General features: G+C 36.3%; 4 protein-coding genes across 11 annotated transcripts in view; 3 read left to right on the top strand and 1 right to left on the bottom strand.

Annotated features, from left to right (window-relative positions):
- Nucleotides 1–6145: 6145 nt before the first annotated feature.
- Nucleotides 6146–9483, bottom strand: LOC306873656 (2-oxoglutarate receptor 1-like). Its single transcript, XM_079423100.1, has 2 exons — nucleotides 9302–9483; nucleotides 6146–8257 (listed from the first exon to the last, which is right to left on the bottom strand). Exon 2 carries the CDS (start codon nucleotides 8247–8249, stop codon nucleotides 7212–7214), a length of 1038 nt encoding a protein of 345 aa, XP_079279226.1. The 5' UTR covers nucleotides 8250–8257; nucleotides 9302–9483; the 3' UTR covers nucleotides 6146–7211.
- A 16814-nt stretch (nucleotides 9484–26297) lies between these two features.
- LOC306874109 (muscleblind-like protein 2a) lies at nucleotides 26298–96089 on the top strand. 8 transcript variants are annotated; one of them, XM_079423885.1, is made up of 9 exons: nucleotides 31988–32081; nucleotides 39857–40540; nucleotides 75641–75805; nucleotides 76636–76836; nucleotides 77552–77806; nucleotides 82838–82891; nucleotides 83217–83373; nucleotides 85971–86023; nucleotides 91745–91858. In XM_079423885.1, exons 2-9 carry the CDS (start codon nucleotides 40367–40369, stop codon nucleotides 91757–91759), a joined length of 1074 nt encoding a protein of 357 aa, XP_079280011.1. In that variant the 5' UTR covers nucleotides 31988–32081; nucleotides 39857–40366; the 3' UTR covers nucleotides 91760–91858. The 8 variants fall into 8 exon arrangements, with proteins under 8 accessions (XP_079280012.1, XP_079280008.1, XP_079280007.1 ...); XM_079423883.1 differs by having other exon boundaries at nucleotides 85929–86023; XM_079423886.1 differs by lacking the exons at nucleotides 31988–32081; nucleotides 82838–82891 and adding an exon at nucleotides 26298–26540 and having other exon boundaries at nucleotides 85929–86023; nucleotides 91745–91868.
- A 2314-nt stretch (nucleotides 96090–98403) lies between these two features.
- Nucleotides 98404–113851, top strand: LOC306874425 (ras-related protein Rap-2a-like; the record flags this gene model as incomplete). Its single annotated transcript, XM_079424463.1, has 2 exons — nucleotides 98404–98717; nucleotides 113614–113851. 2 exons carry the CDS (start codon nucleotides 98404–98406, stop codon nucleotides 113849–113851), a joined length of 552 nt encoding a protein of 183 aa, XP_079280589.1.
- Nucleotides 113852–127294: 13443 nt separating this feature from the next.
- Nucleotides 127295–144179, top strand: part of LOC306873373 (importin-5) — a 24643-nt gene continuing 7758 nt past the window's right edge. The window contains exons 1-18 of the mRNA XM_079422624.1: nucleotides 127295–127399; nucleotides 130214–130294; nucleotides 131606–131798; nucleotides 131877–131979; nucleotides 132065–132161; nucleotides 133574–133678; nucleotides 134525–134647; nucleotides 135792–135912; nucleotides 136204–136291; nucleotides 137275–137381; nucleotides 137458–137582; nucleotides 137664–137753; nucleotides 139409–139582; nucleotides 139948–140166; nucleotides 141704–141787; nucleotides 141878–142010; nucleotides 143570–143691; nucleotides 144066–144162. Of these exons, the coding sequence (XP_079278750.1) occupies nucleotides 127322–127399; nucleotides 130214–130294; nucleotides 131606–131798; nucleotides 131877–131979; nucleotides 132065–132161; nucleotides 133574–133678; nucleotides 134525–134647; nucleotides 135792–135912; nucleotides 136204–136291; nucleotides 137275–137381; nucleotides 137458–137582; nucleotides 137664–137753; nucleotides 139409–139582; nucleotides 139948–140166; nucleotides 141704–141787; nucleotides 141878–142010; nucleotides 143570–143691; nucleotides 144066–144162 (2140 nt within the window). The 5' untranslated portion in view covers nucleotides 127295–127321. The remainder of the gene's footprint in view (nucleotides 127400–130213; nucleotides 130295–131605; nucleotides 131799–131876; nucleotides 131980–132064; nucleotides 132162–133573; nucleotides 133679–134524; nucleotides 134648–135791; nucleotides 135913–136203; nucleotides 136292–137274; nucleotides 137382–137457; nucleotides 137583–137663; nucleotides 137754–139408; nucleotides 139583–139947; nucleotides 140167–141703; nucleotides 141788–141877; nucleotides 142011–143569; nucleotides 143692–144065; nucleotides 144163–144179) is intronic.

The following is a 144179-nucleotide window of genomic DNA, read 5'->3' as shown; positions in this document are numbered from 1 at the left end:
TAGTTTTAAGCAGTTAGAGTGTGTGTGTGTGTGTGTACTTGTTATAATCCGAGCGTGTACGTGTATAATCATCATGAGGCTCTAAAAGAATTCAAGAGATATACATTGTTAGCTGACATTAAGACCATTTTACTTTTGTTTGTTTTTTAGTATATAATTATTCCTGTTTTGTTGAGCTCATGTTGACACATTGAGCGAGGGATATTCGTACTTTTACTTTTTTGTACAATATTTTACATTAAAATGTGGTCACACCAAACAACCTTTTGAAATTAACTAGTGAACAACACTAAATGTACAGCAGCTATACACATTTAAACACATTCAAACATATAGGGTTGGTAAGTTCTTTTTTTAAAGGTTTTTTAAGGAAGGTTCTTCTGCTCACCAAGACTGCATTTATGTGATCAAAAATACAGTAAAATATTAAGACAATAACTGATTTTATGTGAATATATTTTAAAATGTAATTTATTTCTGTGATCAAAGCTGAATTTTCAGCATCATTACTCCAGTCTTCAGTGTCACATGATCCTTCAGAAATCATTCTAATATACTGATTTCCTGCTCAAGAAACATTTCTGATTATTATCAATGTTGAAAACAGTTGTGCTGCTTCATATTTTTGTGGAAACTGTAAAACATTTTATTTTTATTAGGATCCACAGATGAATGGAAAGTTCAAAAAACAGCATTTGAAGTAAATATTTTGTAACAATGCAAAAGTTTTTTACTGTCACTTTTGATCAGATTAATGTGTCATTGCCAAATCTGACTGATTCCAAACTTTTAATATGATCGTTTTGATGCAATTATCTCTCCATGCTGGATTAAAAAAATAAAAAAAGAACCTGTCAGGGATCTGCAAGAAATGGGGCCCGGATGCAAATGAGCGGACAATGGTAGTTTGACAAGACGTTGACTAGAAACAGCAGGGAGAGTGAGAAGTGAATCAGTCCAAACAGAGGGGCAGGGCAGACAACACAATACAGGCAGGAGGGATGACCACTGAGCCCGTCCAAGGTGGCAGAGGACTCAAGCACGGAGGCAGCAGCTCCAGAGGAAGGCAGGAAGACGGGGACCCCGTAGCTTGAAGTGAATCTCAGAAGTCACACTAGACTAGCCGCCAGGTAGTGACTCACAGAACCAAAGACCTGCCTCGTGAGAGTGAAGAGCTGCTTCCAGGTGGTAGGGGTCAGAGGCCAGGGAATCTGGGTAAAGGGCAGGACAGGGCAAAACACGATAACAAACAAGACAAGACACAAGACAGACAAATGAAAATCTAAATCAAAAGAGAAAACTAGATAAGAATACACAATCAAAAAAACAAGAACTAGAGAAAACAAAAAGGAACCGAGGATATAAAATAACAAGATAAGAGATCAAAAAAATCACTTGAGCAAGATCAAAGGATAACTTTAGGACCAAGAAACAGGTAAACACCAAAACGAACCAGCCAAGACACAAGGGAAAGGAACACAATATAAAGCAGCAGAGCACAAGAGGATCAGGTGAACACAATCAAGCAAACGAGGCCTAGACAAGGACTAAACAAGGGGACATGACCATGGGAAACAGGGAGGCTGGACAAGAGGAGCACGTGGCAAACACAAACAGAGACAGAGCCATGTGCTCAGACACAAAACAATCAAAGAGACATTGAACAGGGACAAGACAGACAAGACTGTCAGGGTATAGGAGCCTGAGAGAACCCATATAGCTTTGATGTCAATTATCATTCCTTACATCTGAATAGATGCTTTTATAATAGGCTACCCATTGTTTTATGAACAACCTTTCTAGAAGTATGAACTGGTTTCAGTCCATCGCGTGTCACCTGAGAACATCCTTATACTTTACCGGTGACATAACATGCACATGTGAAAGCAGGAAATAAAACAGTAAATGCCAGGGAAATGCAAAAATGAAAACCACTGTATTGTGTGATGTTATGAAACACCTTTTGCGATCTTGTTTCCATAGCAGTAAATATACAGTGGATTTTTTTAACTTGCAGTACAGTTTGGGGTACCAAAACCTTCGGTGTTGATAAAAGACAGTTAATAATAATTATCAGTCCATTATATATCCTAATGATTCTGATTGTTCATTTGCAGCAAATAAGATCTCTTTAATATTTCAGTTGTTTCTCCTATAATGACATTGATTGGAAAGCAAATGGAGTCTTCTTGATAAAAAGATCTCAATAATCTTACTTGTGACTCCTCTTGAGTTTCAGGTCTTAAAAAGTGTCTCCTTTTTTTTATTTTTCTCTCTCTTAAATACATACCAAATTTTTTTTTTTTTGTTCTTACCTGTCAAATGTTAACATATTTGTCATTTTTATTTTATTTAGTAGAAACATCTGAAATCAAGTTGATGTTTAAATGAACCTTAATCTCAGAACTGCATATGTCTTCTGAGTTATGAAAGAAACTCTTTCTGAGCATTGAAATTGTTCCATAGGATTGTTCTAAGTTCTTTGAAGATAAGAGACGTTTCTATTCTTACCTTATTGAAAGGTAGATTGAGAAACAGTTGTTTTTGTTGCATTGAGTCACACTGTGACTCATTAAGCGTCAGTGATAGCGTGAGAAGTCAGCGGTTTGTGAACTTTTTTGATGTTGCATAATTAGATTTAATTGCATATTAAAATAGAATGTATTGAGCCACTTTAAACTGATTTATTACGATTAATGAGGCTTAATTACGATTAACACTCTTTAATCATGGTAAAATCACTTGTGTTTCACAATGTCTTACTGCTTTTATAAAATGCAGAGTGATATGATATATTATATAAAAAGTTATATACAAGAAGTTAAATTGATTAATAACACAAAAGAGGATATTTTGAAAAATCGATAGTGTTTATAATTTATGTAGTATGTATTATTTAAAGTTATTTTCATTTGAATTATAATTTTGGAGTTTAGTAATTTTGTTACATGGAAATATACATATACCAACAGGTGTACCTAATAAAGTGGCCGGTAAGTGTATGTTTATTATTAGTGAATCCATCGTCAACATAGAGCGTGAAGAGTAGATATTTCAAAGGTCATTGAACTATTAGACACATGAAAAAAAGAACATAGAAATAGCAGGTTCCCATTACTTCTCTTTCTTTGCACTGAGCAATTGAACAAACCTGTTTCACATGACAGGGCAGCTCACTTCTTCTGAACATGCAAAATGTACATTTATTATTTATTATTAGATTTGTTTGCCTCTCTGTTCACCCACATACTGTATTTTGATGCATCTAAATTCTCAATAAAACTGTTTTCATTGATATATTTTACTGCTTTGCTTTTATTTCAGTTTTAGCTTTATTAATGTTTAATTAATTTTACGTGTTATTTCAGTTTAGAGTTATCTAATTTCTAATAATCTAGTTTTTCATCTAATATTTATATTTTATTCTATTTCAGCTTTAGTTTTGGTTGACATAGGGTCCAGTGTTGCTTTGGACCCCAATGTTTTTCAAAATATGGTATAACTGTGCGTGCCTAGAATCATAATAGACTTTTATTGAAGCACACGGCTTATGTAGCTAAAGCGGAAACTTGGGAAATCCTGTTCCTACTGTCCTTTATTCACAAATTTTTTCTAGCGATTTAATCACCTTGGAGACTGAACTAGTATTGATTTACAATAAATATGCAGAAGTTGATTCTTCCTTTTGTCCAGGTTTGACGGTTAGTGTAGGTGTTTCCTCATTGTGTGAACCACAGATTAAATCTGAGCTGATCGACCTGAGATATTTAATACAAGGTCAAGTCGTTGAGGAACTAATTAGATTTCATTACAGAAAAAGTTAATCGCTTCCGCTAAAGTGATGACTTGCATTAGTTCACCCAAAAATTTAAATTAGCACATGATTTATTCATCCTCAAGGCATCCTACTGTATGACTTTCTTCTTTCAAACGAATCTAATCAGAGTTATATAAAAAAATGTCCTGGCTCTTCCAAGCTTTATATTTTTTCAACAGTCCAAAAGAGTCCAATAAAGCGCATACATCCATAATAAAACATGCCTCATACAAAAACACAGCGATTCAATATAGGAGTCCTTTATTCACCCCCCGGAGCCATGTGAGCACACGTTATTATGTCATTTGAGCCTTTTGTGCAGAATACGGTTAAGACATCCTTTTTTCACCTCAGAAATATAGCATGCATTTTTGCATTTAACAGACTTACAATAGAGGAACATAAGCAATTTGTCCTATCACTATGTGCATAGTATAATGCCAGGTGAACTCTTTTGTCTTTTCACGTGTTGATTATTGTAATGGTCTTCTTGCTGGAGTATCTAAATCCTCCATTAACAAATTTCAATAGTTACTAAATTAGGCTGCTAGAATTCTGTCTGGGATCAGGCCTGGTGATCATATTACCCCTGTTTTGGAGTCTTTGCACTGGCTCCATCAGGTACCAAATTGATTTTAAAATCCTTAAGTTAATGTATAAGTATTTGCATGATCTGGCTCCTCAGTACTTGACTGAACTTTAGATGCCTTACACACCATGTCGTAATCTGCGTTGCTCTCAGAGTGGTTGCTTAGTTGTTCCAAAGACACAGCTTCGTTCTAGGGGTGATCTAGGAATTTTTCTCTAGATCTAGTAAAAACTCAAGGTTGACCCAAAGTGCTGTACAAAGAGCTATAGTCAAAAATACACAACACAACGTTACACCCTTACATCAAAACAGGAACTATGCCTCATTAAAGGCTACAGAAAAAAGGTATTCTGTAAGTAAATGCTTAAAATATGACAAGAAAGATACAGTTCTGATAGAAGCAGGCAAATTGTTCCAAAGATTGGGGTCTGCAACGGCGAAGGCTGGATCACCTCTAGCCTTGTTCTTGGAACAATAAGGAGGCCAGAACTTTAAACAGGCTTCTGTAAGATAGGATGGGGCCAGATTGTGTAATGATTTAAAAACAAAAGTTAGAACTTTAAAAATGATTCTACACTTGACTGGTAGCCAATTTAAAAAAGATTAAAATGGGCGTGGCATGATCGATCCTTCGCCTGCCGGTCGGCAGCCTAGCGGCAGCATTTTGGGCCACCTGTAAACGCTTCAGACAAGACTGGCTAATACCTTAATATAAGGCGTTACAGTAATCAAGACGAGAAAGAATAAATATATGGATAATCTGTTCAAAGTGTTTTGTTGAAAAAAGAGATTTCAATGTTGCAACACGTCGCAAATGAAAAAAGCTTGATTTAACCACAGCATTAACTTGCTTCTCGAACGTCAGGCCTGAATCAAATATAACACCAAGATTCTTTGCAAACGAAGTAATATACTTGGAACAATGGCCAAGGTCAAAAGCATGATCATCATGAGGTTTTAAACCAAACATAATAATTTCTGTTTTGTTATAATTTAACACCAAAAAATATTGATTAAGCCAATTTTGTAATTCAATTTTCTTCTTATGCTCCTAAGTTTTGGATTTCTCTCCTGGCAGACATCAGGGAAGCAAATTCACAAGGGACTTTTAAATCTCTTCTTAAAACACTCTATTTTAAGATTGCTTTTACTTTTTGTTGTATATTTATTGTATTTAAAATGTGCTGTTTTCTCTGTTGTTATGTTTGCTTGTAAAGCGCTTTGAGAAAGCAACTTTTAAAGGCACTATATAAAATAAATGTATTATTATTATTATACACCTAGGATGCCTTGTGCGTAATCATGGGCTAATTTTCATTTTTGGCTGAACAAACCCTTTCAGTGTTCATTACAAACCAAAACACCAGTCTGAAACCTGCCATATAAGGCGTGAATGCGATAAAAACCTCTTACGATAATCAACACACCCTTATTTGTGTCTCAATAGGTTTTGACGGGGATTTACATATTTCCTCTTCCTTGAAACAATACATCTAAACAATTAATAAGCAAGAAGCTGGTGCTGTTTTTCCAGACCTGGCTTTTTCGGACGAATCTGATAAACCAGTTACTATATTCAGACCTACACACAAGCATGTTTCTGAAAGACTATCAATTGAGCAACTAAAGGCAATGACGTTCGGACTAAAATAGCACTCGCTTTAGTCAGTTGTGCAAGATATTATTCAAACTAGCTTCAATGTTTTATCTGTTTATCTGTCAAAAGTAAATGCAAATATAGTTGTAGTCACTTTTATTACAGTTAATCTTGTATGACAAAGGAATTACACAACACCATCATCCAGTCAATTCTGGCACAAACACAGAGAATATTAATTTACAACAGCAATGCAATAACATCATTACATGGAACATGTCTTTGCATATTTTGTTTTGTTTACCTCATCAGGGCCATTTTTGACTATAGTGGCGCCCTAGGCTGTTTTATCTCTAGAGCCAAAGAGGGTTGTTTGTTCTGAAATGGCACATGTGTGTCCCTGGAGCACAAAAGCAGTCATCAGTAACACAGGTATATTTGTAGCAATAACCAACAATACATTGTATGGGTAAAAATTATCCATTTTACTTTTATGCCAAAAATCATTAGGATATTAAACAAAGATCATGTTCCATGAAGATATTTTGTTAATTTCCTACCGTAAATATATTAAAACGTAATTTTTGATTAGTAATATGCATTGCTAAGGACTTCAATTGGGCATTTTTTGCACCTTCAGATTCTAGATTTTCAAATAGTTGTATCTCAGCCAAATATTGTCCTATATCCTAACAAACCATACATCAATGGAACGCTTATTTATTCAGCTTGCAGTTAAGGTTTGTGCTCCAGGGTCACATTTAGGTTTATTCATTTGGCAGACACTTTTATTCCAAGCAACTCACATTGCATTCAATATGTACATTTAATTCATGCATTCTTAAGAATCAAACCCATGACGTCAGCACAACAATATGAACCATTTTCAATATTATACCGTGTATAAAGACACTTGAGGCTGTGCACATTGAGGTTTCATTATATAATTTAAGATATTTATAAAAATATCTATTTCAGTTTTAGTCATTTTAATATTAGTTAACAATAACAATAGGGTCCAATGTTGCTTCTTCACAATATCTTCTCAACAAGTCATACAGGTCTGGAACAACTTGAGTAAATGATGACAGAGAGTCATTTTATGATGGAGTATCCCTTCATATGTCGGCTGTTTCACAGTAGCTTTGACTTTGGCTCATCGTTTACTGTGCATTTCTTTTTTAGTTTTTTTTAATGCAAGTTTTCAGTCAGCAGCGTGAGCCACAGCTGCTTTTATCATGCGTGATGTTGGTCACAGGTTTGTTGATCACAGCCACTTTAACGATCCCTTTCATTTTAGACATGAGCCAATCACATTTGAACATTTCCACGAAGGCCTGCTTAAAACAATCCCCTGATAACGTATAGAGCGGCAGGTTAAGAATGATGTTGAGTACAGCGATCGGCCTGGAGATGATATATGCGGCATGAGCCCAGCGGTCCTGCATGCAGTCGGTTTCCGGAGTGAGTTTCGTGTAGATCCTCCAAGCCCGTAGCACATGAAAAGGGAAAAAGCACACAATGAAACACGTCAGAATCAACACGATGAGCCGCCTCGCTCGAACCCGTTTGCTGCTTTCCTTATGAGGACCCTTCTTTAGCTCTTTTATGATGCGCCAATAGCAAAGACAGACCACGACTAGAGGAACCAGATATCCAAGCACGGTCAACACCCAACTATACGGCCACATGAATTCTGGTTTGTTGCTCGCAAGATCCAAGCAGTAGGTTTTGTTGTCGTGCAGCTTCACTTCAATTTGGTTAAAAATTGGACTTATTTCTGCAACCGCCACAGCCCAACACAGGACGCACGCCAGCGTTCCCCAGCGCTTCGGCTTGATGCTGTGTGCATGCGTCGGATGCACGACCGCCACGTAGCGGAAGATAGCCAGACAGGTGAGGAAGAGGATGCTGCCGTAGAGGTTGAAGTGGAAGATGAAGCGTGTGAAGCGACACATGGTGACGCCCAGCATCCACGAGTCATTGAGGCTGTAGTAGTAGGTCAGGAAGGGCAAGCAGATCATGAAGAGGAGGTCGGTGATGACGAGGTTCACCATGATGATGGTGCTGCTCTTCCAGGGACGAACTTTGACCACATAGACCAGCAGAGCAATGATGTTGCCCACCACACCTACAGTGAAGATCGCACCGTACATGACAGGCAGATAGTAGCGCTTCACCTGATCGTCCACGTCGGTGCAGTTATCATTCGAGCTGTTACTCCAGCCGTAGTAAAGGTTGCTCATGGTTGTTCCTGCAGCAGGAACAAAGAAACAATTGTTAGAAAGCTCATATGTTTGTCTAACTGATTGCTTCAGTCTCTGATATGAATTCCTGGGATTTCAGGCACAATCAATTTGTTATACCTGATTTCATACAATAACCTGATAAAGGTTATTCAAACACTGCAGTCTGCAAGCCATCTCTGTTTAAACAGTCAGTTTCAACACTTGTGAAATGCCAAGATGGATCTGTTGCAGTTTCAGTGTGAAACTGATTTGCAGTAATAGTTAATATTTTATATGTGAAATATGCATTATATTTCAATAATAATAGTAGTAGTATACATTACATTTAATTACAATTAAAATAATATAATTAAAAATATATTATTATTAATAAAAAATATATACAGTATATATTATATAATCTTTAACTTTTAGCTCCACCAGGTTAAAAAAAAAATCTGCAGATTACATTGCAATAATAATAATAATCTTAAACAGTTTTTTTTATATACAGAGCAAATGAATTTCAAATCTTGTGTTTTTTACATTATTTGGAATCATTTACTTATGATTTATATCTTGTTACATTTGGATTGAAAAGAGGACAGGATCCTTTTTTTCAACAGCATTTTTGTCATATTTCCTGTAAAAATATCTAAAGCACATGTTCAGTTAAGAAACAAAAAATATTATCAGTATTATATTTATATTATTGGTCAACATATTACTTAAACACAAAATCATGACACATTTTTAAAAAAATTAAAAATATATGCTGTATATATAATGTTGTTTCAACATAAAGTGTTTGTGCTGCCTTGAAATATTATGTTTACCTAAATTAAAATGTGAAGTTGTATTATAACACTACATTTAGCAAATTGCATCATCCATTTTTTACATTAATAATTCAAAATATATTCTCTGAAAATATCCTAACATCCTATGCAGTTTTTCTTTGAAGTAAATGTATAGTTTAAAGGGTGTTTAGATACGACAAGGACAGAAAAACTGAGATCTAAAAACACAGTTCAACAGTTTGTTTTAGAAGTAAATGAATGAATACTTACAATAGGTGCTGGTGCTTCAGATTCAACCGCTGGTTCCTCAGTCAAACAGACTGCGGTGATCTCGTGAACAGTTTAAAACCCCAGAGCTGATCCTCCCTCTTCTACGGAAGAGTTCCTGGTAAAGCTCTATCGTAGATCTTTTTCATTTGCATTCCTGTATGTCACATCCGAATACCATCAGTGAACCATCTGCCGACTGACAGGCCTACAATCCGTGAACACATGGGAAAATGGGCGGGATTTACAGGTGCAGCCTGACAGGTGTGATCTCATTCTTATGATACTTGACTAAAAGTGGAAAGTGTGCCATTGACAAGCCCTGGTGAATTCCTTTGCTGTCAATGCTATATTAACATGATGACCTGTCTGAAGATGTTTTATCACTCATCCAAGACGGCAGCAATTCTTGTGTCATGTGTCATCTGGGTTTGCATGCCAGCTTTGATAAACTGACCATGTGCAGGAGGCAGCGGTGCAATTATCAGCTTTACAAACACTGTGCCAAGAGAAATAAACAATGCTTAGTCTTTACTGGCATTGTGAAATCTTATTGCACAACACCAGTGAAGTTGCAACTCTCACTGGCCAGTGCCAGCCAAGATGGCAAATAGGGGTGGGGCTCCCGCCGCTATATAATGCGCTGTTTTGGTGGCATAAACTCAGAATCTTCCGACTGAACCAACAGCACAGTAGACCTGAGCAGCAAACACGGTGGCCTATGCCATGTCTCGTTCCCGTCTCTCAGGGAACCGAGGTTACGATAGTATAAAGTCCCTGTAAACGCCTTGGGGACTGTATAGAACAACGCCGTGGAAGCAGCGAAGTAAAAAGGCTCAGCCTCAGCGGAGCTCACATGAACAGTTCTTTGCAAAACACTTAAAACAATCCCCAACCAATCATATACAACCCTGCGACATGCATGTCTTGAGAGGACTGGATGTAGGCTCCCACTTAGGGATCCAATCAGGTTACTCAGAATCCATGTCCGATGGCAAGCCTCTTAATGAGAGAGCGATGTAGCGCCGTCGCCTTACAAAGGCTAAAGTAGTATAGTCAAAACAAAAGCATACATACAAGTATGTAATGTAACAGTGTAACCAACATTTGAACGGCAAGGCCGGGCACAATACTCATAACAATATACACACTTAGAGAACGGCCGCATCCGGGGCATAATACGACGATGGCCCCGCCCCTGATCCCTCTATATGACCTAGTCAAAACCACCATCACAGTCAAACGGTTAGTGGTTGCAGGTAGAACCATGGGTCGTACTCACCGACAGGACCTGTGAGGCTAATGACCACACGTCCAAATTTTTAAATCTGGCGAAGGTCCATCCAGCCGCCATACAATCCTAACAAGCCTTGGTGAGAATCCTAATGAGCTCATCCTGGAACGCGGCGTGTCCTTCCACTTCAGAGCACTCCTCTGGAGTGTGGGCCCAGTCCTTCTCGGACGCCATTAGGGACAATGCCTCGTCAAGATCATCGTCGTCCCCCTCCGCACCGAACAAGTTAATCTCCGAAGCACCAGGGGTGGGCCGAAGACTCTCTTCCGCAAAGCACACCGGAGAGCACGGGGGTGACCTTTCTGCACAGTTGCCCACGTGAGGCTGTTGTCCCACCAGCGGCTTATTGGCGGCGTTGGGACGTTGCCGAGGGAAATCACAGAGGGCGACGCTTCTCCGGGCCCTAAGCACCCGCACTGAGAACTCCTCGCAGTACGGGCAGCTCGACCCGTTGAGTGCTGCCTCCGCATGGGTGAGACCCAGGAACAGGATACAGAACTCGTGAGTGTCCGGGGCCTCGATGGGTCCCAAACACAGCATGCAAACGTTGGACATGCTGGAACGCTGAGAGGGAAATCCGTCTTCTTGCGTCGTCAGTTGGATGTGTGAAAGAAGAAGATTCAGAGTTTATGCCGCCAAAACAGTTGCAACTTCACTGGTGTTGTGCAATAAGATTTCAGGTAGGTTAGGAAGGAAGGGAGTCCCAAGGCATTTACGCCATGTCGAGAGACCGTTCTCGAGAGGGAACCTGAAATTTTTGACATTGTGGGAACCGGCCTATATAGAAGTCTATGGAAAGTCCCCACAATTAACAGAAACAAATGTGTGCGCGCGCGCGCGCGTGTGTGTGTGTGTGTGTGTGTGTGTGTGTGTGTGTGTACCTGGTATTTATCACGTTATGGGGGGCCAAATATTTTAGGTCCCAATGAGGAAACAAGTTTATAAATCATACAGAATGGAGTGTATTGAAAATCTGAAATAGCAGAACGTTTCCTGTGAGGGGTAGGTTTAGGTGTAGGGTTGGTGTAGGGCGATAGAAAATACAGTTTGTACAGTATAAAAACCATTATGCCTGGATAGTCCTCACAAAAAATGGAAACCAGTGTGTGTGTGTTTCAAACTAAACCACCTTCTTTTTTTACACTTGCTTTTTAATAATTGAATGCAGTGCCATTTAGGCTTTTTTTTTCTTGATTTAGGTGTCCAAATACATTTTAATACAACTCTGTATAATCCGTTCTTAAATTCAAAAATTGTCATTAAAAATCATTATTACTCTTCATTTACTGAAATGTTAGAACATGACTTGAAATTTCAGAGGTCCGTTAGTAAATAATTTATATCACAGAGGATCGGCTGAGAGAAAAGAGTAGGAACCCCTGCGGTTAAGAAATCATTAAAGAGTTTAAAAGAGACTCTGTTTAGTGTTTAATATCTCAGACCCTAGAGCTAAGTGCTCTAGTTTAACCACTAGAGGGAGTAATACTCACACTTAATTATTAAGAACTTAAAGATGATTAGATAGATAGATAGATAGATAGATAGATAGATAGATAGATAGATTATAAACAAGACCTAATTTTTATAATATATTTTAATATTTAATTTTAATTTTAGTTTTAATGCATGGTTAACTGAAAATAAACCTAAATGTATTTTATTTTTTATTTTATTTTACTTATTTTAAATTTCTTATTTCTTATTTTAATTTAGTCTAACTTGATGTACTGAAGTAAATAAAAATAAAATAAAAACAATAACTAAAATAAAAATGAAAAACAGCTATAAAGATACAGATATAAATATAATTTAAAAAACTGATTCAAAATATTTACAAAATCTTAATGCTGCTGCAATAACACTGTTTTGATCTGATTCATTGTTTCCCCTTTACCACAACACTGGAGATCTAACATGTAAAATTTAACTTATTATGCAACTTAAAACAAACAAAACAATTGACAGAAAGAAAACTGGCACGTCACATTAAAACTTAAAGGGAATTGTTTAAAAATTCAAGCCTTGCGTTAAATAATTTAAATCTGCCAGTTTATTTTATTGCAATAATGGGTGCATAAAAACCCAGCATAAACCTGTTCTGTGTCACACTAAAAAAATCAAGCAATCACTGTGGTGATTTGGCCAAGTGAAATCCTCCAAGCACGATAGACTGTGGTTTGACTAAAATAGGATCCGATGGCCTATTTTAGGTGACTAGAAAATGAGAGCACATTGAAAAGCAGGCCAGACTGAAGGGCAGGCCGGGTTTCTGCATCAGAAGACGCTGGATCTATATGCGGATCCAGCCTCTGATTGGCGTGATCTCAGATCAGAATCAGCTCTCAGATGGGCTCAGGAGGGACCCGTCAGAGTGCCGTGGGCCGCCTGCTTTGATTTTTAGATGTTCACACTTAGACAGAAGGTGGGGACACCATAAGTGACGAAGCTTGCAGTAAACAGCACTTATCTTGGCACGGCAGCGTATCTTCGTTTGCTGTGCCATTACGCCCACAAATAGTGTGTGGCTACCTGCTGTCGAACTGGCCTTTTAGTGCCCTGCATTGCACAAACAAGCACAAAACCATCAACTGCATTGGGGGCTGTGGCCTTGTTATGCATTTAGAGGCTTAGTAGCATCGTCAAAGAATATGTTTGTTACAGGCCGGACGTATAAATCAGCTGGTGTTTATCAGGCCTGAAACATCATCTATGCAAGTATGCGAGTGCTAATGCTATAAGAGAGCTTTCACACTCAAATGTGTCAGAATGCAATGCAAACGTGTGATTTGTTGCTAAAGTGGGCATAAATTGTAGGTCTGCATGTTTGTATCTAAATACCTGAATGATAAAACATGGGTTTTAATGAAAGTCATTACTCTGTGCTAATGCAAATATTTGCACCATTTCCCTTGTTGTTTAGCTTCATAATGTTACTAGAGTCAGTTTTCTGTTAGTTTGACTATATGGCGGAGCAACAACCTGAAGAAAATCTTACTGATAAAGATGATTCTAAAATGAGCAAGTGAGAAAAAAATGTAAAAAATGGTCATGTTAAATAAATAAAGGAATAGGTCACCCAAAATGCAAATTTGCTGAAAATGTGCTCACCCTCAGGCCATCCAAGATGTAGATGAGTTTGTTTCTTCATCAGGTTTGGAGAAAAGCAGCATTGTATCACTTGCTCACCAATGGATCCCCTGCAGTGAATGGGTGCCGTCAGAATGAGAGTCCAAACAGCTGATAAAAACATCACAATAATCCACACCACTCCAGTCCATCAGTTAGTTAACATCTTGAGAAGACAAAATCTGAAACAAATCCATCATTAAGACGTTTTTAACTAAAATACGAGTCCATAATCCATAATAATGCTTCCTCCAGTGAAAAAGTGATCTGGTCTGAATCAGGAGAGAAATCTGTACAGATCAAACACTGGCGAGCAATGCTATATTTCTCCAAATCTCACAAAGAAACAAACTCATCTATATCTTGGATGGCCTGAGGATGAGCACATTTTTATTTTGGGGTGACCTATTAAATTGCAATTATGAATTAAATATTTATTACTTTCGAATGGACAGAAATTGTGACAAATGCACCTGGTTTATTAGCACAGACTCTGGAACCCTATCGCCCTCTCGAGTTGAGGTTTGTTTATCCACGGTAACATAAAGTGCACTTGTTATCTGTATACAATGGGACAAATGCGGGGGCCAAACGTTCACGTTTATGTACTTGCATGTGCTGTATGTAGGAGAATGTAAGTGCACACTCTCTGGATATCTGTCAGTATTCATGCTGTATGTATGTGCGTGTGCCTGATGGGGTATGTAGGTGTTGCGTGGGTTGGCTTGCCATTGGCTTTCCTCCCCATTTCAGTAAGTCTCCTCTCTCTTTTTTCATTCTCACGCCCTCGCTGTTGCCAACCACAGAAAAATCTCTTCTGCTGTTGTTCGAACCATCTCTACCCACCTAGAGCTGAGTATTCTGCGTCTTCTTGTCTTCACGTCTATATTTTACTCTCACCGTGTCTCATACAGCATGCATTTTGCACAAGACAGTTATACATTCGATGCAAGGTCTCTCTCTCTCTCTCTCTCTCTCTCTCGCACACACACACACACACACACACACACACGTTTGCTGTGGGATAGTCATGTCATCATATGAATGTTTTCTGTCTGGCTCTGGGGCTAAACACGAGTAAATATCCCGTACACATACTTCACTCTGTTTGTGTGTGCATGTGTTTGTGTAGACAGAAATTTCAAATAATTAATCTAAATATTAATGATATGAAACAATTACCATAGCAACAGAACTGAACTAATCAGAACAGACAGTCAATGATGGTTTAACAAGTTTACAAATTATGTTTTCTATTATTTATATTTCAGTGTTGTGTGCACATGTATATTTAATGGAGCGTGTGATCTATCTATCTATCTATCTATCTATCTATCCATCTATCCATCTATCCATCTATCCATCTATCCATCTATCTATCTATCTATCTATCTATCTATCTATCTATCTATCTATCTATCTATCTATCTATCGTCCTGTCGTTCTATCTATCGTTCTATCAGTCTGTCTGACTGCCTATATTTATAAGCTACCAATGTTTAAAACTAATACAAAACATCAGGTTTCTTATTAAATTAAGCTTTCTTTTAAAATGACAAGGAATTATAATTTGCTGTCATGCATGTGTGAGTTGTAGTATATGCAGACGTGATTCTCTCCTGCAGTGGTCGGTTCCTCTCATCTGATGGTGATCATTGGGTCTGCAGTAGCTGCATTAATATTTCACACCGAAGGAGTCAAAGGAGTCTTAACACACTGTAGGGAGCAGCAATAGCCAGACATTAAACAGGCACACTTTCTCATCTCAGGAATAACACTTCATCTAGTACGTGTATGCATGCACAGTCAAACACACATACACATAAGTTCAAGAATGAAACCATTTTTACACTGATTCATGTCTACAGCTAATGAATTTTGCAGTGTTTTGGAATGACCTCTGAACTAACAGGAATGTACTGATTACCTCTTAACCAGTGGGTTGTTTTCACAACTCAATTGCATAAGTGTGTCAAGGGTGGTGTGTGTTTTTGGATGCAGTTCTGTGTAAAATGTGATTTGTTTTAAGGATTCTTGGAATATTTAAATAAGAATCCCTTGCATCAGAATGGGGAAGAAAGGGGATTTAAGTGACTTTGAACGTGGAATGGTTGTTGGTGCCAGACGGGCTGCTCTGAGTATTTCAAAAACTGCTGATTTACTGGGATTTTCACACACAACCATCTCTAGAGTTTACAGAGAAGGGTTTGAAAAAGAGAAAATATCCAGTGAGTGGCAGTTGTGTGGACGAAAACGCCTTGTTGATGTCAGAGGTCAGAGGAGAATGGGCAGACTGGTTAGAGATGATAGAAAGGCAACAGTAACTCAAATAACCACTCGTTACAACCAAGGTATACAGAATACCATCTCTGAACGCACAACACATCAAACCCTGAAGCAGATGGGCTACAGCAGCAGAAGACCACACCGGGTGCCGCTCCTGTCAGCTAAGAACAGGAAACGGAGGCTACAATTCACACAGGCTCACCAAAATTGGACAATAGAAGATTGGAAAAACGCTGCCTGGTCTGAGTCTCGATTTCTGCTACAACATTCAGATGGTAGAGTCAGAATTTGGCGTAAAGAAATCAAGAATCGTTTAAACGCCACAGTCTACCTGAGTATTGTTGCTGACCATGTCCATCCCTTTATGACTACAGTGTACCCATCTTCTGATGAATACTTCCAGCAGGATAATGCACCATGTCACAAAGCTCAAATCATCTCAGACTGGTTTCTTGAACATGACAATGAGTTCACTTTACTCAAATGGCCTCCACAGTCACCAGATCTCAATCCAATAGAGCACCTTTGGGATGTGGTGGAACGGGAGATTCGCATCATGGATGTGCAGCGGACAAATCTGCAGCAACTGCGTGATGCTATCATGTCAATATGGACCAAAATCTCTGAGGAATGTGTCCAACACCTTGTTGAATCTATGCCACGAAGAATTAAGGCAGTTCTGAAGGCAAAAGGGGGTCCAACCCGGTACTAGCAAGGTGTACCTAATAAAGTGGCCAGTGAGTATATACTATATATATATATATATTGTTTATGTTTCATAATAAAGCTTCATAGTAAATTAACATTCATACATTTAAACATACATAATTTATATTTTTATGAAAGATAAAATGCATTGCTATGCTTATCATATCCATTCCTGGATCGTGACCCGCCGGCTGAGAAGCACTGGTGTTAAAGTGTTACCCAAGCTCCTCTGGGTCTAATGATTCCCACCTGTGATGCTCAACAATTCTGTAATATTGCATCGTCTGTTAAGTCTTAATCCAGGTCAGACGGGTCATCGACGGTGACGGGAAATCCTTCCATCCATCAGCAAATGGATGTGTGTAATTCTCCAGGGAGGAGACGCAGAGGGGTTAAACGCACAGGTGGAGCATCTCAATCAATGTAATCGACTGATCTAACTGACAGTGCAGAGAATGATAGCACACTACCTGCCCTGCTGTTTGCTTCTCTTCTTCCTTTACTCCAGCTTTACTAGTTGCATTGCTTTTTCCATTCTCTGTTTAACCTTCTCTTTCTGAACATCATCACAGGCCTCAAAAATCAGCAGCTTAGATAAACTCCCTTAATAAACTGCTTTATGGTTTTGCAATGAAATGCTTTTATTCTTATGTATTATTGCCCAGTTTCGACTTTTATTAAGGAACTGACAATGATGGTGATCAGGAAATGGCTTTCAAATCACATAAAAATCTTTTCAAAGTCAGGAATTACAATTGTTATTGCTCATGAGTAGAAACAGACTAACAGTTGGTCTATACTTTCATGCGCGCTTGCATTGATCTAGCAGGAAAAAAAAAAAAAATCATACTAAAGGGGGCAATAGAGTTAGGCCTATATCTGACATTAAATTGGATGAAAGACCATAAAAGAAGATATTCATGCATAATTCCCATTATCAGAACATTCTGGCAAGGTTCTCTCAAAGTTATGAGCAACCATTCGTCCATTGTTTTTCGAAACAGTTGTAACATTATCTAAACTGTAAGGGCAATTGTCACAACTGTTTGCTGGAACATCAGAAATGTATTGCATATCTGCAAACGGACCCAAAACATTTCATTCATGCTCCAAAGCCTAGTTATTGTGTCAGTGAATTGGCCAATGCCACCAAAGTGTTTTTGTCTTCATGTGAGCCACACTGATCAATTTTTTTTTTTTTATATATATATATAAATATTTGTTGTTCATTTCATTTCATGTTATATAAAAAATTTTTGACTGACTGCTTTCTCTAGTATACAAGAATGTCAGTTTAGGGTTGTGTCGTTCCTCCTTGTTCAAAAATGGTATAGATTGTGCTGGGCAAAACCCAGATATATGATTTCAAATGTGGATGATTGATGGCAAGATTGTGATTCATGTTTCATTACAATGGCAAGTAGGGTTGTAAAAGGTGGAAATGTTCTGGTACAAAAAATCATGGAAAGTTTCCATACATTTTCCACCACTTTGCAACCCTAATGTCAAGCCATTTGCCAGCTTAGACATTACAACCATTCCATATCAGATATTTTTGGAATAAACATGCATGTTTGACAGATTTTGATAACTGAAAAGATCATTTTGTATGTGATCACTCACACAATGTTTATAAGTTGTGAAGAGATTGACAATTTCACTGAGAATCAACTAAATTTGGTTATAATTATCCTCGACAAGATATAATGCATTGCATTATGATAATTATAATGCATTTTACCCTTTCATAAACCTTTATAATGCATTATACATAAAGGCTTTAAGTATAGTGTTACCTAATTTTTTAATTGTCTATTTTTATTTTTTACTTCTGTCTTTGACCGACCGATAAATATTCCTGGTTGTAAATATAGAGGTCTATTCTCAGTAACTCTATTCCTGCATCAATACATCTGAATCACATGACCCTGTATGGTATTATGTTACATATAATTACTGTATGTCTCCATCTATGCAAGGACAGAAGCAACCAATTACTGCCGAAATTCAGATTCATTCACTTGTCAGAGTATGAATTGTAATACTGTAGATTGAGAAAAAGCAGAAAGCACAGAAAACCAGCTATAAAGACGTCAATCTCACGTCACGCCATCCCTAAAAAATAAAAATTATTCAGATGAACGGAAACATCTTTACCCGAGCGACCTGGTCCACAACCAAGAGGATGAGAGTTAGAGGCAAGACGTGTTCATTCGCAAATGATGCAAATCATTAAAAGTAGACTTTCTTTGGATAAAACGAATAAGATGACCCTAAGGATGCATATTTGCTGTCAATGTGGGTGGGTTAGCTTGAGCGTTCAGTTTAGGAGTGTAGAAGCAGTTTTGTCTCAAATGCTGCCAGCTAGATCACAAAGGTCAAGCTGTTTTCCCAAGTAGATGTAAAAAACTATATAAAAGATTCACATGCAGCCACCATTAACATGGCTACAAACCCCAATCAACATATTACCGCCGGGTTCTAGGTGGTGAAATAATACACTGGAGAACAATTGTCTTCATAACACACTAGGTTGCACGGAAATAGATAGCGAGATGTTTAAAGGAAAAAATCTTTCCAAAATGGAAATTCTGTGATTTATTTGTTCACTCGTATTTGTGAAAACTTAGATTAGGATAATGCTTTTTGTCCCTTTTGAACCTTGCCAGATGTGGTTACCATTGACTGTCATTGTTGGAAAAATAACTGCATGAAAATTCCTTGATTTCGCCAGTAAATGGGTTTGAAATGACACACGGGTGAGTAAATGATGACGAGGTGAACTATCCCTTTAATGTTCTCCTGGAGTCTCCATTCTTCTCCTCTGCAACTCAATCGACCCGTTCGTCTCTTGAGAATCGCCCTGTATATGATGGCCATTAAACCTTTACTGATAAGTGCACTTCATATGCAGGAGAATTTCTGTGTCTACTGCTAACATTGCACAGAAACAAGCACAAGCATATTGGCATATAGTTTTGTTTTTCATGAATACCATTGGAATTATAATTTTAATGAATACCATTCGGCGTCTTGAAACCTCTCAGCTGTCTGTCACGCTTTCTGCATCAGCTCCTTGGAAAGGGTAATGTCGACATTGAGGTTCAAGTGAAGCGGCGCCATTTTTCTCCTGGAGACGCTCAGGGTTTCGTTTTTTGCCATGAGAGGTTATGGAGGGCAGGTTGCATGCTGCCTCTTTCCTGGTCTTCCGTATTATTTATACAATTCAGATGAAAATATTTGGATGCAAATTTACAGAATATTACTCCATTATTTATAGTTATGAGTGTGAGAGGCCAAAAACATTGAGAATTAATTGAGATCAAATAATAAATACAGTTACGCAAGACTGTGACATCAAAATTTTTGCCAAACTCCAAAAATGTACCTGTACTTATATTTTACTGCAGTTTCCAGCTGAAATGAAGACTAGAGGCAGTAAAACATCTACACGTTTTATTCCTTTTCACGCCAATTGTGATAACTAGGTAGATTAATGGTTAATAAAGACTTATTTTTCCATGCTTCCTTGCACGATACTATGTTTTCACTTCAAAAAGCTTTCACCATAGTGCACTAATTTGTCATTTTGATATTTGAATCACTTAATCAACTCCATATGTATGGCTTTTCCAACAAAGTAAACTTGCTCGGTAGCGCACCCGGTGCAGTTTGCTTTTGTGATGCAGAGCGCTCGGGTAACACAAGTAGACATAAAAGAGCTTAAAGACTTGTATAATGCTTTATAATGTGTTTTTATCATATTTGCTTTTGTTAAACTAACAATTAGGTTTAAGGTTGGGATTAGTGTAGCTTGTGTGTTATTTTTAAATGCGCATTAACCTTTTAGCACCCCTCACCGGATATTTAATTCAACTACTGCAATACATACAACAGCCAACATAAAATGTTGCAAGATTCATGTTCATCTGTTTTGGGCTTTTGGCACCACTCATTGAACGTGTCATGAAATGTGCAAGGAATTTTTGCAGAAATTTCACCAGAGGCACATTTTTCCTATGAGCTTGAGTTGAATAAGCTTTAAATTAAAATCTAATATATCATAATGCATTGTTATTCCGTAAAAGCGGCTTTGGGAGTATGTGCGTTGTGAGATTTAAATAAAATTTACTTGTGCAATGTATTTGGCATGAAACAAAGGACAGCAGAACTATGATTTTAAACATAGATTTAACAACTGTGCCCCGCTTCTTAAAAGCCAGAAACATTCTTTACACACGTATGCATGAATGTTTGGTTGATAAAGCAGCCCCACCTATTCTAGCAATGCTGACAATGCAATGTGTTGCCTTATTTACATTTCAAAACATAACAATGCACAAAATTGAGCTGGAGTATAAGGCACAGTCTAAAAATATTTGTGGAGAAGATGTTTTCGAGGGGTGAGAACCAGAAAGGACATTTTTGGTGAAATGGATATATATATATCAAATGAAAGCTCTTAATGAGCTCTTTCTACTGTCATCCATGAGTGTACAAATTTTTATTAGAAACAATTGAAATCAGTACACAAAGTCAGATCAAACTATGGTAAAATTCTTGTTTTGACTCTCCTGTAAAGTTGGTGAAATGTCACTTACGCCTTTCTACGCCTTTAAAAACACTTCTTACCTTTATTTACTATTGGATTGGTATAAAAAGCTCAGACTGTGACTGTCACTTAAAATGACAACCATGGGGAGAGTAATAAAAGGTCACTATGTTTGAAATGAAATTCACAGAGTGTAATGTAGTAGGATTTGTATGAATCGATGTGGTGGGGTTTAGTGACCGTTTAAAGCTCAAAGCCATGGACGGGTGACCTTTCAACAGAGAAGCTTCACCAGTGAACCTTCTTTACATCTCACCGCCAGCGAAGCTTTGACTCACATCAAAACAACTCCCGAAATGGACATTTGAATCGCATTCTGAGTCACTTACTAATGGCTATTTATTTTCAGATGACTGTTTTTGGCGTTCGATGTGCTGTGTTGAAATTTAATGGACCTTAAATTTAGCAACACAATGTTATTCCAGGTCCTGTTGATCATTCAAGGTGGCGTGTCTGATGCACTTTGCCAAAATGAAGATGATGCACAAGTCTGGAAATAGCACTCATCTCTAGAGGTCTATTTAGACTCTTACTCAACATAATAAGCCGCAGTTTGTCTCTCCGCACCTCCTTGAATAATGCCATTTCACATGACGGTGAGAGACCACACTTAGGACATTATGACCGCATTCAACAGCTCCCTACCAATGCTGGGCCGAACGGAAGGAATGTTTCGCCAAGAATTGTTTTCAACTATTGGTGATTTGCAAACTGTATGCTTGTGTAACTTGGCTAATCCCGGAGGAGATTGCGGTGATTATGTTTATGTTTGCGGATGTCTGGCGAACGCTGGGAAGGGTTTGGGAGGAAGTCGCGCTCAGCAGTTATGGGTTTGAGGAATGCTGATTGAGATCTTTTGCACAATCGCAATGCTGTTGTTGCTTCAGTTTAAAATAAGCATGACATATTTAATGCCAAACACAGTGACACAAGGTGCTAATTGGACGGATGTGAAATATTGGAAGCATGAAAACTGAAATGAATTGAAGATCCTCCCATAGTGTTCGTTACTTCCCAAACTATATAATAATGAAGTGTTGAATTTCTGGATTACACTCTTAAAGTTCCAAAAAGGTTTTTTTTATTTTTTTCGCAGTGGTATTATGGAAGAGCCATTTCTGGTTACCCAAAGAATCTTTCAGTAGTCAGTGAACCATTTTCTTTTCTTAGTGTGAAGAACATTTTATGAGCTAAAGAACCTCTTTCCAGTGTAAAGAACCTTTTGTGCATTAAAAATGTTCCAGGAGTGTTAAATGTTCTTCATGGAACCATAGATGCCAATAAATGTTTATTTTTAAAAGTGTTAAGTAAACAAATATTTTCATAGCCAATTGAAAAAAAAATAATTTACCAAATTTGACTTGAGTAAAATTGGTTTATCTAAATGTTACCACAGTGAACATTCACTCTTACAGGCCATTCACATACAACATGTTTTTCCATTCCAATGCGCTACTTTTCCATTGTTTTTCTATGTAAACACACTAGACGGGCGTCTATGACCGTTGCTCGCGTTGCTTTGCATCATCTTGCACATAAGCGCTGCGTTTTTAAGACATCATGTCAAGTTAAAAAAAAATTATCTTTTACATGCAACACCGCTCATCATTGTCAGTTCCAAACCAGTTGTGAACTTTAGTTTAAAGGGGTCATATGACGTTGCTAAAAAGAACATTATTTTGTGTATTTGGTGTAATGCAATGTGTTTATGCGGTTTAAGGTAAAAAACACATTATTTTCCACATACTGTACATTATTGTTGCTCTTCTATGAATGAATGAATGATGCATTTATATAGCGCTTTATTGTGTATTGCTGTACACCCTTTACAATCATGTGGGGGGTCTCTCCTCAACCACCACCAGTGTGCAGTATCCACTTGGATGATGCGATGGCAGCCACACTACAACGGCGCCAATGCGCTCACCACACACCAGCTACAGGTGGAGAGGAGAGAGAGCCATTGAGCCAATCAAGTGTATGGGGATTATTAGGAGGCCATGATAGACAAGGGCCAGCAGAGGGAATTTGGCCAGGACACCGGGGTTACACCCCTACTCTTTTCGAGAAGTGCCATGGGATTAATTAATAATTAATGACCACAGAGAGTCAGGACCTCGGTTTAATGTCTCATCCGAAAGACGGTGCTTTTTGACAGTATAGTGTCCCCGTCACTATACTGGGGCGTTAGCACCCACACAGACCACAGGGTGAGCACCCCCTGCTGGCCTCACTAACACCTCTTCCAACAGCAACCTAGTTTTCACCGTAGGTCTCCCATCCAGGTACTGACCAGGCTCAACCCTGCTTAGCTTCAGTGGGCAACCAGTCTTGGGCTGCAGGGTGATATGGCTGGGCCCCGCCTTTCTGAAACGCGTCGATTTTTACAAAGCTCATCGTTCTGAGAAGCGAGGTGTGCTCTGATTGGCCAGCTATCCAGTGCTTTGTGATTGGCCGAATACCTCAAGCGTGAGACAGAAATGTTATGCCCCTCACCGTATTGTGTTGCCGTGTCCCGGCGCGATGACACAAAAACAATAAAACCCATTATAAACGAGGCATTTGTTGCATCTTGTGGGGACATAATTACTGATTATAATGACTTATACTGTCTTTTTAATACTTGTCGCATCGCGCCGCGTAAACATTACCGTGTCTGCATTTGTGATCGGAGAAACGACAAACAACAAGCACTACTCTACACTGCTCAAAACTCGGGTTTGAATCGTCAGTAACAGAAACGTACTTACAGGCCGTGAGTCAGAAGCGTCAGACTGTCCTTGCAAAGTTGGAATTGCCCCACTTTATAGAAACAGCCTTTGTGCAAGCCAGTATTGTAGACTACTCTTCCAGGTTCAGGAAATAGTCCTCCGTAAATTGCGCTGCACACACTTTAATATTTGGGTTGAACTCTTCTGGAACAGTGTTGTAATTACAACTTAACCACTGATTTCTAGGCAGCAACAATAGCCTACTACAGCAAGAATAATAGTTCTTTCTTCTTTGATTGCGTATGCATTTGGGTGGTGTTATGCAAATCTTCCCACAGCGTGACGTAGACGAGCTGTTTTAGGGGGGCGTGGCAGAGTCTTCAGGGATCTTTTCTATGCACAAACAGCCTGTAACACTCTAAAGAGAAACAGTAGCCCCTCACTGCAGAACAAAGATCCAGGGGGCGGGGTTGGAGCCACCTCTAGGGGGTGGAGATGGTAGGTTTAGGGGTGGAGATGGGTAGGTTTAGGTATCTGTAAGTAGGGAGGAGTTGGATCTGGATCCAACCTCGCCCCCTGGATCTTGTGTTCTGCAGTGAGGACCATCTCAAGAGAAAGGAAAACTTGAAATCGCATCATATGATCCCTTTAAGATAGGAAGTTGGCATGCTACTGCCAACTTGCAACAGTAAACAAAAGCTTGCAACGCTTGCCCCACTTCCGGGGTCTTCTGATTGGTCTACTGGTTTGTGACTGACATTGATGCTGCAGTTAAAAGTTGAAATTCTTTTAACTTGACACGGCTTAAAAACTCATGTGCAAGATGCTGCAAAAGATGCAAGACGCGAGCACAACGGCCATAGACATCCGTCAAGCATGTTTACATAGAAAAACAATGGAAAAGTAGCACATTGGAATGGAAAAATTTGTTCTGTGTGAACAGCCCCTGAGAGTGAATGTTCATTGTGGTAAAATTTAGATAAACCAATTTTATTCAAGTAATTTTTACTCAACTGTTTTACTTTACAACAACATGGAGGAGGAGGCATTCTGCGCTTTAAAAACTTCTCTTCTCGCTCTTTTACGAACTTCTGACAAAGATTGTTTGGGGAACCCAAAATTGTTCTTCTATAGCATTGCTGCAAAAAAATGACATTTTTTAGAAGTTTTATTTATTTGAATGGCAAACAAAACACAATGCAGTCACCATGTTCAATTTAAAGTTATTAGTTTTGTTTATAATGCTCATAAGAGATTACCTTTTATTACTTTATGCGGTTCTTGTTTGACTACGCTATCAAAATGTTTTCCAGTTGCGCTAAAGTGATAACATGTAAACTAACCGATTCTACTCGAATAATAGAAATAATTTGACATTTTATGACTAATAGATTTGCTCCATTTTCCATTACACATATGTATATCCACATTTAAACTTTTAGAAAAATATAGACGTTAATCTCAAAGTTAAGAGTTGAAACATCAGACTAGGAATGGTTAGTGACATTGAATCTTATTCCTAGTTTTGTTTGTGGCATTTAATAGCAAGTAAATGATATCCACAAGCAAATTTGTACTTTGTTTTCATAGTTTTGTTGAAATAGTCTGCATAATATTTTCTCTACACATTTTCCCTATTTTTTGTACTTCTGCACCATTTAATCGTTTTACATTGACTTTGTATAATATATCTCACACAAACCCAGCCCTAACGTGTATTATTTATCATTATGGATTGTTATCATTTCAATTATGCACTTCCGGTCTTCATCTTAAAAGTAATAACTTTCATGATATCATGACTCAGGGGCCTCTGGGCACACAGGGCTCTCTCTCGCTATCCTGACATGTAAACTGTTGTGGATTCAGCCATCTGAATGTAATCGTCACCATCTAAGATGAACAACAGGCCTTCAGCTTGTTGATTTAACAGCACTGTAGCCCACATCCATTGTACCCTCCGGAGATTCACTGTTGTTTCCACGGCAACAAGCAGACCCTTGCCCTTCCCAGGGCTCCTGACATTCATTTGGGTTAAACCACCTCAGACTGTAAATAGGGGGAAATTAACACAACCTCCATGACAAGTTTTCTGACTATATATCATAAACTACACTTAACAGCGGCTTTTTTAATTCCTTAAGACATATAAATGATAAAAGTAGTTATATGGAATACATTTATGGTTTAATTATTGTTTCAAAGTAGCAACCTCCCCCCTTTCCCAGTCACATGACCTGGTCCCTCCTCCCACGAGCTGTCAGAGCAGCTTGTTGCACGACCAGCTTTTAGGTAAACTAACTTGAGTTCGGCGTTAAAATCTAAACCAGCTGCCTGATAAATCCCGCTTCGCGTGGACGGACGAGCATGTTCGCCTCGGTTAGAAAACAAGCCTTAATTCCCTCGACTTAACGAGTCATTTGCCGCAGTTTCCATCGAGCTGTTTTGACGTCTGCGTGATTTGTGGTCAAGAAGCGCACAGCAGCGGCAGGTCATGGTCAGCAGGTAAGCGGCAGGTTCAATCCAAGCGTTTGAAGGTGGCGACAAAGTAGCGCGATCGGTTATTAGTAAAGCGCGGGCGGGTTATTGTCGATACATTGTGTCAAATGTCGCTACGATGTTTGTCTTTGCAGAGAGAGCGTGTTTAGCAAGCGTTGGGTTCGTCGCTCAGTGATGTCGACACGAGTTTAGTAAATGCGGTGCGTTTCCGAGCGAGAAATAACAATTAGTTCAGTAAAATATAAGCGCGAGAAGTTTGCGTGAAATGCCCACGAGCTACAGCTCGCGCACCGGGCCGTCGTAAAATCACCGTGACACTGAATTTATTAAAATCGATGAAAAGCACGCGTTGACCGCTCTTTCCTGAGGATTGTTTTAGTAGACAGCTGTTGTCTTTCTCCGCGTCACCGCCGCGTTTCTTCGTGATGGGAATTAATTCGTTTATAAATCCTTCTGACGCGAAAGAGTTTGTAAAACAGAATATAAATGATGATGGCTTTTAGCCGCTGCATTCCTTAGCATAGCTAAAAAAGAAAGAAAATCAGCGTTGATGCCTCATATTTCACACTTGTTATTGAAATTAATAGCGGTCGCGAGGATTATTTAGGCTATTTGATTTTTTCGCGTCGGGTTATAAATCGGCGGAGCTAAGAAATAATCGGTTGATATTTTATTTAAATTAATGACTTTAAGAACAGTTTTTTTTTCTTTAACGCATGAGCAGATTGACTGGAACAGATATGCACAGATTGACGTACGACTAGTCCCTTCGTGAAAGCGCTCCCAAATCCCGCGCCACACCCCGTGCGCGCGCCGAGCTCATCATAATCATCACGCAGCTACTAGAACGCTTTCATTATGAACGCATGCGTCGATGAGAAAAGTAGGCCTAGTTGTATATTGTATATGAATGCCATGGTAGTTTTTTCTGTTTTTTTTAAACACATACCATAGTACTTTGATCAACATAATGCAACATAGCGTCATGTCATCATTGTCATGGTACCTATCTGTTGAAATAACATGGTCTTGTCATGGTACAGTGTCCAAACAAGTATCATTAGTTAGCTGAGACATGCAGATGAAAGGTGAGTTACCTGAGAAAGTGCTGAGAGACATAGATATGGAAGAGGATATATGCTAAGATGCTTTACTAAATCTCAATAAGCATAATGCAAGTATGGCCCACATAGCAATCTAATTCCATGATCTCCTTTTTATTTGCCCTCGCAGCAGGCAACGCACCTTTCTCCTTGTTTTAGTAAATTAAGCCTCTGTCTGATAGTCTGCGCATCCTGGTTGTTCAACGCAGGATAATGGTTCGTGTTCAGTGAGGATGTCTAATGGGGGTAATTAGTTACCTTTGGGGTTTAGAAACCTGCGTTATTTAGTTTTGCATCGCAGTGTAATGAACTGTGAACATGTTTTAAAAACACAAAGAGCAGAGATCTTCAAGAAGCCGTGTAAAATATGAAAATGTTAATTATTGCATTTTAAGGAGCTTAAGTTATGCAAAATTATTCAATGTCTCTCTTGCATTAAAAAGTGTTAAGTATGATTCAAATGTAATGGTGTTTACATTGCAAAGCGAAGTATTGTGATGCAAACTACTGTATATACTGTAATTGCATAAATTTGGTGCAATATGTATGCTGTTGTAGGCCAGGTTTGCAATGCAACACTCAGAAGATCCCTGACCTACAATTTTGAATGCAAATGTAGTGGAGGTTAAGTGAAGATGCATTTGCATCAGGCTTGTCCCATGCGAAACCTTTAAATGAATGCTTACTGATGTGAATTGTCTTTTTGCATTTCCATTATTAATTTAGCAAATGCGTTTATCTGAATTTACCCAAAGCTGCTTGCAAAGAAAAAATGCAAGCAATTTATTGCAAGGACCTTTAAGGACAGTTATGTTACTATTAATACATCAGGCCTTCATTTGGTTCACCTCTCTAAAATCTGTCAAATAGCTTCATCGTGACAGATCGGCATGCTGCAGGGAATCGATTATAGTGTGGAACAGGAAGCTCAGAGGTGGTTTATATTTCTGTAGAACATTAACAATGTGACACATCTGATAAAGTAATCATTAAACAAACTTGAAATGGTGATATGTAATAAAATAGCTGTATTAGTCCAGAGCTGCTCAAATACATGAGGAAATCTAGAACTTGTAAATCAAATATTTAGGCTTAATGTCTCAATCTGTAAACAATTAGATAAGCTTAACGTCCTCTCCGAAGGGAATCCATGGGGTTTTGGCTTTATATCAGAAATGATGTCATGGGTTGAATTATTTACTAGTGACGGTAAACAATGCTGAACCTTAAATTGTAATTAATGTCAACATTGCACAATTTAATTTCCTCAAGTTTCCTGAAAGATGCATGCAATTGATTTTCTTCCATTAAATTCCAATCTTTGTTAAAATAGCATTGCCTAATTGTACTAGTGGGCCAATGCAAACAAATAAGCCTGAATAATTTCTTAGCCAAGTTAACTTCCTCAGCGCAGATGCAGATGCGTTAATTATTTGACCGAATCGTTCAGCCTTGAACCTACATGTCAAATGAGCAATTTGAGCAATAAACAGCAACCAGTTGGGTTATTTAGTGTAATCACATAGAGTTGACTGTCAGGGTTATCAGGGCTAGTTGGCAGCCACATTGAGTGCGAGCATGTGTCTCGCCTCATTGACGTTCAGGCAGTGCATTTTTAACATCATTTGTTGTTGCTTTTGTAAAAGCACTTTGGCTGTCACATAATTGCAGTGCGCTTGTGGGATCGTGAGCCCCTAAAAGCACGAGGCTACAGCTGTTCTATTGATTGGGATGGAAACATTGTGAAGCGGCATCTGACTCATCACTTCTACCCCACTGCATCATCCCTCACGTGACGCCGAGAGGCTTCCTGTCACGAAGGTAGGGAGGGGAGGACGTGTCCTCGTCGCCCTACGGTAACGATGCTCATTGTCATAGCGATGCGTTGCCAGGGGATGCAGAGACCTTGGAGGCAGGCAGAGCTGCTGCGTTTGACGGAGGTGTTAGACGTGCGAGAGAATTCAAAGTCTTTCTTTGTTGCGACAACATAAACACTTCCTTGAGGGCAGATGCGCTTTGAAACGGCCTAGAAGGAATAGTTCACTCATAAATGCAGATTTTGTCATCATTTACTTACCCCTGTAGCATTCCCAACTTGTGTTATTTGCTTTCTTTTGTGAAACACAAAAGAAGACAGTGGGAAGAAAGTTCACGCTGCTCTTTTCCATGCAATCAAAGTGCATGGTGTGATTGAACCTGTTAAGTTCAAAAGGACAATTATAAAATTTAAAGTCTTCTGAAATCTTATGATAGATTTGCATTAGGAAATGAGCAAAATTAATGCAGATGCTCAGTGATAATCTTCCTCTTCGCTGGAGCTCTTAAATCTTATTCTTGTGTTAAACTCAAAAATGCTTCTCTAAATGTCTCACTCAAGTTTTGAATGGGGACTGGAGATTTTTTTATTTATTGGTTTCTTTTTTAATTAGTTTTTATTAACTTTTATTTCTGTTTTAGTTATTTTAGTATATCAATTTAAAGCTAAAATAAAATGATAAATGTTGCTTTGGCAGCCGGCTGATTAATTTATTTTTATTTTTTTAGAAAATATGTAAAAATGACACCTAACCATTAATGAGCAGTTTTGCTACACTAGTATAGTTTTTATTTATTTTTATAAATTCCAGTTTTATTTTAGTTCATTTTTATTTTTTTACTGTCTATGTAGTTTTTATTCATTTTTATTTCTGTTTTAGATTTTAATTTTTTATTTAGCTATTTTTATTTTTATTGTTTTTTTTTATTTAATTTAATTTAACTTGAACTCAATTAAAATTAGAAATATTGCCTTGGCATCTAGCTGAAATATTTTATTTTTTTGTATAAAATATGTAAAATACATAATGTAATATAAATGTTTTATATTATATAAAATGTTTTTATATTTTATTTCAGTTAACATTTACATTGTTACAAAAAAATATAAATTTTTTTCTGTTTTTAGATTGTTTAACTAACAACCTTAGTGATATGTTAAGTCAAGTTTTCAGCCCTGCAAATGATGAAAAACCCAATTCTTTTGTCCACCAATTGGTTTTTATATTTCTCTGGCATCACATTGCATAGCCCGTCTACACCGAAAATTAATTGGACCAATAACCCACTTCTCATGTTTATTGAACATTTTAAAGTGCTAATGATTGAGTTTTTTTATTGTGTTTTTGTCCTTTTTGGAGCATATAGTATCCATTCAGATTTGTATTCCACTGAAGAAAGAAAACCAGGGTTGGAGCAAAAATTCCTTCAAAGTGCCAAATTTGTGCACATTGTTGTTTATAATACATTTCCAGTCATCTCCAGTGTTGAGTTTGGGAAAAGATATCAGTCCTCTGTTGCCAGGGCATAAAAATGGGGGAATACCTCTAAGTTCAGCATTCAGGAGCCTGTCATCTGAACCTCTGAGGTCAGCCTGCCAGTTCGGGGAAACTCAGCCAACAACAGAGCCTCAGAGAGGGAATGCGGGATGCTATTGGCTAGACTGCGGATGGGCGGCTTCTTGCCGGAGGCAGTCTGGCAGGAAAGGGTTGGTTGCAGGAGAGGAGGGGAGGGGTGTGGGAATGGCTGGAAATGTTTCAGCCAGATAGTTGAGCAGCGAGCAGATGTGCTGGTGCTTTCTGCGCTGTTGCTGAGAGAATATCCTTGTCTCGGCATGGGCCATTCACGCAGGGAATGACAACGGTTCACGTGGTCGTTATATATCGGGAGACCGTGAAGTGAAGCAGTCCGATCTCCACACCAGGTGAGCGGGAGAGTGAGAGAGAGAGAGTGGGACGTGGAGAAGAAGGAGGCTTTCTTATTCCAGCAAGGTGGGAGGAGTAGGGAACATTTTATCCTTTAAAGTTCCGTCTGTTTTTCCCAACATGAGGAATTTTGCTGCAATATGCTGCATGCGGGCAGGGGTGTGGAAAGAGAGGGAGGGAAATCTGAGAGGAGGTGTGGAGTTGTGTCAGTAAGTTACTCTGCCTTTAACCCTTGTGTATCCCAAATCCCAAGTCTTTCCGGTTTCTTTCCGTAGGAACATCTGTAAAGTAGTTTCAGTACAAGTCGGACTGATTTGTGTCTTAAACCGAAGGATATTTGTGCAGTTTAGAAATATTTTGTTTTTCTGCTATTCCAAGGAAATGATTAATGGTCCAGTCGGATGTATGCAAATTTAATGAACGCCAGAATCTTTCATGTTGGCCTGATCAGACATCCGGTTTTACTACAGTCCAGACTTTAAAAGAGCAGGACCTGCGCCGTGGCAGGAAAAGGCCGCGTTTGTGTAGAACATTTGGCAAACGTGTTGGGAGGAAGAGCGTGTTTTTTTAAAGAGAGAGACTGACTCTGCCCTTCCCGTTAAAAAAGCATGAAAACAGTCCACTGACTCTTTATTAGCCAAAGCTTTGAGAACAACAGCACCTTTCTGAATCGATCCGAAACACGTTTAGACAGACTCCGAAAGGTAATTAGCCAGCACCTTTTAAGGCTTTACAACTGCCAGGCGTGTTTCATGAACAAATTACCCTTTATTATGAGACTATTTTAGCGGGGGCGCCGTATTGCGCACTTGTAAAGAGAACCGAGACTTTGTGCCAACATTTTCACGTCAAGGCGAAAGTTTGTTGTAGAAGGGAGTGAGTATTTGAACTCAAACTCATGTTGTGTTTTCATTACTGGGACAAGATTTTATCCTCCTTCTCCAGCCTTTAAAGGTAAGTTAGTGTCATAATTAGCTGTTTACTTTGGTAAGTTGTGGGATATCTAGTCTTTGAAAACACAAGACAAATATCTGTCAGTCGCTAAGTAAATCAGATCTGAGTCTAAATGATCTTCTTAATTAAATTGCACATCAGCTTCACACAGCCCGAGGATATGAGCGCCGTACCAGCCTGGCATGGCTGCCGTCCACGACGCTATAAATATCTAGAGACGATGATCTGGGGGATAAAAGCAGCCTTGGTGTTATGAAGATAATAACTTGGGTCACCGAGATTCAGTTTTACATTAAGGCTATTATCATATGACACACCTGTTTTTGCTGAGCACATTGAATTGAGGATGCAGCCCTTTCCAAACTGCATGTGCAGCGATTAATGTCCCATATCAAGCCTTGAAGAGCTGTGGATTGTTTTAAATATGATCATTTGTTTTTAATTACATTATTGTGTGATTGTTTATCAGAAGACTTTTCCATGATCGGTTTATATTCATTTAGCTGAAAGGAATGATGGCAGTGCGTGATCTAATTACTGAAGCATATGACTTTAATGAATGCTTACAGTCGTTCAGCTCTTGACTATGAAGATATTAAGCTCTTTTAAGTTGCATGATTATAATGGTTGGTTGTGGTTATTTAAAGTAATTTGCAGGTCCAGCTGTAGAAAATGTGGCCTAGTTTTGTTCTTGTGATGAAGCCGCTACTTCCAAAACAACTATCGCCTTGACTTTGTCCTTGGCCTCTATGATATGATCATGGCATTGTACAAAATAATCAGCAATGAAAAGCATGTTTTTCCCAAAACAGTTCAGTATAAACCCCTGCAGCCAATATCACTGTCAAAAATATTCAGACTTCTTGGATTCAGTTCAAAGTTCAGAAAAATGGATGGATCCAATTGCTACAAACAGTATGTGCTACCAATGATATATTGAGGTTGGGGTTTGGTTAGGCTTTGCATTTAGTATTTGTTTGAGTGTTGGGGTCTGCACTTAACAGGTTTGGGATACCGAATCACGTCATTGAAAACCAGTAACTTTATGCATGACGTGGTGGTCAATAGGAGGCTAATTAGATTTGGTGAAGTCCAAAAATTATGAAAATGTCTAACAATTAAGCATCCACCTCCTGTGCAAATTAAGAGATGACCAGTATTATGTACTGCCAGCTGTCTTAAGCCAAATCCTGATCTGATGCCATGGAGGATTACCCGACATTCATCCTCTGGGTTTGGAACCGTTATTATTATAATAAAAGAGGCTGTTTGAATGGGCACAACCAGTTTGGAAAAGCCTGCTCTTGTGGCCCTAATGCAAGTTTGTTGGTTATACTGTAATTTTGAACTGCACAACTAAAGTTGTAAATGGGATTGTTCTTCTGTTTCATCATAGATGGGGAATTTGTATTGGTTTGCCTGCTTGTTAATTTGCAGATGCCTTTAATCAAAGGGTCATGTTTCTTTCTCAGGTGGTCTCAAACTCGTTCAATACACGCTAAATGGTTGGATTCAAGTGGCAGCCTTTGTATTACCAGTTTACCTAATTTATCACAAATTAATTAGTAACCTAGTTATGTACCACACAAGTATCCCAAAAGGTTACGTTGTTCACAATTCATTTTACTTTTGTGTTTCAAAGTGAAAAAATGGGACAGAAATTATTTTTTTCCCATCTGAAATTGATTAGATGGGGGAAATTGGACTCTGCATGGTGTTAGAGGGGGACGGCAGAATGAATAGTAAGAGGACTTGATGATGTCATCAGAAAAGGAAAGTTGTTTGCAACCTGTTTTACGTCTGTGTTTTCGAAGCAAAAATGGGGCAGAAATTGATTTTATCTATGTGAAATGGGTTGGATTGTGAAAGCGGGCTTTTTATGGTGGTCAGAGGGGGAGGGGCTAAATCCTAAAAGGACTTGATTTCATCTGAAAAAGAGTTGTTCACAAACCATTTTGCTGCTGTTTTTCAGAAAAAAATGGGACAGAAATTGATTTTATCTACCTGAAATGGACTGGATTGTGAAAAGTTGGCAAACATAATGTAATTAAAAATTGTATTTCCATCTCATGTCGCAACAGTTTTGAAGGTGTCTAAAATGACTGAACCCATATACAAGTCACTGGTGTTTGTGATGAGTTTTTGGGTCAAGGTCTGCATATAAAGTCACACCAGAGGAGTTCAGCTGGGATCAGGACTTGGCTTTCTGCAGACCAGTCAAGTTCTTCCACACTGACTCAATCAATCATGTCTTTCTGAACCGTGTCTTATACACAGAGACACTGTCATGTTAGAATAGAAAAGGTTCTGTCCAAACTGTTGCTATAAATTTAAAAATTCCCTAGAATATCATTATATGCTTCAACATTAAGATTTGTACTAAAGTAGTCAAACCTGTTCATTAAAGGGGGTGCCAATACATTTGGCAATATAGTGTATATTTTGGCCACAAAAACACATTTCTTGCCACATATAAATGATAAAAGTGATCAAATTGATGGTTTCATATAACAAAGTTTTTTTTAACTTTTAAAAGATGATGTTTTGAACATTTTGACTATTTAGAAATAAGAAAATAGAGGACATTCAGACATTCAGTTATGACTAGTGAGCCTGTATATGTTTCTGAAGGCACAGCTGCAGTTATGGACACCATAACTTACCATATTTGTTTAAAAGCGTAGGAAATACCGAGATATATACCGCAAATCAGCCAAAAAATACTGAGATATGAATTTTTGCTCATATCGCCCAACCCTAGCCTATATCATGTTTACAGGGGGAGGGGCTAAAAATAAGAGTGCTTGATGATGTCATCTGAAAATGAAAGTTGTTCACTACCCGTTTTACTTCTGTGTTTGAGATCAAAAAATGGGGCATAAATTAATTGTATCCATCTGAAATGGATTGGACTGTGAAAAGTGGGCTCTATATGGTGGTTAGAGGGGGAGGGGCTAAAAATAAGAGGGCTTGATGATATCATCTGAAAAGGAAAGTTGTTTCATTGGCAAACTTATGTGTACAGTTCGTAATGTTAACTCCCCGTTGACTTAGTTTGGGCAACTTTAATTGCTGAGATACTTTTCCCTATGAGGATGTAAGATCTGATAATTTTCTTTTTTTTTGTGATAATAGATAAATGCATCTGTGGAATGCCCGACTTTGCTGTTCAGCCAGGCGTTCTCCTCCGGAACCACTAATCATTGTGGAGAAGGGCGGGGGCGTACAGACAGCGCTAATCTCTGCAGGTCACAGCAAGGATAGCGCAGCCACCTTCCTACCTGCACACCATCTGTCCGCCCTCATCAGCCTCTGACTTGCAGCCGTTCCTACTCGGTTACAACTATCTGTCAAAGCGCTCGCTTCCATGAAGAGTAACTGCAGGGGATCTGGTGACTTGGCAGTATCTAGCAGTTTATTGGCCACTTTTCTTCAATTTGATATCTATTCTGTGCCATTTAGACATAAGTAACCTTTTTTACTCCAAGTTGACTTTGATAGTTTTGAACTATCAACTAAAGTTCTCGGTTTTCATAGAGTCAGAGTAACGTTTTAGGACTTGCCAATATCTTGTAATTTTTTTGTCTTTGCCTACTCTTTGATGAGCTTTTTTCCCTTTAATTTTTGCGCTACTAAATGTAATTAGTTGAGCGAGAGTGTTGTTGTGTCAGATGCTCAAGCACTGCAGAACTGCATTGTTTGCACTTTTCAGAGGCGTTAACCTACAAATAGTTGACTGCATATTAAACTAAGAGAAAGTAGAAGGTATTTTAACATGAAAAAAATTACACACTTGAACTTTAAAAGACTTCACTTATATTATCGTGTCATCTGGAGAAAACTACCCAGTGTTTTGTCCTCATTTGAGCAAACAGTTGACAGGGAGACATTAGCATTGATTTGACTGGAATCGCAGTTGCTTTAAGGGAGAAGCAAATTTTGGTTTACAACTTTGCTTTGATTGAGTTTTTACGTGATTTTTGTGTTTACACATGCGCTGTATGAATGTAACGATTTGCTCAATGCAATATTATTCACGATACTGGTTTCACAATATGATTTTCTCACTTTTTTAACTAAATGAGATTATAAAAGTGTATAGAAAATGTGTTATTACAAAATACTGCACATTTCTTTGTGAAATTGAAATATCTTTTATGTCAAATAACTCAAATAAGTTATAATTTTAAAACAAATACCTGATTAAATAAATGAATAATACATATAAAAGAAAATCTTTTCATATACAAAAATAAAAAATATTTGTTATATCATCAGCATTAAATGCACTTTGTACAGAAAATGCATTTGAAGCAAAAACAGATTTAGCTGTGAAATTATACAACATAAAATAACAAAAGCATACGTGCTGAATGAGAATGCACTCTCTGACAGTAGGTGGCGCTTATAAGTATTATTTTAATATGCACTATACAGAGGCCAGAAAAAAAAGCACTAATATAAAAGCCCACCCCAATTGTATTAACATCTTTTAACGTTTAACATCTCGACCAACTTGAATCGTCACATATTTTCATTGATTTTTATTTGGCTTGGGGTGCATCCTTAGTGCGCTCTTTTATAAACCCTGTGTTTGCTGCACTTCATGAATTGTGTGATTGCACCTCGAAAAGAGAACCGAACAGGCCTGCATATCCAAAGACTTTGGTGGCCCGTTATGTCGGTTTACAAGCTTTAAGCACTTCTACTAGCTGACAGATTGTATTACTGAAGCACCCTTTAACTGTCATTCACCTCATAAATTAGACCATCGGGTTTCTGAGCTCTAAAAATACAGGAGGATTAATTGCATGAGGTCACATCTGACATGGTTTCTATCCCATTTTTTTATGGTTTGACTCTCGGGGGTAAAGCTATGAAATTAAATTGTGCCGTAGAGACTACGTGTGCGACGAGTATGGCAGGCCATTTAATTTTATAATCGTAAAATGGAAAGGTGCAGCGGGCGCTGGGAGTGTACGACGGTGGAGCGTAGATTGAGAGGTCCAAATGACTCTGAATCAGCTTCTAACACCAGGGTTTTTGCCTTTCCAGGGCTGGAAATCAGCCTCTCTTAGGTCCCGTTCGAAGTGCTGCCAAAAAAGAAGCTTTGCTAATGTGTTTTTCAAGAGCTCAGACAGTGGCGCACACAAGAATCTCATATTACAGCAGAACCAGAAGGTTTTTTTTAAATGATGACTTGACAGTTTGGACCAGTTATTTGACTATGGTTTCTCGTCATCTTGGTTCATCATAAAGCCGTATGGTGCGTCAATGCTCTTGACTTAAGGCTTCGATGCATATTTCAACTAGGGATTGTGCAAAATGGAAAAAAAATCTTCAGGAAAAGAATTGCAGATAGTGTCGTGTGATTTTTATTATTATTATTATTTTTATTTTTATTAATTTTATTTTGGGTTCTTCCAGAAAAGCATTGCAGATAATGTCATGAAGGTTAGATTTGACTATTTATTTTATATTGTTATTTTATCAGTTACTTTAAAGCTCATATCAAATATAGGCAATGCTAGCTTAACTAATACAAGAAGAGAAGATATTATGTTTCCTAGTGGCTATTATCTTTTTCTATCTCACTTAAATTAAGTCCATGCTCTTTTTAAATACCCTGTTTGTTGTTTTGTTGTTGCCGTGTCATTATTTCATGATTGCACTGTCTGCATTATGCAGATTAGCATGTATTTCTGTTGCACTACACCTGTTGCATTCTTCTTAAAGGGTCGATTTCTCTCATTACGCCTCAATTACATTTTTCTTTTTTTTTGTAGATGCACTCTTGTGGTTGCTAGGCATTATGGGATATAGAAAGAAGAAACAGGCCCATAGCAACAAGAGTGGAAAATGAAAGAAACACTCGAGCTCATTAGATTACACTAATACTCGTTGTGTGTAATTGGTGAAAGACAAAAAGAAGGTCCAGATCACCACAAGTCTTAATAAAAAACTGAATCGATCAAGGTGGCAGCGGTCTGAATGGAATACTAATGGTTTGGAGTACTAATTCCATTCAGGACAAACCCAGGCTTCACGTTCCCTCTGTAACGCACCTCAGTACATGTTCAGACTTGTTTTATTTAATGCATGTGATCACCATAAAAAGGTTCAAAGCACTATAGTGTTGGGTTCCATACACACAGTAGTTATTGTTTGGCACTTGTCTGTTGGCTTTGCTCTAAGTGGGGGGGACGTGGCCGTCATTACACAGCAAAGAGAATCTTAAACGGCAGCTGCAGATTTTTACGGCCTTGTTTCGTCTGCTGCACCACCTCCACCCTTACCCACCCCTCCTCTCCTTCAGTTTGCACAAGAAAATATTTCCAGATGTTCCAAGAAAAGAGCTCTATTTCAGCGGTGAGGTCTGTGTGAGGTTCCCGAGTCCTGCCGGAGGCGGCGTATTATTGGACGATTGAGTCCTGCGGTGGTAGCTACGTTATAAGCTGCTGCAAATCCAACAGATGACTAGTTTTTCTGTCAGGGGTTAGTGATGAATTGATTACGGAATGATCTGCGCCTATCTGTCTGTCTTTATGAATTATTGTTCTGTGTATCTTTGTCTCGCTGTCTGTCTTTAATTTTATCTATCTATCGTTTTGTCTATTGTTCTTTCGCTCTCTATATCATTGTTGTTCATTCTATCGCTGTCTCTTATCTATCTATCTGTCTTTCTGTCTGTCGTTCTATCTGTCGTTCTATCCATCATCGTCCGTTCACTCTATCATTCTCTGTTTCTATCTATCTGTCTGTCTGTTTCTATTTGTCTCTCTCTATTTTTCATTGTCTGTCTCTGTGTGTCTGTCTCTCTTTTTCTTTCTGTCTGTCCATCCTTTCTTACTCATTGTTTTAATGTGAGCCAGTCGAGGTGTTGTGGCACCCGTCGCTGACAGGATTGCGTCTGGAATACACATCTGTTTCGGTCCTTTTCTGGCATTTGAACTCCTGCCAGGAATATTGCGCCGCTGCGCTTTCTATTGGCTAAAATCTCTGGCATTACTCAACAGGTTAGGCAGTCTTAAATGGTTTAGGAAGGGGAGGTGTTTTCCTTTGGTGCTTCTGCGCCTCGGCATTTGACCAAATGTGGCACTGTGCTTAATCGATATCACTGTTTTTTTCCCAGCATGCTTGGAGGTGACATTTGATATATTTTGCTCCTATGCTTTGCTTGTGATGTTCCTCATTTGTAAGTCCCTTTGGATAAATGTGTTGCTTATATGACTAAATGATGGCCTCTGATTAACACCAATGCTTTCCAGTAAAACATCCGTCTATTGTTCCTTTTAGGTGGATATTGTTGGTTTAATATGCAATTAAATGCACTCCTTATTTAAAACATTTCTGTTCTTACTTTAGGTTACTGCAAGGTTCATAATAGGTGGTTTTGAAATATTTTTCCTACATGAACAATTGCCAGGTTTAAAGTAATACTTAAATGTAGTAAATTCAATTCTGTGCCAAATAGATGTGGAAAGTTTCTAATGTCCATGTTCCAAATCTTGTCCGTCTTTTCCAGATCCCAGACAGAAGAAAGTGCCTTCTCTGACGACGTTCCTACTTGAAGCTGCTCGCCGCTCCCATCCTACATTGTAAACAACGCTGGCTTGGCCTCTGAAAAGATCTCGATTTCTCAGACTTGCCAAAGCACAAGGAAACAACACACTTTTTCCATTCACGGACATTATTAGATATCGTTCCAAGGAGAGCCGTTGCCTTCAGATATTGCCATCCACAGCCGTCGAGCTCAAGACCATTTGGAGACCTGGAGCATGTACTTATTGTCGCCCCGTTGTTGTGCACCTGGGACTAAATGACTGATGAACGAGATTGACAGCTTCACTGATAGCCGCCATCTCCCATGCGACAGCCGGCGGGGGTCTGAATGTGACGTCTCTATTTAAAGGGTCTCGCCGACAAACCTCAAAACTAGACGCAAAACAACACAGAAATACGTTCGCAGACTATTTGAACCCGAAGCAACAATCCCGCAACTGACACCGTAGAGCCTGCAGGTTCTCAAACAACTATGGCTTTAAACATCGCATCGATGCGAGACACGAAATGGCTGACGCTCGAGGTGTGCCGGCAGTTTCAGAGAGGGACGTGCTCACGCAGCGACGAGGAATGCAAATTCGCACACCCGCCCAAGAGCTGCCAGGTGGAGAACGGACGGGTGATCGCCTGCTTCGACTCGCTGAAGGTAAGACTTGCTGCTTACTTGATGCATTTTTGGGGGATTACGCATTACGGCAGACATGGGTCTTGCTGTATGTTCGTTAATTAGCTTGTCACCCTGGACCACAAAACCAGTCACAAGGGTACATTTTTTGAAATTGAGAGTTTATACATCATCTGAAAGCTGAATAAATATGCTTTCCATTGATGTATCTATTTTTTAGGATAGGGCAATATTTGAAAATCTGGAATCTGAGGGTGCAAAAAAAAATCTAAATATTGAAAAAATCGCCAAAGTTGTCCAAATGAAGTTCTTAGCAATGCATATTACTAATCAAAAATTAAGTTTTGATATATTTACAGTAGAAAATTTACAAAATATCTTCATGGTAAATGATCTTTATCTAATATCCTAATGATTTTTGGCATAAAAGAAAAATTTGTAATTTTGACCCATACAATACATTGTTGGCTATTGCTACAAATATACCCGTATATTGCTACTTATGACTGGTTTTGTACTCCAGGGTCACATATGTACGGTGGTCGAGAAGTGCAAAACAAATCACGTTTTTGAAAACAAAATAACAAATTACAAACGCAAATTCAAATCTAAAAAACACAACAACAATTCTGAAAACATTATAACAAGTCAGAAAGCACAACGACAAATCAGACAAACCGGAATAGGAAGGTAAAGTTTGAGACAGCCCATTGGTTTGGGAACAGATTACTCACCGCTGACTGGACGAGACATCTGTCAATCAAGGTGTGCAGGAAGAACCAGAAGAAGAACAGCAGATTGGGTGTAATCGTCTTTTTTGACGCAATCGACCCGGGTTCGATCCCGCCTTTTGCCGAACCCTTTTCAAATCTCATCGGAAAGGCATTTATTTTCAATAAAGATGAAGGAAATAATCAAAAAGTTGAAAATAAAGTATCAGGTAGGTGTAGGGAGGGCTTTATTGTACCAATAAGGTGGCATCCATTTAATAATTTGAACTACTATGTTAAAATCGCTCTTTCATGGCCTTTTTCTTGGTTTTATTAAACAGCAGCAATAGCAATATGATAAAATACACAGATTTTCAATAAGTAATTCTGTTTATTGACAATAATAATAATTCCAACATAGCAAGTTTTACTATATAATTGCAGTCACATTTATACATGTATTTATACATTTTTTGTTTGCAAACACTGCTTAGCCAATCAGAATTTAGAGTACTAGAAATTACAAACTTGAAAACCTGAAAAAGTGGTAATTGCGATTCTTCCACCAAAAAATATATTTCATGAGAGTAACTGTAGAACATGTCACAATTTAGCTAGTTATTGCATTCAATATGCATTATATTAATGAATTTTCAAGCATTTTCATGGCTGAAGGATGTTTTTAGGCATGATGTTTGGCGAATGTTTTTAACTTTATTATACAATCGCTATTTCATGCCCTTTTTCTTGGTTTTATTCAACAGCAGTATGATAAATGATACTAATGTTCAATAAATAATCAAATTTATTAACAATAATTCTAATTACATCAAAGCAACTTGGCACATTACTGCAGAATTGCGGTCACAGATGTGCATTTACTGCATATGCATTTTACGTTTTCAAATTAGCCAATCAGAATAAAACATAGTGACTTATATTCTGTTACAATTGCAATACTTTTACCAAATAATAGAGCGCATTAGTTCCCGTCCGCTTTCATGGATTTTCTTGTGATTCTCTTATTGGTGGAGATTTCTCTGCAGAATTATGGGTAATGTTGTTTTTCATCAGAAATACCTCTGTTAAACATGATTCTTTTACAAATAAGTTGAAAAAGTGTGCGCTGATGGCTTCAACAAAAGCATATACCATTGAATAACAACCTTGTAGCTCACAGTAGGGCTGTCTTTAACAGTTTATTAGTTTTCAATTATTGTTGAAAATTAATAGAATTTTTACTTCTGGAAACCTGACGGTTGTGCTCTATTTCATGAGTGTAACTGTAAGCTATTTATGTGTCATTTAGCTAGTGTATATTAACAACTTTTAGGGCTGGAATTGCTTGTTTTAGAAGTCATTTCACATTGATCACTGTGCATGAACATTGTTTTTGACTGTTGATCTAGGCAATAATTATTAAGTAAATGAAGCACGGGAACTGAACGAATGTCAACAAAAAATTGAGGATATGTTTTGTGTTGCTGGCAAATATCTTGCCTTAGTGCAGGACTCTGAAATTAGAGTGCATGTGTCAGCTCTGCCACACTGCATACTGCACACTTCAAATAAAGCTGACCTATAGAGAGCGAAAGGGCAGCGCTGCTCTCTCTCATCCAGCCCGTTTTATATCTTTCCATCTAACGTGACCATGCCACGTCCGTCATTTATACGGCCTGCCATTGGGTTTCCGTGAACGTCAATGCTGTTTTTAGAAACAAACAAAAACATAAACGCAGTGACCGATAGTTAAAGCATCAGATGTTAGCCCGTGCTGTGTGTTTAAATATATAAACTGGACGATGCTCTTGCGCATAACTGTATTTTATCTTTTTTGGTCGGTACGTTTTCATTTATATGTGATCCTGGGCCACAAAACCAGTCATATGTGTCAATTTTTCCAAATTGAGATTTATACATAATCTGAAAGCTTTCCATTGATGTCTGGTTTGTTATGATAGGACAATATTTGGCTGAGATGCAACTATTTGAAAATCTGGAATCTGAGGGGGCAAAAAACTCAAAATATTGAAAGTTGTTCAAATGAAGTTCTTAGTAATGCATATTACTAATCAAAAATGAAGTTAAGCCTAATTTAGTTGCTATTGTCTGACTCATTGATGTTAATCAAGCAACAAAAGAAAGACACAATCACTCACTGCTCTTGACTGAAAAACTTTAGTAGCCCTGAAGATTAATCTAAATTTATTTATAGAAATAAATATGTCTGCTTGAAAGAATGAAGAATATGGTAAACAAGTTGTTACAATGCATGCATAATTATCCTATATAACCCATTGGTATTTCATTAAAAAGAAGATCATGTTCTTGTTCTTTATGAAGTGGTTTTATTTCATTTTAACAAAGGCATGTTGTGTCTCACTGCAGTTAAATTGCAGTCTATCATGATAAAAAAATGATCAAACCTATATAATGTGTTTGGAAATGTTTGAGAAATGCCTAATAAATGCACTGTAACTAAACCCATTAGATTTTAGCCAACTAAATTTACTGTAGATTTGGTCAACTAAAACTAAAAACAATTCAGATGACTAAAATATGTCTAAACCTCAATGGCATTTTAGTCAAAAGACTATGACTAAAACTAAATCAAAATTTGCTCTCAAAATTAAAACTGTTATGGAGAGACACTTAAATAACGTTCAAAAACAGGTGCATGTTTACATGTGCATGACCGGTGCAGTGATATAAATGAGGCGGATTTAAAGATGCAACATTTTGAATAGAGATTTAAAGCATCACTAAAATATTTTTAAAAGATCTTAAGATGTGACTTCAAAAAAAAAAAAAAAAAAATCAATTCTATATACATATCATCTATATTTTTTTTGTATCTGTATTGTTTGTTATAGAGATTTTTTTAAGCAGTCTTTTTAAACAATTCATTAACGAGTTGCATCCACTGTAAACCACTGTAAATTCTTTAAAAAAATAAGAGTTTTCAACACAGTTTTTATCATTTCCATTTTAATTTTAGGTAGTTTCAGTAATTTTTCAGTGTTCTGTTCTTGTTTTTTTTTTTTAGTAGCTATTTATTTTTTATATCTTTTATATTTTTTTTATGAATTTTTATATTGCTTAATATTAGTTTTAGTTTACATTTGTTAGGACATCAGGTTAAACTAAATGAAAATGAGATATTGCCTTGGCAACTATCTGGAATAAAATCAGTTAAATTATGAAAATAATATTTTGTGTAATTGCAGATAATGATTATTTAGCAACAAATTAATATGGTTTTTGTTTTAATTTAATAACCCTGCCAGTTTTGCATGGGTAAGCACCACTTTTTTTAACTATACATAACATAATGGCAAATATTATTAATAATAACATGCATTATTTATTAACATCGGTGTCTTTTATTGTATTCTTCCAGTAAACCATGACACTGTGCTTTATAGTGATCACAAAGTGATCTTTTGGTTTAATCTGGGTCACGTAATGTTTCCCGACACAGATGGTCATGAGGCGGGTGATACAGCAGCTCGCATGTTTTAATGCAGGAAACCACTGCGTAGGTGACATTGACAAATGCACAGTAAAACTGGAGCAGGTCCGATCTCTCACAGGAATAATGGACTTAAGATGATACTTACCTTCATGTGTGCTGCAGTCCTTCACAAAAATGTATACAAATGAACAGCTTACACAAGCTTTGTCATTTATCGCACAAATTAGGCAAGGTCACTATGTAGATCAGTGTCAGAGGATAGTGTTACGAGCGCTTTAGGCCACGAGGCATGAGTTTGGTATCAATGCAGTCGACCTGTGAGATCATTTCTTCCTCTTGGGTTACTTATGCATAAAGCTGGATATTTGAACGATGCATTGCATTATGCGCTTTTGGCTGATTGTGCCAGCATTTGTTGGTTTATGGCAGGCCTAAAGCTGATATGTGACAGTTTAAAAGGATTTAGTGAAGTACTTGGACTTGTATTGTTTTTCTGTCTGCATTTAAATAAGCTTGTGAAATCATATTAACCCATGGTCGTTCGTGATCGAGGTTTCAGTTTGCAGGGCGGAAGTTGAATTTATTTTGGCAACATCAGCCTGTAAAACAGTTTTTAGTGTTGTTTCATCGGTTATTCAGAGGTGAGTCAAAGATCTAGTGAATTACTGTAATTTGACATCGACTTACGGTCTATTACAGCTGTTGAGGTCTGTCAGAGAAGACGGCTGCCTAATGCAATAACAACCGCCTTCAGTTAGGATCCATTTGTGAGTCTGTCGTCTTTGTACAATCGACCAAACGGTTTTGTACATCATATTGTTGTTAGGGTTTTCTGTGTGGTTGCTATGTGGCCTTCATGTGTCTGAGACAAATCTGAGCCTTAAATTGCTAACTCTCTTTCTTGGACTTGTCTTGAGAAATCACACCCAGAAATTTGGATTCTCAGTCTAAAAATAGTTTAAAATTTAATGAAAATATTTAGAATCTATACTTTCTAAATTATAGTAATGTATAATTTTAATTATAATATTTAGTTTATTTTCTCATTAATAAGTAGGGTTGGGCAATGTATTAAATATTCACAATATATATTTTTTGTGATGTTTTTACTGGAATAAAAAAAAGCAACGATGATTTTAACATTTGTTTTCTTGTTTATTAGTTTTCCCTAAACATGCCATTAGACATTTCTAGTATGAAAGCATGAAGATGTTAGAGTTTTAGTGCTTCATTGAATCAGTTCAAATAGTCATATAATAATATATAATAATTAATGAACTGATTCAAAACTCTGATTCATTTTTTTAATGAATTGATTCAGATACTCAAATATCATTTACTGAATTACATATTGTTATATTTGTGTATATAAATCAAAATAATTAAATAATTATTATTAAATAAACAAATATTAATCATCCTTCCCTCATTCATTTAAGGAAAAAAAAAAGATTTTGAAAACATACCTTTTATTTTATCTACATTTATCTAAATCAAAATGTTTTAGTGAAAATATGTATTTTTCCCCCCCAGGTATATTGTTATATTGGTGCATATAAATTAAAATAATTAAATAATTGTTAATAATCCTTCCTTCCATTTATTTATTAAAAAATTGTGGAAAATAGCATGCCTTTATTTTAACTACAGTTTTACTCTTTTATTTAAATAGTTTTAAATGCATAGATATTGCAATATATATTTAATAATAATTTTTGATAAATCTTATCCCTATTATTTGAAAGCTTGTGGATGTATTGTACAAACTGTACAAAATCCAATCTTTAGTTGGGTGCTGTTGTGTTTGGTTGGGTCCTCTGACCTCTAAAACAGCGTATATGCATCTTGAAGATTGCGTTTTCTGTATTAATTCAGTCTCAAACACAGGGGCCCATTGAGCTGCTGTCTTTGGCCCCTGGGTGTCGACGGCCATCAGATCGTCTCATTGACTCGCAGCCGGAGGTGCTGCGCAGACTCGTGAGCTCCTCCGACTGCGATGACCTTGCGAAGATGCACAAAAGGCCGAGTTGTTTTCCAATCAGACATGTGCTCTGCATTAGCTGATAATGAATCTGGTCAGTGGGCTCATTTGTACCGTTCACGCTCTCATTGTGACGCTGTCCTGCTGCCCTCAGCATTTGCACAGATTCTGCTGTGTGTCCTGTGGAAATGCAGGTGTGTGCTGCATTGTGCTGCGTGATCCGGCCCAGAGTCCTCTGCCATGAACTACACTTTCCATTTTTATAGACGTACAGCACAGCGAATTTCCTGCTTGACCGCAGCATGTTCAAGGCCGTGACTTTCCAAGAACAAAGAATCACTCTTGGGGAGTAACGCGTTAAAACTTGTCACTAACTTTGGGAGTTTTTTCAGAATTTGTTCAAAATTGTTTGAATTTTCCAGTAACATCAGTGTTTTTTCTCGCATTTTATTGTGATTGTATTGAAAAAATAATTGTTGCTTTAATTGACTCATTTATTTATTTATTTTTCTGTGCGAGACAAATACTGCTGTGATTTTATTTTTTTATATAATATATATTTATTTTGCATTATGAAGCATTTTTGCTTTCAGGATATTTTTAAATTATATAATTTAACTACTATTATCTACTATAATACTTATGCATCTCTACAGCTTGTATCAGCACTATGTCTCTGGTTTATATTTTTGGTTTATTTAGTGTATTATATTAATTTATAATTCATTAAAATAATATATAATGTGTACTGTATTATGTAAATTTTAGTTATATATATATTTATTATAATATTTAAAATATTTAGTGCTATTTACATTAATTTCCTGTTTGTAATATAAAATTACTTTTTTTTTAAATAAAATATAAATTTAAACAAATAATTATAATAATGCATTAAAATGTTTCATAATAGTAAATAGCAATAAAAATATATTTTATAATTTATTCAGTGTAATTGTGTGCTTTATTTTAATAATTTAATGTGTTTTTAAATATGTATTTATTTATACAGTTTACATTCCTACTTGATATATTACAATAACGTTTTAAAAGTATTTAACTGTTATATTTTAATCAAATTAATTTGTCCTGTTTTTCTTTAACCAAAGATTATTTCACAAAAATAATAATACATTTCAAATACAACATTTGTGTTTATTTAGCATACTTTTATTTTTTTTATTTATTTAGTACATAGATTAGGTTAATTAAATGTATGTATCATGAGTGTTTTCATGAATTAATATTTATTATGCATACTTTATTTGTCATCTTTTTTTGTCACATAAATACTGCTTTGATTAAATTTTTTTATAAATTGGCATATTTAAAACTACTTAAGGTAGTTAACTTTTAGGGTAGATAACTTTTATTATTTATTAATTTTTTAGGGGCTGCTTGATTTTATGAGTTGCTCGTGGCAAACTGCAATTTCAGATTAGTTTCCCAGCGTTGTCCCCGACTTCGATGCATTTGTCCTCTCTAACCTAGTTACTGAGAAGCCGGTTGAGCTGCAGCTGGTCCACACTATTGACAGAGAGGCAGGAAGTGCTGTGAATTGTGGGGGATGGAAAGGAGAGTCGTTCCTGTCTTCCTATATAATATATAAATGCCAGAGTCATGTGATGGTGAGCCTGACTCTGAATAGGCCGTTGTTGTTGTTGTTTCTCGCTCTGGAGTGATATCTGCGCTTGACAAGGCACTTGCATGGCTTGCAGCCGTCAGCGAGACAGTCCAGGCACAAATGTCCTAATAACAGCTCAGATGCCATCAGCTGAACACACAGCGGCTCAAACTTGGCCTGCCTAGCCAACATCAACAGTTTTGTCTGGTTTTGATCCTGCCGGATGTGCAGCGTCGGTGCCGTGTCTGCTGCATGATCAGTACACACACGTTTATTGCTCTTTGAGAGATATCTAGAAGAATTCATTATTTTGCCATATATGTCCTGTCCTGGCACGGTGTAACAAAGCAACAAGTGATAAATCTCGTAAATTGTAATCTGTGTTTTTCTCCTGACTAGCTGTAGTTATTTATTTATTTATTTATTATGAAGCATTTTCACTTTCAGTATTTTTTTTTTTTTTTTTAATTCTGTACTTAATCTGCTATTAACCACAACAATACTTATCTACACAGCTAGTAATGTCTATGGTTCAGTATATGAATATAACTTTGTTTTGTTCATGTAATGTATTATATTAATTCATAATATAAAGTAATTTATTTATAATGTGTATATTAATTATTATTAATTTAGATTTTCACATTTAGTGCTTTTTACATTCATTTCTCCTGTTGTTTATAATACATAAGGAATTCTCTGTTTATATATATATATATATATATATATATATATATATATATATATATATATAAAATACGTTAAAATGTTTTATAATAATGAATTGTATAAATATAATGATGAAAAAATAAAAATAAACAATACCTTTTAGGTATTTTATTCATATTAAGACAAATTCAGTGCAGTTAGCTGCTTTATTTTAATAATTTAATAAAGTTTTGAATTTAAATTATCTTTATTTAAATGATCTTTAAATTGCTTAAATTATCATTGTGTCTTTGGTTCTGTTCTATTAATACAACTTGTTTTATTTTTTTATTTGTGTACATTTAATGTTCATATTTTATGTTTGCATCTAATTAAGTTGTTTGTTATAATAAATGTAAAAATGTAAATAAATGTAAAATATAACTTTTTTTTATTATTCAGTATATTTATTTATAATGTAAAATAGAATAATATGTGTATTATAATATATAAAGTTTTCTTAAATGTTTAATGCTATTTAAACTAAACAGACAATGACTGTTCTGTTTAAATAAATAATAGTACATTAATATATATATATATATATATATATATATATATATATAATAAATTAATAAATAATTAATTATAACATTTTCCTAAATGGATGATTATTTTTAATGATTTGTAGTGTCTCTAACTACTTATTCAAATGGTCAGATTCACTGTATTTTAACCACAGTTTGAGATGGGTTGATTTCACAGGCACTCTTTGGAAGTTGTCTGACTTCATTTGAGAGAGTGTTTTTTCCCAGCGAAGCGAGCCGCACCCTCGGCAGAGCAAACATGTGGGGGAATGTGTTTGGCGCAACAGGGTGTCCATCCCCCCGGGTCATTCACAAAACAATGAACTGCTGACTTGAGCTTAACATCGGGGAGAGACTTTGATGAGTTCTGCAGCCGGGCCTCTGACGCGTCGGCCTGCATTTGGTCCGTGTGACTTCACTCCTGCTCTGCTGTGGGGGTGGAGAGGCGTCCACATCAATGCGCTTTCTGCTCAGACTCCTGACTCCTAGGTAGGGTTGGGTATCGAGAACCGGTTCTGCATTTCAGAGAACCGGGTATTCGATAAGATATTCGATAAAGCCTACTTGTTGGTCTTTTCACGTTGGTCTGAATGAAAATGCCAATTCATTCTTTGCCACTAGATGCTAGGGGTGGGAATCTTTAGTCACCTTACAATCCGATCCGATTCCGATTCTGGGAGTCACGATCCGATTCCAGAACGATTCTTGATCTACGCCCCCCCCCCCCCCCCCCCCTTATTAATTAATTGAGAATTGTAAAATCCTTACATTTACATTATCCTCACAAGTACTTTTTAAAATAATTACATTCAATTATAATTAAATTTAAAAAATAATTAAAACAGTTGCATGTTAAGAATTTTAAACTAATATAATTTCAAAACATACAAGCCAGTGGCAAATAATAAAGAGGAGCATAGAAACATATAACAAACAACAAACAAAGAGTGCTTTCAATATTTAAGATTATCCGAATGTTTTCCATTCAAGAACTGCGAGTGATTCGAGTAAAGATTTCATCTTTACTGTTGTTTTTTACTATGACATCATAGACAGCGGGAGGTCTATTAAGCTGCATTCACGTGCGGATCTCTTTTGAAATATAAGGAGTAATGCAGTTTGTCCTGTCCGTTTAATCCCTTAAGACATAACTGGCTGTGTTTACATTTAATTTTGCATCATAAAACCATTTTGAGACGCAAGTACATTAAACCACTTATACAGAGTCGCACGCAGCCGCATGCGGGAGCATCTACACAAACAAAGCGCGCGTCAGCATTTGAAATTGAAAGTAGCCATCTGTTAGTGAGGTAGGTTCATATTTTAAATATATAAGTCTACTGCATTCCAAACCACATAAATGATGACTTCGTAGAGCATTTGTAAGGACAATACCGACGAGCGAGACCGCACACTTCAAGTGTAACATCAAACAAAGCGCGCGTCTCTCACAGCGCATCCTGTGCAATGAAGTCCGTGAATGTTGTTGTAATTCGCTTCAACCTATCCAAACTTTATGAAAGATTATTTTACGGAAGGTTTGAGTGGTGTATGTGTGTGAGGAATTGGAAGCAAGCAGAATACGGGTGTTTCTGGAGCAAATTCAGCGTCATCGCACATCTGGTTTAAAACTAAGCTCAGAACCGATTCTGAAATTCTCAGAATCGTTGGAGAGAGAATCTATATTTTTTTTTTTTTTTTTTTCTCCCACCCCTACTAGATGCTGCTTTTGGCGTGGTAAAAATAGCGGTTTCCCCGGTAACGCTGTACACAAATCAGCACTGCACTCACAAACACTGCTTTATCAGGCATTACAGGCATGATGCAATGAAAATGAGACCAATCGACCAATCACCGCAGATTAGCGTCACACAGAGGAGGGGTTTGGAAAAATGAATCGTTGAGCAAATCGTTTGAGAGCCGTTGAGCAACTAAGTTAAAAATAAATGCATATTATAAGACAACGAAAGTGTTTTTTTGACCTTGCATGCATGTCAACCTGTTATTGGGGACTCCCAAAACCAAAATATGAACCTTACCCATAATATAGGCACTTTAAAACGATTTAAGTGCAGGAATGGAAAGAATCTGAAGCACAAGCGCAGAGAACATCGATCTCGGTGTGGGTTTCCAGCCTGTGTCCGTTCTCCAACCGTTCTGTGCAGAAAAGGTTGTTCCAAGCTGGAACTGACTTCTTTCATATTTATCGACCAGTATGCAGAAATCTACATCAGTATATCATCCTAAACAAAGCCGTTTTTGTCTTGCATGAACATAAAACGATGAGAAAGAAAACGCACATGTAAAAAGTATTTTTAGATCTGCTTGCATTCGGTGTTAAAGAGACAGCAGCCTAATAAACACGCTGCCTGTCTTTACTGTTAATTAGAGAACAAAAAAAATCCTTCACTGATCTTGAATGAATATCTTTAATAACCGAAAGCACAATATGGCTTAATCTCTTCATCAAGTGCGTGTTTCAAAGCGAAGCGCACTTCTTTCATGCGATCAGCTGGTGATCTGGTGTTTCCCGCGCCTCAGAACGGCTCCGTTCACAGTGAATGAATGCAGTCAACTCGTTTATTGCATGTGCTGTGAGTTTGGGAACGCAAGGCCACCAGCTAGGCTTTATTTTCGTGGCATATGATTACAGCATTTCACTAGATTTGTAGTGAGACGCGTTTAAAAGCTTAAAAGTGCCATATGAATTGCTGACAGCTAGCGGTTTAAATGCACTCCAAATTCAGAATATCTGTTTCAAGTGTAGAAATTAGGAAAGAAGTATTGTAATTTCCCTACTGTAGTGCAAAGCAAAAATAATATACCTGCATTTATTTTACAGTGCAATTGTTTTACAGTATATGGCTATTACTGTCATTGTTATTATCATATTCTAATTTGTTTGGCTTCCTAAAACACCCGTGTGAATGTAATTAAGATTGAGACGTCATATTGCGATTATTATAGTATCGTGAGATTTTGATGTGGTTGCATCCCTAGTGACTCGTGAACAGGAAGCGGTCTGAGCCGGTAGCCGCTCGCGTCAGCTGCAGCTGGTTAGCGCTGCTCGTTGCTCTCACTGGTTAATGCTGCAGTGCACCTGCTTGTGTGTTTCTTTCACAGTGATCCACGTGGAGCCGGGATCTGTTGTGGAATATCGGGATATTAGAAACAGACCTTGGCTTCTGTGTCAACATTCTTTCAAGTGCTTCAGGACTGTTTCTAATAACACGCTACCTTGTGTGCTTGGTACATGATCTTTTTTTATTATTATTATTTGTGACCCTGGACCACAAAACCAGTCTTAAGTAGCTGTCTTAAGCAGGTATATTTGTAGCAATAGCCAACAATACATTGTATGGGTCAAAACTATTGACATAAATATATCTCAACTTAATTTTTGATTAGTAATATGCATTGCTAAGAACTTTATTTGGACAACTTTAAAGGCAATTCCAGATTTTCAAATAGTTGTATCTCAGCCAAATATTATTCTATCCTTACAATAGGCTACTATTAAATTTATTAAAACTTTTTATTTTTATAATGATCACACAACATTTCTTCCACGTTTTAATTTTAATAGTAAACCCCCTTTGTTTGCCAAAATAAATAAGTTTATTTGATTTTCAATAATTTAAAGATAAATGAAATTAATGTTATGCCTTCATTTGAAAACCAGTTAGTTAGACTTTTAATCTAAATTATAAAGAAGATAAAACATTATTGGTGACCTGTACTGGCACAATTAGTTGCAATGAGCACATTTTCAAAAAGGAGTTATTTTTATTTTTACATTTTCCATTAAAAGACCAAAAGAAAATGATGTATGAGTTGTTGGACGAACAATGACTGAGCTTTGTTTGAAGTCAATAGAGTCAGAAAAGTCCATTTAGAGAAAAATCAAGTTTCCAAAGCAAAAATCACCTAGAAATCCTGCATTTTTCCTCCAATTATTTTTAAAATATTCATCGCTTTATTATTTATCTCAAAATATATAGCTATTTTATTTTTATAAGAACAAAAGCCTGTGACTTGACTATCTAAAAAATCTGTGTTTACATGGAACAAAGAGCAAGCTCACAGGAATTATGAAATAATTACCAAATTATATGGATTTAGAAATAATGTTATCCACTTTAAAAGTATTGTAATTTTCCAGTTGCATGATTAATACGGAAACACTTTACAACAAGGTCTCATTTGTTAACAGTTATGCATTAGCTTGAATAAACTAACAATGAGCAATATTTATTTTCAGCAATTAATGTTAGTTAATATAAATGCAGCTGCTCATTGTTTTTTCATTCTAATTCACCGTGCATTAACTAATGTATTAGGAAAAGTTGAAAGTAACTAAGATTAATTAAACATTAACATTAGTTATGATTAATAAATGCTGTGTGTTTTGCTTATTGTTAGTTCATGTCAGCGGAGCACTGAGCTTGTACGTGTGCTGCTGTACATGACATTTTAATGTAGGATCAAGTAATTATTTTCTGTGATAATGAACTTTATGCACCAAGTGCAGTTGCTAGTTGTATTGAACCTGGACATTCAAGTCTGTAAAGGAGTCAACATCAAGGTTTTCCAGGAAAAACATCCCTTTCATCCACTGAACAATTCAGGGAGTTTCTCTATAGTTTTTTTTTTCTCCAAGAAGAGACAATTGCATTGATAGACTCCAACAAACAAGACAACTTTTCTGGACAAAAGTGCAGTTTAGGGTCAAAAGTTGTCTCTTTCTGAGATTTCTTTTAGAAGATAAATTAGATGAAAAATTGGAGAAAACAGTAAAAACTAATGAGATGTGCAAAGTGAAAAATCTAAATATTCCCGAAGGCTCTCGTTATGGATTCAATCCAATGGCGATTAAAACGGTCAGGTTTTAGAGACCAGGAGACGTTGGGATATCTTTCAAGCAGAAGTTACTGTTTATTGAGAACTCTCTGTGCGTCCCTGCAGTCATCCACGTCTGACTATATCTCAGCACAGTAGAGTTTATACCTTTCAAGGAGGAGGGAAACATAGAGGTGGAGAAAATCTAAACAAAGCATGTAAAATGCAGTACAGGAATCGGCCCATTACCAGAATTTCCCCAGCCCTGAATGCATAGGTGCTAATCTAATCAGCCTGACAGCATCGCCCATACCTTCACATTATCATAGAGACAAAGGCACAGCTGTGCCTGAGCTTTAGCAGTCACCTTTAACGTGGGACCCTGTCAAATGGTCAGGAAGTGCATAAAGACAAAAGGTTAATGTCTCAGACACCTGGGCTGCCTGACTTGATCTTAGAATGTCATCATCTTTACCTCACAATGTAAAACACAATGTTTCAGTTTATATACTATTACATTGGAACCTAGATTTATCATTTTATAAACTTGTAATCCCCTTTGCGAGTTCTAATAACTCTCACAAAATACAAATTTAGACACTTAAAAGTTAATTCTTGTAATCGTTACAGGCACATAGCACTTGCTCTGTGTTGATTGTCTGTAATGACGAACGGCATGCTGACACAGAAACATGCTTCACGCTTGTATGCCGGGTGTTTTATGATGTCATAACTGAAGGCTTTGTGATTGGCTAGTTTGTCAGCCGCGGATATCTGTCGGATACAGTGTTTCGTGCTTGACATGGCAGAGAAATGTCTCCTCCTCGAGGAAAGGCTGAGAAAACGAGCCTGTCACCTGAATGCCGTGTGAGAGATGCCTTTCTGAGGTTCATTGTTGAAGCGTTCAGACATTTATGGATTGTTTATTTCATGCAATGTTAATGGCTGTCAGAATGGACAACCTGAGATCTTTTCTAACGTCTCATTCAAGTCATTTACATCTTGAAGAAAAACAAATGTGCTATCATTAAAACTCAAAAACAAAACAAATACGCCAAATATGGCATGATTTGCTTGAAATGTTAATAGAAATGAGCCTTCACTTAAAAACAAGCAAACAAGTCCTGTTGTTTAATGGCTGCTCATTTCATGCTCCAGTCACGGCCGCTGAGGAATTATTAGCAACGCAGACAGATGCATTACAGAAATAGCACAAAGCGTTTTCTGGCAGTCATCTTACCTTCATAACGTCATCTCATTGGTCTTAGACCTTTTGAAGATGTTTGTTTTTAGCGTCAATCTTACATTTGATTTTGTCTGGAGAAACACTTGAAATGAGGGCAGCTGCCGCAGTTTATTATGATGATAAATATTGTGTGTATGATCGATTGGTCAAATAAGTGACGAAAAAAAGTAGAGAGAGAGAGATAGATAGATTAACAATGCTTAATGTTAATTTCATTTACGTTACATATTTACATATACATTTTTAACATTTAACAAGTTATATACATTAATGTTTAGAATGTTTATTTAAATTATTTGTGATTTGATATACAATGAATTATATATATATATGATAAATAAATAAAAGTAATACTTTTATTCATCAAGACACGTTAAGTTGATCAAAAGTGTCAGTAAAGACATTTACAATGTTATAAAATATTTATATTTTAAATAAATGCTGATCTCTTAAACTTTCTATTCGTCTGTGAATCCTGAAAAATAAAATGCGTCACAGTTTCCACAAAAATATTGGGCAGCACAACTGTTTTCAACATTGACAATAATCAGAAATGTTTCTTGAGCAGTAAATCAGTATATTATAATGATTTCTGAAGAATCATGTGACACTGAAGCCTGGAGTAATGATGCTGAAAATACAGCTTTAATCACAGAAATAAATTATATTTGAACAGCTATTCACATAGAAGACAGCTATTTTAAATTGTAATAATATTACTGATTTTACACTATTTTTGACTCTGAATCTTATCAGACTTCCAGCTGTCTATGTAGGCAGCAGGTTCATAGAAGATAAATAGATGTTATACCTAAAACACACAGACAGAGAAGCTGAAAATACATTCAACATGCATTAAAACCAGTTCTCATCCGCTTCTGATCGCATAGCAGTCCGTAAGCGGCGTATGACGTCACATCGCCCAGCAAACAGGGGGAAACGGGATGTGACGGCGTCCATTGAGAATCGGTGTGTGGAGCGGAGCTCCGGAGGTCACGGCCGGCTTCGGGACGCAGCAGGGGTTTGGCAGGTTCACGGATGAAAGCCGGATCGGCTGTGGCAAATTTCTCACCCAGCAGATGCCCGCGATGCTGAACCGGCTCGACAGGTGCGGGATGCTAATTGGCAGCGTGTGTATAGCGTTACAGATGCAGAGCTGTCAGCGTGAGATACGAGATACTCCCAATATAAAAGTTTATTTTGGCATTACATGTGCTGTTTTAACACTAGCGTTACACCGAAAATTGAAACATTGAGAAAAAAAAAAAGATATATATATTTTTTTTAAAGAAAGCAATACTTTTGTTCAACAGGGATGCAATAAATTGATCAACAGTGACATTTAGGACATTTATAATTTTGCAAAAATACATAAATTGCAACATTATACATTTCACAATTAATTACAAATGAATGGCTAGTACACTGCAAAAAATATTTTTCAAAGCTATTGGAGTATGCTTCACAAGAAAATTGTTGTTTTCTTTGCCCCCCCCCCCCCCCACCACCACTTCAAAATTTCACACTTAAATTTAATGTTAGTAATATATATGTATGCAAAAAAATAATAATTTTTGATCAAGTTATTGGAATACATTTTACAAAAAATAAAAATACTATATCAGTCTTTCTATATCAAAGTTTCACATTCATTTCAATGTGTTACTTGCCATTTCTTTGTTAATAATTGTGCAATTTCTAAGTAAAAATAGTTTCTATACCATTTTTTGTGTGTGTAACACATTGAAAAAAATACGTTAAAATCTTTACAAAATTGAATAAAAATCTGACAGTTTCAACAAATGATTGATCAACAGTGATTTCACTATTGTAAAATAATACAAATACAAAAAACACATTAATAAATTATTTAGCAATAATACTAACAACTATTTATTGTTGTTTTATCATTATTATTAATAATAACATTTATTATTATATTTTTATTTATTTTATTATTATTATTATTATTTATTTTTAGGTTATAGGTTTTTTTATTAATAGTAATATTTATATACTTTTTATATATATATATATATATATATATATATATATATATATATATATATATATATATATATATATATATATAATATTATTATTATTATTATTATTATTATTATTATTATTTTTTTTTTTTTTTTTTTCATGTTTCTTCATAAAATGGTTCTAATAGCTGCACTGAAATCTCTAGCAGGTGGACAGTATATACTAGTCTTATCTCTGTTTCTGATGTATTTTCATATGATCATGTGGCCGTGTATTGACGTCGGTGAGAGCCGCTGATGTGACAGTGAAGCTCTTGAAGCGGATGAGTCATACCGATGCGCACGGCCTGTTGCATTTTTCCTATCATTTGCAGGCACTTCAGTCGTGTTAAGAGACTGCCGTTGGCCTCGCTCTGTCCGTGTGCCGTGAGACTCATCAGCAAAAACACAGCAGAATATGGTGATGAAGGCCATAAATGTCAGGAGACGCATGTTGTATTCATGCTGCTGACGCGTTTGCTGTGATATACTGTTGGTTCAGTCGAAAAACACTGTTTGTCAGGAATAAAAGCATTGATTAGAAATGCGTGGGATGGACCTTTTGTGAATGCATTAAAAGGGATAGCCAACCCAACTTCATCATCATTTACTCGTATTCCTGTCGTTCCACACTCGTATGATTTTCTCTCTGTTGTAAAACACGAAAAGAGATACCAGGCAGGATGTTCATGCTGCTCTTTTCCACACTTTAAAAAAACTTTTTTTTTTACATCAACTGAAAATATTATATTTTCCATATTGAAATTACCTTATTATTATTTACATTATTAATAATAATGATTAAAAAAATATTTATTGTTTTTATTAATTATTTGAATAATATTTATTAAGTTATTAAACAATATAAAAATTATTGATTAATAATAATAATAATAACATTTTTTTATTTATTAGGTAAATTTATAACTTATTAAATATTTAATCGTAACAAAATGTATTGTTATTAATGAATAAAAATTCTAAAAAGTATTTAATATTTTTAAGTATTTTTTATTAAATTATTCAAAATGTTATTGTATTAATATTTTATTTATTAATTCATAATGATCATTATTAAATAAATGTAAAAAATTATTTAACACCAATAATAATAATAATTATTATTATTTTTATTATTATTAGTAGTAGTAGTAGTAGTAATTAAAACATTTTTATTTATTATTAGATTTGTTTATTTTCAATGGTAAAAAACAGTCCCTAATTTTCCAAATTTTGAAAACAGTCAAATCTTTTATTTATTCTTTTAAAGAAAGCTTGAAAACAAACAAATTAAATCTAGCACATTAGATTTATGATCATCTTGAGACCTAAATATTTGTTTTTGTCAACCTCCATTTAATTGAACAATTTTACATTTTATTTTACCCAAATTAAGCCAACTTTACCCAAAAGATAGTTTTTGTATAATTTTAATTAAATTTAATGTAACTTTATCCATTTATTAATTTCTGTTTTAATGCTGTCTATAATGATTGCTGGTGTAACTCTACACTGGAGGTGCCTGCATTTCTATTTTTGACCCGCTGCAGATCTGCTCCAGCCATTTTTATTTCTCCAAACATCTCAAATGAAATCATTTTATGTCTCTGTTCAACTCATAATCCAAATAAATGTATATACATTAGCAGTTTTTGTATAATTCACCCATTCCACTGATATTTATTGAGTGACATGCAGCTTTGGTCCTTGTATTTGTGGCTGTTTTTAGGCTCTGTCTCAGTCATCACAGTTTACCCCGTAAGTTTGCAAAACGTTGTTAGTGCCTCTGTTAATTCCAATGAATTGCAGTGAAGTGAGGCACTCGACACGTGACTCGTTTACATCCACAAACTGCTGTTTCCATTATAAAAGCCTCCTGTCAGAAGTGTTGTCAATGGAAAGGCCTGCTGTTCATCGGTGACAGATTCGCAGCTCTGACACCCACCCATTGGCAAAGTGCATCATGTGCATCACAGATTTTCTCACCCAGGTTTGTCATGATCCATGCTGAGAGATGCATAGAGATCAATTCAGGCAATGCACAATTTATGGATAACCATTTCCGTATCGCATTTTCTAGATCATTTCTATAGAGGAATGATGAGTGGCTGTTTTGCATGTATTAGAGAGAGTTTATTTGTGTGTTAACGTGAGTGTGTGTTGGATTACTGTGGCTCTCCTGGGTGGGCGTCACGTCTCAGCACTTCACAGATGATCAGATTTACAGTGCTGGATCAGACGGGCTCTTCTAACACTTGCTCACCATTCATTCACTCATTTGTTTATGCTATTTGAAGTTCATTTGCTTATTAATGCATTAGTGTGTTCATGCATTATTTTCATGCTTTTATTATTTTTGAACTAATTTAATCTTTTTTTTTTTTTTTTTTTTTTAGTCGGGAATTCATTAATTTTGTTGATTTATTCATTCATTTCAGTTCATTTTTGCATTCATACATTTGTTTTTTCAAGTGTTATGCATTGATTAATTCATTTTTAAATTTTATTTTAATTGAATAATTTTTTAGTCACGCATTCTTTCATTTTGTTGATTTATTTGTTCATTCATTTATTTGTTCAATAATTTATAAATTAATTTACTAATTTATTTATTGATTGATACTGGTGGTGGTTGAGGAGAGCCCCCCCCCCACATGATTTTAAAGTGCTTTGGGTGTACAGCAATACACAATAAAGCGCTATATAAATGCATCATTCATTCATTCATTGACTCATTTTAGTTCATTTATGCATTTTTTTCACATGTTATGCCTTTGTTTAATGCTTTTATTATTTTTTAATTAATTGAATAATTTTTTAGTCATGCATTCATTACTATACCATTTATGTATTCACCCATTTCAGTTCATTTGTACATTAATGCCTTTGTGTCTTCATACATTAAGTAATTTTTTCATGATTTGATTTTATTTAATTTAATCATCATTTAATATGCATTTTATTTGTATTTGCTCATACTGTAGATGCATTCATTTATTAATGTATTCATTAATTTTAGTTCATTTGCTTAATGCATTTGTGAAATTCATGCTTTCAGTCATATTTTTCATGCTTGTATTGTTTGTAATTTAATGTAGTCATTCATTTAGTCATGCATTCATTTGTTCATTAAATCGTTAATTCATTCATTTGTGCGTTTCAGAATGTTTCGACGCACTGATTAAACCACAGTATGTATATTTACCAAAACATATTTTGTAACTGAAAATGTATCATAAAAGACTCCTTTTAGGCTGGAGGACTGGAAACAAGCGTCACCAAGTATTGCGGTTGCAGAAGCTTGTTTTGGAGTTCATTGGCTTGCATTATAATGCAAAGAGTGGCCAAGACATGAGAGTGAGTAAATGATGCCAGAATTCTCATTCTTTGCTTTGCACTCCTTTAATCAGCGCTAATAGTATCTTCTGGCATTCACTCGCTCCGGCTCAACACAAGGTTGACTGTCATCACAAAGGCGTGCGTGTTTTTCCAGACCTTGAGACTTCAACTTGTGCTTTGATGCATTAGCACACTTAAAAGTGAGCGAGTCGAGATGCACTAAACGAGTAGCACATGAAGCTTTTGTTACTCTTTTATTCAGCCTCCACTTACCACTGCAACTCCTACCCAGAGCAGAGGACGTCCATGTCCAATCCGTGTGTAAAGGTGAAATCTGAGGAGCTTTGGGTTGGAATTGAGCGTGTGCAGATTCCCTGTGTGATGTGACCTTGCGGAGGACAGGTTGTGTTTTAAAGAGCAGATATCTTTCTGAATGTTTCTCTCAGGCTCAGGAGCTCAGGATCTAGTCTTTCTTGCGCATTAATCTCTGATGTGTCCGAGTCGACTGTCCGTGCGACGCATGCATAATTACCAGCGGGAGAAACGGCTTTGAATGCATTTCAGGCGTGTTCACATGATGTCATAGTCTGTGTTTTATCGCTGTATTGCACTCATTTGTATATTTTTTTTCAAAGCTGCTGGTGCATGCAAAGACAAATGTCACGGCGGTTTGCATTCAGATCAAAAACTCATAACAACAATATTTAAAATATAAATATTTTGGTAAAATATTACCGCAAAAAAAAGTCAGTGCACACAAATGCATTTATTTATTTATTTAAATGTTTTATTTATAAATGTTTTTTAAGTTACAATATAACAAAGATAATTAAAATACAAAAATACTTTAGTAAATATCACTGCTCACAAATTACCTTATTGATGTATTTATTTAAATGTTTTAATTTTATTTGTATATTCTTTAAAGCTACAAATTTGTTACAAACTCATAGCAAAAATAATATTTAAAATATAAAAATACTTTATAAAATATTTAAAATGACATTTAATTGTAATTAAATGTATTAAATGGCCTAAGTTGTTTGTAATGTACATAAATGATATTTGTAAAGTGTCTAAAGTATTAAAAATGGTTTTGTTTGCTGATGATACTATTTTATATTGTTCTGGGAAAAGTTTGGAACAGCTTCTGAATACAAAAATGGTTTGATAACAGTCTTTCACTGAATTTAAGTAAAACAAAGTTTATAATATTCAGTAATCGACAAAGCAACAATAAAGTGAAATAAATAAAGTTACAATTGATCATAAGTTATGTTGGAAATCACATATTAATCATGTAAAAACAAAAATGTCTAAATCCATTGCAATATTAAATAGAATAAAACATATTTTTAATGAAAAAACTGTATATATATTGTATTGTGCGCTCATAGTTCCATACATTACTTATTGTGTGGAGGTGTGGGGTCACACATATAAAACCAACTTAAATTCAATATATATGTTACAAAAGAAAGCTATTAGGATTGTTAAAAGGTTGATTATTTACGAACCAACAAGTAAATTGTTTATTAATTTACATGCATTCAAATTTGTAGATTTAGTTGATCTATATACTTTACAGTTAATGTACAAAGTTTTTAATAATTTACTTCCAAATTGTATTCAGAGGCTGTTCAAAATAAGAGAAAGTCAGTATAATTTAAAAGTAAGGGCAAGAACTAATGCAAAAAGTAGGTTTATCTGTTAAATCTATGGAATAAATGTGATAAGGAACTAAAAGTATGTAATTCACTTTAAGAAAATGTATAATAAATAATTATATGACTCAGTATAAATAAATTGTGGTTGTATTGTTTAAAAGAGTGTGTATTTTTATGTTTGTTTTGAATTATGTTTGTACATTTTGGGGAATGTTTTTGTTATATTGTTTATTTTGTGTTATTTAACTTTGTGAAAAGTGTCGCCCATTCAGTTAATTATGTATAAAGGCATAATAAGCAAGGCTTCTGCCTACTCCTTTTTCGGTAACAATGTATTTTATTTATTTATTTTGTGAAAATTTATTTGTGAGGACCAGAATAAAATTATTATTGATTGATTTTGAAAAAAAAAAAAAAAAAAAATTACATTTAAAATAGTGGTTAGTTGAGCTTTTAGTTTGCAGTTGTTGTTTGTTTTTATTACAAGTCTGTATTGTTTAGGGTTTAGCCGCACTTATATAATTTTAATAATTAATTTTTTTAAATTTAATTTTAAATTGTAATGCTTTTTTAAGCTACACATTTGCAGAGCTTATTATTCACGCATTGAACGTGTAAAATTAGACCACTTTGTATTGTAAACAGCACTGCAGACAAGTATATTAGACAGATGTAAGACTGACTTATGTGTGCGTTAGTAATATTAACTAAACCATCAGCGTCAGGCTGTATTTCCCCATAAGTCTCTCTCACCTCATTATTTGTAATTGCCTTTTCCGCTACAGTGAAGCTCACATCTGGAAGCAGCTGATCCTGCATCGAGTCTAATAAACTCTCACTTCACACATCTGCAGATAACTGGAGTAATACAAACATCTCAGCAGACAATCTGAAACCGTTGATGTGCTGCATTTTTGGTCTCAGCTGCAGAGGAAATTAACAGGCCATAAATATTTCCAAATTGTCTTTTGCATTATTTTGATTTCTCTTTCATGCACTTATATATGTATTTATGTATGTATGTATTTATTTATACATGCATGCATGCATGCATACATACATAGATACTTGTTATTGATGGTGCTTTTCACATGTTAATTCTAGGCCCTGATTGTATTTAGATCTGTATATAAATGTCAAAACGTCCAATTCACTTTAAAAATAAAATAAGATTATTTTAATAAATTTTAGATTTGTTATTTTATTTAAAAAGATATTAATTAAATTTTAGCACAATTTTAATGGTATTTTTATTTTTATATATTTTTTTAAATAAATAATTAGATTTAATTATTTATTTATTTAATAATAAATATATTATGTTTAAATTAGTATATAATTTTATTCATTTTTAAATATTTATTAATTTAAATTGTAAAGTATGCATGCATGGTAGTAGTTGTACTGCCTTTTCATTGATTTAAATAAACATTTGTTGTTTTAATTATGATCTGAGAATCAACATTGTGAATAATGGGGTTTATTTTTGCATTAAATTTCAACACATTAGTGCTATGAGAATATGAATATGTTTTATGCAAAATATAATTTAATAATTGCGTCATGCTTTTATTTATGGGCTGATATTTGACCTGGACATGTTTTATGTAGAAATGAGTTGTTCGGTCTAGCTTACAGACCAGTAGTCTGCATGCGACTGAAGAGTTAAGTGTAATGTTTCAATTGCTGCATTAGATTCGGTTTCACTCTATACGTTTACATTACCTCTCATGTGAAAGCAGGAAGTGATGTCGGTGAACAGCGCTCGTGTAGGTCATATTCCATACGATGAGTTGGAAAATGGAGCTGGTGAAATGGATCAGAACTCCGGAAGAGGAACCGGGAAGGTTTATTCCCTTTCCTACTTTCTCATCGTGAGCCCTGTTGGTTCTGGTTGCAGGCTGGTTCACTTAGTTCAGTTTCCTTTGACCGCGATAGCAAACTCATTGGTGGTCTGTGGACGAACAGCCACCCAAAACATGCCACAGACACAAGACACCTTCATGGGTTCACTGCTCCACCGGTTTCTGACCAGTTTTGAGCTGTTTTTCAGCTGTCTGTGTGCAGGAATGCATGAGAGGGAAGCTAGACTCCATCAGTTGCTGCTGAACCCAATTTTCCCGGTTGCTCTTCAGCAACATAAACTGACAGATATTTCCAGGCTGATAGCCAGATAACTAGGGCATGACCATGTGTCTCTGTTTCTTGTGATGTTCACTGTGGAGGGCTTGTGGTCGTGATGGAGGAATGATAGTACCTTTGTTTTGAGATAAGTATAAACATTCACACTTTAGTGGCTAAAGCACAGAAATAGTGACCAGGAAGTCACTGAAGATATAAAATATATTTTTTTTCCTGGGAAAATATTAGAATTTTAATCAAATATCAAATTGACAGATTTTATAGCTGTTATTCATTCACTCCATTCAGTCATTCAATCAAATATAAAATTGTGAGATACTATTTAGTAATAATATTTAATAGTAATATAAGGTAATATGTAATTTATTTATTCATTCATTCATTCTTTCTCATGAGAAAATACTAGAATTTTGAGATATTATATGTTTGGTATATTTATTTATTTATTCTGAGAAAATACTAGAAATTAATCAAATATCAAATTAAACTATTTTATATAGCTGTTATCGTTTTTTATTTTTATATGATTTATTTATTATTGTAAATTGTTAAATTATTGTATAGAATTCAAGTATTATTGTTTTTATAATTATTTTAAATTGTATCACACTGGAGTTTGCCATGAATTTGGCCTGATGCTGATATTGTGTTAAATTATAAATTAATTAATTAAAATAATAAATAACAACTAAACAAAAACACTTAATAAAAAGATTAAATCATTTATTTGTTTACCTGCACGTCATGTGACCATTAACCAACATTACGCAAATGCAGTGTGTTGTGAAATTATTGAAATATTAACTTAAAATCTCAGCTGACAAAATTTTACATAAATGCAACAATAAATACGACTGTTATAAATAGGAAATGTAAGTGGATGGAAAGGGTGAACTTCAATCATGTTGGTTTCCATTCAGAAATGCATTCATTTAATATTCAGTTTTACTTTGTAATGCATGACACTACAAAAGATCAATGGTTTGTGAATGTCGTTCATCCCAGCAATAAGTGTACTGTGAATCTATTTGGATAAAAGCGCTTGGTAAATGACTTGCAGTCAGCTGATGTCTTGTTCATGACTGCGAGAGATGTTTGTGTGTACAATGAGAGAAACTAGCCTTTATTTAGCTGTAAATACTTGCTGAGACATCAGGACGGCGTTTCGAGTGCCGCCCTCATCAGAAGCAATGCAGCTCGCCGACTGTGCCGCTGGAATAGAGGCCCATTGAGAGCCGAATGCAAATGTGTGTTTGGGTGTTGAAGGCCACAACTGAGGCTCGATTCTCCTTCTGCTCTGAAAATGGCCCTTGTGTTTGTCTCCCACCCACCAGCGCAGTCGGGTTACTTTTGACTGCGAGCCGAAAGATCGAGGAAACCGGAGTCGAGTCCGATGCGCCGCAGTTCGAGGAAGCTCTGCATCGGTCAAATAGGGTCCTATGAAACCCATTTTATTTTTCTCCAAATTCCATTTTTTCTGTTTGAATTTTTCTGGACTCCTTTTTAAATGGTTAAATTAAATTTTATTATTAAAAAAGCATGTCTAATTGATTCAAATCATGAAACTTATTAAATTTCACATCAATTTATTAAAAGTTGAACAAAAATTACATATTTGGGGCCCTATGAATTTTTTTTTTTTTCTCAACATATGTTTTATTGTTATCAAATTCTGTGTTTTAACATGTTTAATTATTTGAATGCATAAAAACAACTTAATTTATTCAAATTGATTCTTACAATAGCCTTATGATTTTTTTCTCTCAGAAATTATGAATTGTGTATTTAAATTCTGATCATCAGAAAAATTAAACAAACTTTATTTTTTTGGCAAACAACGGGGATTTACTATTACAATTAAAACATGGAAGAAATGTTTTGTAATTTATTCCTTTAAAAGATAAAGTTTTAATTTTAGTAGTAGTACATTCTACTGAACAATAGTAGTATACTGTATTTTTCTGTCTTCAAGTTGAACAGAACTTTTATTTTGTCGGGTTACTGTGAATACCTTTTTAAATTTCTGAGTGTATATGATAAAGTTTCTCTGAAATGAAATGGTAAAAGTGGGAATGTGGGAAGTCGTGGCCTAATGGTTAGAGAGTTGGACTCGTAATCCAAAGATTGCGGGTTCGAGTCTCCGGCCGGCAGGGATTGTAGGTGAGGGGAGTGAATGTCCAGCGCTCTCTCCACCCTCAATACCACGACTGAGATGCACTTGGCTGAATGTCACTTCACTTCACTAAAATGCTCAGGAAGTGACTCTCAGATATGTTTATATGTATTTATGTTCTCATTTAGTGAGATGGCAGTATGTGTGTCTGCCATTCATTCATACAGAGATTTACAGAACATGAAGTCATGTTTAAATAATCTTTATTTTATCTTTTTGCGGCTTGTGATTTACAGATACTAGTCCATATCACGATTGGATTCAAGTGTAATGACCTGCTTTTGATTAATTAATCCAAAATTTGACAAATTCTGTGTCATTCTGCGTTATATATTGTAAACATCCATAAAAATTTACAGTAAAAAAACGGCAGCTGTGGTTACCAGAATTTTACCGTATCTTTTAAATTTGCCTGCGTATCATTAACTGATGTAATGTTAATATGCCAACCTGTTGAAGTACTGAAATCTGTTTTGTACCAAAAGCAGGCAGTGATGAGAGAGTGCAAATACCAAAGCCCATCACAAGCAGCTTTTAAATATTAACATATATAGAAGGTCCACTGTCATTCACACAAACATTAAACACCATCATGGTAACACACATGAAACTAAAATAATGCAATAAACATTAATTTAACAACATTAGATGTAGCATACAACACTAATGTACACAACTGATAAGAAAAAACTGAGAAGAAACAGTTTTTTTCAACAAAAACATCAAATTTGAAATGTAACGCAGGGAATTCTGGGAATGTCAATTTACGGTTATTCACTGTTAATTATGTTCTTTTTCACTTCCAAAAATGGTATACTACTGTAAAATTACATGTGATGTCCAATATAGTTTTTCACCGTATATAGTAAGGGAGCTTACCGTTAACCATTTAACAGATTTTTACTGTAGCATTTTTACAGTCTTTTACCATTAAATTCACGGTCATTTTTTACAGTGTACAGTAAATTCCGTTTTTATGACTGAATTCCGCCACATCGCGGAAATCATAGCGCCATAGTCAAATAATAGAGCGTGACAAAGGCCATTACACCTCCAGAAACCTGCGAGTGTTTGGACAGATGACAGTAAAAACGCTCTGTGAATTTACAGAGATTCTGGGATTTTATTCTGCAGTGTAAATCTATTTTTAGAGACATTCATTCTGCCAGCCAACTTCCGTTTGACCTCAGTTATACCCTAATTAGCACGTTCGCTTAAACACTAATTTTCTCAAAAATGCTCTTGATTTACATGGGCGAGTAATGGGAATTGCTTGGCTTGAGTCTGAGGCACGGATATTTAAATGGGTTAAGTGGTTTTAATCCTAATCTCTCCATGAAATGAGTAGCAGCGTTCCCAATCCTCAGTGGGTTTGGTGTGAGGAGGCTGTATGGAGCGTTTGCTGTCACTGATGGTATTGGTGCTGCGTTTGCCATGTTTCAGGTGCAGCGCTTTGAAACGGCCGAGAGCTTTTAGGGGTTCAGAGCAGTCATTCACAGTAAGTGGAGTTAATCTGTCTGAAAGCTTTCTGGTTATCTGATACCTTCCCGGTGCTCACGACTGATTGAAAGACTTTCCCTAATGCACTGAAACAGCTGTGGTGTGACGCGGCACGTGTGTGTGGTGCTCATGTGGGCGACACGGGTTCAAATCTCATCACCATCATCATCAAATCACTATTATTACCTGTTCACAGCTAAAGGGATTGGTCACTCCTATCTATCTATCTATCTATCTATCTATCTGTCTGTCTGTCTGTCTGTCTGTCTGTCTGTCTGTCTGTCTGTCTGTCTGTCTGTCTGTCTGTCTGTCGTTCTATCTGTCTATCCATCTATCTGTCTATCCATCTATCTATGTATCTGTCTGTCGTTCTGTCGGTCTGTCTGTCTATCTATCGTTCTATCTGTCTATCCATCTATCTATGTATCTGTCTGTCTGTCTGTCTATCTATCATTCTGTCTGTCTGTCTGTCTATCTATCTATCTATCTATCTATCTATCTATCTATCTATCTATCTATCGTTCTATCTATCTATCGTTCTATCGTTCTATCGTTCTATAGTTCTATCTATTCTTTCTATCATTGTCTGTCTGTCATTTTGTCTATCTCTCTTTCATTCTGTCTATTTTTTTGTCTGACTATTGTTCTATCTATCGTTCTATCATTATGTCTGTCTCTGTCATTTTGTCTGTATCTGTCATTCTACCTATCTGTCTTTTTTTTTGTCTGACTATCGTTCTATAGTTCTATCTATCGTTCTTTCATTCTGTCTGTCATTTTTTCTGTATCTGTCTGTCATTCCATCTATCTGTCTATTTTGTCTGATCTCTATCATTTTGTTTGTCTCTGTTATTCTGTCTATCATTTTGTTTATCTATCAAGCTATATGTCTATCTATCGTTCTGTCTGTTATTTTGTCCGTCTGTCTATCATTATATCTGTCTATCTATTGTTCTGTTTATTATTTCAATTGCAATTCTGCATCCTGTTTGCTACCTCAATTAAAATTCTGGAACTGAATTTGAATCGAAAGGCATTCTGAATTCAGTTCTGCCACATACAGGTATGAGACGGGGACAGTCTGAGGAAAGTCCCAACATGATGACAAGGACACTCGTGTCAGAAGACTGTCTTTGTCAGCATTCCCAGGAGCTCATCCCGTTAAGCCTCTTTGATCCTGCTCTCTCACTGTGCCGTACCCTCGTAATCAAGCCTATATATTTAAGTGCCGTGCGGGAGAGTGACGGGCCCGTCGTGACCCACTATACCTTCAATCAGCGCTGGCTAGACCACTCACGTCGCTTGAGCGCACAGCAGTGTCAGCGAGAATGGTACACTGCCTTTCACATCAACATCTGCTTGATTTTCATGTCAATCAGAGATTGTATCACCATTTTAAAGTATGTTTGTGTCAAGTAGTCCCTTGAGCTCAGCAGATTGTGTTGTTTTCAACATTGTGTGCATTAATGGTTGTCTAACTCATTCGTTCAGACGGGTCCGAGGGGCCACCACTGACGAGACTATAAACCCATTTTTCATTATTGTTAGGTATATAAAACCAAACATTGACTTATATTGTTCGCTAACATTGTTAACACAAGGACTTTGGCAGTTATTATGTTTGCATATTTCCTTTGAGGTCAAAATGACTCCAGATGTATTTATTTTTCACTGAATTGGCACAAAAGCAGTAGTTTGAATGCAACCTGAGTGGCAACATCTGGGCTGTGTTTCAATGTCACTTACAGAAAACAGACTGCTAATGTCTTTGAAAGTACATGTGCTAACCAGGCGTGGCATGAGAAGTAAACTTTCTGTCTTCGTTAAATGAAAAGTACAGCACAAAGTGACAAATTCAGTCAAATCAAAAACTGTTTGATCTTGAAAATAGTTAAATAGGGCACAGGGCTCCAGACTACGACTAAAACGGTCGCATTTGTGACCAAAAATATTAATTTGCGTGTGAAGTCTGGCGACTATGTATATTTACATGTTATGACTTTAAAAAAATGTCCTGATTGTTTTGCGATCACATCTTTTGTTATGTTGATGTATTAAACTGAGACGATGCGCAATGGAAAAAAAGAGTTTCAAACAGTCCTCATCTCTGTCAAAATAAATGCCTGCTAAACGCAGCTCAGTTGTGCGGCACAAGAGAGATCAAAATGACGGAGACGTGCAAAGTGAAAGTGCAGAAAAGCAGCGACTATTTCGTGCACAACTTGAACAAACTTAAAGTCGTGACGTATTGTCAAGTATGGTGACCCATACTCGAAATTGGTGCTCTGCGTTTAACCCATCCAAGTGCACACACACAGCAGTGAGTAGTGAACAAATGCACACACACACACACACCGTGAACACACACCCGGAGCAGTGGGCAGCCATGCTGCAGCGCCCGGGGAGCAGTTGGGGGTTCGGTGCCTTGCTCAAGGGCACCTCAGTCGTGGTATTGAGGGTGGAGAGAGCGCTGTACATTCACTCCCCCCACCTACAATCCCTGCCGGCCGGGGACTCGAACCCGCAACCTTTCGATTACGAGTCCGACTCTCTAACCATTAGGCCACGACTTCCCCGGGTTCTTCAACAGGTAAAGCTATCAGCTGTGTGGGTAAAGCTATCAGCTGTGTGGGTAAAGCTATCAGCTGTTCAACAGGTAAAGCTATCAGCTGTGTGGATATTGGCAATATCGTTAACAATTCTCGTTTATAATCATTACTAATATGGCTTCTTGTTATCAAGATCTTAGTCTATATGCTGTTCTGTAAATGCGTGAACTTCATATTAGCTTGTTTGCAGTGCATTTGCCGTCCAGTAATCACAATAAGATTCGTTACATTTAAATAAACAAAGTATCAGCTTTAACATTGTCAAATTCATAACAAAAATAATAAAATAAATATGGTTGTGGCGCTCTTTAATGCAGGAGGCGCAATCTCTTTTTTTTGAAAATGTGTTGTGTTCACTTTTTATTTTAAGTTCGGGTAACTTAAATTTATTAACTTACAATTACTAAAAAGTGTCACTCAATGGCCAAGTGATGCTTATGGTCCATGATATTGCTACAGATTCTTGTAATAATTATTTGTGACTGTATATTTCAAGTTGGAAAAGACGTTTAGTTCCCACTTTAAGTGAACCTTAGTTCCCAGGTCATCTACGAGATGGATTAAAATGCTGATAAATTCAAGAAAAGCTTAGACACACACATGACAGTATGATTGAAATGTCAAAATGTAAAAAATAATTAAACAAATAAAACTTGTTTTATAATTTGATGCCTAGGTTTTTTTCTTATAGGAGCCAATGGCTTCTTACTCAATTTGTTTTTTTTTTGTCTGGAGCCCTGGGGCACAGTTTTGATCCAGTTCACTTGAATTCAGATTATAGTTGGTAAAACCGTTCTTGTTTTTCTTTCAAGATGCTAAATGCTATAAAGTTAATTTGATTGTCTGTTGCTCTACATTGTCAGGCATGTGTGAGGATGCAATGTAAATAGATGTAAATGAACGAGCACACTGACAACAGTTTGCAGCAACAAAGCGAAGTGAATCAGTCATTTACAGCTAAGGTTGCTGATTTAAGGCAGTAAAGCGACAATTGCGTGATCCTTCGCTTGATACTGTTGAATACAGCAGTCAAATGGGAGCCGACAATACAGCATCTTGCCAAACTGAAGCGGTTTAGTCACTGTCAGTATGAACGCACCTTTGTTTAATCCAGTTTGTATTTGAAGAGTAGGGAAATTACATATAAACCTGTAGAATGCCAATTTATCAAACAAAGCTTTTCTGACATTTTTATATGCATAAAATTTACCAATTTATGCATGTACAATAAATTGCTGTAAGATTATGCTACATCTAGAATTCAATTCAGTTTACATTCAGATTCTTTTTTTTCAGGACACAAGATAAATTAAACTGGATTAAGCATCAGCCAAGACTATATATGGCATATCATGATGCACATCGATGCATGCATGCTTTGAACATTAGCCATGAACCTTATACTTCTTTTTTTAATGTTTCTCAAACTTTTTTCTCCTATACAATGCTTTTTTGGGCATTTTGGATTTCTAAATCGGATTCCTCCATTAATTGCAGCGATGCAGTATTGTGTAGCACGTTGAGGATTGGTCATTCGATCCAGAGCTTCTGGTCGTCCTCCATCAGCACCATTCCTGCCGAGTTCGACAGTAAAAATAGACCTTCATTATTGAATCAGCAGTCTCCTCTCAGTCAGGCCGCACACAGCAAATCAAACCTCTCATACATATTCCAGTACGATCCTTTGCACAGCAACCGAAAATCCCGATAGCGGTGGAAGTCCTCTATCGGATGTCTTTCGCTTTTCCTCCTCCCCATCTGTCACTCCATCAGCAGCCGCGAGAGTCTGTCTTTTGGCCCGGACTGATTGGCTTTGACACCTCTCAGCTTTTGGCTGGACGGCTAAGCAACACTGTTATTCCAGCAGGGATATTGATTTCCCCTTATTTGGGAATTTGAGGGTGTTAAGTGTCTAGACCTGTCTTCAGCTTGGTCTATAATTGATTATGTGTTGATAATGAATGATATTAGCATCATTTATTGTTCATAAATGTAGACCAATAATTTGGTGGAATCACTGAGTTCAGATGCTCACCTCTGTAGACACTGATGCGTTAACGAGTAATTGAGCGAAAACACAAAAGCTTTGATTTTCAGTCAATAACGTAAAGCTTTTAAATGATTGCAAACACATCGTATTTTGGGTCTGATCAATCACCCGAGGTCTCAAACGCATTAACAAAAGTCAGATATCTCAGCTCGTGCCGTTGCAGCGCTCATGCGGTGAGCTGCATTGAGCTGATTCAGCATTGTTTAACTGTTTGGAGATCATTGAAATGACAGCCGTGCTCTGTTTAGATCTAGTTTCGTGTTATTTATAGCACACTATCTCCATTGTAAGTAGTAAGGAAGGATACCTGGACATCTTGCGCTTTTATCCTTGTTGTCATAAACCACCGTAAGCAAGCAAGACCTCAGATAAGCTGACCTTGCACATTCCTGACAATGCTTCGAAGATGTTTCAAGGGATTTGTGACCTCCCTGCAATAATGCAGAGAGCACACAAAAGCCTATATGGGCCATGTCTCTGCTTTATACCCTTAATAAAGACATATTATAATCAAATACGAAATGATGCAATTTGATTATAGCGAAATATGCACGAAACATTCTGAATGCATGTGGTTTATACAGAGACTTTTGTCCTGCTTTTCCTTTTAGCATTTATGAGGTATCTGGTTAGTAATGAGCTTGTTATAGTGTCAGGATAGTTTCACGGTATATGATCTGACATTTAGATGGTGTGTAGTTAGCAGAAATTAAAGATGGAAAAGCTGCTGTACATGCATGCATGGGCATCAGTCCTTTACACCTTTTTAAACTGTTTGCATGTGTTTTGTTTACATTGTTAATTTTTGGTGTAATTTAGCAGCTTTAGAATACATGCATAAAAATGTATTTCTACATACGAGTAGACTTACAAACAGGTGAGTCAACTCAACTCTATCTGTGTCATAACTTTCATATTAATACTTTGACAAGTTTCAAGCAAAAATGCTTGATATTGATGAAACTGCATATCTTAACTGCAAAACATGTTCAAATTGGCTGTATGTATGTATTTTAAAGGTATAGTGGCAGTCCAACGAATTATCGGCAAAGATTGAAAACAATTTGAAAACCTTTTTTTAAGCAATATTAATAGTGATCTTGACTTTTGCATACACCACAAATGACAAAAAAATTTTTTTATTTAAATTGGTATTTTTTATACCTTTATGCAAAGTAAACCAATATACCTTTTTTTTATATTAAAAACAACAATATTAATAGTAATGCTTGACTCTGCAAGCACTGCTAATGTAAAAAAATAGTTTTTTTTTAGTAGTATTTCAAAAATAAGTTAATGCAATTAGATTTAAATATGTATTTCTTTTATGCTAAGTAAAGCAATATACCAGAAGTTTTTTTAATTTTTAATTTAGCATATATATTAAAAACAAGAAAAAAATATAATAAAATAAAATAGTTAGAATATAATAAATATATTAATATAATAAAAATGCAATAGTTAGAAATAGAAATGTTATTAATAAATAAATAAATATATATATATATATATATATATATATATATATATATATATATATATATATAAATATTATTAATATTAAAAATATTTATTTCAGTATTTTTATATTTAGAAGACATTAAACTGAAACCAAAAATGCAAAATTCAGAAACAAAAATGTGTAATTATACATAAATCTAAAAAAAAACTCTTTATTTTTTTGTTTAGCAGAGACCTTAAAAACAAAAAACAAAAAAAACAATTTAGAAATAGTGTAATTTATGTATATTCTAAAAATTTTAATATTTATAACCTGAACATTTTAAATTTTCTTTAATGTATTCATGAATTATTATTTTAATTGATGACATCTGTTGTTTTCTTCAGTTTGTTTCAGTTATCTTGTTTTGTGAGTTGCATGAGCGTGTGATATTTGTGCTCAAGGGTACCGTGGAGATCTCACACCTCCAGCGAGCAGCTGATGCTGTAGAGCGCATGCAGGGCGACGCAGCATCTGCAGAGGCACTGAGATTCTCTTTCTGTGGCTCTGCATGTCCGCAGTATGTGCTGCCGCTGCGTTTTTAACTCCTCCTCCACTGTTTCTCACATCCCGCTATCAGTTCGGCCTCCCGTGTCACTGGATATCCTGCAGCGGAGGTTTAATGCAAACACACGCTTGACCTTGTGCAGAATATTCGTCTAACTTTGGCCTCCTTAATAAATATTGCAGTATGAAGCAGACATCCTCACTGCATGTTGATTTAAAAAATATTGCAGGTAATCAACATGTTCACTGTATATAATGAGTCAAGAGTTGTCAAATAGTAAGAGTATAGAGCTATGAAGTTAATGTAAATAGCAGTTCAGATCATTAAGACTTGAGATCTTTGACTTTTGCTGAAGTTGAGACTCTTTTGAGATCTCTTCTGAGATAAATGTGAGATTATTGGGGTCTTTTTCACAGGAGAGATCAGCAAAAGTTTTCATTTCTGTCCATTAGAAACAACTGATATACGTAATTTTCCTGATCTTTCTTGCCGTAGGGTCGGTGTACGAGAGAGAACTGTAAGTACCTTCACCCACCGGCGCATCTGAAGACGCAGCTGGAAATCAACGGACGCAACAACCTTATCCAGCAGAAGACCGCAGCAGCGATGCTGGCGCAGCAGATGCAGTTCATGATCCCTGGCACCACCATGCAACCAATGGTAAGAACCGTCTACTCGTCTTCCTGTCTAGATGCATATTTACTTGACTTAAAAGAATAGTTATTCAAATTGTCTGAAAATGTACTTACTCTTAGGCCATCCAGGATGTAGATGAGTTTGTTTCTTCATCAGATTTAGCGAAATGTAGCATTGCATCACTTGCTCGCCAATAAATGCTCTGCAGTGAATGGGTGCTGTCAGAATGAGAGTCCAAACAGCTGATAAAAACATGACAATAAGAAGCTGTGTGTTTGTAAGAAACGTTTTTAACTAAAATAAGAGTCCATAATCCATACCGCTTCCTCCAGTGAAAAAGTGGTCTGGTCTGAATCAGGAGAGAAATCTGAACAGATCAAGCACCGTTTACAAGCCAAAACAGTCTGAAATAGTTCTAAACAAATATGTGGGTGTATTTTGATGTGAGAGACAACAGCAGATGATGGACTTTTTCACTGGCGGAAGCGATATTATGGATTATAGACTCGCGTTTTAGATGGAAGCAACGGTTTAAAAACATCTTAATGATGGCTTTATTTCTTACAAACACGCAGTCCATGGCTTCTTCAAGACATTAACTGTTGGACTGGAGTGGTGTGGATTACTTTTGTGATGTTTTTATCAGCTGTTTGGACTCTCATTCTGACGGCACCCATTCACTGCAGAGGATCCATTGGAGAGCAAGTGATGCAATGCTACATTTCTCCAAATCTGATGAAGAAACAAACTAATCTACATCTTGGATAATTTTCATAAAATTTTCATTTTTGGGTAAACTGCTTCTTTTTCTTTAGCAAGTTGCAATTTATTCATATTAATTGTCTTCTTCACAGCCTACATTTAATGTCAGCCAAGGTCTGGGCTCGAACCCTGGACTGAGTTACGCACCGTATCTGACTCCCATGAGCCACGGCATGAGCCTGGTCCCCACAGAGATGCTCCAAAGCACCCCGGTCATCGTCCCCGGCAGCCCGCCAGTCAGCGTGCCGAGCTCGTCCTCCACACAGAAGCTCCTGCGCACAGACAAACTCGAGGTAACACCTCACATAATGAGGCCGTCATTTCATTCATCCAATAGAATTACAAAGTAAAGGACAGTATAAGATGTAGGAAAGACATTTTACTATGCAAATATATGTAACAAAAAAAAGGACCAATCATAGTGCAGTGTAATGAACGGGCCAAAAAAAAAAAAAAGATGCAAATGTATGCAAGAAAGAAGACCAGTCATAATTCATTAAGTAAATATTAGATTAATCATTTTTGATACATTAAACATTTGAACAAAGTCAAGGTCACTGGGAGATTTTCAAACTTCAACGTTGAAGTAGATTTAAAGTTTGTGAAAACCAAAGGCTTTCATCTGTATGTTAAAGATGGAGCTGAATTAATTACAGAAAAGTGTAAGAAGGAGGACAGAAAAAAGTGTGAGGCATTTCAGTGCAGCGCTGCCTCGCAAGATGATCAGCGTGGTGGAAACAATAACAGTTGAATGTTGTGTGTGTGTCACTAAATGTGCGATCACTTAGCAACTGACTGATGTCTGTGATAATAAGAGGCTCGGTTCCTCTGCGGCCCTCCCACACCGAGAGGCTGTCGCTGCCTTTGTTAATATTCAGCTCGGTGTGTTTATTTACGTACCTGTGCTCATACATGAAAGCTTTGAAACTTCAATGACTCATGTCTCTGTTTGCATATTTCTGTTGTGTTCCCTGTTTGTTTTGTCTGCGTGTGTTGGTTTGCATCCAGGTGTGTCGCGAGTTTCAGCGGGGCAACTGCGCACGCGGCGAGACCGACTGCCGCTTCGCCCATCCTAGCGACAGCCCGATGATCGACACGAGCGACAACACGGTCACCGTGTGCATGGACTTCATCAAGAGCCGCTGCTCGCGCGAGAAGTGCAAGTACTTCCACCCTCCGGCGCACCTGCAGGCCAAGATCAAAGCAGCCCAGCATCAGGCCAACCAGACCGCCGTCGCAGCGCAGGCCGCCGCTGCAGCCATGGTGAGCTAATCACACACAATTGATTTCAAAATGACATGCATACAATTCTACATTTAAAGAGTCCTGTTGTGCAAAACATTAACGTGTATTAAAGTTTTCAAATGACACCACCAGGCCTCACCACCTGCGTTTAATTTACAGCAGAATTTAATTTACCGCGTTGTCACGGCACATTGAATAATAACCAAGGCAGTGCTTAGAGTTGTGAAACCGTTTTAGGTTCTGTGCACGATAAAATCAATTGACAACACATGTTGAGACGTGGTCGCGGAGGTTGCTATTGAGATATCTGATGATGTTAGCACATTAAATGTGGAGCACTGCTTTATTATTATATAGCCATGACCCATCTCTCGAATCTGGGCGGGGGTTGCGTGCCAAATCGGTGTCGACTCCCTTATCTCGCCCCCGGAGGATTTTAGTCCTATTAAACAGGGTGAGTAAAGAGAGGGAGGCAAAGAGACAAGCTGCTTGAGAAGACTGCCGTGTGATAAAAATCGCTCTCCCTTCTTATCCTTCTAGTATCGTACTGATGCGATCATAATTAGGAATAGGATATTAATATAATAAGCACTATGGCTTAAAAGCTTCTTTGCTCACATCCTTGACTGCACAAGGTCAAAGGGCAGCTTACGTCCCCATTTCTCTGCCCAATGGGAGGCCTGCTCTCCTCAGATCAGTCGAGATTAAATTAAGTAGATGGATGACGACATCATGCCAAACTGACGTGAATGCACAGGTTCGCATGCCAGGCTGCTCTCGTTTGTAAGTTCAATTGCATGTCTACGCTGCAAGCGAGCGATGCATTGCAACAGAACTGCAACTGAGTTGTTTGCAATGCTATAAGCAAGAGATGTTGAATTTTGTTGCTTCTTGCAATTTATATTGCTTGGATTATGACAGTTATTGTTGCGTCGCAATCTCTAATGCATGCAATTTTGTTGCATCTTTTGCTTGCATTCTAGATGGCATTCTAGCTTTTTCTCTACACTGCAAGCAAATGATGCACAGTCTTGTGCACCGTTATGCGAAAGCAGAGATAGTTTTGTCGTTTTGCACACATAATGTATATGGCTACGATTATAACGTGCGATCAAGTTTTGTTGCGTCGCAATCTTTGCATGCATGCAATGTTAATTGCAATGCATTACTTGCAATATATGTAAACGTTGATGTATATGGCTTTGATAATAACAGGTGCTATCAAGTATAGTTTCGTTGCAATCCCTGCATGCATGCAATTTTAAAGTATCACTTGCTTATAGCCTAGCCAGTGTTTTGATTTATGATGGGAGCATACTAGTTTTTTTCTACACTGCAAGCGATGCAAAAAACTGCAGCAAATGACTTTTGTTGCGTCTTGTCACCATCATAAATCATCACAACGTATAGTATATGTTTTTGATTATAGCAGGTGCCATCAAATTTTGTTGCATCGCAATTTCTGCATGCATGCAATTTCGATTTTGTTGCATTGCTTACTTGCATTATAGACAGTTTTGATGATTAAGGCAGCGCTCCCTTAAAAACCAATGAAACCATGTATGCTGCAAGTGAGTGATGCATCAAACCTGTAGTGCACATTTGCAGTGTAGACAGATTTGTTGATTGCATCTTTTTTTCTACGCTGCAAGACAGCAATGCAACACAACAAATCTAGACTGTTCCTGTTATAATCCGCAAAACTGTCCACATTTCCAGTGATGCGACGCAGTGAAACTTGATATTGCATGCTTGTAGATAGCTTTGTTTCATATAATGGGAATGAACTTGTGTTGCTTACACTGCATGAAAGGAATGTGGTGCAACAACACTAGATCACTCCAATAATAATAAACAGAAGAGGAGAGTGTTGAGATGTAAGAAAACTTGCAAGTTAGTAATACAGATAGCTTTTTTATTATAATAAAATAATCTAATTTTGTTGCAGTGCACTGCAGTGTTACATTGCATTGTAGCTTTTTTGATTATAATGAGAGCAATATAGTTTTTTTTCTACACTGCACACAAGCAGTGTGCTTACAAGAAAACTAGATTTCTCCCATTAAAATTAATTAAGCTGCAAGCTGGTGACAAAATGCGCCGTGAAGTAGTTTTGTCGCATTGCATCGCTAGACTGTGATGAACAGTTCTAGCACTGATTATAATGCGCAATTTAAATTTATTTACACTGCAACGAGCAAAGCAACACAAGACAACTGTTTTGCTCTGTGTACACTGCAAGCAACACAATGCCATGTGACAAAGCTTGACATTGTGTGCATGCAGTGTAGATAGCTTTGTTGATTATAATGAAAGTGAATACTTTGTTCGACATTGCAAGGAATGCAACGCAGGGAAACTAGATCACTCCTGTTACATTCAATGAAATTGTCTACGTAGCAATTTCACAATGTGACGCAACAAATGCAACATGCATGAGTTTGCCATTTAAAATGGGAAAAATGTTGTTTCCTTGCACTGCACGCTTGTTTCATTGATTATAACGGTAAGGATATAGTTTGGTCCTGCAAGCTTACAATGCGACGCAACGCATGCGACATGGTGAGCTTGCTGTTTAAATGTGAATGCGTCGGTATGAACCTAGTTTGGTCACGTCACTCGCTTGCGGTGTAGATACAGTATTTGGCAGCAAGCTTTCCCGCTTCCACATCTCACGCTGGTGTGGTTTTAGTTTGCCGCGTATGCTGTCATGGCACTCTCACGCTTGGCCTCATTCGTTTTGCTGTTTACTCCATTTTCGCTTTTGCTTTTGCCCTGAACCTTTTGTCTTTTTCCATTGTGGCGTCTGGGTCAGAGGGCGATGCGAGGACAGTATCGGCTCACTAGCCATAACAATAAAACAAGAGTGAAAATAAAGCCCCAGGTTTCCCAAGCATTCAGCGATCTGAGATAAACCACCAGCTTGGGCTACAGGGTAAAACGCTGTTAGCCTTAAGGTGCAATGTCCTTTCCTGATTATGATGTAATGCAGATTTTTTTTCTAGGGTTCAAACCAGGCCACTTACTGTAGGAACGCGGAAGCTTTAAAAGTCCGATGATACAGTTATAGTTTCTTCATTTTCTTGCCTTTTTAGTTTCTCTTTGTTTGGTTTTGTTTTGTTTTTTTCACCAGTGGAAGGTTATGTAATTCTGTATGATAAATCCCCGTGGGTGGCATATTTATTTTAATGGTTCTCTATGTTGGCGGAGGGGAGCAAAACATTCAACTCTTGGTTACAAGAATACCTTCAACATGCACAATTAAAGTGCATCTTATTCTGATGTTTATTAAAAGTATACTTGCAAGCTCTGTTCCTAAACCTACTGATCTTTCTTCCTAGACAACACTAGACTGTATCGTAAACATGACGCCAAGACTGTTCCAAATTTGTGCATTAGTATGCTGCTTTCCACGATGCCTAGTTTTTGCATAAATTCATGCAGCAAATATCCTTCAGGGAGAATTTAATCCCAGAATGTATTGTGACAAGATCCTCGAAAAAACTTAAGATGACAATGAAAGGAATACAGTTCTGTTTTAACACAGAAACTATCACTAATATAATCAAATCATAAAAAATGAACATTTTAGTTATTATTTGTGAATGCTGCACATGAAAATTCACACTATTTTGGAACGAATAATTACGACTCGAGTGCACTTTGATTGAGAAGTGCTGTATGCCTAGTGCACTAAGTTGCTGCGTATATAGAGTGTTTCAAATGAGTCATATATGCTTGAGAAGGTAGCAGTCTATGTAGACAACAATGCAGCTCACTAGGTTTTGGAACAGAGCTCGAGAGAATCCAGACGTAGATGTTTTTCCTGTCACTAAAATGTCTTTAAATGATGCATTATATTTCCCTCGTACCCTTTTGCTGTAATCTGTGACTTTACTATAAAGAAAAACATGCATTTTTTCTTTTCCATTTGACATCCTAGTTTTTTTTTTTTTGTGTGTGGCTATTCTGATTTCAAGCATTTCTGCATGGCCCTCAGCGTCATCTCATTTCAAGCGTCCTTTTTTTGCTGCCCGTCATTCAATTGAGCTGCATCTTTACTTATTACCTGTACTTTTGCATGGCATTTTATTGGTGAGGAATATTGCAGTGTGCAATGTTAGTTGCATATAAATATTTAAATGCAAAAAGACATCAAAATGGGCCACAATAAAAATAACTCGTCATGCTTTTAAAAGATCCAGCGTAAAAGTACATAAATTGGACATTCTGAAATATAAGAATAAACAGAGCTCCACATTCTGTGATCACTCACATCAGTTGTTTTCTTTTGGTTCCGTGACCTTTACGATTTACATGTAGCTAGTTGGTAAGAAATTGCAACATATTGTGACAGAAACGAATGTCAGGGAAGGTGTTCCGGTGTCCTTTTGTTTCCTTTTTGATAAGAGGTGGTAAATGTCACAGCATTTTCGCCCAAAGAGCGCGGCAGATTGCGATTTGCATTGACAGAAACGTGATGCACGGCCCGGTTAAATTTGCCCTCTTGGCCCGTGAGGATTGCACCCAATTTTAGTCTTAATTAGCGCTCGATAGACGCCGTGCAATTTCACATTGCATCTGAACAGAACTAAGTGACGTTGCAATCTTACCATCATTAGATTTGAATTCGCCACACGCACACGAAACCGTTCGATAGCGGATATCGGGTGTGTTTTATGCAGTGAGCTTTCATAACACTAATATCTACAATCCCATTAGCGTGTGACATTTGATTGGTAAATGTGAGACTCTTGATTTCTGACGCTTTTAACACAGGTATTGTAGATGCTTTGTGCTTTCGTACTAATTCAGAACATAGTGAAATGTTTCTTTGAGACGAGTTTTTTCGTTTATGTGCATGCCTATTGTTTTGTATGTGGTATTACTGCATTCAGATTATTTTTGTTTTTGTTTTTTTCCTTCTCACCTATTCCACAATGCAATGCTGTCCCCATGATGCACCTCTGCTTGCTGTTACCTGTATGTTAATACGCTTGAATCCCATTGGCCCACTGCCATCATGTGCTCGCTGCCTGCTATTAAAAGACTCAGTCGACTGCCAAAGCAATGAAGCGACCCCTCGAGGCATCTGTAGATCTGGTACTATGACCTTTCACCTTTTGCTTTGCATGTAGCTTTTTAATGTACTGTAGCGACTCACAGAAGTTTTTAATTTGCCTTCTTTGTTTTGATAGAAACAGTAAAGTCACCAAGTACATTGTAGTCAATGTTGAAGAAAGAATGTTGTGTGGTCTTTCAAAGTAAAATAGCTTTATTTAAATGTAAGTGCCTTGCTTAAGTATCTAGCGACGGTTGTCGTCGTCCTTGTGTAAAACGGAGCGATGCAGCTTCGAGTCAACATGTGCATGGATATAGAAGTAGTGCAAAACTCCTTTAACTCGTGCATGTACTCTTTCACGCTCAGGCGTTTCCCCATGGAGTCCTGCAGCCTCTACCAAAGAGACAGGCACTAGAAAAGAGTAACGGGGCCAGCACGTTCTTCAACCCCAGTGTCTTGCACTACCAACAGGCTTTGGTCAACGCACAGCTCCAGCAGCCCACCGCTGCTTTCTTTCCCACAGGTGAGCGCAAACACACATGCACACACACACACCGCCCACACTGCTTTGTATTAATCCCTGGGTCACCCTCTAAACATTACACCCCTTTTCTCTTCCCCGATCCCAGCGTAACGTCATAACCGAGGCTTTTAAATAGCCACGTGTCCCTTTTGCATGCAGCGCGTGTGCACGCAATACTAATGCATGAAGTTTTTTTAAAATGGAAAATACAGAAGTTATTTCGAGAGCGCTGCTGATTTTGAATTTGGACAGTACTGTTGGGATACTTTGATCTAAAAATGATAGCCGGCCATAGATTAAATTAGAAACCTCGCAGAAGTGCTTTAGCCATATATATTCCACCTACTATGGCTCTGTACCTGTAGGCGCACCCGCTGCAGTATTTTTATATTAAAACACAGAAAAAGCTCTCTCCATGCGTAGGGTCTCAGAGCGAGTCCGGCTGTCTAATCCCTCGTAGGTGTATTTTGTCATCACACACCCACATGGTGGTTGTATTTCCTTTTAGCCGTCCTCTTGTGCCCCCGTTCCTCCCTCTTCTCCAGCTCTGGGTCTTTTGTAACAGCACTATGTCTATTTTAACCGTAGGAGTGGCTGTTGGCTCACCGCATGACTCTCTTGTGTGTGTGTGTGTGTGTGTGTGTGGCTGGTTTTTAGCCCTGTTGCCCTCTTCTCCTACACTGTTTCCCTGTGCTCTGATTTCACAACGCTAAGCTCCTGTCCTCTCATTGCGGCCCTTTGCGAATATTGATCCAGTGTATCTTCCTGTATTACGCTGAGTTTTTACCGGAATGATGACACGGTGGAGCGAGCGATCTATAATGACAAGCTTAATTGGATTTGTATGGCATGCTGAATACTGAATCTCTGGCTCTGTCTAATATGTTTTTCTTCCCTATTAACCTCTCTCCACTCTTCACTGCATGGTCACAGGGTCAGTTCTGTGCATGGCTCCTGCTAGCAGCATTGGTAGGTTCCTCCTCTTCCTGTCTGTCTGTCTGTGTCTGTTTTCCCCACCTCACGTAGAGATCTAGTCGCTCTTACAGGTGATTTGAAGCTCCAGAGTCTCTCACGTCTCACAAAATACCAAATTAGCACCTGTTGATGGAATCTGATCAGTAGCACCATCACGCATCTGTCTTCTGCTTTATTCTGCTTCTGTTCACCTGCAAGAGCGTGCTCTGTTTGAAATGTTCACATTTCTCTTTCTGGAGTTTTGCAATTTAAAGTTTTCAAGTGCATATTTAACATTATTATTATTATTATTGTAGTTCTGTATATTTTACCAGTTTGTTTAGATTTTATTTCTAATTACAGTTATTATTAATATTATTGTTGTTATTATTTATAGTAAGTCTATATATTTTACATATTCATGTTAATCAGTTTATCTCAAATGATTTCAATTAGAATTTTTTTAACAGTGGCTTTAATTATTATTATTATTATTGGAATTCTATATTTTTTATATATTCGTATTCAAGTTGTTTAAATTATTTCAAATTTCACTGTTTTAAGCGGTGGCTTTCATTATTATAATTATAGGAATTCTATGTATTTTACATATTTATGTTATTCAGTATATTGTAAGTTATTTCAAATTCCGATTTTAAAAATTGTAAAAAAAAAAAAATAATAATATATTTTTTTTACTATAACTATTCTATAAACTCTCCTTATATATTTGTATTATTTTACAGTGGTATTTTAAAGATTTATATATTTATATATAATTCGTAAATTCATATAAATTTAACTTTTTTATTGTATTATTATTATTATTATTATTATATTTTTTAAAGTGTAATTCTTTATATTTTATGTATTTTACATTAATCATTCAATATAAATTAATTTTGGTGGAATTTATTATTAATTTACATTTTTACAGTGGTCTTTTAAAGTTTAGATTTTATATATAATTTATAAATTCATATATATTATTACTTAAAAAAAATTGCAGTGACTATTATTATTATTATCAGTTGGAACCAGTCATTTTAAAGTCATTTATTTGTGTGAAAACACCGGATCCAAGCAAACAGGCTGTGAATAACAGACATTGTCTTGTGTACAGTCGATTGGGAAATTTGATCAGTTTCCTAGAGAAAGAGCCCACTCGATCATAAACGAGCACACAAGTGGCCATTCTGTGTAGTTTGCCATAGATGGCAGGATCAATGCTTGAAGAAGTGTGGCCCGTCGCGGGCTGACAGCTCGTGTAAATCTATCACCTGCACTAACCGCTCAAGCCAGACTTCTCTGGGTACAACTGATTATGCTGTTAAATTTCCTTGAGGTGATTATAATCAGCCTTTCTCCTCTTCTTTTGTTATTTTATTGTTTTGTTTCCCATGCTTCTCTCGCTTTGCATCGTGATTGCATGCCATCTGCTGGTTTAACCTAACGATGGCTCGCTGCTCTGTAATTTACACCACTGCTAAACGACAACACCAAAAAACAAACTACAAAAACCCTACCAACCAACCAAACACCTGTTTCCATAATGCTCCACCTACCTGTTCATTGCTTCCATGGTTCCCTTCCTGAAAAAGTACCCATGATGTACAGTGCTACGCCTGCTACTGTCTCTGCAGCAACAACTCCTGCCACAAGTGTCCCCTACGCAACAACAGCACCAGCCAATCAGGTTTGCTCCTTTTAAAAGCTTTCTTTCATGAATCCCTGAGCTCTGAATAAGCACTTTGCTACAAATTCATTCCGCGGTCGCCATGGCGATCGCACAATCTCCTGGCAAAATCTGGCACTTGCGCTCAGACCGGTGCTTATTCAGAGCTTGCACATTGGCAAATAGTAGTTGTGTTGTGTTGCATTATTTTCTCGTTTTGTTCTGCATGTCCTTGCTTTGTTTTGATGTCAAGATATCCTTCCTCATCTACACCTACATGCACACACACACACCGGCTAAAAATAGACACGCCTCACTCCGCTCTAGTCTGATTTCCATGTACTCGGCCGCTCTGTGTCCATCTCGGGCTTCAGGAAGCAGGTGGAAGGTGAGTTGCACTGAAAGCGCTGCTGTAGGAGGGAGTCTGACGTCCGACGAACAGTCAGCTTAATAACTGAATAACAACAGCGTTTGAAATTAATATATAATAATAGATGATTTACTGTTTAACACTGTTATTAAATATATTAAAATAATAATAATAATTATTATTATTACTTTAATAATGTTGAATAATTAAATAGCAAAAGCATTTTAAATTACTATTATTAATCAATTATTTACTGTTATTTTAATAATATTGAATAATTGAATTAATATAATAATATAAATATATTAACATAATAATAATTATTGTTATTATTATGATGTTGAATAATTGAATAGCAACAGCATTTTAAATTATTATTATTAATAAAAAATTATTTACTGTTTAACCACTGATATTAAATTATTAATTTTTTTTTAATCATTAACTTTTTAAATAATTATTATTATTATTAATAATAATTATAAAATACAGTACATTTCAGAATCACAGAAATGAATGTGATATTAACATTATCAGTAGTAATGGTTTTAAAAAATACATTTTACTTAATAATATTATTTTAAAATCTGTTAATAATAATAATAATAATACTAATGTCATGACATTTAATTATTTACTCATTTAAAAACAACACTTGCTTTTAAGCAAAAAAAAAAGCACCCAACAGCTGTGATGATAAAAAAGATTGTCATCGCGCTCGGGCCGCTCCCGTTTTTCGGGTATTGTTCGCCGGAGGGTCACGTAAGGAGACTTTAAGGGCTTTCCCACTTCCGTCGCTCTTAAACGGAGCCTTCCTGTCAGCGAGCGGCGTTTCCTGTTGTTTCTCAGGCCTGCATCAGGAACTGGGACGTCCAGGGTTATTTGTAGTCTTGTCACGTGAAACCGAACCCATTTCCTGAGGGGCTTCTGCCAGACGCTGCCAGACTCTTTAGCGCCACCTGGCAGGAGAGTGAACTACAGCACCGGCATAACTGAGCATAAAAGAGGTAGTTCATGCAGTGTTTTTGATTAATTATCCTTCATAACCAATTAGGTTTCCATGTAGAGTCACAAATCTTGATGTTGAACATGAATCTGTGTTTACAGCCATTTTTAGGCATAATGCAAGAGTGCCTTGCACTCCTAACCAAGACGTGTGTGAAATTCTCTCATTTATTTTGATGTGGTTTTGAAATTTACAGTATTTTTAAATTCATTCATTAATAAAATAATAATTGTTATTATTAATATGATTATTTTAATAATGTTTCATAACTGAATAACAACAGCATTATAAATTAATATAATAATAATATTAATAATAATAAAATATTTAACATTTAACTACTGTTAAGCTAATTCTTAAATATATTTAAACAAATTGTTTTGCTTGCATATAAGATCATTATTGTTTAAGCTAATTCTTAAATAATAATTAAATACATTTTATAAAATAAATGTCAAAATCTCAAAAATGTATTTGAAAATTTCATGTTTAATATTAACATTAGGTTTAAAAAATATTTACTTAACATTTTAAAATAATATATAATAATGTCATTTTGTGTAACTTAATTATTTGATTAATTAAATAAAAATAATTAATTAAAATAGCTCAAATTAATAAAAGACCTATACAAACATAATAAATTCAGACATTATTTAACTAAAATTAAAATAGATAAATACAAATCCATCACGACACAGAGCCGCTTCTCTACATCACCATCGTCTCATTGGGCTCTGTGTAACCTGCATGAACCCTCTCTGGCCTTGCTTTATTTCTTTAGGAAACATGAACAAGCCAAAAATAGAATTTAAGGAAGTAAACACAGCCAATTTAAATTTCATGTTGGCTTGAAACACGCAATGCATGACTTTCAAAATACAAACATTAATATTTATGTCATACATGCTTCCATTCAAAATGGCTTGAGACTCATGATGTTTGTTCTTTGGCGTGATGTTATACAGGTTTTTGAACACAGAGGCCTTTTCTGTAGTGTTTGTTTGCGTCAGTCTCAGACCCAGACAGACAGCCGCTGACTCATCGCTGCCAGCACTAATCTCACACATGACTTTAATTATGCAGAGAGAGAGAGAGAGAGAGACACAGAGAGAGAGAAGAGCGACGGACCACGGGCGAAACAAACGCTTGACTGCTGCAGCTCTGAGGTGACGACTTTAGCTTGAAGCAGATGAACGCCGGTCATGTTAGAGTCTACTGAACTGACTCTCAGTGTTCAGTGTGACCCTGAAGGGATGGGACGTCCCTGGCCTGTCTGTGAAGAGTTCACGGGTCAGACTTAGAGCAGCAGCGCCTCCTCCTGGACACAAAGAACAGCGACTGAGGATTTAGACAGATTTCATTCCGAGCGTATTTACATTTAAACCACTGTCAAATTATATGAAGCTTTTTCATTTACGTACGTCCCTATAGCATTTCTCTGATTACTTTGCAATAATGGAATTTAAAATAACCACATAGCTGTAAAATATCAAATGTTGCCCTTTTAAGTAAAAAAATAAATAAATAAAATTACATAAATTTTTATTACTGTAATTGAGTATATTGTGTATATTTACATAATAAATATAATGATATTTTAATAAGCAACAAAATATATTTAAAATCATTTTAAATAGTAAAAAAAAAATTATTATATTATTCATATATTGTATAGTTATATTATTTATGAATAATTGATAAGAAAATAATATATTATATAAAATATATAATAAAAGTAATAAAACAGGTCAATTATTTTAAAAGAATTATTATATATTCCTTATATAATGTATTTGTTATTCTTTTAAAATGTTAAAATATGTATTTATGATTATATAAATTACAATAGTTATTTTGTGTGTGTGTTATACACAAACACACACACACACACACACACACACACACACACACACACACACATATATATATATATATATATATATATATATATATATATATATATATATATATTTAAATTAAATAATTAAACATATTTCGATTGTTATATTATTATTGTTTTAACATGTATTTACATTATTAACATTTACTGTTGATAAATAAATTACATATCTATAAATTTAAAAATATTAATTCTAATATATAATTATTTTTAAATTAAATATAATAAATATTCCATCCATTATGAATAGCAAGTAGCATATCATAGTTTGTCATTATGTCTTAATTAATACTTCATTCGTTTGTTGCCCATCTGTCAGAAGCAGCTTTGTGTGTTTTTTCCTGCTATTGATATATACTTTTCCAAATTCCTGATTCAATGGGGAATACCAGAATAGAAAACAGCTTGTCAGATACTTCATGGGGTCTTTAAATGCAGTAGTCTGAAATAAATGATATGTTATCAACATTTATATTAGCTGAACCTGATTGACATCACATACAACATCACTACACCGAGCCGCTTCTCTACATCACCATCGTCTCATTGGGCTCTGTGTAACCTGCATGAACCCTCTCTGGCCTTGCTTTCCCATCATGCCGCGGTGCAGCTTCCACATTGTCACCTCGCCTCAGTGCTCTGCTCACAACGCTGACGGTGTTTCATAGTAACTTTCCACGTTTTGTGACTAAACTAGGGTGTGACGCTCGGGTGCCACATGCTTCCTGATCACTGCGCTTCTACTGTTTGGCTTGGGCTACTTCTGTAATACAAATCAAAACGTTTTGGATCCAGGCAAAATATTAGTTATACTGGGAAACGAAGCCAGCTTTCATAAAACAGAATTATTTATAAATGATTCATGTAACCCTGGACCACAAAACCAGTCATAAGGGTCATTTTTTTAAATTGAGATTAATACATCATCTGAAAGCTGAATAAATAATCTTTCCATTGATGTATGGTTTGTTATGATAGGACGATATTTGGCTGAGATGCATCTATTTGAAAATCTGGAATCTGAGGGTGCAAGAAAATCTAAATATTGAGAAAATCACCTTTAAAGTTGTCCAAATTAAGTTCAAAGCAATGCATATTACTAATCAAAAATTAAGTTTTTATATATTTACGGTAGGAAATTTACAAAATATATGGAATATGATCTTTACTTATCCTAATGATTTTTGGAATAAAAGAAAAATGGATCATTTTGACCCAAACAATGTATTTTTGGCTATTGCTACAAATATACCCCAGCGAGTTATGACTGCTTTTGTGCTCCAGGGTCACATATGATGTTTATGATGCAATTAGATGGGTTTACTTTACTCTGGTATTTAAAACAACGTGCGTGCAGAAGAACGAAAACCTGACAGTGAATGCAGATGAACGTCAGTCGGTGAAAATAATAATGAATCTACACACAAAAAGAGACCAAAATACAGTACTGTGACCCGATTCCCACCTCTAATAAATGTTGTTACATAACCACATGAAACAAAACAGAAATGAGCACAGACTGTTTGAGAAGGACATTGAATATGAATATACTACTATGTATAATAAAGTGAACAGTATGCAGATTTTCTGTAGGCATTGATTGGACTGCCAAAAGTTTAGGGTCAGAATTTTTATATTTTCACTTTTTTTTTTTTTATACTTTTATTCATCAAGGATGCATTAAATTGATCAAAAGTAACAGTAAAGACATTTATAATGTTACAAAAGATTCAAATAAATGCTGTTCTTTTGAACTTTCTATTCATCAAAGAATCCTGAAAAATAGGATGCATCACGGTTTCAACAAACATTGTGCAGCTGTTTTCAACATTGATAATAATCAGAAATGTTTCTAGAGCAGCAAATCAATATATGAGAATGATTTCTGAAGGATCATGTGACACTGAAGACTGGATTAATGATGCTGATCACAGAAATAAATTACAGTTTAACAGATATTCACATAGAAAACTTTTTTTTTTTAATATATATATAATAATATTTTTTACATTTTCTGTATTTTTGAAATAAATGCAGCTTTGGTTAAAAAAGAGACTTTAAAAACCCCAAACTTTTAAACAACATTGCATATGAATTTTTTAAGTATTTTTCCACTTTCTTCCTCAACAGAATCTTGCAAACAAGACGCCTACTTTTCATCCAACTCCTTTGCATTCGCTGCTTTCCACTCCTGAGAACACTAAACACGACTTTCTAGGGAGCATTTTAGTCACTACTGTACAAACAAGAGCTCATAACCACTACATTAACATGCATACGCTCAGTAATTATCATGCACATCCCTCGCTCATGCCGTCTGCATCCACACACACACACACACACACAGCACTGTTACACCATGCAGACGTCACCGAGCTGTCAATCAGAGCACTTGTGTGATGCTTAATGAGCCTTTACTAATATTTAGATGCCGTTTTGTGTTTTTCCCCTCTGTTTGCGCAGATCATCTTGAAGTAAACCACCGAAGAGGAACAACGGGGTGTCAGGAAGCTGCTTTGAGAAACCCAAAAAGATCCCCGTGTAAATACGACCTGCCCTCCTCCCCTTTAGAACTACAGCAACCTGCATGCTAAAGCGTAACACACAGAACACAAAAACACACACCGTATACCTGTTATGCTCGGAGAAGTGACTCAACCGGGTTTCTAACTTAAAAAACGAGACTAGAAAATATATATAAATATATATATATATATATATATATGTTAATGTACAGCACGTTTCATAGAGGCATAAGTGAGATGTCATCCGAATGATCGGTCACCTGTCAGATAATGTGTATTTTTCTCCCATGTTTGTTTTAAATATAAATGCACAATGAGTGAGCGACGAGCGAGGACACACACACACACACACACATGGATTGCACTGTCAGAAATAGTGCTTAATAATAAGTGCTTGATTGTCTTGAACGGGAGGACGTCTCCTGCAGAGTATGTCTTAAACATCCCCATGCACCCTCTAGAGAGGGGAAAGAGGGATTTTGTTTCTTATTTTAATACACAAAAACACCGAATGTCACATGGCGGACACACAGAAGATTGTCTACTAGTCAAAATGCGCCTCCCTTCTTGGACTCAAGCTATCTTTGGAAAGATATTATTCCCAATTCTTCATCCCCACTGGCCAAAGAAAGATTTACAAGGACACAAAGCGCATACTGGTCGAAAAAACCAGTGAGCGTCGCAAGTGCAAATGTGGCAAACCGTGTGCCATGCAACCACGTTTCTGTCTGCATCTCTGCTAAAGGACTGTGTTTTACTTCTTCCTTTTTTGTTTTTAAATGGACACTGAATGATTTCGATGTGTCTGTGGAAACACTGGCCATCAGGGAGTCGACTCTGGCTTCTATCCCGTGCCAAGGGCTTACATTAAACTGGAGAGCTGCTGTAAACAAACTCTCACACGAGACGGACTTCTTCTCCAAATTGTCTGGGGCCTGTTCGTAGTCCCACTCACACGGTGCCCAGCGAACGGAAACGACGAGGGGGAAACGTTGCAGTAGACGATCTTTGAGGCGTTGTGAATGGAGGGCGCTGCGCTCTCGCCGATAATCCTGTTTTATTTGATAAACAGTAGAAGTGCCTAAAAAAATCTATTTTACACAGCAAGCATCTTGAGAAGATGACTTTATGTGGGGTTGGGGGTTATAAAAACATTATAACCGAAAATGATTTTGGCCAGACAAGTGATGAAAACAAAAAAAAAAAGTTAAATGCATTTCATGCACATCATGGTCTGTTTCATTACTCAATATTGATGTTGCTAGAATCGGAGCGAGACGGCATAGGCGGAATGTTTGTTTTGTTGTACGATGTTAGCTTTTATGCTTTCTTGGAGTAGTTGACATTGGAAATGTAAGGAACTTGGAGCTCAATGTCTGTAACACGCGTGACGTTTTGAGTTTGGTAAATGATTGTCATTGCGGTGTGTTCTTAACCAGTTATGTTGTTGAGTCTGAAGACTGTCTGTTAAAGGGACAGCTCACCCAAAAATGAAAATGTACTAACCCGAGATGTAGATGAGTTTGTATCTTCATCAGATTTGGAGAAATGTAGCATTGCATCAGTGTCTCAGCAATGGATGCTCTGCAGTGAATGGGTGCCGTCAGAATGAGAGTCCAAACAGCTGATAAAAACATCACAATAATCCACACCACTCCAGTCCATCAGTTAACATCTGGAGAAGTGAAAAGCTGCATGTTTGTAAGAAACAAATTGATCGTTAAGACTTTTTTTTTTTTTACTTCAAACTGTCCATAATAACGCTTCCTCCAGTGAAAAAGTGGTCTGGTCTGAATCAGGAGTGAAATCTGCACAGATCAAACACTGTTAACAAACCAAAACAGCTCTAAACCAATATGTGGCTGGATTTTGCTGTGAGAGACAACAGGAGATGGACTTTTTCACTGGAGTTAGTGTTATTATGGATTATGGACTCATATTTTAACCAAAAGCAATGGTTTGATGTTAAAAACGTCTTAATAATGGATTTGTTTCTCAAAAACACACAGCTTTTGTCTTCTCCAGATGTTAACTGATGGACTGGAGCGGTGTGGATTACTTTGTAATGTTTTTATCAGCTGTTTGGACTCTGGACTCATTTGGACTCATTCTGACGGCACCCATTCACTGCAGAGCAAGTGATGCAATGCTACATTTCTCCAAATCTGATGAAGAAACAAACTCATATACATCTTGGATGGCCTGAGAGTGAGGACATTTGCAGCAAAGTTTTATTTTTTGGGGGTGAATTGCTCCTTTAACAAACACTTCTGTCATTTTCTTACTAAAACAAATCATCTAACAGCATCGTTTAGTTTTTATTTGGATGGTGTTTTACCTGGAATAGCACACACGGCCTTCTTTTCCTCCCTGATGTGTGATGGGTGAAGCGTGTGTATCTGCATGCTTGCGCGTGTGTGCGAGTGTGTTAACGATCTAATCAGAACCATCGTGTATTTTCATGGTGCTCGATTAACACAGACAATCCACCAAGAGACGTTTGGTTTCGCAGGAATATGGCACTGGTCTTAGCATTTTGTTTTTAATTTCATGTCATTTTTTTTCCTTTAGGGTTTTTTTCGCTGTTGTCTCAAAAGTTACAGTTTTAATGTAATTTTTGACGTGGAAAGTGATTTAAATATATTTTATTGTCATTCTGTTCATTCTTTATTTTGTTTTGTTAAATACTAGAACACAGAACAATGGTGTAACCTATTTTAAAAATGAATGTAATTTATTAAGCCAGGCTTAGCTACGCGCAGCGGTCCTCGGCCAATCAGGAGCCGCTTCTAGATCTCTCTCGTTTGGGACGCCGCGTCGTAGCGTAAGCGAGGCTATAGCATTGCTTGTGTTATGTAAAAATGTTTATTGTATAGGTAATGTTTTACCCCCAAAAAAACAACAACTAAAATGTAAAAAAAAAAAAAAAAAAAACTCTGTAGTATGATAGTTATTTCATAATAATAATAATATTAAGTTGTTGCTGTGGCAACCTAAAAAGTTGTGAATACTAAATTTTGGTATTTTTGTAAATGATGTAATTGTTAAGTTGTTTCTGTTTTTTTTTTCTTCTTTTTTTTTCCCCTAGAGCACTGTACGTTAGATTGTAAAGCAGATATTGGAACATTTCCTATTTTATGTCGAGATTATATTACCAGGAGATTTTTCGGTAGCATTTAACGGCCTCTTTGTTGGTGTAACATTTAAGATAGTAGTAAATACTCACAGATACAATAGTGTGACGTAACTTAAGAAACGACTCTAGTGTTGGGTTAACCCGCGCCCCGTCCCCTTCCCCGTTTTAGATTGACAAAGGATCTCAAGTACTCGTGAAGATCATTTTTTTATATTATTTATGAAAGTTGTCCTGGTTTGTTCAACAACTTAAACGAATTAACGATTGCACTTTGATTTCATGTAACCGTAAGATGTTCATTTCAAAAACCGATGCACAATGAATATGGTATGGCAACACGAATCAATGATGGTTGTTTTATTGCTTTAGTTAACCAGAGAACTCAATATTCAGTAAGCATCTTGCATGGTATTTTATGTCAAATTAAGAAGTTATTTTCAATTTAACCTGAGAAAATAAAAAAAAAGAAATATATTGAATGTTTCTATCTACACTATAAAAGAAAATAAAAAAAACCTGCACATGATGAAAGTAACGGTTGTCCTTAATTTGGGATTTTTTTTACACCCCAAACGAAATGTACAGAGTTGTGGGACAAAACAGTTGTTGACTGATGGTGAAAAAGCACTTTGGAATCAGTTGATATACTGAGCAGACACAGCGTATCCAAACACTTTGCCTTACCTTTAGTCCATTGTGTTTCAGAGCTATTAATATGTACTAGGGTGTCAACAGGTCTACTGAACTTACTTCTCACCTCCATTTATATATGAATATATACTATACCTATAACTAATGTAAGAGTTTTTTATGATTATTATTATTTTAAAGCATTGTCACTGAGAGGCCAAAAGGCTTGACGGTGTTGATGCTTTTCAATGCCCTTTCCTGTTTGCGACGAGACACCGTTCTCAAGGGATTGTGGGTATTTATGCTGTGCTGCTTGACTTCCATCAGTAATGCAGTAGCCCATCCACACACATTCACAAAGATAATACGAGAAGAAAATTATAAACCAAGCCCTCTTTGGATAATATTAGTTTTCACGTAACCATTTTAAATGTTTTATTTGTGCTTATATATTATGTGCTATTTTATGTCATATAGTCAAATGTTTTTGGTTCCAGAAAAATAGTGTAAAATCTATTGAGACAAAATGAATAAAGAAAGAAAAAAAAGGACAGGTGTGTGTTTTAATGCTTGATTGCGTTTCATTTGCATGAGCATGTGTGAAACTACGAGTACCGTGGTAATACATTGGTTTTGGGACAGCACCATGGTATTTTTTTTGGAGAAGGCAAGTTTTCATCCACTTTTTGCACGCTTCTGTTGTCGACCAGTGCTATTATTTATTTATATATATATATATATATATATATATATATATATATATATATATATATATATATATATATGTTTTTTTTAATTTTTTTTTAATTATTAATATATTTTTTTCCTTCATTTAAATTTCAGTTAAAATTTCAGTTTTTTTTTTTTTTCATTATTTCTTTGTCGTTTTTAGTAGTTTTATTTATATAATTGAAAATAAATTAAAATGAGAAATGTCACCTAGGCAAATAGCAGATTTTTCTTTTCAGTTAGCATTTATTTATTTGTATTTTTTTTGTTAACAATAATAACCCTGTTATTGATAGTGAAAATGTTTAAAATTTTAAATTTGCTGTCTCCAGTCTGTTTCCAATTGTTTTTTACTGATACAATGCTGTATGTAATGGTGATACTTTGGTATATGAATATGGTTATCATTCAATATTATACCATCATCCTCTGATACCATCATCATGCAACATTACTGTGACATGAATACCATGGTATTGTTTGAATAATTTAAAACTAAGTGGTCTTAGTTGTGCAAGTCTCTAGTTATCATGCTGCATTTAGGTTATTACTTCTCACAATTAAAATGAATAGTTAATGCAAAAATTAATAGTATTATAGTGTTTACATTTTACATTACATGTATGGTCCTTTTTGAAGCTTGAAAGCCTCAGTACATTCATTTTAATTGCATGCAAAACAATCAGCCAATTCTGATTTATGTTGCATGGAAGAACAAAACAAACAGGTTTGGAAGGACATTATGGTGAACAAAAATTACATTTTCAAAAAATGTTTTTTTTTTTTGTCTGAACTAATCCCTACATCAATGCACTTTGTTGTAACATCATTTAATGTAATTTAGATTTATTAGGGCAATGTATTGTTCTTTGTACCAGACTCACTTGGATTTATACTCGGTGAACTGCTGATGCATTATAGATATGATTTACCGCTGATGTAACTCAAGCCAGCTTTGTGTCTGCTGTCGCTTTCTAATGAAAGCTGTATGCCTGACATGTGGAGATGGATAATTTATTAAGAGGTAAGAACTGCACAACCCTGTAGATTACATAAAGACATGCTTAAAAATGTATGAATGTCATTGTGTTGGATAACAGGATTTAAAAAAAAAATAAACGCAATTTATTTGTATCAAGAAAGCACATTATTCAAGCAAAACATTGATCAGTTTGAAATGCTAAAATACTGGATGCAGTGTTAAAGAAAAAATGTACAAAGAATATGTGAGACAGTGACTTTGTCAAAGTGGAACAGGCAAGAGCATCACCTGTTCTAATGAATGACATTCAAGTATTCAAATACTTAAGAACCACCGCAGACCTCCATCAGCGCACACAATGGCCGCATCCCTGTTGCTTTCTATTTCAGGTGCTGATGCAGGCGACGCGCTGTTGCCATAGGAACAGCATCCCCAGCATCATTTATCGTCACGCTCCCTGCCGCCGTCCCTCATTGGTCACTCAGCTGACGCTGTAACCATTCGCGTCGCAGTTAAGAGCGGAAGTACCGCCCACCATATTCACCATTGCCTTATTAAGACAAGCGGGCGTGGCTTACAGCGCTCCTCCGCGCCCATTGGTCGCCCAGTGCATCAATCCCGCAACAAAACACCTATCCTCGAGCCGAGACGGTGTGCTCTAGCTTCAGAATGTCTCCATCCGAGAGTGTGGCGGTTGAGGATGCTGGAAGATGCAGAAGAATAGCTATTCTGGAATGCAGCAGCATCCTTTAGGATCTCCAAATGACGCTCGGAGGGGACGCGTGATGCCTTACATGCTCGCTCTGACGGGGCGCGACGCGCTTTTATAACCTAAAATGCACGCAAATGCATGTTAAACGATTACTTCTCCAAGCAGCTGTTGGGTTCTGGCTATTCGAGGTGGTTAGAGATGCCATGAAGTCCGCGCATTGGCTCTTTGTGCGTCTCTGTTATTTGTCTCTATGGTGAGTGTACAGCCAGCCATGAATACAGCCAGCCATGGCTCTGCGTCTGCTCGACATCTGCGATATTCAAGGCAAGTTTCCCGTCGCATCTGATCGGTTTGGACACTGTTAGCTGGATCCATTACGCGCGTCACGTCGGTTCGCATCCGTGCGCAATGCGCGAGTATAAGGTGGTGGTGCTGGGCAGCGGAGGAGTCGGGAAATCCGCTCTCACGGTCCAGTTCGTGACCGGGACCTTCATCGAGAAGTACGACCCGACCATCGAAGACTTCTACCGCAAGGAGATCGAGGTGGATTCGTCGCCGTCGGTGCTGGAGATCCTGGACACGGCGGGGACGGAGCAGTTCGCGTCCATGCGGGATCTCTACATCAAGAACGGCCAGGGCTTCATCCTGGTCTACAGCCTCGTCAACCAGCAGAGCTTCCAAGATATAAAGCCCATGAGAGACCAGATCATCAGGGTGAAGAGGTAAGACTCAAATACCATGGCATTCTTTGAGGCTAACATGGTAATGTGCAATCATTTTAGCAGGTTGAACCATGGCATACCATCATTTTACAATGCTATTATTACCATAGTGTAATGGCCACTTAGGCGAAAACCATTAAACTTACAGAAATGTAAGTTGCTAGTACCATGTTTTTTGGATATGAACCATGGTCCTCTCTTAAGGACTTTGTCTTTGTTTTTTTTTCTGTGAAACAAAAGTTAAATGTTACCATGGACCATAAAACCAGTCATAAGGGTCAGTTTTTTTTTTTATTATTATTGAGATTTGTGCATCATCTGAAAGCTGAATAAATGATCTTCAATTGATGTATGGTTTGTTATGGTAGGGCAATATTTAGCTGAGATATACAACTATTTCAAATAGTTGCATAAAAGGTGCAAAAAAAATTAAAATATTGAGAAAATCTCCTTTAAAGTTGTCCAAATGAAGTTCTTAGCAATGCATATTACTAATCAAAAATGAAGTTTTGATATATTTACGATAGCAAATTTTCAAAATATCTTCATGGAACATGATCTTTACTTAATATCCTAATGATTTTTGGCATAAAAGAAAAATCGATAATTTTGACCCATACAGTGGCTATTGTTACAAATATACCCCAGCGATTTATGACTGGTTTTGTGGTCCGGGGTCACATATGGCACTACCATGGTATTCTTTAAGGCTAACCCTGTAATACCATCTGGTACTATTTTAGCAGGTGCACCTTGGAGAACCATGATATACCATAATTTTACAATGCTATTACTATCGGGTTTTTTTTTTTGGGGGGGGGGGGGGGGGGTTGTCACTTAAAGGAGATTACCATTAAACTTACTGAAATAGTGCCATGTTTTTCTGGACATGGTTCATATTAAAGTGTCATATAGCATTAGCATTTGCTGCTATCACTTTACTATGGTACCGCCAAAGTACTTTTTTATAAGTACTTTTTGAAGTCTTATATAATTTGATAATCATTCAGTACATACTGAATTATAGAACCATGGCATTACTATAGTTTTTACCATGGTACTGTCACAGTATGTTTTTGTAAATTCAAAGTGATAAGCAATAAACCTACAGAAAATGGTGTTATTGCAATGTTTTTGGACATGTACCATGGTAAATATAATATTACCTCGGTGTTAACAACTTGATACCATTATTTTACCGTAGTACTACCACAGTACCAGATGGTAAGGGAGCCATCTGACTCCATGATCAACACATTTGAAGCATTAACTTGTGGTACCATACTTTTACCATGGTACTGCCAAATTACTTTTTTTTTTTTTTTTTTTGTAAATTCCAGGCAAAAAAAAAACTCATAGAAAACAATATTGCCACGATTTAGTCATGTACTGGACCATGGTAAATGTTAAAATACAATGCTAAAATTATGGCATTACCATGTTTGTGGGCATGTACCATGGTAAATAACCTATTAAAGTGCCACGGTATTAGCATCATTTTACCATGGTACTACCACAGTACTTTTATAAATTCAAAAAAACTTATGGAAAAATCTTTTTTTACATGTACCATGGCAAATATTGAAGTACCATGATATTAGCATCTCATGCCATCATTTTACCATGGTACCACCCTAGTAAATTCAAAGGTAAAAACAATAAACGTATGGAAAACAATGATATTATCATGTTTGTGGATAAGTATTGTGGTAAATATTAACGTAACAAGGCATTAACATCTGATACCATCATTTTACCATAGTACTGCGACTGTAGTTTTTTTTTTTTAACTCGATGTGAAAATAATAAACTTAGGAAGCGATGGTATTCCACGATTTTTAACATGTACCATGGTATTACCATCTGATTTCATCATTTCACCATGGTACTGCCACAATACTTTTTTTGCAAATTCAAGGTGAAAACACACTTGATGGTATTACTATGTATTTAGGCATGCACCATGTTAAATAGTAAAGTACCATGGTATTAGCATCTGATATGATTGTTGTACTATGGTACTGCCACAGTACTTTATTAGTAAGTGTTATATGAATATGGTAATCATTCAATATCATTATACATACAGTACTACAGTAACTACTATTAAAGAACCATGGTGTTACCATAATTTTACCATGGTACTGCTCAATCTGACAAGCAGGTAGTTTGTTTTCTGTGTGTGAGCTCAACTTTGCAGGGTTGTAAGCAGATGGAAAGACTTGAGCGTGTGAGGAATCATATAATGCTGTGTCTTTAGTGTGCCGTTAATAATAAGTCCAATGGGAGGCTGCGTCTATTCTAATCTTTCCATAATTTAACCTAAGGCCTAGAAACAGATGCTGTATTGTTTGTGTTTTTCCAGATCAGCTCTTAAAAGAGGTTTGAACACATTGCTTTCATAAACGACACCTACAGAACAATTAAAACCAGACAAAAGATTGATCACGGCAGCGTCAAAACCTGAAAGGCCTGAATTATCATGTCAGAACCTTTTATCAGAAAAGCTTTTAGCTATTAAACGCTCTTATTTATGCACTTTTCTCATATTGTCTTCTGGCATTGGCTGGTTTTTCGTGACCAGTGCAATAACTGTTGCATTTGAATAGTAAAGCGCTCTTATGTATTGTACCAAGTCATGACACATCAATGCAATGGCATCCATTTCGATTTTTTGCCATATTTGCATGCAGTAATTTGACAGTTTTTCATGCAGAACAGCCTTAAAGGCTTTTGTAGCATGCCCTTGGACTGATTTGGTGCTAAATAGTTTATACACATGCATGTTGGGTTAATTTAAATATTATGGCAACTGTGCACTTATCCCTCCTATTTTTATGTACCAAATTTATGGAAGCTTGTTTCCGCCAAAGTATAAGGAAGTAAAAAAGGTAAATGTGACATCTCACAATCCAGATTTTTTTTTTTTTTTTAGAATTGCATAAACTTGCAATTCTGAGAAAGAAAAATCAGAGTTCTGAGATCTAAACTCAGATATAAACTCTATAAAAACATTCTTAATTTTATTCTCAATTCTGAGTTTATATCTTGCAATTCAGACTTTTTTCTCATAATTCTGAGATTTTCTCTTAACTCTGAGTTTATATTTCACAATTATGACTTTCCCCATAATTTTGAGTTTATATCTCAGCTCTAACAATTCTAACTTTTATCTCTCTTAATTTCCTAGTTTTTCTTGCAATTATTTTTTTCTCTTAATTCTGAGTTTATATCTCACAATTCGGACATTTTCCTCACAATTGAGAGTTTATATTTTGAAATTCTGACTTGAAATGTCAAGATTGTGAGATAAAAGATCACAATTTATTAATTTTAATAATTTATTTCATTATTATTATTATTTATCTTGTGGCAAAAACAAGCTTCCAGCTTCAAGATACCAAATAAACAAATGAATATTGATTGGAGTTTAAATTCTGTGCATATAAAGTAAATGTGCTGAGAGTTATGGGACATAAAACTTGCACAGCTCTGCAGAAAATTGCATCAATAAAATGCATTAAATTACTATATAAAATCCAAGGTAATACCTGTAGAAATTCCCGGCACTATACACACTCAGGATGGACACATTATATTTTGTGCAGCTTTATCTCTCTCTCTATGAATTGAATTGGCACCGTTTCGTGGCAGAACCCACAAAAAGCTCTCTAAACCTCTGGCACAGGTTGTTAATCTGCAGGAGGAGGCCGATACATGCTGAGCCGGCGGACGATAACTACAGTAACGCTGGTGAGATTTGCACACTCAACAAACTATAAATGAGATTGTGTGCCGGTGGAAGCCAAAGAAACATCACAACTGCATTAGTGCACACTAACCCAAAGACACACTGGACTTCTGGCAGCAAGAGCCTGGGAAGAGGAAATGTGGGCGCATCCGTCGCGTTATATCTAATGCTAAACACGCTTTTATCAATTTAGATTCAAAACACACGTCGTCATATTCAATTTAGCTACAGTAGGTGTTTAAGATACATATAGAGTGGCCCACACACAATCTGTGCAGTTTCACATAGTCTGAGTCTGGAATTGTATGAACAGCATTCGCTTATTGTATAATGTGTTAAATTATGCTAATTGCTATCTAAAAGCATTAATTTGACAGGAGATGCGTGAATGTGAAAGACAGGCGTTCAGAGTTCATGCAGACCTAACTGAATGCCTGTAAAGCAGATAATAATAATAGTTCATAAATGATGCATATTTTTGTGCTATCCAGATTTGTGTGCAAATCATTCGTTTTTTTGTCATTCAAATTAATACCTAATCTACTATGCTCAGTTTCTTTTCATTTATTTTCAGCAGCTCTAAAAATGGTTTAAAGTCAGTTATTTCTATCTTTTGCTGCAGTGTGTCACGTGAACCTGTTGCCCTCGGTGCACTTGAGCAGAGTTTCTCAGGAGCTTTCTTGAAGCAGAGACACAGTTCTTCTGGATTTAGTCTGTCTCAGTTTGTTCTGTTTCTTCATGTGGATGATGATCAGATCAGATCTCAAAAATCTCCCTGGATTATTACAATTAATGGCTAAATGAATGTTTGGAAATGTAAACTACAGACTACAGCAAAAGAGACAAATAACTGTCTTAACCATTTTTTAGCTGGTGAAGATACTAGTGGCCTAAAACCTTTGCATGTACTGTACACACACATATATAGAGAAGTATATTGTTAACACCTGTGGATTGCTGTAGTCATTACAATTCATTTTTATAACTAATAGAATATATGCTCATTTAATGCAGCACAGTGTCTAACGGCGGTTTTGGGAAGTAGATGTTGTCTTGAAGTGGTGTAAGCGCGTCCCACGAGACGTTCCTTCATGGAAGATGAGATTGTGTTCCTGAGGGTTTATCATGAGAAAGCTGCTGCTTGTGTTGCCAGATATTGACATTTCACACTCATCTCAAATCCCTTTCTTGCTGATACAGTCGGGACTGAAGAAACGGATCTTAGATTAGTGTCAAAACCAGTACCATCGCTCCCTATAGGAGTACCCTATAGCAGTACCCTATAGCAGTACCCTATAGCAGTACCCTATAGCAGTACCCTATAGCAGTTTGTGTAGGGAACCAACTCCCGGGGGGCACCATCCCAGTTGCTCAAAAAAACAATTGCCATCCCCCCCCCTTCCGCACCCATGACTGAATGCAAATGATCATGAATAACTATGGCCGTGAAAAGACATCAGCAATGCGGCGCCAAGAAAAAAAAGGGATGAAAACGAAGCCCGTGCATCACTTTCAGGAAGGCTACATTCATAATCCTGTGAAACTATTTTGGGTGTCGAGGTTAATAACGTGTTTTAATGTCAGTAATAATTTCACCACCACCAACGCATCTAATATTCTCTCCATGTTCACTTAGGAAAGTTAGCCATGGTTTTAACATGAATAATAATAATAAATCATGGTTCTTGTAGCCATGGTAACCGCAAATTAAACATGTTTTTGTTACTTCAAATAATAATACAAAGAAGTATAAAGACAATAATTTTTGTGGTTATAAAAACCAACCTAAGCCAACAACAGCCTTTAAAATGTCTTAAAATGCATTATATAAAATGAGGCAACCCTGCTGAAAAAACAATAAAACCATCACAAATAAATCACAAATACCATTACAAACAATCAACTTTTAACTATTAAAACCATTAAAAATATTTTTCTGTAGTGTGTTTTGGGGCATATTCCATTAGGATTTAGAAGGTGACCAATTAATCATCAGTAGAAACCCACAGCATCCATTACAGTTCCCATTAAAACCAATACAAGTCCCATTATAACCAGTAAAACCATTACAAATTCCGTGATGGTGTCTATTATTAGTTTTTTTTCAACATTACATATTATTATAAATGCCTGCAAAGGGAGCCAAAGGCCTGGTCGTTGCTGCTGTTACACTTACAGGACGATCATATCCTTGTTTAATAGGCTATTGACCACACATTTAATTCAAATATCCACTTAATCTTTCATTTTTGGCCACATTTTTGCTAGATGACACAGCCTCTGTAATTTCTTCAACAACAAAAAACACAAGGACATCACAACCCTTACAAGAATGAACCATGGTTATCGTAGTAAAAGTGCTTAATGTTCTTTTGTGTGATTTCTGAATGCTTGAGACCATAAAATCAATCAGACAACTGTATTAATTAAATAGCCATAGGTAACTGTCTAGAGATTCAATTGTACAATAATACAATTTAATTACAATTTATTTAGTTATTTATATTTTATTAAAGTTCTATTTTGACCCCTATAGTAGGTGTTTTTCATTATATTTTTTTATTTTTTTACTTCCATATTATTTAAGGGAGGGGGCACAACAATACAATCCTGCTTTGGGCATCCATTTGGCCAGCAGTGGCTCTGGTCAAACCATTCTTATAGTTCATGGAGTGTGTGTGTGTGTGTGTGTGTGTGTGTGTGTGTGTGTGTGTGCATGTTTATGTGGTTTATGAGGACACAAATGTGTATAATGACATGGGTATGACAGAGGTATTACAATATGAAGGTGGTTTATGAGGACACTGCCTATGTCCCCGTAATTCAAAAGGCTTAAAAAACATACTAAATGGTGTTTTTTTGAACATCTAAAAATGCACAAAGTCTCCTGTGAGGGCTAAGTTTAGGTGTAGGGTTGGTGTAGGGCAATAGCACACACAGTTTGTTCAGTATAAAAACCATTACGCCTATGGAGAGTCCACATAAACCACAAAAACCAACGTGTGTGTGTGCGTGTGCGTGCGTGTGTGTGTGTGTGTGTGTGTGTGGAGGACTGGTGAAGACGATGATTGCTTCTTAACCTGGTCCAATCTGCTGTTCGCTCCGCTGCACCGCTGTGACCGCGAGCGAAGCTGCAGCGTATGAACACCAGGTCATCTGTCTTCATTTGTGTTTGACTCTGAACAGAAGATTTCCTCTAATTCTGTTCACTCAGGCTGATTATGAATGTTGTACGACTTTAAAATTGGTTTGGTTTGATACTTTTCTGCCTTTTACATGCACAAGCACAAGTTGTGACCTTTTACTTGCTCTAGCGCTTGTATTTTCATGTCAGCTGAGTGACTTTATATTGTTTTATTGGCCAGTTGCTTTTGTAAGGTGTATTTATAGTGTTCTCTCAAGTCCTTCTGAGCCTGTATGACTGTGAAGATAATGTAGTGGTGCTGATTTTGTTTCAGTGTTTTCATTAAAGAGATTTGTTCAGTGACCCTTTCTCTAGCTTACATTATTTGACCAGAGAGTCTTTTGACTGTCGAATCATTGAATGAATCATTTATTCAAAAGATTCACATCACAGCTGAGTGTTTTATTATGATTTATTATAATGTGCAAGTCTATAGGTGATTTTGAACAATACCTGAATAATGAATTAGCTCTATTAATTAATAATAATATAATAAATAATATTATTATATATTAGTCAGAATAATAATGTTATTATTTCTTTAGCACTTTTTAGTTTAAAATTAAATATTGAATACAATTAAATATAATTATTATTTCTGTAGCATTTTTTTGTTTGTTTTTCTTTTTTCTTAATAATAGTATCATTATTAATTATTAAATATATTATTATTATTATTATTGTTGTTGTTTCTGGAGTGCCTTTAGCCCCCCCCCCCCCCATTTAGTTTCCATTTTGTCTATTTTATATTATTAATATAATTATTAATAATATTTATATTATTATTATTAAGTATTAACTAAAATATGTCCTATTATTTCTGAAACTCCCTTTAGTTTCCTTTTTTTCATTTAGTTTTTACTTTTTTCAATTTTTTCCTAATATTTATTATGAAATAATTTATTATTAAATGTATTATTAAATTATTATTAAATATAAAATTTAAAAAAGTATTATTTCTATAGCACCGTTTAGTTCACTTTTTCCCCATTCAGTTTCCATTTTCTAATATTATTAATAATAATATTTAAATATTAAATAATTGCAATTGTTATTTATTATTTTCATATAAATGCATGCAGGTCAAAGTGCTTTACAATAAACAAAGCATTAAACTTAAGCACATTACCCAGTACTTTACATGAAAATAAGTAAAATACCATAATCGATATAACATTTATTCTCTCTCATGTCATTCCAAACAATGATTTTAATTTTTGTGTAAACTTTATGAATATTTCATGTTATTCTGATCCTGTCTAGTCTGCTTTACTCTTCTAGTTTAGTTTCTGAAGGCTGTGTTTTATTCTGTGTTTTTGGACTTTATTCAGCCAACTCTGCTTTTAATTTCTGACCGAGCTTTTTATTTTGGGAAACTTTGGAAAAAACATTCCCCTTTTTGTTTTCATTAACAGCTAGGTTCCTTTGTTTCGCTCTGAATCAGCGTGTGGTCTACCAGCATTTACGGCCAAAAGCATCCCAGCATGCACTGCTTCCAGCTGGGTCTCTGGAGACTTCACATCTGTTTTTGTGTTGGAGAGTGCCGGGGTCCAAGCGTTACTGGGAAACAGCGCCGGCGAGGCCTTCAATGCACCGGACGACACTCACTGACAGACGCACAGAGCTTTTCAGGGCCTCAGTGCTGCATCACATTTTCACCCGCGGCCAGTTCTCCAACAATCACGCTCAATAAACCGCATCAGCCAATAGACTTCATTCTTACACTTAATTCTTTCGTTTCTATGATTATGTAATTATTTTCAGATAATACATGCAAATTATATGTACAATATATTAATCCATTTGAATTCTTAATTCTTTTGCAGTTTCCATCATTTTCTATCAATCATAATTATTTTCAAATAATTAATTAAAATTAAATATGTATTATATAAATTATAATTAATTTTAAATTCTTTTGAGCTCTTAATTCTTTTGCAGTTTCTATTATTGTTTTCTATTATATATAATTATTTTTATATTACTGAATAATTTAAATGAAAATGTGTGTGATTAAAAATAATTAAAAATAATTTTAGATTTTTTTTTTTGTAGTTTCCATCATTATTTGTGTCATTTACTGTATAATTATTTTCATATTATCATTCATATTTAAAAAAATTGTTCTCATTTTTATTTGATACATAAATATTATAATTGTAACTTATTTTAAATGTTTTTAATTATTTTATTTTCCATCAAATATAATTATTTTCAAATTATTAAAGTTAAAATGAAGTGACAAATAAATAAAATTAAATATATATGTTTTTTATAATTAAAAAAATTATAATAATAATAAATATATATATATATATATATATATATATATACACACACACACACACACACTGGCTAAAACAACACCCCTAATAAACTTAGTCAGTTTCTGTCATCAGGGTGCATTATTAATCTCAGGGTGAATTTGTAGTCTGATAGATCTGATGCATTGCATTAAATGTGATTGATTGTGAATTACAGTCGTGTGGTTTCACTCTGAGAGTCAGTAAAGCGTGTGCTGTGGCGTGTGGCTTCAGGCAATAAGGAAAGCATTCACGCAGCAACATAAAAGAATAATTATCTATTGAGCTGCTGTCAGATGCTGGACTGGAACATGCAGCTTGTCGTGTGTGTGTGCAGCTCACGGTTACATCACAATCACTGCGTCGTGACACACACTCAGACGCTCACGTCACGCTTCACTGACCCTCTAATAGATGTTGTGGGTCATGAAGGCTTGTGCTTCGTTACACTCCAGGGTAATTACATTCACTTAAATACTGCTGCCGTGTTTCTTATCTTGTCACTGTATTAAATTATTTTAATCAGTGAGACATTAAGATGATAATGCATGGCATGACATTTTGGAAAATGACGGCAAGCGGCTTTAGATGAACTGAATGAGAACCAGTTTGTCTGGTGAATCACAACAACAAACAAAACATTGGTTTGTATTATATGGTATTTTAATATTATTACATATTTTTATTAATGCATATTTATTAATGTGTATAATATATATATATAATTGTTTATGTATTTATTATTTTTAAGTATGTTTTTAATTGTAATATTTATTTTTACAGTATAGATAGATAGATGGATAGATAGATAGATATTTTGAATATGTAATTATATATCATTACATATAATATTAAATCTTTAATTAAATAATTAAAATATATTTTATTTAATCATGTTTTAAAATATATGGCCTACTTTATAATATAAAATAATAATAATAATAATATATATATATATACATATGGCCAAAAATATTGGCACCCTTGGTAAATATGATCAAAGAAGGCTGTGAAAATGAATCTGTATTGTTAATCCTTTTGATCTTTTATTTTAAAAATTCACAAAATTCTAACCTTTCATTGGATAATAAGAATTTAAAATGGGGGGAAATATCATTATGAAATAAATGTTTTTCTCTAATACACATTGGCCACAATTAACGGCACCCTTTTATTCAATACTTTTTAAACCTCTATTTGCACACATGGGGTACTTTTTATCCCTGTGTTCACCAAACCCATCTTGAGTGTTTGCTGCTAAAAAGCTCATTTTCTAGTTTCATCTGACCATAGAAGTCAGTCCCATCTGAAGTTCCAGTCGTGTCTGACAACTGAATATGCTGGAGATTGTTTTCGGATGAGCTAGGAGATTTTATCTTGAAACCCTCCCAAACAACATGTGGTGATATAGGGGCTGTTTGACAATTCATTTTAAGGGTTTCCTACCCCGAGACTCCACTATTTTCTGCAATTCTCCAGCTGTAGTACTTGGAGAGTCTTTAGCCACTCAAACTCTCCTCCTCACCGTGCATTAGGACGATATAGACACACGTCCTCTTCCAGGCAGTTTATGTTGATTGGAAATTCCTAATTATTGCCCTGATGGAGGAAATGGGACTTTTCACTGCTCTAGCTCTTTTCTTAAAGCCACTTCATTCATTTGTGAGGCTCAAATATCTTTTGCTGCACATCAGAAATATATTCTTTGGGGTTTGGGCTTTGTTTTCCCTCCTATTTATATTTCTGTGAAACAGGAAGCCATGGCTGGATAATTTCATGTTCATAATCACCCTGGAGTGCTCAAAATTGTGAATATGAATGGGAATATACTTCAGAGATATTTTGTTCATAAGGGGTCATTCTAGGGGTGCCAATAATTATGTCCAGCATGTATTTGAGAAAAACATTTATTTCATAATGACATTTCCCCCCATTTTAAATTCTTATTATCCAATGAAAGGTTAGATTTTTGTGATTTCTTTTAAATAAAATATCAAAAGGATTAACAATGCTGATTAATTTTCACAGCCTTCTTTGATCAAATTAACCAACGGTGCCGATATTTTTGGCCATGACTATACACACACACACACACACACACACATACGTGTATGTGTGTGTATGTGTATATACAAATAAGTACTATAATTACACACAAACACACATTGGTGTGTGTGTGTGTGTGTGTTTGTGTGTAATTATAGTACTTATTTGTATATATAATAATAATTTATAATGCTTACGTGAGCACTTCTGAAACACAATGAAGAGCAAAAGGCACACATTAAATACATTAGATCCTTCTCGTGAGTCCTGCTGACAGTGGGAATGATGGGAAATTTGTTTTGTTGCTTCAGAAACTGTCTGAATGGCCAGTATTTCTTCCAGCCAGCTTTACTGCTTTATTGCTCTTCTTCATCAGCGGCACATAAAGCGTGTACACACTGAATGTACGACATGTCAGCATTCACAGTAACAGTGCACTCTCTCAGATCGCGGGGTTTCCCGCTGCTAAACGCTCATCTTGTAAACGGTGTGATGTACATGAGCTGAAGCAGCATATGGTCATGAATACCACAAAACTGATCCCAGACCTGCTCAAACAGCTTCAGACTTCCCTCGAGTCAGTCTGGATATAAATAACATTTCTCCTGCTCGCCACCAACAGATGACATTTCATCTGTGCGCCGCTTTACTCCCACTCAGCATTCACACCTCGATCCCTCGCTAACGGCTCAACTGATAGATGCAGCAACATGATGTGAGGGATGCTAGTGATTGTCTTCAAAACTGACAGTAAAGACATTTATAATGTTACAAAAGATTTCTATTTCAAATAAATGCTGTTCTTTTGAACTTTCTATTCATCTGTGAATCCTGAAAAATAAAATGCATCACAGTTTTCACACAAATATTCAGCAGCACAACTGTTTTCAACACTGATAATAATCAGAAATGTTTCTTGAGCAGAGATTTCTGAAGGATCATGTGACACTGAAGACTGAGTAGTGATGCTAAAAAACTCAACTTTGATCACAGAAATAAAATACATTTTGAACATATATAATGTAATAATAATATATAATATATATTTTTAAATGAATTAAAATTGATATTAAAATAAATTGTAAATGTTTTTTGTAAAATGTCAAAATATATTAATTATATTACATTTTATATATATATATATATATATGACTTATCAGACAAAAACTAACAAACGTTATATAAAAATGTTTTTACTATTTAAAAAAAATATATTTAAAATATATATTTAAAATATAAATAATTTATAATAAATATATATATATATATATATATATATATATATATATATATATATATATATATATATATATATATATATATATATATATATATATCTTGTCCATACAATACAAGTCTTGTGTTGTTTTTTCAAGTTCAAGTTGATATGTATTGTGTAGACAAAGACGGTTAAAACATTATTTATTTATTATAAAATCTTCTTTTGTGCTCCACAGAAGACAGAAACACATACAGGTTTGAGCATCACGAGGGAAGTTAATGATACCAGAATGCTCATTTTTTGGGTGAAGTGTCCCTTAAGTGTCTGGAGCTATTAAAAAGAGCAGTGATGTTTTCCTCTGGCAGTCATCGAGATGTTCATCATGAGTAAGATCTTCCTCCTCCTTTAATTAGAGCTGATATCAAGGCGATACTCCTCCGCTCTCATGACTCAGCTGCTCTGATGAGCGCTGGACACACTTCTCTAAAGAGCCTCGGACAGATCGATAGCTCTGACTCAGAGTCTGTGGAGGGGATGATTCACAGCGGATCAGGGACACACAGCTAGTGCCGCAAATAAATTAGCATCATCTTTAACGATTTTGACCTCAGGCATCGGATGGTGGTTCAATAACTGGAGCGAAGTACTCTCTTATGAACTCAATCAATCTTGGTAAAGAAAACACATGGAACTGTTTCATCTTCTTGAGCAAATTATTCATTAGTTGTTGATCATTGGCATATATTACCGATAATTATTTAATTAATTATTTTTGATATGTAATTAAACATTTATTTCCATTGAAAATGGTGTAAAATATATGATTTTAATGATTTGTCATCAGCATAATGATATTTTTATTGCAAAATTAGCTCAGCTAATGCAATTTCAAATTTTTAAAAGTTTTTTGTCGACTTGACATTTAGTGAAAAATATATTTTAATTTTCATTTTCTTTTACAATTTAAAGGATTGAGTGATTGATTATTTTTTTTTTTTTATATTTAATAAAATTAATTTATTTAGTTATTTCTTAAGGAACGATTCACAGAATAGATTTATATTGTAATAGCATTGTTTGAAGCTAAATGTCAACTGTAATTAAAATATAATATTTTTTGTAGCTAAATAGATGATTATAATACACAGTGCCCTCCAAAAGTATTGGAACAGTGAGGCCAGTTCCTTTATTTTTGCTGTAGACTGTAAACATTTGGGTTTGACATCAAAAGATGAATATGAGCTGAGAGATTAACATTTCAGCTTTTATTTACATGTATTTTCATCTGGATCTGATACACAACTTAGAAGATAGCACCTTTTGTTTGAACCCACCCATGTTTTATGTTACCAAAAGTGTTGGAACATGTGACTGACAGGTGTGCCCAGGTTTGTTGCCCTGGTGTGTCCTATTAATTGATTATTCAAACAATAAATAGCACTGAATGTCTGCGCTCAGTTTCAGATCCGTGCAGACTGCATTTATAGTTACACCAACATGAAAACCAGAGAGGTGTCTATGGGTGAAAAACAAGCAATTGTGAAGCTGGGAGAAGATGAAAAATCAATCAGACCATTGCACAAACACTGGCAATAGCAAGTACAACCATTTGGAATCTCCTGAGGAAGAAAGAAACCACTGGTGTACTAACACACCTCAAACGGGTAGATCAAGGAAAATTATCTGCAGTTGATGACAGAAACATTGTGACAGCTGTAAAGAAAGACCTTTAAACAACTGTTAGTGACATCAGCAACAACCTCCAGAGGGCAGGAGTGAAGGTATCACAATCTACTGTTCGCAGAAGACTTAATGAACAAAAGTACAGGGCTACACCAGAAGATGCAAACCACTCATTAGCAAGAAGAATAGGAGACGAGCCTCAACAATTCTGGTTTTATGGACTGATTTTATGGACCAAAGTTTGATTAAAATTTGTAAAAGTAGAAACAGAAAGATTGTTTATGAAAAAGCATATGCTGTTTTTTAAGCATATACTAGTATAATAAAGTCTGTATATATGTATGTGAATGTACATTAAAATGTTAATTGAAATACTTTAATAAATATTTGATTAAAATCGGTGTGTAATGTCCACAGTCACTTTAAGTGAGTCACTGGTAGTTTAACTTTCTGAAGAGTGAAACATTGTTACTCTTTTAAAACATTGTTCTGTTTTGTCAACTGTTGACTCAACCAATGATATGAGTTTGGGGGCGGGACTGTCTGTTTTCCTGACCAGTTGCAGACGAGGGCAATGAATGCAGTAAAACTATTAGGGAAACCTGTTCGGAAACAGCTGCAGTTAATGCTGAAATGCCACATTTCACCTTGGACTTGTCATGTAATGCTGAAGCTTTGGCTCGTTCTTGTGTCTCGTATGTTCACAGGTACGAGCGCGTGCCGGTGATTCTCGTGGGAAACAAGGTGGACCTGGACAACGAGCGTGAGGTTTCGTCGAGCGAGGGTCAAGCTCTAGCTGAAGAATGGGGCTGCCCGTTCATGGAGACGTCAGCCAAGAGCAAAACCATGGTGGACGAACTGTTCTCGGAGATAGTCAGGCAGATGGACTACGCCTCTCAGCCGGATAAGGAAGACCCGTGCTGCTCCTCCTGCAATATACAATAACCCCTCACAATCACACGCGGTTCTCAAAGGGGTTCAACATGGAGATCATCACTAGAGTCATGAACGGCGTCTACACACTAGAGAATGCTGCAGATCCATTGGTTTGAATGGGAATGATGCATTGCAAAGACATACACAGCCAACAGGGAAGGTTCTCCGAAGGTTTTCTCAGCGTTATAAACAAACACTTCCAGTAACGTTAATAGAATGTTCGTTCAAAGTTCTCTGGTCTTTAATAATGTGCTTAGAATGTTTGCACAAAAAAACTAACGTTATTTATACATCATTCATGGAAACGTTTTAGTTGGATGTTCCTCTAATTCTGTATCCTAACTACACGCGACGCGAGAAGATTCCAGGAACAAGCAATTTGGGTGTCCACACCAGGCGCGACGTGACAGAATCTATCAAATATCACAGCCAATCAGAAGTGAGTGTGGGTGGTCTCTCCCTGAAAGCGCACTGCACTAGCAACGAAATGGATACGTTTATAATCTAATTCATAAATATTAAAGCTTTTTAACATCATTAAATGTGCATACTGAGTGACTGATAAAATCTTTGTTATGGAATAGCCTACACTCGGTTCGCAGTGAGTTCACAGTTTTAACGGACAGATCTGAGCTAAACTGTCTGTTGTTGTTTGCAGTATGGCTATAAGGTCACACAAAATGATATTTAAACTCATATTAGACCCGTTTATCTTTGAATAAAGCACATAATCACCTGAGATTATCTACTGTCATATAGTTTGTATGTTGTTGTTCCAGCCGTGACGACGCGGAAATAGAAACCGTTTCTAAATTAGAAATTTCACGTGCCGCTGTCGCGGTTAGTTAGGACAAAAACTCTGATTAACATGGAAAAGATACCTTTTATCGCATGTCGCGGCGTCACATCGCGTGTAGTTAGGACGCGGTGTAACATTTTTTAAATGTTACTATTTGATTTGGAACGTTAGAGAATATTCAAAAGTAACATTCCCTTAATGTTTGCAAAATGGAATGTTCGCATTACCAAGAAAGAATATTTTTAAAACATAAAAAAAACTGAATGTTGACCATTGAGAAAAAACTTTTTTATAATGTAATGGAAGCATTAGCAAAACATTCTTTTCGCAACTTTTTTGTTAGCCGCCAGTTTTTTCTTGGTAATGCGAATGTTACAGAAAACATTAGGGGAACGTTTCATTTGATCTTTTTGCAAACATTATTGAAAGTTCAGAGAACATTCAGAAGCTAACAAAAAAATGTTTGCGTTCACAAAACGTTCTTAGAAATTCTTTTGTTAGCTGCCCATTTTTTCTTGGTTAAGTGAACGTTACAGAAAGCATTAAGGGAATGTTCCATTTTATCATTTTGGGAACGCTACTTTTGAATGTTCTCTGAAAAAAAAAAATCTAAATGGGCCATGTATAAATAAGGATTTTGTGCTAAAGTTTTGTGAATGTTATTATAGGCCATGCAACTTTAAATAGACGTTCTATTAATGTTACTGGAAAGAACGTTTGTTCAACTTAACGGTAGAGAACCTTACGGTAGATCACAAGGGTTTGCGAAAGTGTTGTTGGGACGATTTTTAGCATCCGTTCAGCTCTTGGAATCTCAAGTGAGGCGAAATCCAGTTCGCTGTTTTCCCGCTTATGACCCGACGTTTCCCTCCAAAACGGATCGCAAAATACAAAGCTTTGTCTAGTGTGTAAATGCCTTAATTCAACACGATTATGATAAATAAATTAACAAGAAACTGTAAAAAAGGTCAAAGGGGTTAAAAATGCACCAAACTTGAGTCTTTCTTATCCCCGCATGTTTTCATTCTAAGTTTGACGCTGTTCGCAAGAGACTCGATCGCGTTGATTTCGCCGTTTAGTTTGCACATATAGAACCTGATGTCTTAAACTGCCATTACTTTAATAAAGAGCCAGAATGAGCTAGTTTTGTTCTTCCAAACGGCCCGCTGTCAGCGAAGGTGACGTTTCCTCCGAGGGACTCTCAGACATGTTCACGAGGGGATCGATGTGAGTGCGGTGTCCCGTTGCAGCGATGAGGGGCTTTACTTTGAGGGACATTTTCTTTGAGGAAGCCAAATAGGATGCTGAGAAGCACTTTTCTTTTGTAATGTCATGTCTGTTTTGATTTATGAAACTGCTGGGAATATTCAGCTGATTATGTTGTGGTTTCTAATTAGCACTTCGATATAGAATGTTGCAAATACTGAATTATGTATTTTGTAATAATGTAGTAAAACAATCATGGGATTTGCTTTAGAATAGCTTTGAATCGGGTAGAAACGGTATTTGTCATGAAACGCTATCGGTACTTTCCACAAAAAGAGTCCAGATGTCCTGTTACTTTTATTTGAAGCAATAAAGACGTAAAGAACTAGTTAAATAAACTGTTAAATTAACCTAACATTCAAAGTAGGTAGTTTAAACATCTCAAATGTCTGTAACAACCCTTGAAACTGACGATTTTGTCCTGTCACACCTCTCTTGACTATATTCAGCGGTTAAAATCATATAATATCTGTTGAATTACTATTTGATTAAATGCAGAAAATTATTATTATTAATTAATATTATTTTAAAATAAATATTTTAAAACATTTAAATATTTTTAATCATTTTATTTATTTTTAATTAATTAATTTAATTTTAATTATTAAATATTGTTTTTTTATTTACATTTAGTCATTTAGCATACGCTTTTATGAAAAGTGACTTATTTAATTTGAATTATTCAATTTAATTGAGTTATTAAATTACTATAATAAAGACAAAAGAACTACTTAGTGCTATCAAACGATTAATCGTGATTAATTGCATTCAAAATAATAGTTTTTGTTTACATATATATATATATATATATATATATACTATATATATTTATTATGTATATATAAATACACACACATGCATGTATATATTTAAGAAATATTTTATGTTTATATATTAAATATATTTGTATATAATATTAATTATATTAATATAAATTTATGCATGTAAATACATATAAATATTTTCAAAATATATACTGTATATGTGTGTATTTATATTAATAAATATACAAAGTACACACACATAATGTAAACAAAAACTTTTATTTTGGATGCGATTAATCGCGATTAATCGTTTGACAGCACTACTTGTTAGATAAACTATTCTTTCAAGGTTTTAAAAGCATAAATGTCTGTACAATCCTTTAAAATAGTGATTTTAGCCTGCTGCATCTCAGAGGTCTAGTTAAAATCATATGACATCTGTTGAATTGATATTCAGTTAAATATAGAAAAAAAATACTATTAATATTAGTTAAAATAGGTAATAATTTAAAATATTTTCTGTAGTTGATGTCTAAAAAATTCAAGATTTATTTAAAATTAATTGTATTTATTAAATAACTAAAATACACCTAAAATCAAATATTTAATATAATATTTAGTTTGACCTCCTGAGGTGGAGGAACATGATTTTTCAGCGTTTCAAACTCTATTTTGTACCCTATTTGTGGAAAGTGCCTTTAATCTTGAAGCCTGTACTAGATGTGATTATTAATTTAACGATATTTTGGAACATGAATAATCATAATGCAGTCAAACACGTGAATGTTGTACAGAAACACATGGCGGAAAACAAATATAGTTTGTTCGGGGCACTTTACTATCAATAGAATCTGTCCCTTGATTCATATGCTTGAGCAAAAATGACAAGAAATAATAATAAGCTAAATCATTTCAGCATACCCTTCTCAGGAGAGTTACAGGCTACCAAATCTGTTATTAAAGTTTATGAGGATATTTTTTGTCATTTTATTTCTTTTTATTTAATCATAGAGTACAAGATAATAACGTTTCTTTATCTATATTGTCATTTTGGCATTATGGTCATTTGGTATTACAGAGCAATTCTTATTTAAACCATCACATCTGTGATCCATACGAGGTTCACGAATCCAGAAATGTACAAATGTTACAAAAAAAAAAAAATTGTAAAGAAAACAATTCAAGACGGTCGTGTGTAGTTTATATAAAAGATGCCAAACTTACAGTATGTTGATTTAGCGGTCATATGCATGGCTAAAACATCATTGTTTGTGAATATTACAGCAGATGAGACTGAACAAGCGGAGTAGACACACACACAAAAATACACAATCACTCAAGGATCCTCCAGATGGGTGAATATGCCTTGCCATGCGAACTAAGGGTTTGCCTTTTTAACTTTCATCATTGATCTTATATTTTTTTAAGTGAACATTTACCCTCTTCCACATGGTAAATGGATTGTGAATATGGGTTCATTCAACACTACAATAAAGACATCTTATTCACAGCTGAAGACGCAAGTTTGAGTTTGTCTGGCTGTTAGAGCCAATGCTTTTCATGGAAATGCAAGTGCATTAGATGTATTAGAGGTATTTTATTATAATGCTGACAAACAGTTTCTGAGATTTTAGTATTTTCCCATTCAAGCAGACGGAGCTAAATGACTTTGGATATGGTATATATATATATATATATAACTCAATCTCACCTTTAATGAATCACTTTGCAGTGTCTTTCAACCAATCAGAATCAAAAATCATATATCCGTGTTATTTTAGTATTATTTATGTACTCAAAGTATTTATTAATATTTGGAATTTGCATTTGTTTATATTGTCAGATTTAATTTTAGTTAACATTTTAGTAATGTTATGTCCTCTTGTCATTTTTATTATTATGTTATTTTTATAATTGTATTGTTTCTCTTTAGCTTTAGTTTTTTTATTTATATAATTTATTTTTTTATTTTATTATCTTATGTACTTGATTAAAATTAAGTACATAAGATTACATAAGTACTTAATTAACTAACAATACTGTGTTATAAGTACATGTACTTAACCGTTTTATTGTTAATTGGTTTATATATTAATTTCTAATTTTTTTTTGTAATTTTACTACATATTGCTTCATTTCTCATTTTAATTTTGGTTTTGTTTCTCATCTAATATTTCTATTTCATATTATATATATATATATATATATATATATATATATATATATATATATATATATATATATATATGTGTGTATATTGTTATATCAGAATTTTATATTGTAATTAACCATAATTATGTTCAATAGATTTAGTTTTAGTTAGCAATAACAATGCTGTGTGTCATAAGTAAATATACTTCACACATTTCCCTCATAACAGAGTTAAGATATTGAATATCTCCAATGTTGCATTAGCGGCGTTTGGAGTGAATGCGCTGTTATCAGGTGGAGTGAGTGAGACGTTTGACAGGAGATTTCACACCACCCACTACAGCAGGCTTTCATCCTCCTCCGAGACCCTGCAGTGATGGAACAGCATGTGAATAGAGGACAAGATTCGCCCGAGGCCACATCGCTGGGTGTCATGGAAACAGGATGATAACATAACATGGTTTTCATTATCTCTGTTTATGGTAAATTGGGTTTTTGTATAGAAGAAGGACCTATACGTGTGTGTGCAGAGGCTCTTTCATGTCTCAGTTGTTCTCCCACACAGCAATGGCATTAAATGGAGTCTCCTCAACAATGTCTCAAAAAGTCAGAGAACTCAAGCATTTCTAATCAAATTCACATGATCTGAGCTGCTGGATTACAAAGACAAACATTGCACTGATGAATTACTCAATAAAACCAGAAACATGTAAGAGAAATAAAATAAAATGAGTCAATTCTGATTTCATGTGGACTTTAAGTGTCCTGGGTTTTAAAAAAGGAGTAGCAAATATGTGACCCTGCACCATAAAACCATTCATAAGAGTAAATTTTTCGAATACATCATCTGAAAGCTGAATAAATAAGCTTTCCATTGATGTATGGTTTGTTATGATTGGACAATATTTGAGAATCTGAGGGTGCAAAAAAATCAAAACACTGCGAAAATCATCTTTAAAGTTGTCTAAGTGAAGTCCTTAGCAATGCATATTACTAATCAAAAATTAAGTTTTTATCTATTTACAACAGGAAATTTACAAAATATCTTCATGGAACATGATCTTTAGTTAATATCCTAATGATTTTTTGTTTCTAATGAGTTTATGTTATCGCACTGGAAGCTGACTGTAGGCCTCCTTGATCTGAGCTTATGCACCTCATATTTTGAGTGAATATTGCCAAAATAATCCACTGATAATGAGTTTTCACTCAAAAACTGAGGTTAATGAGGCCTATGATCAATCCGTTACACAGAATCAGAAATGCTAAACCTTTTCTTCTTTTAAAATAAACAAGTTGAAAAAAGTATTGAGTCATTTGGTGATAATATAGCATAATGGCATATTTACAGCAGTTTTTATAAGGCTGGTTTTCAGCACAGCACAAGGGTTAAACTAGATTTACTAAGGGGTTGGAAAAAGCTCTTCTACCATATAACAAATGGTTTCAGAATAGTGTCGTTTTTCAGAAACAAGCAGCTGGTCACATCTGGAAACACCTTCCCATGATTCATCATTCAAGCCCCAGTGAATTCTCCGCAGTGCTCTTTAAAAGACATTATTTGCACTAACGAGGGCCAAAATATCCCGCTGATTCTGCTAGTGTGGTACGACATACATCACTTTCTAATGCTTCATTAGAGGCTGAGTGTTATTGGGATGTTGTCAAGCTAATTATGACCATTACCTCCAAAACACACAAGTGAAGTTAAAAGTTTCCATCAAATGTGTTTTAAGCCCTGTAACTGTTATGAAAAGAACATTGTTCATGCTTTCAGCACAAATGCGAAGTTTTTTTTTTTATTGTGCAAATAAACAAATACCCAGATGTTAACAGTTTGTGTTTATGTGAATAGTTCTCATCATGCATAACTTTATCATGCAGTGCAGAACCATAAAAAAAGTCGGAAATGACATTGCAGAGAATTGTTATACATCAGTTTCTTGTAATGACAGCAAATGGGGAGTTTCCTGCTTCTCAGATGTTTTTTCCTGAGGAAAATACTTCATTAAAGGTGCAGTGTGTTATATTGACAGCTAGCGGTGGAAATTGGTCGGCCTACTGCAGTCCAAACTTGATGCAGACGTGGGTTGCCAGATCGAGAACGAGAAATGGGTGCAATGGAAGGCTTTACACAGTAATTTGATGAGTTAATTTATCCGCGTTTTAGCATGGCTCTGGACATAGAGCTTTTTAGATGGATGCCAAGGTTTATTTTAGGTCGGGTAGACCCAGTTTGTTTGCTGGCTTCTATGGCTGCATTACGCTGTGTTTTCCACCAACTGGCAACCCGTGGTGTCAAAATACTATAGGGTTAGTGGTCAGTGGGCGGAGTCACACAGACCAAAACAAAAACAGACATTCTGACACAGAACACACATTTCAAAGTAGAATAACTGGCTGTAGCCTTGCTTTTATTTTGAGAAACAAGTATTTGAACTTACTGTATGATTTATGATTTAGTACAGTCAGAAAATGACATACAGCACCTTTAATTTTTCTCATCCAATTATTTTGTTACTTTTAAGGGAGATTTATAAGAAAAATCTGAGACAAAGTTTAACATTTCAAACTGATAACTCAATTACATCTTCAAAGCAAAAATATAACCTTATGAAGTGCAGATTTTTGAGGAGTGCTGATCTGGATCATCGCTTGGGCGAAGCCATCTGAAGCTGGTGGTGGGTGGGGATGAAGAAAGCTGTGAAGTCAAGGCTTTCAAAGGGTCTCCATGCTGAGAGTCACTCTGTCGGGAGGCTCTTGGATGAGAGGTTTCGATCCTGCTCCTGCAATCCATCTTCCTGCAGAGTTTACCTCCAGTTCTGCTCCAAACACACCTGTCTGTGATTTATAAGTGAACTCAAAGACATTGCTGAACTGGTTCAGCTGTGTTTGATACAAACTGGAACTAATGCTAGAAGATCAGGAATTTCCAGCTTCCTTTTTGCAAAATTGCCATAAAGTCAATATATTAATATTAGTATGTTCCCTACTGGTTAGATATTGTAACTACATCATGCACCTTCCATTCTGTTTTGGTCTGTTGTCAGGGTGTTACTATGTGGTTGACAGGGTGTTGCTATGCATTTATTAGGATGTTTTGGTTAGTTGCCAAGGTGTTGCTAAGCAGTTGCTTAGGTGTTGTGAGTTGTTGTTAGCATATTGCTATGTGATTGCCAGCGTGTTGCTATGCAGTTACTAGGATGTTTTGGTTGGTTCCCAGGGGTTGCATGCATTTTGCATTTCTGTGCTGTTGATAGTATGTTTTGGCTTGTTGTCAGTGTCTTGCTATGTGTTTGCTAGGGTGTCCTGTGTTGTCATGCTGTTACTAAGATGTTTTGGATGGTGCCCAGGGTGTTGCTATGTGTTTATTGCTAGGGTGTCTTGTGTGGTTGCTAGGGCGTTCCTATGCTGTTACTGGGATGTTTTGGGTGGTTGCCAGGGAGATATGTTTGGTTACTAGGGGGTTGCATGCATCTTGCATTTCCATGCTGTTGCTAGGATGTTTTGGATGGTTGCCAGGGTGTTGCTGTGTGGTTGCCCAAGTGTTCTGAGTGGGTGTTAGCATGTTTCTATGTGGTAACTGGGGTATTCAGCTTTGTTGCCACGGTGTTGCTAAGTGCTGTTAACACAGTTTATTAAGCCACATTACATACTTTTTGTATAGATTTGAGGTCATTAACATATGACCACCCACATTTATATACCATCACCTATCTAGAATATTTAAGCAATGTTTGGTCAATCATAACAGGTTGTTTATTTCTTTTAAACAAACAGCCCATTTAAGGGAGTGGAAAATTGTCATAAAAAACTAAATTATGACAATTTGTGGTGCCAGAAACCTTGATTAACATTATAAGTGGAAAAATGAAGTGCCACTGCCACCCTGTCAGAGAGTCACCACAGTCACCGCGGTCTCCACTAACGACTCTCACCAGATCCCAGTCCCCTGATTTCTAATCACCGCCACCTGTCAGCACTCATCAGCAGCACTATATCCCTGCACTCCTCCCGTTCACTCACTGTCTGGTCTCAAACATTGCATGTTGACTAACCTGACCCACTTACCTTTTGTTTACTTACCAGTTGCTCCAAGTGTTCCCCTGTTCTCTACCGCTCCAGTTCTCCACGCTCCGCTGTTACCTCCGGATCCCCTGGAAAAGGAAAAAGGACATTCACAGTCAGATAAGCCTCTAGAGACATTCCCATTCCCTGCCTGCTTACCTGGACATTCTGCTCAACTCATTCCCCTCTGCTGCTGCTCAATAAACCTGTTGATTGTATTGTACTTACCTCTGTGTCCTGTGTCTATCTGCTGACACACCCTCGATGAACTCTACATCAGGCCTAGTGATGTTTACACACCACATTCTCCTCTGGATCTTCTGTTTACCACACACACACTTTGATCTGTCACATCTAATAAGCATCCAGAGGTGTGCACCATCTGGAGATACAATCTACATCTGATATTGCAGAGCTTGTGTTTCCTCAAACCTCATACTTCTCATGCATATCGGGCAGATGCGCTTGTGTTATTTCATAAATTATGTATTTATTATTGCCTATATTTGGAATATCATATTGCTATTCTACTACTCATGCTACTTCTGCAGTACATGCATATTATGGACATTTTTAGTATGCATAGAATGACCTTCTATATTTGCTGAAATGTGCAATGAAATGACTTCGAGTACTGCACTATAGTATAATAGTCTGAAACCATCTGAAATTATCAGTATTTGAGGGTAACAATATATATGTAGCACACTTTAGATTTAGAGAACATGATTCAAATAAATATTTTTATTCTATCTGCTGCATACATCAATAAATACTTTCCCTCCTGTTAGTCCTGTTCTCCCAAACACACCCACGTACATTACACACACTTTACATAATACCCACGAGCCCCTCTGTTCTGGGCAGCTGTGGAGGACGAGGGCTGAAGACGTCTCTGAAGGACACACGTACCATTAGACATCAGACCACAATGCAGTTACCAAATCATGAACTAGACGTTTTTCTGTGGTTGTTGGTATACAGTTGCTAGGATGTTTTGGGCTGTCGCCAGGGTGTTGCTATACAGTTATTATGATGTTTTAGATCGTCACCATGGTGTTTCTATGTAGTTGATGTTTTGGGTTGTCGCCAGTGTGTTGCTATTCAGTGGATGTTTTGGACTGTTGCCAGGGTGTTGCTATGCAGTTACTAGGATGTTTTGGATTGTCACCAATGTGTTGCTATACAGTTGATGCTTTGGATTGTCGCCAGGGTGTTGCTATGCAGTTACTAAAATGTTTTGGATTATCGCCAGTGTGTTGCTGTACAGTTGATGTTTTGGATTGTTGACCGGTTGTTGCTATACAGTTACTAGAATGTTTTGGGTTATCACCAGGGTTTTGCTACACAGTTATAGTACTAGGATGTTTGAGTAGTCACCAAGGTGTTGCTATACAGTTACTAGGATATTTTGAGTTGTTGCCAGGTTGCTGCTATACAGTTGCTAGAATATTTTGGGTTGTCGCCAAGGTGTTGCTACACCGTTATTATGATGTTTTAGATGGTTACCAGAGTGTTGCTATACGGTTGCTTAGGTGTTCTGAGCAATTGTTAGCATGTTGTTGTGTGGTTGCTCTGGGTGGTTGCTAGGGTGTTGTGGTTTCTAAAGTACTCTGGTGGTTGCTAAGGTGTTCTGAGTTTTTTGTATCACACTTATCATGTGGCTTGTTTATTCTGAGTAGTTGCTTGGCATTTTGTGAAGTTGCTAAGGTGTTGTGCATGTTCCCTAGCATTATTACGTTTTTTTGTGTAGTTTTTTATACTCAACTGTACATTCAGTGATTTTTTTTTAGATTTTTTAACTTATATTCAGCTGCAGAGGCTTGACGGGTAGTTTTACTCCACAGAACGCATGTCTCTTTCTTTTCCAGCTTCTATTTCCACTTCGCTTTGGTCGCTCTCCAAACTACCCCAGAGGGACTTGACTGCTGCCAAAATGCAGAGTGCTATTTCCACATCTCCATCCCACACCGTAAAGGGTCGTGGGAGATCCCGCTTTCCCCGTCTGTCAGTTGATGTAGCCTGGCTCAGAAACATTTCACTCGCCATTACAGTTCCTGGCTCCAGAGAGTGTATCTATTTTCTATCAATCACACACAGATCTATAGCTAACGATCTGTGAATTTGATTCAAACTCTAGGATGTTTAATGAGAATAAATATGGGATGCAATAAAGCAAAAACTCTTTTAACAAATCATGTTTTAAAATATAACCTAGATACCTTGACAACTGCATGGCAATGTCCTAGCAACCACTTGAAACACCCTAGCAACTCCCTAGCGACCATTTAGAACATGCATAGAAAATACTGGAAAAGAATGGAACATGCAATGGTGAATTTCGCATTAGTAAGCACCACTCATATTCTCTTCAGAAAATATCATTAGTTTGTTTTTCTAGTGTGTGCAATGGCTCAAAGTGACCGTTATGGAAGCATGCAGAGGCTGGACACTTTCCAGAAGTCAGCTTAATGCATCCCTTCACAGGCTGTGAGCTTGAAAATAAAAGCTGTTGACAAAATAACGAAGCCATAAAAATATGAATAAACAATACTAGAACATAAACATTTATGGTGTAGGACTAATTTACTTGTGCACAAGGGTAAACAGACATTGTGTCATGTCAACTATTTCTGTGTGAGCCAGGGTTGATTGATGATCCCTAAATATATTCAAATACCAAATCGTGTAACTCTTTTTGTGCATAATGTTTGACCAAAATAAGTTTGAAATTATAAAACAATAGATGCAATGTTGACTATGAAGACAGACAGTATTGTGTGACTTGTGTTTGTTTGTGGTTTCTGACTTCAAAAATCATGAAGAAAAGAGAAGATGAAAAGAAAAGCTCCTGGAACAGATGAAACTTTGACATTTTGTTCTCTAGTGTAATGACATTCAGTGTGATTGAAGAGAACAAACAGTTTTTGAAGGCTCTGCATGTGTCTGGAGATTGTCAAAGGGAATCTCTCGCGCCCTCTTGTGGCCAATTAAAGCTACTTTTATTTATTTTAAAATTTGGCCTTTTTAAGTCATAATCAGATTTCCAAAGTTCAGGATTTACATTTCTGTACAGCACTTGCATTGCAAAGGGATGGATAAGACATGTTTATTTGTTAAAAGTATGATAAAACATCACTATCCAAACACACACACACACACACACACACACACACACACACACACGTTGGTTTTTGTGGTTTATGGGGACTCTCCATAGGCGTAATGGTTTTTATACTGAACAAACTGTGTGTGCTATTGCCCTACACCAACCCTACACCTAAACTTAGCCCTCACAGGAGACTTTGTGCATTTTTAGATTTTCAAAAAAACACCATTTAGTATGTTTTTTAAGCCTTTTGAATTACGGGGACATAGGCAGTGTCCTCATAAACCACCTTCATATTGTAATACCTCTGTTATACCCATGTCATTATACAAATTTGTGTCCTCATAAACCACATAAACATGCGCACACACACACACACACACACACACACACACATTTCATTGTCATTTCCACCACCACACATTTTTTAAAAGTATTTAAAAATTAATCATCACACATTAATAATATATCCACAATTTATGAGATCATGCTCTACTTAATATAAAAATTCAAGATATTTATTTTCTAATAAGCTCTTATCCAAACCAATATAAACTGACAGGTGTACTGTTCAGCATTTGGTCCTTAGAGCAGTTCATTTATCTCATTGACACATGTATAATTATTGTACATTGTAGAGAAACTGTTAAAACTAGATGCAAAACTGATCTTAAACAATTCTTGAGTGGCATAATTTATTCTATATTTAAATAACAGCTGTATATTGAGATGTGGATATCTTACAGACCTTAAAACTAGAGAAATACGTGACTTTTGAACAAGTTTTTTTCACAACTTGTTATTCTCAACTTCACAAGGCTAAAAGTGCCCCTAGTTGAAGAAACGCCCTTATATATTTAATTAACTTATTATATTAATTATATTAATAAATTATTATATTAATTATAACTAATATAATAATATAATATAATTAATATAATATATAATAATAAAAAAAAAACATTCACACGACGCCTAATACAAAATCGTAATATTTTACAATAGACACGCCTTTAACATTTTTCACAGGATAATTTCCCGCGTTTACGGTCGCACTTATATTGCAAGACGTCATTGCGTCCGTCTAGACTCCGCCCACTTCGACTTTCCCCGCGTTCCGCAGCCAACGGGATGATCAGCAGCTGAAGTATATCAGAGTCGTTTGACTGACAGCCAATCATTTAATCTCATTCACAAGCGTTAGCCAATCAGCGGCGCAGAGACGGCGCGTCGGTGGCCAATCACGTCCCTCCGTCCGGTGTCAGAGGTCGCTTCCCCTGCCGGCTTTCATTCGCTCGTCTCTCTTTCTGAATCCAGCAGCGATGGCGGAGCAGCAGCAGTTCTACCTCTTACTGAGCAACCTGATGAGCCCTGACAACACCGTCAGGAAGCAATCCGAGGTATGGAAGTCGGCTCGGGGCCGCTTTGTGTGGATGTATGTCGGGAAATCTAGCGTAATGTCGGTTCTCAGGTTTAGCGCGGGCCGCTCAGCCTCGCTCTGGCCCAGCACATGTGTGAAGCGCGCGCTGCTGCTGTGCGGCTCCGAATCACTTCAGAGAGTCGATTCGCTTCAACGAACCGACTCTGTTTTGAGTCATCACACAATGGCTCGTCGTGTGGCTCCTAACTATACTTATGTTTTGTATGTAACTTTATTTTGTCGATTGACGTATGTTGTGATTATTTTTGTCTTGTTTTGGATTAAATGATTTGATTACGATATGTTTGGTTACACTTAAAGATTAAACCGTAAGGATTAATTTGAGATCGTGATTAGGGAGGGAAATATCAACCAAACTGTTACTGAATTCGTTTTAGCATACTCCCATTAATCTTATTACATCTGTGGTACAGGTATTGCAGGCGTAATATGAAAGAGATGCAATTTCGAAATCAAACCCTCAGTTCGACCGAATCATTTCAGGGAATCGACTCAAATGAACGAATCGGAGTGCGTATCAGCGTGGCCTAACCAGCATTACAAACATGTGTGACACGTTTTTGTGTCCCGTCTCGGTTAAAACGCCTATAAATCAGATGTTTTCCTGAATTAATATCCCGTTTCTGCGTTATTATTCGAGCAGCGTCTCCTGTGTCGCTCAGATCGGCTTGAGCTGCTCAAACGGGTCGATAAATCTGTTTTAAACGAGTCACATGTATTTTCCGAGAACTGTCAGTCAAAGTGATGAACGCTGGCCACACAAACAATCGCAATCTGTTTGCTCTTTGCATATTTACTTGATTTTTTTTCTCCCCTCAACAAGCAACACGATAATCAAACTACATTTCTTAGAAGAATGATGCATATTTAAACCCTTTATCTTCGCTATTGTGGCGAGTCTTGTATTTCACTCATTAAACAGTAACTTTATACCCATCTTCACGCCATGAGATGAGCTTATCACAAAAGATGCCCATTCATACTGTCATGTCATGGAAACACTTTGGATTTGGGTCAGGGATATGCTTTCAATCGCATGGACCTTTTAAGTTTCTCGTTATATTAAATGCACTCTTATAACCCCACTTTTGCATGGAAGGTCACCAGTGTCTCAGATTTCCCGGCAAATTAGAATTTTCCCCCCAAAACTGGGCTCCCTATTGGCACGTGTTCAGACTAGTCTTTTGTTAGGCGCTTCTTTATCTGTGGGGAGTTCAAACCTGAGCTCATGTGGATCAGGATGGGTCATTAGGTCTTATCGCTCATCTCTGCCATCGGTCAGCACTTTCCTTTATCATAGACAATGCTTGACCAGCTGCATGCTAATGCTCAGCGGAAACAGACTCAGACGCTCACGGCGTGACAAGGGCCAACTGGCCCCCAGAAATCCGCTGTGATGCCACTCTTGTGTCTGACAGTCCTATGAAATTATTGCTAGTACGTTTCTGAAAGCTTTGAGGTGTGCGATTTTCCTTGTTTTGATTACACATTCCCATTGCACCGTTCATTCCAGGCATTCTGCTCATAACCACGTCCATTTGTCACTTGTAAACTGACTCCAAGAATCTGTTTGACTCATGCAGAATGAACATCTTAAGAGGCTTAGTTGCTCTCTTTCCTCCTTCTGGATGAACAGAATGAACCTATTTTGCTTTTAAAGCTGTAATGTTTTCTGTGCAAAAACATTTGCAGTTTAGGAGTCTTTCAGGGTTTTTGCAAGTCACAAATAAGTGATGAATGCATTGCAAAAAAATAATGCGTTAGTGTTTTTGTTTTCCAATATGAATGTCTAAACATTCTCAAATCAAGATGAATTTGCTTGAGATGCAAATATAATGTGAAGTCTTGGAAAAACTGAACAATTAGGTTAGTTATGAGAACAAATGTCTGACCATTGAGGAATGAATGTTTTCCTCTGAATTAAGTTGATTTGTCAAATATTTGTTCTTGTGTTGTGGTGTTTTTGCATCACTTTGCATCTCAAGTAAATGTACGCATTTTTAGACATGCACTGGAAAACACAACTTATTCAGCAGGAACTTCACTTTTTTGCAACTCCCTAGTCATAATCAAATTAATCTTTTGAAGTTCAATATTTAAAGTCTAATCAAACAAATTGGAATCAAATAAGAGTCATTGAATACAAATAAGAATTATCATGTCAATAAAAAAACCACAAAGTGCCACACCAGCAATGTTCTGTGACTCAAAAGTACATAGTTATTTGTAAAAGTTATTTCTACTGGTATTCAAGCCTTAAGTGTGGTGTTTTTTTTTTTTTTTTTTTTTTTTTTTTTAGTGAAGTGAATCAAGAAGTAATGGAGATTGGTTTGAGATTTCTAAGCTTAATGTTGCTAATGCAAATTTTGCAAATAATACAATTTCCTCACCCTCATGTTGTTCCAAACCTATGTATGAATTATTTTATTTGTTTTTCTTCTGATATTTTGAATGTTGGTAACCCAAAAGTTGCTGGTAGCCATTGACTTCCATAGTAGGAAAAAACATATGGAAGTAAATGGCTACTGCCAACTATTTGGTTACCAGCACTCTTCAAAAGGTTGTCGTTTTTTCTTCAGTAGAGGAAAGAAACTCATAGGTGTGGAACAATGTGAGGGTGGACAAATGATTTTCATTTTTGGGTGAACTATCCCTTTAAGAAAACACTTATGTATTGTGTTCCTTTCTGTTGATTCTTTATATTATAGTCTTTCAAACATCTATATGCATAAACTATGATGATGCTCATTAACTTCTTCATTTGTTCTTGTAGGAAGCGTATGACACCATCCCCGGTCAGACGAAGATCACATTTTTACTGCAGGCTATCCGTGATGCGTCCGCTGCCGAGGAGGTACGTGAGAGTCGGTTTACTGTCATCACAGCTGTAATATTTATTCCAGGCATCCATTTAGACTCTGTCTTTAAATGGCAGAAAGTGCTTTGTTTACACGTCCATTATGCCTCATACCTGCTCTCTCAGGGTCAGATGGTGAGCTGTTGTCTCGTGGTCGTTGAGATGTTGTTAGTTAAGTAATGCTGTTGTGCTGACCGTGAGTGGGCGAGGGTAAGTGGAGACACTGGTGTTCTTCAGACTGGACCTTGTTTACGCTTGTTGAATTCGATTCCTGGAAAAACCGATTGCTCAAGATGAGACCCGCAACGTATTCAGACTAACCTGTGATGGTTCAGAGCTTGAGATAGTTGAGGATTTGACCTTACGAGAGCAGGCAGGCTTTCACAGCACGCTTCACCCTCAGTAAACCTCTTTTAAACTCAGTGTGGTAACATTTTCACAATTTGTAGTTGAGTTTGGGTAGGGCTCCAGGTTTAATTGTTTAAATCAATTAAAGGCTGAGATTTAATTAAATATGCACTGTTTTAGAGGGAGTGGTGTCAACTAAGGCAGCCTTAAATATTACCGTACTTGATCAGTTGTACTATATATTTTTTATTTTTACTTCAATTATATATTTCAATCCTTTTTATTTTATTTTTTTAACTTCAGTTTTGGTGTGTTCCCAATTAGCAATTTAGTTTTTTCTGCTTAAACTGAATTTGATTTGAAATTTTGAAATTTTTCTTTTTTAATTCAGCTTTGTCAGTACTTTCTAAACTGTAACTGTTAACTTGTAAAGCCCACCAGTGAACATCTTTTAACCATTTAAACCACCCAAATGACAATGTGGTTACTCGAAACATGCCGCCCCATTGTCTAGTTGTCCTCTCAATGCATTTAAGCCTTTGCTTCACCTACGGTCTCGTCTCCGTCTCCTCCTGACCTCAGATATTTATAGATGTGTGAAACTAGAGTGCAACAGTTAACCTATAAAAGTTCTCATGCATCCCTCTGTTTTAATGGTTTTTTAATGTGACAATTCACTTTGTAAAACGGTTCTTATCCTAGTTAAGTGTTCTCATAATATAGCACAGCATAATTCATCATTTTTGTGTGAAATTATCTCCCGAGATGCTCTCTAGAGTTATTTTAGACAGTCTCTTCCTGGACAGGAAGCTGCAGTCATTTCTCAACCCTGCAGTTGTAAACTTCCTTTTTAATGCTAAATCTGTTTGTTTTTTCCCAACTTTAAGTCCCACATTTGAACCTGTGGCTTTATTTGTAAAGCACGTCCCTACAGTAAAGCTCTCAAATGTGTCTCCACAGGTTAAGCAGATGGCCGCTGTGCTGCTGCGGCGCCTGCTGTCCTCGTCTTTCGAGGAGGTCTATCCCAGCCTGGCCATCGACATGCAGACGGCCATCAAGACAGAGCTGCTCGCTGGCATCCAGTCCGAATGCTCCTCCAACATCCGCAAGAAGGTCTGCGATATCGCCGCGGAGCTGTCTCGTAATCTCATCGGTGAGTTTTGATTGTACTTCGGTTCGGCCGAATCAAATGGCGTCGATGTGAACTAATGCCTTGTGTTTTTATCCCAAGATGATGACGGCAACAATCAGTGGCCAGAGATCCTCAAGTTCCTGTTTGATTCGGTGAACTCTCAAGACGTCAGCCTCCGGGAAGCAGCGCTGCACATTTTCTGGTGCGTACAGTTTTGGCTACTTACCCAAAACTGATTCACAATTAGTTTATGCTGTGAAATTCTCTGTGGTTTCTTCCTCGTACAGGAACTTCCCAGGTATCTTTGGCAATCAGCAGCAGCATTACCTGGAAGTGATCAAGCGCATGTTGGTTCAGTGTATGCAGGATCAGGAAAACCCACAGGTCAGCGTCTCAAGCTCGTTAGCTTCCCCCGTCACACATGTGATAACCAGAAGTTTTTTAAATCACTTCAAAGTAATTTGAAAAATTAAGATTTTACTGCGTTGCTGTGTATTACATGTGCATTTACAAATGCATATGTTTTTAAGAGTGTGTGTGTGTATATACACACGTATATATATTTTTTTTTTTTTTTTTTTTTTTTTTTTTTTTTAACTCTTAACATACAATTGTTTTGAGTTAAGAAAATAAAAGTACTGAAGTCATTTAAACAGATGTTTAATTTATTTAAGGTTTGTATAATCATTATTATGAATCATGAGGCTAAATAATCCCACTCTTACAAATCATCTGACATATTTGATTTCCTCACTGGTTGGTTGCAAGTTTGAACCTGCTCTTTGTATTTAAGTATTTATTTTTTTCTCTCTTTTGTCCCTGCTATATGGTCTTTTAAACCTGATGAAAGGGTTCATGAACCCTTTATGAAACGTGATGCACAAAGAACTGGTTTTCTAAAGCTCCTTTATTCTTTGATTCGTCCTCTTCACAAGTCTTTAAGTAGGGTTGGGCCGTTAGACGATGCCATCATCCATTGCCGATGGCTGATAGACATCACGATGTTGAGCCGGAATTGTTATTCTGCAATCCGCCACATACCATTACCGTGTTCGGAAAGAAATGCCTACTACGGGATCCCAAAAGGGAATAAATACATGATGGGTGGAAAATATATATTTCAGTAGCCTAATTTCTCTCGCAGTTATATTATTGGGTAGTTATAGCCTACATTGTGGGCTTCATGGAGCTGCTATTATGCCTGGCACTGAAACGGCTTTTTGCTCGATCGCAATTCACGATCGCACGTACGGTTTATACTATGGAGCGGGATCTGCAAATCATTTGCCATCGTCTCAAGCTGGTCGCACACTGGATGAGAAGCTCACCGTTGGGTGGCGCCACGTCTTTACATTGTTTTGAATCGTTGCTGGGTGCCATGAACAGATGCCGAATGGCACCGCCGGTGCGCGTACGCTCATAGAAAATGTGTTTGAATTTTAAAGATGTGACGTGGCGTAACGCTGCTCTTGTCCAGTGTGCAATCAGCTTCAGTCATCTCTCCTTACTCTGTGGTAAGTGAAATTTTATGTACTGTAACAGGCAACCTTTGGCAATCGTTATTTGTTTTCCTTGCGTTCTGAATACAGATTTACGCTTCGGGCACACCCCCTAACTCCGCCCCTATGTCATCGTCCATCACGATGTTTCACTGCAGACATCGTCCGATGCCAATGTAGACATCACCCAACCCTAGTTTTAAGTGCTTTTTTCTTTTGTGCGCCTTGTTGGTTTTGTGACATTGCACCAGAATAAACCTCCCAGAGTGGCTGATTTTAAACTACTTTCATTTGCAGATTCGAACCCTGGCTGCCCGTGCGGCTGGCTCCTTTGTCCTGTCCAATGAGAACAACACAGCCTTGCTGAAACACTTTTCAGACCTTCTTCCCGGCATCCTACAGGTGAAGAGCTGCTCACCACACCTTTACTCAGTAACTTGTCAGCTCTTTTTGAATTTGGGCTTTCAGTAACTTATGTTTTATGACTCGCTGCTCACTATTTCCCAATTTATGTGCTTTTGAATATACCCTTTTGCCAAGTTCACACTGAAGAACTGAATGGGCCGAGGAAAGCATGCATATTGACGCTTGTATAGGTACCATTGCACACTTTGAGCTTAATGAGTTTAATGCACCCTTGTTCATTTTCATTAGTGTCTGCATTCATGCTCTGAGGTAAACTGGAGCATAAAATTAAAGATACTAATCAATCAGAAATGTATCATTTGTATAAAGTCATAATTTGTTTTGAAGTCTTGCCAATTTTAAACCATTCAAGTGAAAGCTCCACACATCCAGATTGAGTCCTGTTTCGCATCTTGTGCAAATACAATCTAAATTGTTAGAGTGCCATCTTGGCGAGTATTCTCAAATGCTCTTAACTGAATAACTGTTGTAGCTTGATTTATTTAATTTATACAGACTAAGCAGTGTTTTTACTTTTGATCACTTTATTCAATTTCTGTACCTGAATAGTTTCTTTAATTTGTCTTTGTTCTGTTTTTGTGTAATTTATTTGTTCATTTGAAAATTATATTATTGACTTTAATGTTTGAACTTCATATTAGTTAGTAGTGTTTGTGAAATTTCACTGGTACCTTATTAATTAGCATGTATAATTATGGGTCAAAACAACAAAAACAATGAGGTTTGATGAGATTTGGCAATCTGAGCAATTGTAGAAAGTTCTTAGCGTTGAGCCCTGCCAAAAAAATAGTACAGTACAAGAATCTTTCTTTCTCCAATCAGGCGGTGAATGAATCCAGTTACTGTGGTGACGACTCTGTGCTGAAGGCATTGGTGGAGATTGCAGACACGGCCCCCAAATACCTAAGACCAAACCTGGAAGCCACTCTCCAACTGAGCCTGAAGGTGAGCCAACATGAAAACTGGTTGTTTTATCTTGACTGATTGGGTGCGTGCATGCATACACACACACACACACACACACACACACACACAGCCATTCTAAAGTTTGGGATCAGTAAGATTTTTAATTTAAGTCTCAAAAGTTGTGCTCATAAAGGCTGCATTTATTTGATTAAACTGTAAAATTGTGAAATTACAATTTAAAGACTTTTCTATGAGTTGTCAAATCTAATTGATTTCTGTGATCAAAGCTGTATTTTCAGCATCATTACTCCAGTCTTCAGTGTCACATGATCCTTCAGAAATGTGTAATATGCTGATTTATTTATTGTAACTATGTACTACTGTTCAAACGTTCGGGGACGGTGCGTTTTTGTTTATTTAAAAAAAATAAATTATTCAGCAAGGATGTTAAATTAATGTGGAAATAAAGATTTTCTATTTTACTTTTACAATACGTTTTAATGAATTTTGAATAAGCATTGTTCTTAACTTTAATCAAAGAATCCTGAAAAGTATCACAGGTTCCATAAAAATATTGAGCAGCAATTTGTTGAACTTTATTCAACATTGATAATAATCAGAAATGTTTCTTGAGCAGTAAATCAGTATATGAGAATGATTTCTGAAGATCATGTGACTCTGAAGATTGGAGTAATGATGCTGAAAATACAGCTTTAATGAATTCATGTAGAAAATGTGTATTTTGCAATATTTCACAATTTTACTGTACTTTTGATTTAAAAATGCAGGCTTTTTTTTTTTTTTTTTTATAAAGTTTAAATGTCTTCCTAATCCCAAACTTTATGCATGCATCTCTTGCATTATAAACCTCTTCACTTGTGCCTGGTGGTTCCTTGAGGCAGCTCGTCTGTGCTGGTCCATGAGGTTTTATTAAACGGGCACACATCGATCTCTGCGATTTAATGCTTGGAAGTTGCCATTCCCATGCAGCTTCCACAGCCCGGTTGCAGAAACATGTTATCATGGGTGTGTAAGCATGTTGAGCCTCAGAATAAAACCCTGTCCTGCTTTCAGAGTGAGAATGACGCACAAAGACTCTCCCTTTAAACCATGTGACCTTTTAATAGACCGAGAATGCAGAATAACAGTCATTGTAATCTGATTAAAATGTGTTTGACTGCAGTTGTGTGCAGACACCAACCTTACAAACATGCAGCGTCAGCTGGCGCTGGAAGTCATCGTCACACTGTCTGAAACCGCTGCTGCAATGCTGAGGAAACACACCAACATCGTTGCTCAGAGCAGTAAGAGACATTTAACGCTTCGTATGTTACAGTACTAACTACTGTCAGAGCCAATGAAAGTCAAACTTAAAGCTACAAAAAGTGCACCGTATCATGCAACTTGACAAAACGCTAATGCAGAAATATCAATGCATGTTAAATAAATTATTGCAGTCCAGAAGCAATTGGTCTGTCACACTTCAGAAAAATGAAGCTGATAGCAATGCTAATTAGTTACTCTCCCAACACTAATTACTTTCCAAATAGGTTTTCTGCTGTCAAGTTTAATAATTTTTGCCCTTAATTGTTTAGTACCTCAGATGTTGAGTATGATGGTGGATCTGGAGGAGGATGAGGAGTGGGCCATGGCTGATGAACTAGAAGATGATGATTTTGATAGGTGAGCTTAATATTTGCACCATAAAAAGTACAGTAATACTGTTTTGGGTGGGGGGGGGGGGCAGACAATTGTTTGCTCATGCAAATTATTTAACCATAGTTTAGCTGCAACTGACCAATCCAAGTATTCATGGTCACTGGGTAATTTGCATACTAGTAATTTCAGTTGCTAAAAGTGGTTTGTTTCGGCAGCTCGCTAGGATTTGATCTCTGTGGATTTTAAGACCGGTGTACAAATTGATGTTTTGAAAAGGAGCTAAAAGTTATGGCAATAAATTTAACATGCACTGCAAAAAAAAAAATCTTCCAATACAAATATCTGAACTTCCTTTTAAATCAAGGTACATTTACTTGATGCAAAATGAAGATATTAAGTGTTTAAAAAGACTATAACCGTAAATATTACTTGGAAAAAGTAAAAAAATAGACTTATTTCAGCTAGTTGACGAGGCAAAATTTCTAGTTTAGCTTAACTTGTAAGATCAACTTTTTTTTTTAAAGGTAAAATAAAAATTCAATGATAAACCTTAAAATATAGACATTATTTTTTTTTTCAGCTATTTGACAAGCCAAAATTTCTAATTTAGCTTAACTTGTAGTAAAAGTAACAAATATTAATAAAACTATTGACATTTAAATGACCCAAAACTGCTAAAAACACAATGAAATTAAAATGAAGAGGATATTAAAATAAAAGCTCATTCAAAATGTTAACTATAACAGTATCTTAAACTAACACTTGGAAATTAGATTTTCAAACCTTGCTGTGTTGCTAATACAGTGATTTTTACATGTAAATGTCTACATAGTTGATGTATTGGTTCTTTACTCCTTAAATTTTCTATAATTGGTCTTTAAGTCTGAAATGTACCCTGTAATTGCAGGCATTTATTCTTTGAAATGCCTGTCAGTAGAGCTTCATTGTTGCTGATTATGGATCATTTATAAGTGTAATGTGACTCTCTGTTCTCTGCTGGTGTTCAGTAATGCCGTTGCGGGTGAAAGCGCTCTGGACAGGATTGCATGTGGCCTTGGAGGAAAGATCGTCCTTCCCATGATCAAACAGCACATCATGCAGATGTTGCAGAACCGTGAGTAGATGCGTCAGGATCTATTATTGGGATTGCATTTATAGAAATGAGATTTTAATGTTTTATTTCCCCTCAGCTGATTGGAAGTACAGGCATGCCGGTCTGATGGCGCTCTCTGCTATCGGCGAGGGCTGTCACCAGCAGATGGAGGCCATTCTGAGCGAGATCGTCAGCTTCGTTTTGCTCTTCTGTCAGGATCCTGTAAGAGAAATCACAGCACTTCATTTCTGATGTTTTAACAAGTACAGACGCTAAACCGAGCCTCATTCCTACCCCCTGCAGCACCCCAGGGTTCGTTACGCCGCCTGCAACGCAATCGGACAGATGGCCACAGACTTCGCCCCCACCTTCCAGAAGAAGTTCCACGACAAGGTATTGCTGGTTTTTTTGTAAATTCCAAACTATTTTTGTTACTCCAAAATAATAAAGAAAAGCAGTAGAAGTTGAGCCCTGTTCAGAATCTTCTGAAGTATTTTGATTGCTTTAACAGAACAGTTTTTCACAAGTCTTGATAAACGTGTATTGCATAGGGAGTGAAATTGTGCATTTTTTTTTTTTTTTTTTTTCAGTGCTTTTTTATAAATATTTCAGTGCAACATGCGTAATACATTTAGCTTTGATAACTAGTGGTCGCCAAGGCCGATATATCAGCCAATATCTGGTATTTTTCAAATATCGTCATCGGCCAACGTGTTCGAGGCGGGACTTTTATTTTGACGGTGCTGAGAACGGCAGCGCCTGAGCACACAGTGCTCACATTCTCCTTTGTTCGCTGTCGTCGTTAACCGTTCTGTCTAATACAGATAAAAGTCTGTCTAATAATCAGAGCTGTTAAACAATTGAATACAAAGCATTATAACGATTACTTTTATATTAATAGACAGGCAGACGTTATAGTACTACCGTTTGCCTTCAGCAAATGCGCATTTATGCAATTTAAACAAATCTTTGAATGACTAATGAACATTTAATTTCACAAACCTTGCAGATTGGTCAAATCCAGCTGTGAGATCTTTAAGCATTTGTATGCTGCATGATCTCGTGTTTTCTGTGACGGTCGGGATTGAATGCAGACAGGAGGAGAGTTCATCTTCACTAGAGTCATGCGATCGACAGACTTTAAACTCATGATTTCAAATTATGCTGCGCTTTATGCTTTTGCCCACTGCCATATTCATGTCATTTCCACTGTGTGCTGTATGTAAAATAAGTGTTACCTTGGCTTTATTTGACTAAATCTGATTCCCAATGCACACAAACATCCCAGAATGCTGAGTGCTCTGTTGGTTAGTGTTTACTTCCTTTTTAATTATATTTGTATTAAATATTTAATTGTGAAAAATACTTGGTCTTGATATCAGCCATTGGCCACCCTGCTATCCAAGATGCTATCCAGCATCAGCTGTCCAAAAACCAATATCGGTCGACCTCTAGTTTATTATTATTGGTTATTAAATAGTTGATTAATGTAAGTTACAACTATTATTATTATTAGAAGTACTAGTGATTTTAAATATTGCTGTGGTGATAAAATTGCAACTACTGTAAAAATAAAATTGACTTATATAGAATTAAAGCATGAAACTACTTTTAATTACTAATAAAAAACTAAGTTGTAGTAATTTAAATCAATGTTATTAATTAACAATAATAGTGACTATGATTTGATTTTGTTTTAGTGGTTCTAAAATCTAGTAATTTACAATAAGTTAATTAATCTATTTTATAGTTGTAATGGTAATAAACAACAGATTATTTAAAATACTATAAATATAATCTATAATTTAATAACAATAGTAGTAATATAGTGAGATTCTTTTAATAAAATTAACTGCCTTTTTGTTTTTGATTAATATAATTATGAATTGCTGTATTGAACCCAGGATGTTCCTTTTTAATGAATACATTGAAATTATTTTTGCAACTGGCTTCAGAAAAATGACATGCAGGTGCCAGCCCTGTCTGGGTGAACTATCCTCTTAAAGCATGATTGTCTGAGTATTCCTCATTGCTCTGTTTATGTGTAGGTGATCTCGGCGCTCTTGCAGACCATGGAGGATCAGTCGAACCCTCGCGTCCAGGCCCACGCCGCCGCTGCGCTCATTAACTTCACCGAGGACTGCCCCAAAACCCTGCTCATCCCTTATCTGGACAGCCTCGTCCAGCACCTGCACGTCATCATGGTGGCCAAGCTCCAGGAGGTGCGTCCCATCCCGCTTCTCTCGTTTATTAAATCAGTTAAAGGGTTTTTGTGTCCCAAGCTGCTCCTTTAATGAGTTTAATTCAGCGACTGGAAACTGCAGTTTCTCCATCTGTTTTCTCTTCCGTTAGGTGCACAAAGCTAACGCGGTGAGATGTAGTTTGATCTGGATTAGGGTCTGTTCAGCTTCAATTCAGAAATGAATGCAGTTTCATTTAAGTTTGCTGAATTGAAATTCAACGTACCCTCTGTTCAGACACTGTGGAGTTGTGTGATCACATATGAGTGAGAGTGTTGGAGACTTCTCATGTTTGTCTGGTTTATGGCGGTGAGTCGGTGCTTTAATGTTGGCTTTGATTCTTCCAGCTCATCCAGAAAGGCACTAAACTGGTTCTGGAGCAGGTTGTGACGTCCATTGCCTCAGTGGCTGATACAGCCGAGGATAAGTTTGTGCCGTACTATGATCTGTTCATGCCCTCTCTCAAACACATCGTGGAGAACGCCGTTCAGAAGGAGCTTCGCCTGCTCCGAGGAAAGACCATCGAGTGCATCAGCCTCATCGGCCTGGCTGTGGGCAAAGAGAAGGTGTGTATTAAGGGAGATGGATCATAACTTTTTTTTCTTGTAATTTTTAGTTTTCTTGATTTTAAGGTCCCATATTGTCAAAACTGAAATTTCCTGGCTTTTTTCATTATAACAGAGATCTAGGGGCTATGCAACTACCATATAAGTTTCAAAAGAGTCAGTCCACTGTAAAGTGCACACAGCCTGCATAAACTTGCAGTTTTTTCACGAGCCGCTGTGACTTCTGTAAAAATGTGACGTCCGAACAACTCAGTCACCGCCTTCAGTCACCATCCCGAGCACCGCCTTCCGTCCTTTTGCCAAACCCACAGACAGCATCGCGTCCATGCCATTGCTGAGCAACAACAACACAGAAACATGTCGAAAAAGGTTCACTTTAATGGCCGAAACCAGATCGGCGACCTGTAACGTTACTCTCTTCACTCAAAGGATGGACGATCAGACAGGCCTGTTACTATGAGGTGGATCACAGCTAACATGTATAGTAAAGACAAACTCACTGTCTATTTAGTCATGATGATGATGTAAATGCATTTCAATTTCAGCAGGCAACTATTTTTACTGCTACAATATTATTCCAGGGCAATTTTCTTTGTTTTGCTTACAGCTTAGCGCGGTGAAATAATTGAAACGTCGGTCCTACATGACCCTAGTTACCTGTGGTTGGCCTAGCGCTGCATCACTCAGAAAACAGGCTTTCCTGTAGCTCAAATAGTAGAGCATGGCGCTAGCAACGCCAAGGTCATGGGTTTGATTCCCAGGGAAAGCAAGAGCTGTAACTTGAATGCAATGTAAGTAGCTTTGGATAAAAGCGTCTGCTAAATGCATAAATGTAAAACAACAGGCCAATCAGAAGATAGGCTCATGAATATTAATTAGATGGGCCAAATCGACCTGTTTTTATCAGAGCTCATGAGAAAGCTACCACATCTGTAAAAAAAAAAAAAGATGGGTTTTGGTACTTATACTAAATTTTATTTTTTTTTTTTTTTTTTTTTTTCTCTTAAGGACATCAAAACGTAAAATAAAACTCCAGAAAGGTGTACAATATGGGACCTTCTATGTACATGTTGATTTAATTTTAAACAATTATTTAATCAAATTTATTTTAGTTATTTGTTTCTATTTGAATCTTTCTAGATTTTTCTTGATTTAAATTTTTAAAGTAGAATATATTGAATCAAAAAGAGATCAAAATAATTTCGATTCCTTTATCTAAACATTAAATGTGATTCATTCACTTGTCAGTCAACATGCTTGTGCCAACTACTCTTTTGAATGGAAGTATTGGAGATCAGTTAATTTATTATTTTTTTTAAACTTGGTCCATTTTATTATTTACACTTAGATAAATTGAGTAACATAAAATTGAATGAATGTCATTTTATTTAAACCTTGACAAATGAATACATCCCATTAAATCATTTTGCTTGTGCCAACTACTTGCTCTTAAGTGTAAAAAAAAAAAAATGCACCTGAACGTGTTTGGTTGCGTAAACGCCTGATTTGTATCCAACCCTTTTACCTTCTTTTGTAGTTCATGCCGGATGCTTCAGCTGTGATGCAGCTCCTTCTGAAGACACAGACTGATTTCAATGATCTGGAGGACGATGATCCACAGGTCAGCAAACACCAGCCGAGCACGTCAAGTAATCTGATTTCAATATTGGTCTTTCTCTTGTATGTTTGAGCTGCTGTCTTTTTCCTGCAGATCTCCTACATGATCTCGGCCTGGGCGCGCATGTGTAAGATCCTGGGCAAGGAGTTCCAGCAGTACCTGCCGGTGGTGATGGGCCCGCTGATGAAGACGGCCTCCATCAAACCTGAAGTGGCCCTGCTTGATAGTAAGTGAGCTGTGTTTTTAGGCATCATAGACACTCTTATGGTTAAAAACATCTGTGCGAGAGAAATATTGTGCATTTTTATTCAGACAAGGGATGTAAAGGTATGAATTTCTTATCAGGATTATAGTGACAAATTATCACGGTATTGTTAAAATGTGCTGGAGATGTTCACTAATACATCAAGTTTTATATTTAAAAATCCACAAACAATCACTAAAACAATAACATTAGCAATGATGCTGGGATTTTAAATGACAACTTGACTGAGAACAGTTTAATAGTGTTCAAATCTAATGTAAATGTTCCAATAAAGCTTTGAAAAGGTTTCATAAGGAAAACTTCACATTTTAGCCTTTTAAATAAAGAAAAGGGTTAAGTCAAAATGACAATTGATTAATAAATATGCATTTTATCTGCTCCATAAATAATTCTAGATGGCTTATCTGAATTGTTTAAATGTGTAGAATCCATGAGCTTGTTGTTCATCAGTCGGTCAATTTACAGCAGGGCATGCAAATTCGGTCTGTTTTTGGCCAGACAGAAACTGCTCTCAGGCTGAATGTAAATATAAGTGTCTCTCTGACAGCAGGTGGCGCTTTATATTGAAAAGCTGAATAACAGCTGTTTCCAGTAACACAGCAGTATTGCGATTAAGAGCACTTCTTTAGGTATTACATGGAGCAAAGATGAAAACAATGCCATCGAATCGTTTCAGAAGACAGTCAGAACCTTCAGAGGTACATTCATATAATTAATTTATTCATTCACTTGTATAATTCCCTCAGTAATCTTTTAAAACGCCCTATTTTCACTCAAAACGAAACTCCTCTGCTGCTGTGCGCACGTGACACTGTTACTGAAAACAGGATAAATACTGTCCAGCATAAATCAGTTCAAATCGCGGTAATCGAATACGATTTTAATGATTAAAATATGAAACGGTAATACTAGCCGTGGGGAATTTTATCATGATTTATCGTCAAACCGGTAATCGTTACATCCCTAATTCAGACTTCCACTTAATGTTATTGTAATGAATGTTTTTTTATTATTAATAATAATATCTATGGTTATAAAATTGATTTAGTCATTACTACAGTAGCTGTAAATTCAAAGACCAACTATAATATAACGCTATGCTTTAAAATCAATATTTCTATTTTTATAATTTACAACTACTGTAGTAATTGGTAACAAATGACAACAGTAGTTGTAATTTATATAAATCTATTACAATTTTATTATTGCTAGTTTTTTTTACATTTATTTTAAAATGTACAACTGTTTTAGTCTATTATTATTAGTTATAAATTAATTCTAATTGTAAAATGTATATAATTACTATTAAAATGTTGTTATTATTATTATTATTATTGGGTGAAGTAAATACTGATTTATTTAAATTAAGATGACTGTTGCTTTTGGTGGTTGTAAATTTGTAATCTTTTATAATGGATAATAGCATTGAATCCAGAATGTTTATTCATGCTTGATGTTTTAATAATTAAGATTAGTAGCGTTTGGCTAAGTGTGAGTCTAACGGTTTTTGACTCGTACAGCTCAGGACATGGAGAACATGTCTGAAGATGATGGTTGGGAGTTTGTGAATCTCGGAGACCAGCAGAGTTTTGGCATAAAGACGGCAGGCCTGGAGGAGAAAGCAACTGCGTGTCAGATGCTGGTGAGTAGACAATCCATCCAGGCCTGCAGAGAACCAGTGTCCCAAATGAACCCTTACTGTCTAACTTTAAAGAGTCACCAAATGAGCTTTTGAGGAACACATCGATGCTTTTGGCAGGTGTTTTCCAAAGAGTCTGGAAATGTAACAACCACTACATTTCCTTATTCAAAATTAATTTAAATAATGCACTAAATGGTTTATAAATGGGTCTAAATGCATGCATTTTAATCAAATGATGCATGGGAAAAAATGCAATTGCATGGCTATAAATGTTTTAAATTTTGGGTCCTGCAACTAACCAAATTACTGGCATGTTGCAGTAAAAGGGTTTCTCTTGAATTACTTGGAGGATATAATTTTGTCTGTTTCCTCAGGTGTGCTATGCTAAAGAGCTGAAGGAAGGGTTCGTCGAGTACACAGAGCAAGTGGTCAAGCTGATGGTTCCTCTGCTGAAGTTCTACTTCCATGATGATATCCTTCATTAGATT

Source organism: Barbus barbus (assembly GCF_936440315.1).
Source record: "Barbus barbus genome assembly, chromosome: 8".
In the NCBI taxonomy this organism is placed as follows: domain Eukaryota; kingdom Metazoa; phylum Chordata; class Actinopteri; order Cypriniformes; family Cyprinidae; genus Barbus; species Barbus barbus.
The sequence above is the reverse complement of the archived record's forward strand: the minus strand, read 5'-3'. Positions and strand labels throughout refer to the sequence as shown.

What these genes read in the sequence shown, in the direction of transcription:
- LOC306874109 (XM_079423882.1), top strand. Translation starts at nt 40,367, where the DNA reads ATGGCTTTAAACATCGCATCGATGCGAGACACGAAATGGCTGACGCTC. An exon ending in TGCGCACAGACAAACTCGAG is followed by an intron (nt 76,837 to 77,551) that starts GTAACACCTCAC and finishes GTTTGCATCCAG; the next exon opens with GTGTGTCGCGAGTTTCAGCG. An exon ending in CGCTGCTTTCTTTCCCACAG is followed by an intron (nt 83,374 to 91,744) that starts GTGAGCGCAAAC and finishes CTGTTTGCGCAG; the next exon opens with ATCATCTTGAAGTAAACCAC.
- LOC306873656 (XM_079423100.1), bottom strand. Translation starts at nt 8,249, where the DNA reads ATGAGCAACCTTTACTACGGCTGGAGTAACAGCTCGAATGATAACTGC.